The following is a 140516-nucleotide window of genomic DNA, read 5'->3' as shown; positions in this document are numbered from 1 at the left end:
CGACGCTGGAGAGAAAGGCTGTCTGCGTGGGGTGAGTCTGAAACGCGAGGCAAAAGAGAGGACGTTACAGTAGGGTCAGAGGATTACTCCAAAGGGACGGCGTCTGCCAAGAGAAGGCTGAACAGAGAAGAGACACGGCTGCTTGGAGAGCACAGAGGACGCCTGCACACTGAAAAGAGTTTTGGACAGCCCCAAAACATCTGCTCCTCTTTTGCGTTTGGAATAAGGACAGGAGGAGCTCTACATTTTTGGCCATATCCCACGGAAAGTCACACTTGAAGGCACAACGCTGTCCTTGCTTTCGTGCATGCCACCCCGCAGGGCGCATCACACGTTTCTGAAGCGCAGCTACCCCTGGGGCACAGCATCACCGGGCACGTAACGCACTGCGCCAAGGCACTTCAAGATATCACTTTCCACCAAGATGGGCGAGGGTTGTACGATCACAGACAACCACCACCTTACCCAGCTCCTGCTGACAGCCCGATTTCACAGCCTAACCCTTGCTCAAAGGTCTTTCCCCTTTTGAGTGTTAGGTTTTTGTTGCCAAAAACCAGCAGAAAGGTCAGAGGGATTCTTGAGGGTCCCCGGATGCTGCTTGGCCGTCACTGAAGAGTTAACACCAAAAGCAGACACCCTGCACATATCAGGCACACGCAGCAGGCATTTATTTGTCAAAGCCTGTGAGGCAGCTGCTGCTTTCGAGAGATTACTCAGCAGCACCAAACATTTTGCTTGGCACCGATCCGACTGCCAAAGGCTCCGCGGGGACAGGCAGCAGGGCAGCGCTGAAGCCAGCGGAGGAATCTGGAACTGGCACATCCCGTGGCAGCGCAGCACACAGCTGTCCGGGAAAAGCAGCGCTACTACGGGGACGCATCACGGGAGAGGCCCTGCGCTGACAGCAGGAGCTCGGGATGCTCCGACAGTGCCTCTGGAGCGTGCTTTTAGCTGGATGAAACGCGAGCTTCGTGCCCGATATCCCACTCTCAAAGGGCCTGATGCTTTAGGACGGGACCCAAACTTAAAACAGGCCTGGGTTTCTCCAGCAGTGTGAGCAGTGGCTGAGACTGCACCAGAGGGAAAAACCCAACCGGAGGATGCCGTCTGCTCCACGCCAGCTCCTCCAGTAAATTCTCCTCTGCCAGCCCTGCTCTGTGCACCCCTTTCCCTCCCAGCTGAATGCAAGACCAGTCGGGAAGTGAAACAGGAATGAGAGACTCACGTGGATCCAGCCTAACGTAACAAGGCCATGCTGATCCTGGATCATGAAGAGCTCCTCCTCATTCTCCGTGTTGCAATAATCGGGGCCTCCGTACTGCTTGGGAACGATGACGTGGGTTATCGTGAACTCATTCCTCATCTGCAAGGCAGCACAGGGAGGCTGTCACCCACCGGACACCCCCCAGGCAGGAAACACTGCTGCCGCCCACTGGTGCAAAGGTAATTTCCTAAGCTTTGGGAACATGGTAGTTCTGCATTCATCACTGGGGGCCCAGCCAGGGGGAACATCAGGTCTGGAAACAAGCCCACAGATACATCTACCATTCATTTCCAGGTCACAGAAATGGTAACTGCAGGATTTTCTGAGCCTGAGAAAGACCCACAGCTTCCTGTTTCATTTTCTCTGCCGTGCAGAGCACCCACAAGAGCTCAGAGAAGTCCTGGACACCCACTGAAGCAGATCTCTCCACTCACTAGGAGATGATGCCTCATAATTAAATAACCACCACGTGTCTGGAAGCAGCTGGATTGCAGAAAGTTGCTACACCAAACAACTCCATTTCAAAGCACACTTCTGCAAGCAAAGCAGCCCCAGGCGACTCACGGGAGACAGGCTGGAGCTGCCAATGGAAAGCCGTGCACACAAACCCTCCTGGGGGAGGACTAACTGTCTCCAGACGGTGTTTGCACAGCCTTGTCTCTGGGTGAGGGTCCTAGTTCACAGCTGGGACACCTCAGTCCTGCTGGTACCAAAAGGACAAGCCACCGGGGCTGCCTGTCACCGGCAACATGCGAGTGCTTGAAGCAGGTACCCAGCAGAGGGTCATCAACAGGAGAGAGGAAGCTGAATACCCACAGGGACTCGGTGGCCGGCACCTGATTCAGTGTGGGCAAATCCAAATGTAAAAGGGAGGAAAAGGAGAGGAGACCATCCCTAACACTCACGCTAAACCTTACTCATCAATGAAACTGCACTACAGCCTCCCACGGAAAAAAGTCAGGCTCCTCTAGGTGTTTTCAAAGCTATTGCACACCTTGACAAAAGGCCCCTGCGCCACTTCCAAGGTCTTAATTTGGATTATCACCTTACCAGCTTACCGCAGAGGATCCCACACGTCTCCACACCCCGGACTGTGTTGGCATCGGCTAGCTGGAGGAATTTCTGGCAGAGCTCCCGAGGGACGATGACCTGGCGAAGGACATCCATACTTGCATCTGTGGGAAGAACGGGAACACAATGAGCAATGACAGTCGTGGACACTGTTCCCTCAGGTCAGTATCTGAAGGGACCAGACTGAGAAAATTCAGCCTGGAAACATTAATTGCTCTAATGACTACCCTTAGAAGCAGTCACAGGTAAATGAAGTCACTGTGACACTTTATACGCTCACTACCAGGGACATGTAGAGAGAAAGAGACCTTTAGCAGTGTGTCAAAAACCAAGTGTTTTGTTGAAGAAAATGAAACCACAAACACCTACAAAACGTCACTTAACGATGTGTCGCTGGTCAAGAACCAGTCCTTTGGAAATGTCCAAACGGGTATTTCGGAGACTTATTTGGCAGAAGAGGAGAATTCGGTCAGGGGAACAATTTGGTTAGTCAGGAACTAAACCCCAATCCCCAACGAGTATTTGGGTCTAGGAAAGCCAAATAGGCTGTAGACTCTGGATCATTAGAGAGACTGGGCTGGAGAAGCATGGGGGGGGTGATTCCCAAGAGGAGACAGTTCTCCCCAGCCCTGCAAATCTTCACTGGATAACGGGGAGAATATCCAGTGACTTGGAAGGCCAAATCCCCAGAAGGGACGGAGCCATGGTCAAGACGCTTCCAAGCGCCTGCCAGACAAGTCAACTCCTCAGCCGTGTTTGGCTCAGCCCCAGCAAGGGAAAAGGGCGCACCGAGAGGTACTAACTGTTTTCCATGCTCCCCGAAGTACTAGGTTTCAAAGATCTGTCCACAACAGGAGGTTTGGATGAGACAGTCCCCGCTGATGGACTTGCAGGGTGAACTGGAGAGACGGGAACCTTTGGGATTAAATCAGTCGGCGGCTTTTCCACGCCAGGGATGAGGGGCCCATCCAGAGACTCAGGACTCAGCTCTGGCTTTCCAAATTCTTGCACTATCCTTAGACGTTCCTTCTCCAGCTCCTGTCGTCGAATCATCTCCTCGAAGGCATGAAACTGCTCTTGCTCTGCCTGCTGCTGCTTCATCAGGGCTACCCGATTTCTCTCCTCTTCCAGCTGCTGCTGCAAAGCCAAGTTCCTTGCAAATTCCTCTTCCTCTGCCTTCTGCAAGGAGAAATACGCTAAGGGACAGCAGACAGGGGAACACAAGCCCAAGGCAGAACATGAAGCCTACGCACTGCAGACCCTCAGGGATCCCAGACTACTTCTAAAGTGTCTGCAAAAGGTGACCAGCAAACAACACTCCCTGCAAGGAAACGTCAGCTTGCAAAACAGAGATCCGCTCTTCCACCAGGACAGTGAGCTAGACCAGGGCAGTAAAACCGCTGACTTACCCTCCCTCTTCCACAGAAATACAATTCCAGGTTGTCTTCCCTCTGTTCTACCTCTAAAAATCGCACTTGCCCACAGCAAAACTGCCTGCAGAGTTTTCTGCTTTGCCCACAGAACCCCAGATCCTCGCCCATGCTGTTAGCAGCTGCCTGCTGAGTTTCTGGATCACAAGACCTAGATCTCACGTCGGGACAAAGGAAAAAACGCCAAACAAATAACAGTCCCAGCTCAGACTGCCTCCAGGACGCACAATGAAAAGAGACGCAGGGATGCCTATGACAGATTCACCTGCATAACGGCAGCACAGACATGATGGGGACAGCCCTGCGCTGCAGGTGACGAGGCTGCACCCTGCGAGATGGGGCTACCCAGACTTCACATTTCAGAGCACCCAGGGAGCCCTGGAGACCTGCCCTCTTCCAAACCCTTTGTGGCTGAGGGTCTTCTGGGGAGCACAGGCCTCCAGTCTCCTCTCACTCACCTTCTGCTCCTTGTACTTAGCATAGTCCTTGGCGTACCTCTTTAACAGCTCCTCCTTGAGCTCTTCAGCTCTGGGGAAGGCTACTTCTTTCAGTTTCTGAAGGGAGGAAACACAGTCATAAGAGTGCGATAGCCCCAGAGCAAGAAAAACAAGGCCTGAACAGACGCAAGAATCAATGGACATCCAGCACCCAGAGATTATAAAGCGACCGGCTGTTCATGAGCCAGGAAGGGCTGAGCAGCTCCACCACCACGTGCGGACAGGCTGGCAGGCTGCAGAGATGCACGTTGTAGCCGGAGGGCCCAGACAGCATAGAATCATAGAATGGTTAGAGTTGGAAGGGACCTTGAAGACCATCTAATTCCAACGCCTCTGCCCTGGGCAGGGACACCTCCCACCAGCCCAGGTTGCTCCAAGCCCCGGCCAACTTGGCCTTGAACCCCTCCAGGGATGGGGCAGCCACAGCTTCTCTGGGCAACCTGGGCCAGGGGCTCACCGCCCTCACAGCAAACAATTTCTTCCTAATATCTAATTAAATCTCCCCTCTTTCAGTGTAAAACCCTTCCCCCTCGTCCCATGGCTCCCCTCCCTGCTCCAGAGTCCCTCCCCAGCTTTCCTGGAGCCCCTTTAGGGGCTGGAAGGGGCTCCAAGGTCTCCCCCGAGCCTTCTCTTCTCCAGGCTGAACCCCCCCAGCTCTCTCAGCCTGTCCTCACAGCAGAGGGGCTCCAGCACCGCCAACAACACTGAGCAAGAGCTTCATCAGTACTGTCCTTTGCTTTTCTGGTCAATATTGAGCAGAGGAACGGCAGCTTCTTATGGCTGTGAGAAATCTCCAAGGATTCCCTCGCAAATCCCCTGAGGGCCACTACACCGGGCATCCGGCCACCACGCATGGAAAAGCCATGTGGTGTTTAAAAAGCAGGGAGTTTAAGGGGAAAGAAAGGACAGTCCAGTGCTCAACAGAAAGTAAACTGGACAACCACACCCAGCGCAGGACAAGTACAACAGGGTAAGAAGAACCCAGCCATAACTCCCAAGTGGGTCAGGCCTGCCGCGTCAAGCCTTCTCAGTGTTTGCATGGATCACTCATCCCAGAGCCATGAAACCCCACGGTTGATGACCCCAAAACATTTCCGACAGCAGCCAATAAAGCAATGTTACTACTTACTTTCACTGTCTCCCTCTTTTCAGGTATGACAGCAGTTTTGTAATCGCGGTGCTGTGGCAGCTTCTCAATGAAGAGCCTGTAAACACAGGTGAGAAAATGCATTTCTGAATCACAGCAGAAAGGGAGAAGCACAAGACAATAAGTGGCACTTTGGGGGTACCGATCGTTCCCCTCCAGCACTGTCCCCTTGCTCTGCCGCCTCCCTGGGTCCTGTGCTCCCCACAATCAGGACAGTCACCTGCCTTTCTGCAGGAAACCCTCCCTCACATCATGGCCTTCTGAGCTCTTCATGGCACGCAGGAGATCTGATTCAGCCCCAGGAGAGCACCTCCCAGGGGAGATTATTCTTCCACCTGGACTTTGGAGATGATCCTCAGGGATAAATACATTTGTTTTGAACAGAAACATTAATAAGCCAGTCTAAAACACCAAGGACACTGGCAGCGACTCAGGAGGGTCCTTGGGCACCTGCCTACACCTCTGGGAGCATCCAAGGGGATTACACACAAGCTCAAGGACTCGGCTGACTCAGTGCTCATACTGTCCTTCCGTATGAGTGAACAAAGGGTTTGTGCAAGAGATGGGGAAATTAACTCAGACCTTGAAAAGAGAAAACTTGCAGGTAAGCTAAAAGCAAGTTCACAGCTTCCCCAGCTGCTGCATCAGAAGCCTTTTGGCTCTGTGGCCCGACCACCCCAGAAGATCAGGGCAGTATTTCAGGCAGCAGGGCTGTTTCTGTGCAGACTTCTGGGAGGGAAATGAAGACCGAGCTCAACATCACCCCGCTCCCAGCACGACTACGAACAGGTTAATCTTTGCCTTCTCTACAGACAGAACAACCATCCACCCCTCTCAGGGAGCTCTGCAGGACACAGCGGTGAAAATGCAGAGAAAGAGTACTGCAAGCACTAGAACAAGGAGAAAAGCCTGCAAACGTGGGGAATTCACTCTGGCCCAGCTCTATGAGGCTCCCTGGGCTTGAGGCATCCCTGAATTACCTCTGCGAACAAGTCCCCAGCAGCGCCGTAGCTGACCATGAGCTCGGGGCGAGCTCACAGCGAGCTTAGCCGGGTCTTTGTCTCCTGCAAGTGGAGCTGTGCTTGCCGTGAGCATCCACAGAGCCTGTGGGCATAACGCAAAAAAAAAACCCCTGCCCTCCTTCGTGGCTCTTTGCTACACCACTTCAGCATCCAGAGGAGGATGCTCTTCAGCTCCTTTAGAGAGCAGCCTCGTGCCCAGGCACAAGGAATAAGGGTAGCAAGGACTAGAGTGCATCCCAGGGAGCAGCACAAATAAACCAAGCAGAGCCACGCAGGAAAAACTCAGGGGGGACAGAGCAAGAACACTCTTCACGTTGAGAAGCCTCTGTGAGCGCAGTAAATAAAACCAGCTGCTTCAAAACCTCAGTCCTCTGGGAAAAGGAAGGACTTTTTGCACCCTGAACGCTCCTTGTTGCCACGGAGAGCGTGAGGATGCTCTCGGCAGATGAGCACAACCACATCACAGCCCAGTGCCACGGAGAAGTCGTCATTCCATCCGAAACACCCAGCAAGGTCCCCACTCCTGGCTGGTGATTGCGAAGTAGGTCACTGTGTCGAGGAGACAAAACAAGGCTGTGATCATTGCCAACAGCTAGCAGATTAAAATGGAAGGGATTAATTAAGAAGGATTAAGAGCAGATGCTGGCCTAGAGAGGACGGAAAAACCAGCAGAGACAGCTGGGTTTCCACAAGTCAGGAAGGGGGGAAAAAAAGTGGGCGGCGGGATGAGAGGAAGACTCAGGCAGCCAGAGGAAAACTCTGAGGCAAGACCGGGCAGCGGCAGGCTGGGGACAGAGGCAGGGGAAGGACAGGAAAGGTTCATGTTTCCTATCGACAGCCCAACTGAGGCTTGGCAAGACTGAAACGCCAGGAGTTTTGGGCTTGTTCAAACCTCCGCCTGCTCCCGAGTCCACTATGAGCAGCAGCTGTTTGGCACCGAGCAGCCACATCACAGGCTATTTTTAAGCACTGCTACAGCACGCACGCCAAGCCGGCGTCTCTCGAGTCCCTTGCAACACCCCACGCAAACCCCCGGAGCCAATCCTAGGAGCCCACCGCCACACAGGCAAACCAGGAGCCCAAACACCACAGAAAATTCACAACTTATTTTTTTTCTTTCTTATTTGGCTCTCGCAAAATCAGCCTATGTGTGCCTGATGGTGATTCAAGGAAAATACCCACTCGAATCAACGCAGAAGCAGCTGTTTAAGAAGACCAGCAAGCAAACGTCTTACAAGGTGACCAGACGCATGTGTTAAAAGTCCAGCCTGGTTATCTCAGAGACAGCTGCGCTGCCCTCCTGCCCGCCATGAGGGCTGGGCAGTGAGCTTGGTTTCTGTGTGGAAAAGAGAGGTGCTGTGCAGCCCCATGGCCCGCACGAGATCGAGCAGGCGGCCAGGGACTGGATGCCTCAACGGGAATCTCAGTCTTGAGATTATCCCGTGTCTAGACAAGATTGTCCCAAAACCGATGGCTCTCCAAATCAGACGCCACAACACAGATCTCATTGTGTAATTCAGGCCTTGAGATCAGCCTTGGGAAGCGCTGCATAAAGAAATAAAGAGAAATCCAGCTTCCTAAAGCCACACAGACCACACCTCGCTCCAAATGCACTCACTCCCGCCAAACACGCCAAGCTAAGAGCCTCTAACGTACTTCTCGGCGGTGGAGTCCTCCCCTTCCCGAAAGCACAGCCTGATGCGGAAAGTGTCTGCGCTAGGCCATACCCTCCAGCTGGGAGCTGAGCGCTGAGAAAGAACAGCCACAGCACTGACCGGCAGATGTGGGCCGAAGCACCGGGGGAAGAATTCCAGTCCCGTTTCTAGAAAGGGGAGAGCAGAGCAAGTCCCATGAGAGGCTCCAGTTACTAGTGCCCCGCTCTTCCCTTCTGGATCACACACTCTTGGGGAAGGACATCTAGAAGACACTTCATCAAGCCTACAGCTTCACATCTTCATTTAAATAAACGCAACCGTGACATTAAGCTCCTGTCTTCGGACAATCCAGGGCAGGAGCGCATATTTATCAGCACCGGAGAAATCACACCACTGAGGGAAAGTTTTTTTTCACCTTCCTGGCAGCCCAGCAGCCAGGCTAACGTAAATGCCATGAGCATTTGAAAGCTGCTGGGGAGAAGATGCCAGCACCTATCGTTGCTATAATGAAACAGCGAAGGTGCTTTTAGTTCATTTGTTTAGTTAAAGAGTTTCTCCTTCGGCCTTGGCTACGTAACCAGCCTGGAAACCTTCCCGAGGTTTTTACACTTCCCAGCTCCCTGTGCAGCCTCCCAGGGCACTCGCTAAAATGCCCATAAAAGCTCAGGAAGTGCAAGGCGGGAAGAAAAGCTAATCAAAGAAAAATGCGTTGATTTAAGGGGCAGGAACCCTGCACATGGGGGCAGGGAGAGAAAATGCCCAATGAGATGCCAATCACATTCTGGATAAGCGGGTAGTGTGAGCACAGCAGAGACCATATCAGAGTGGCACTGGGCAAAAGCGAGAGGGAAAGGCTTTTGTCCAAAAAACGTACAGGAATAGGATACTCCGTGCCATTGGGATACTTTCTGAGGATCACAGTTTTCAGCCCTTTAAACACCAGCAGGGACGGCTACAGAGGCACACACATTTGCTCTGCTTGTACTCCGGGCTGCTCAGACACGATCCAGACCTGACACCACGTCACCGCGTTAGCACGGTGTACGCTCCAGCTTGGCAGGCACGGCAGTGGCGTTTCGGACCCAAGATGGCTCGTTTCTGGGCAGTTGCGGAGATGACGGCAGAAATATGCGGCTCTGCACTCGTCTACACAGAACGTAGGCCCTACAGGTGGAGACCCATCAGCTGAAACACCAAATAGGGTGTTGGCTGGGTTTATATACGATCTGGGGCATTCTACAAGGGTGCTCAGTATCCAAGAAACTCACGAGTTGGTTGGGATCAGGTTTTTTGGACCCAGAACTCTTCCCCATGCCCTCCCGAGAAGAGCTGGGGTAAACCCGTGCGTTTTTGGGGGTGGGGTGTTTATATTCTTTCTGAGTTGTAAAACTAAATCTACAACTGGTCCCTGCACCTGAGGGAGGAACTCGCTGCCTGCTGTAAAAGGCTGTAGTAACTGAAGTGTAAAGCAGGCTTCTCCTCCAGAGGGGGTTTGCTAGAGAAACCACCAACCAGCCTAGATCCTTTCCAGGTAGATACTCGATACCAAGATCCTTGACCATGGATCCTTGCCAATCCGTACGATGTCATGGCCAACCTAGCAACAATCAAGGTCAATCTAGCCACTCTGCGGTGATAAAACACCAGGAAGCTTTGACATACAGGGATCCAAAACCTCCCTCCTGCTGACAGCAGTCTCCACTAGCAGAGGGATGGAGGAATACAAGATCAGCCTGGTTTCAAAGGGAACTTTTACACCTACAAAGAGTTGAGTGGTGTTTGTGGGTTTGTGCCTCACACATTTACGACATCTCCTGGTCAGTCAAACCAGCTGTATCCTCACCTCTGTGGGAACTGAAATTCAAAAGGAGCAGAGCTCTGGACAGAACCCAGTTCTACCAGCTCAGCAAGGCCTCAGAGTGTTTAGACACGCTCAAAATACTCAACACCCAAACCCACAACGCCTTGTATCGAACACGGGTTACTCGCAAACAAAGCAGCACTGCTCTTACGTGATATATTTGTTGTACAAAATAAAGGCACGCTCGATATTGCCTTCTTCGGAGTAAATGGTTGCCATGCGGAGGATTTCCACTCCGGAGCGGTAGTAACGTCGTGGTGGGACATCCTCGTTCACTTCCACAGCGCTTCCCACCTGGATCAGTCTTCGGACTCGCTCCTCCGGTGGGAGGCTGATGTCCGCGTGGTCGGGCATAACGACACACATCAAAGCTGCCGTTAGGCTGACGAATTCTGTGGTGGGAGGAAAGTCAAGTGCATCAAAACCAGCGTAAACCTGGGAACTCATCCAGTTTCCTCAGGAGTGCATTTCCTCGATAGAAATCACCCCCTCTCAGCAGAAAAGCGTTTAATACATAGGTCAAGCTAGGTCCTGAGGGAGGAATCGGGGAGAAGGCCAGGTCTTTGGGGCATAGTGCTTGGATATTTACCTTTATGACCTGAAAGGCAGCCACAAATTCAAGATCAGTCCTTGTCAGGCTAGGGTTTGACCCATCCAAATCCTCCCCAAAGTAGCGCTTCCTTCCCAATTGTCTCTCCACACAACAAAACTAGTGCCAGTCACTAGTCTGGGGGAAGACGGCCAAAACGTTTCATTCAGACTTGAGCAGAAGCAGCTTTGTGTGAGATTTCAACACTGCAGCCTTCGCTGTTTCGCTTAGACAGCAGTGAGAGGAGGACAGAGCTGAAGGCCAGCCTTCCAGCCGCTGCTGCTCAGCAGATCTGCCCTTACCCAACAAGCTCAATCCCAAATTGCTCTTGCCCGGGCACAGACACAATCCCTCTCTCCCCCACGCTGCGGGAGGCACACCCGTCACCCCAGGAATGCACCTAGACCTGATCCATGTCTCTACCTCCCACTTGGCTCCAACAAGCCCCTTCTCACCCACAGCCGCATGGCACAAGCCGATAAATTTGAAGCTGAGGAAGTGCTGAGACTATTTGAGGGGCAGCGAGCCCAGAAACCCTCAACAATGCTCCTCCCCCTGCACCAAAAGCAGTTTTCCCCTGGAAAAGCCACCCTGGACCAGCGAAAAGGTTAAACTCCTTATGAAATCACAGCACTGAATCCACAGCGCCTCGCAAGCCTTCCAGCAATGCGACTGCCACACACACGACGTCATGATTTACTGCGGCTCCTTCCTAAACTGGGGAATGGTCCCAAGCTGCGCTAAGCACTGCCTGAGGATCCCAAGCAGTGGAGGAGTTGCCTTTCCGGGGTTACGTCGGAGCAGAAGCCCCTTTTTAAGGCAGGCAGGCCTGAGTTTCTCAGCCCACATCCTGAAGAGGCCTGCACGGGCTTCTTGCCCTAAATAAGGGCCGTGCGATTCGGTCCTGCCTGAGGCTGCTGTACCAGAGCACGCACTCACAGGGTGCAACAAAGCCCCAGCTCAGAGCGGGCATCACCTTCTCCTCACTGGTGCTTCTACCGGTGGGGAGGGCCCTCAGCTTTTCCCCCACAAGCCAGAGCTCTCAGTCACCTCCCCAAACTAAGGCCCCCCTGACAAGTTCCACAGCCCTTCTCCCCCAAGAGAGAACTGACACCACTCACACACTGTAACTCCCGGAGCCCCCAACCCAGAGCTCCCTCTCTAACACCACTCAGGATAAAGAAACTGCCCAAACCACCGCGCTCCTCAAGCTGCTAGCCCCCAAACTACGGACCCCCCCCCCGCCCCCAGCCACTGCCCACCAAGTGAGAGAAAGACTCCACCCGCCCCCTCAAATCAGGACCCTCCAAGAACTCCCACAGCCCTTCCCCCACAAGGGAAAGTAACGGAGCCCCCCGAGAACTGCCTGTCCCTCCCAGAACAGCCCGCCCCTGCCCTTCCCCTCTAAACAAAGAGTAGAAGATCCCCCAACCAAAGCCCCCACGGGCTCCCAGCTCTCCCCCAAAACCTCTGTCGCGGGACCCCCAGACCGGACCCCCTTCTTCCAAAGGGAAGAGATACCCCCAGCCAGAGCCCCCCCCGACCGGAGCCCCACGAAGGGACACCGCCCCTCCCCGGCCGGATCCCACCTGTCCCGGCTCCCCAGGAGAGGAAAGGATGGTCCCGACCAGCCTCCCTGGCCCCCCACGCCGCCTCCCCCCGCCAGGGCCCGGCCCCTCAAGCGAGGAAGGGCCCCCCCGCAGCCCCAGCGCCCGGGTCCGGGTCTGACCTGCCGCCACCCGCCGCCTCCCCTCAGCGCTTCCGGGTTGTCGCGGAAAAGCCGACAGCACCTGCCCGTCTCGCTTTCAGCAGCCAATCGGGAGCCGACGCAACATCCGGGCACGCTGCAACCTCGCCTCCGCTTCCGCCCGGCCGAGCCGCCGCTTCCTTTCCCTCAGCGGAAAGCCGTGCGTGATGACGCCACAGACCGGCGCAGACCTTAAAGGGACAGCTCCCTTCCGGCTGCACGGCACCGCACCACCCCGAAAACACCCCTTCTCACCCCAAAACGGGTGCGGAGGCCGGCGTCCTGGGCCCCTCAGGCCCAGCCCGGGGGAAATAACGGGCTCCAGAGCATCTTACTGGAGCAAAAGGGGGTGAAAAGGAAAAAAAAAAACCCAGAGAGTTTCAGACCAAATCCTATTTCTTGTTTTGTATTAAGGAAATGAAGGAAAAGCCCTTTTTTTTTTTGTTGTTGTTGAAGGTTAAAGGGATGTTCCTGGGGATGGTTTCACTGGGGTAATTCCAGCTCCGGTGGGGTTCGCGTTTATTCTCCACGGCCCTCAAGGAGCGGAGCTACCACTGCGGTACGACGTGGGGTTAAAATATTTCCGAGAGATTTATAAAAATACCAAGAGGGGAGGGAAAAGAAAGGAAATTTTTAAAAAAGAGCTGTGTTAAGATCAAGAACACCTGCATTTGCCCTTCCCGACTGCTGGTGGTTACAGTAAAGCCGCTCGTTCAAGCGGCCGCAGACCCGTCTCGGAGCTCCTCGGGGGCGAGGACGCAGCCCTGCACGGGCTTTCCCCGCGCACAGCGTTCCCTACTCCATCACAGCCGGTTTCTTACGCCGGCGCCTGCGTTTCTTGACCTCTTGCGCTTCCTGGGGCGGGCAGAGGTGGGGGCTCAGGGGGGAAAAACAGAGTCCCTTCTGCCGCTCGTTAGCGGGCAACGAAACCCGGCAGTTCCTGGCTGCCAAACCGCATGGCCGCCTTTGCTCCGTCGCCCTGGGCTCGTGAGCCAGCTCCTGGTGTTGTTCCTGCACCTTGGCGCCTCGCTGGCGTTTCTTCTTGGCTTTGCCGGAGTTTCTGGAAGAAAATTCTGTAGTCAGTACCCAGGAGAAGTCACGGCCCCGTTCAGTCTCTGCACACGGAGCCTGAAAGGGCTGATCGTGAATCCCCTCGGCCCCTCCGGCTTTATCCGGACACCCAGGGAGAACGCCCAGCTAACAGCTTATTTCCTACGTGCTGATTTCTTACAGTAAAGGAAGTTTTCAGCAGGAAACATTGTGTATGCCCTGGAAAAGCGGGGCCGAATGAGCCACTGCTCTGCCAGCAGCAGCCAGCGGCTACCACACATCCATTCCCGAGATGGTTTTGGAGCTCAGAGCTGCCAGAACGTCATGTCCCATCTTGGATGTGCGTCCGAGGTCAAGAGGAAGCTCTTTACCGGCCTCCACTGTCCCCTGCCATCCCTGCTGAGACAGGAGAGGCCTATTTACCAAGTGCACACAGGAGCGTGTATCCCTTTTCCGGGTTTTACGAGGGTGGCCTGTCCACCTAGTCATAGCCCGTAAGCGAGCGTCATGATTCGTAATCACTACGAGATCCCACACTTCCCATCATCCCGACTTCCAACGTTTTCTTAACCATCGTAAATCCACTCCAATTCTACAATATCTCTACAAATTCCAATTACCCTACCTTACTGCTACAAATAAATTCTAAACAATGTAGTAAAATCTAAATCTAGTCTAGGAACGGTTACTGCTCCGCTCTCAGGGAAGAGCCACCTCACTCGGCGCCCGAGTCAAAATCCTCTTGGCCCTGAAACCTCTTAGAGAGCTTGAGAACGTTTCAGCCCCACTGGGAGCTAGCACCGACACCGGCAGTTGGTATTCAGCGTCTACAGGCACAGGTCTACTGTGTCCACTTTGGGGCCCCTCGCTACAAGGAAGACCTTGAGGGGCTGGAGCGTGTCCAGAGAAGGGCAACGGAGCTGGTGAGGGCTCTGGAGCACAAATGTGGTGAGGAGCGGCTGAGGGAGCTGGGGGTGTTCAGCCTGGAGAAGAGGAGGCTGAGGGGAGACCTTCTCACTCTCCACAACTCCCTGAAAGGAAGGTGTAGCCAGGGGGGGTCGGGCTCTTCTCCCAAGGAACAGGCGATGGGACAAGAGGAAACGGCCTCAAATTGTGCCAGGGGAGGTTCAGGATGGATATTGGGAAAAATTTCTTCCCGGAAAGGGTTATCAAGCATTGGAAGAGGCTGCCCAGGGCAGTGGTGGAGTCGCCATCCCTGGAGGGATTTAAAAGCCGGGCAGACGCGGTGCTGAGGGACGTGGGGCAGTGTCGGTTTGGGCAGTGTCGGGTTAACGGTCAGACTCGATGATCTGAAGGGTCTTTTCCAACCTAAACGATTCTCTGACTCTAAGCGCAGCATTCAGAGGCAAAGAGCTTTGCTGCTGTAGACACAAGGAACACTTCAACATCGATATGGAGGTTCTAGACAAGTTTCGGGGATGTTCCCCCCGCCCCGCTCCCGCAGAGCGGGCAAGGCAAAAGGCCCTCTTTTGTCTGAGTTGCGGCTTGTAAAAATCCAAGTTTAAGTTTTACTTAAAAATGACAAAGCAGCTCTTTTTGTCCCATCCGCTCAGCGGTACGGCACGCGCAGAGGCAAGAAGCAAAAACCTACCTGGGCACTGCTAAAGGGGCTTGGTCTGAACAATGTGGATGATGTTTGATCTTCTGCTTTTTAGCATTTGGTGTAGCGCTGACTTTTTCTCTGAAGGGGCCCGATCCCAAATTCTTTAGTCCGCAGTTCCTTAAAAAGAATTCTATATGTCTCGACTGTGTCCACAAACCATTCACCAAGCGATGGCAACTCTTTTACACCTAAAAAAACCCTCCCCTTTGCATCACTGCTCCCCGAAAAGGGGGAGGGCAGCAGGTCTGCGGGGATCTTTAAACCCAGGTCTCCCAATGGCCCTCCTCACCCACTGGATCGTTCCACCTCCCTTCCTCGAAGCTAGTCAGGTTTAACATCTGTCCTTGACAGCAGCTCTCCCCGGGCACGTGCCCTTGCTCATGCACACAAAGAGACTTACTTTTTTACAGATCTCTTCCGAAGGTCTTGGATATAGTTGGTTCTCTCTATAGGATGCCCTCGAGCCCTGTTGAACACTGGCGAGAGACAGGTCTGAGTTACAACAACGCTCTGCACAAGTCACCTTTGGGGCTGCGGAGCACTTAAAGCCTTTAGAAGGGTTTTAACCCCTTCAATGAGCACTTCCAAACTCGGGTCACGCAGGGTGACTCCACTCGGCGTACCACCTTTGGCGTGACAGCCCGTGACAAGGCAGACCCGCGCTCAGTCAGCTCCACAGTCACACCATAAACTCAATTCCTTCTTTCCAATTACCTCAACGAACCCCCAGCACCTCCCCTTCTACACAACAGGGAAACACACACACGGAGCTAAAACACAGTCACCTCCCCGGAGCTAGCCCAAACCTCGTGACCATTTAAAACCACAAGCCCACGATAAACATTTCCCATCTGAACACGAAGAACATACACATACGTACACTCTATTGCAGTATTTGGCTCCATGCCTTCAACATCAATCAGGTACCTGAAAGGATCAGCAAGAAAGCTCTCATTACACGATTAACCACGGAAACATTGACAGGTTAGTGATGACTCAAAAAGAAAGAACAACTGGGAAGTTTTCAGAGCTTCTGTTTACATGCCTGAATGGAGTAACAGCATTTGGTCTGCTGGAATCAGGGATAAAGAGTGCCCCCTACCAACAACCTTCTCGGAGTTGAAAAGTTTTATATCCTTGCAAGTCTGGGAGTACACAGGTCACTTGACTCCAGTTTTACTGGTGCAACATTATTTCCTCCTGGAGCAACAAGAAGCTGGCACTTAACTCAGTTTGACTACGGACAACTCACCTACAAACCAGGTAGCCAGTTCTGTTTAAGCCATGCGTGCAATGAACTCCGATGAGTTTATCTGTAACACACAATAAACACGTTATCTTTAAATGTTCTTTCTCCGGAACAAGCCTGTTCGCATCCCTCCTCCAACAGTGACACCAGCACAGACAGACAGAAACGACCACACACCACCACCACCGTATTTATGTCTAATTAGCACCACCGATTCGGCTCATTAACCCATTTAATTCTGTGAGCTCATCTGCATGGTCACACAGCTCACTGCAGGGAAGATGTATTTAAAAGCTCCACAAAAATGTTATCCCGTGTTTCCCGAGCACTAACAGCTTACACCGCTACCAAAAAGCGATCGGTACTTACCAGCCAGTCTAGAGATGGAGTCTCAAACTCAATTAAAGCTCAAGTCACTGCCCAATTATCAGAGAGACAGCACGAATTCCTTTACCATAACAAACCCATCTTATTGCCTTGACATTCACGTGCCAAGAGAAGGAAAAGACGTTCCCACTGTTCACTAAAACATCACTAGCCTCCAAGTCCAAGTCTGCAGTGCTCTTCCGAACAGCAGCAACGTAAGGGAAATCAAATCCACACTTACCGTTGTCTTTGTTGTCTCTCAGAAACTTTTTTACAACACATTTGAATTGAAAAATGGTTTGCTTGTTTGGTATTTCATGTCCCATTGTCAAGATCTTCGAGTAGCAGAGTGTGTCTGGGAGCTCCTAAAAGAAAGTCAGTCAATAATTTCCAGGAAAAAGCACGAAGATTCTTATCAATTAGAGAACCATAGACTATAAACCAGAAGCACCCGAACTTTTCAACTAAGCCCAAAAGAGCAGCAACACGGTTTTAGGTAAGAAAACTTCTGTTTCACTCCCTCGATATGGTACCAATATTCCAGAACAGCCTCTTTGCATTTTTATTTCTCTTGGCTTTGCTCTTTCCTCCCTGGGGAAGATGAAGCATAGACAGAGCACGGAACACCTTTCCAAGCAAGTATCCACACATTTGATACCACAAGCCAAAGCTGGTTCTAATCAGCTTTTTTCTCAGGAGAACCCATAGAAACCAGCTTTAGAGTATCCCAAAACTTGTGCTGGTTGGTACAAACAGAATCTGCATGATGGGCCTTGAAGACCCCAGGCCTGTATTTGATTGAGGACAAAGACTCCAGCCCAACGGGCCCGCGACACTCCACCTCATCCCCCTGTCAGAGGATTCAAATGCTTCATGCTCTTTAAAGTTATCTTCTTGCAAGAAACATCCTCCACTTTATCAGCAATGTCACGCTTACACAGAGCTTCATTTTCCTCCACAGTAAGACCAAGACTGACCTCTGGCCCGTAATAGCGTGTTGTGTACGTCAAGTCAATGATCAGGCCCAGTTCTTCCTTCTGCTCTTTGATTTTCTTAATGAGGTCATGAGGTGAAAATCTCTCCTCTGGATGAAGGTTCCGATTAAAGCTCTGAAGGGACAGAATGTTTAAGAGCAGACATTAAACTTGGGTGCATCACAACTGGTGGGTCACTGAAGGAGGTTCATGCTGCAGAACTGCACAAATATCATCCCTTAAAAGAGAAAAATGCAGGCAACGAGCAAAGGCAGATGCAGACTGACACACGTTACACTGAGCCAAATAAGAACACGCTCAGGTCCTCACTGCTTTGGGACTGTTCAGCTGATGGTTTCCAGGAGTAACCAAAGACTTGAGACTGGGGCAAAACACTACAGCACGACAAACACACTCAGAAATTGAAGTTTTCATTTGGTGGAAGCTATAAAACAGGCACTCAGCTCAAATGGGGCTGAACAAACAGCACCACTCCCCGTCACAAGCTCTACAACCCCCATGGAGTTGACCCACAGTGTTTGTTTTAGGCATAACTGCTGTGCTCAAACCACTCCGGAGCAGAGCTCACCCCCAGCACGCAGCAGCAGGGACCTCCAGGCACAGCTGGGTGGGCAGTGGCGCTGCCACACCGACCCTTCACAGCCTCCGCTCCTGAAACACAGCTCTGGCACTGCCTCCATCAGGCTGCACGGCCTCCGGGCACGTGGCAGGGATGCGCACAGCATCCCTCCTGCCCTAACGGAGCCGTCCCAGACAGACCTCCCTGTATCCTGGGTGGTGCTGCTGGCACCCAAAAAAATGCTAACACCCCCCAGAAGCTGCCACCACGATCCCATCACACACTCCAACTGCTCAAACAGCAGCTCCTCTCCGCCAGGTCATAACCCACTGACCAAAAAGAAACAACAAAATGAACTATTGGCACACTTTCTCATTTTTTGGAAGAAACTCACTCATTGACTCTCTGCAAAGCGACGCTTTCCCGCAGCCCATTTCTGCCCCAGAGTGTCAGCAGGCACTTACCGTCTTCAGGGGGACCTTGAAGGCGATGAAGCGGGTGCCCGGCATCCTCCTGCCCAGCGGCACGTAGTTGGTCCACCTAAACCCGCAGCAAGGAGGCGTTAAACGGCTGCCCCGGGGATCCGGCCCCCCGCTCCCCCTGGCTCAGGGACCCTCAATACCCCCCGGCGCAGGGATCCTCACCCTCCCACCCCGAGACACCCCGCCATCCCGAGACGCCCCCCAAGCTTTAAGCTACGGCTGCCGGCTGCCCGGGCCCGGCGATACGTTACGGGTCAGCGCCGCCGCTGTCAGGGCCGGGCCGGGCCGGGCCGCGAGGCTCCCGGCAGTACCAGGCCCCACAACGCCGCACCGCCTCGGGGGCAGCCCCCGGGAGGCCCACAGGCCGCGGAGCCGTGTGGGGAGAAGGCGGAGACACACTCACCGATCCGGTACGCGGGAGGCCCCTTTGCCCACCATGATGGCGACAGCGGCAGCACCCGGCCCGTCAAAAGCCACTTCCGCTTCCGCCGCCGTGACCCCGCGCGGCGCCAGCCACGGCCCCGCCCACAGACAGGAGGCCACGCCCCCCCAAGAGGCCGCGCCCCCTCCCGGCGGCGGCTGGGGCTGTGGCGCCGCCTGGCGGGTACCAGCGGGTACAACAGTCCCGGAACCACCTCCAGCGTCACCGAGCAGGACCAGTACCAGCATCTCCGCCCCAGAGCAAGCACCAGCATCACCGCCCCAGAGCAAGCACCAGCACCAGCATCACCGCCCCAGCACCAGTATCACAACCCAGTACCAGCACCAGCATCACTGCCCCAGTGCCAGCACAAATACCACCTCACCAGCGCTAGCATCACTGCCCCAGTACCAGCATCACCACCCCAGTACCAGTATCATGACCCAGTACCAGCACCAGCGTCACTGCCCCAATGCCAACATCACCACCCCAGTACCAGCATCACTGCCCCAGTACCATCATCTCCTCCCCAGTGCCAATACCAGCATCATTGCCCTAGCATCAGCATCTCCGCACCAGTGCCAGTACCACCATCACCGCCCCAGTACCAGCATCACCGCCCCAGTACCAGTGTCATGACCCAGCACCAGCATCACCACCCCAGTGCCAGTATCATGACCCAGTACCAGCACCAGTGTCACCACCCCAGTACCAGCATCACCACCCCAGTACCAGTGTCATGACCCAGTACCAGCACCAGTGTCACCACCCCAGCACTAGCATCACCACCCCAGTACCAGTACCAGCATCGCCACCCCAGACAGCATCACTGCCCCAATAACAGCATCAGCATCACTGCCCCAGTGCCAGCATCACTGCCCCAGTACTAGTACCAGCATCTCCTCCCCAGTGCCAGTACCACCATCACCGCCCCAGTGCCAGCATCACCACACCAGCGCCAGCACCACAACCATCGCCCCACAGAAAGCGTCACCAGAATCAGTACCAGAACCAGTATCGCTGCCCCAGTACCAGCAGCACTGCCCCAGTACCAGCACCCCGGTTCACCCCAGCACCAGCATCACAGACTGGCAACCTCACCCCGCACCAGCACTGGTACCAACATCCCTGCCTTGGTACCAGCATCCCCAGTACCTGCATCCCCACCCCATGCTGGTGCCGGCGCTCCCAGTACCAGCATCCCTACCCCATGCTGGTGCCAGCATCCCTGGTACTGGCAGCTCTTCCCCACCCTGGTACTGACATCCCCAGTACCATCCCCCCAGTACCAGCAGCCCCCATCCCACTAGAAGCGACCCACCGCCAAGTGTCACCTGGGGCCACCTCCCCAAAGGGCCACCCGACGGGCTCCCCATCATGGCCACTCTACTGGGACAGTTCATCCAGAGTCGGGAGCAGTTGTTGCCCCTCGGGGCAAAAGGGGGGAGGACAAAAACAACCCAAAAGGATCCCAATCCCCATCCCCCATCCCCGCCACGGGGGCAGGACGGGGCAGCACACACATGTTGGCATCGCGGGGTCACTGGTGTCACCCCATCCCTTCCCCTCGGACAGGAAAATCACCTCCCCCCAAAAATATCATCGTTGGGATGGGAGATTGTTGGCGTGGGAAACCATTGTGGGGATGGGAAACCATCAGGGGGACGGGAAAATATCACTGGGATGGGAAACCACCACCAGCATCACCATCACCGTCCCAGTACCGGTGTGGGCGGCCGGGGTGCCTTTGCTGTACGCAGACACATAGACATACATATATGTACTGTGCAGGTAATGGCTCCTTGACTCCACGCTTTCCTGGCCCTGGGAGTTTTTTTCCCGGGAAAAGGGCTCCGTCAAGCAGGGCAGGATTTTCCAGTCCACAGCATCTCATTCCCAAGAAGGTGGTGGGGAGCAGCATCCTGTGCCCGGCCTGGAAAGATGCTGTCAGCAGCTCCAGTTGGGAGAAAAGCCCTTTTTCCAGAGGGAGGGAAACCACATGGATTAGCATCAACGCCGGGAAGACGGAGGCGTCGGCAGGCGGTGGCAGGGAAGGGCCGGCTCGACTTGCCCGGCCGAGCAGGGGGCCCAGCTCCTGGGGTGCCCCGCGGCCGTCTGGGCTCACGGGGGCTGCTCCCCCCCGCGCCGGGGAAATCAGGTTGAACCTCCTTCGTTTCCAGCCAACCCTGTAATTAGCGCTCGGCCCATGCTGGCGAGCAGGATCCGACCCTGGGAAGGAGCCGCGGACGCCTCAGGGTGTGAGGCAAGGACTGGCTGAGCCCGGAAAACTCATCTCACACCTGGCCGGCCTCGCTGGCCGGGACTCACCGTCCCTCTGTGTGTTCCCCGTTTCCCCTTCTCTTTCCCAGCCCATGGCACGTGGTGCTGCCCTGGGGCTCAGGATGCTTTTGCAAAGGGCGATTTTGCCCCGCGGGGACCCCATCGGCAGGCACAAATCCGCCCACGAAGGGCTTTTCCACCCCCTGCCCCTCCGAGTGATGCCCAAATCCCAGATCTCTCTTTCCAAAGCGGGGACAAGCATCCTCCAGCCCGAGGGGGTTCACCGTCACCTGGCCCTCTACTCAAAACCCCCCGGGGGGCTTTGCCACCCATTTTGGGGAATGGCCTTGACCGTGGGGACCCCGGGGCGGGTGACTCAGGGATGCCTGGGGTTGCGAAACAGGCCTGGGATGATTTGGGAGACGCCTCCACGCAGCCCTGCCAAGCCCAGCCGCCCCGGGGAGCCCATCGGAGGAACAAGCCACGGCAGCGTCTGGGCTTTGCTCAGCGGCCGACCCGTCAGGCAGGTTTCCCGGAGCAGCGAGCCGAGCTGGAGAGAGCCATCCGGAGCCGGGCATGCCCCTCCGCCCGCTCGCAGGCTGACGGAGCCCCCCCGCCGGCTCTCTCCTCGCCGCCAAAGCCATGCGAGCGGCCGGCTTGCTGCTGGCTTGGGCGCTGCTGCGTCCTGCTGCCACCCACCAATGCCACCTGGCCGGCCCCGGCGGCGTCCTCCGTTTCACCGACACGCACGCCGAGATCCGGGTGCCGGCGCTGCACCGGGTACCCAGCTCGCTCGATCCCCTCTACGGCCTCGTCCGGCGCTGCCTGGACCTCATCCAGCAAAACCCCCTGCCCACAGGTGAGCCCCGAGCCGGGGAGCCAGGACCCCACCGTCATGGGTGCCGGGACCCCCAGGGTTTTGCCGGCTGCAGTTCCCATGTCCAGAGCTGCTCTGGGGGATCCGAGCCACTTCACGGAGGGGGACGCTGCCTCCGTCCCAGCCCCGCTGCCCCGGGAGGTTCGGGGGTACGTTGGGTGGGATCTCTTTTACTGGTGCCGTGGTTTCTTTCGCAGAGCTGCTCAGGGCGGCCCTGAACGACCCGGGCTCGGTGCGGACGTCGCAGGTGAGCCGGGACGTGGGGTGGGGGATCCCATGGGATGCACCCACCCGGGATGGGGCAGCTGGGCACACGGAGCACCCCAAAAGCCGGGTGCAGCGGTGCCGACCGCGCTCTCCCATCACGTAGGTGGTGCAGTATGAGCTGGGCTACGTCGTCTGCGCCGCGGTGGCTCTGCTCTTCACCGTGGCTGTGCCGGTGGCCGGGATGTGCTTCTGCTACTGCCGGAGCCGCCGGCGGTGCGGGGGCCGCCTGCGTGCCCACCGGCGCTCGCTGGGCTGTCGTCGCCACTGCCTGCTGGCCTGCCTGTCCTTCACCTCCCTCGTCATCCTGTGAGTCCCCCAAACCACCCCACGAACCGGCCCCCTCGCCCCAGGGTGGGGGGAGTGGTGTGCCATGGGGCCGGGGCGGCTCTGCCGGGCAGCCCCGTCACCGCCCGCTTGTCCCCGGCAGGACCAGCGTTGTCTGCGCCTTTGTCACCAGCCAGCGGGTGAAGGGGCAGATGGAACCGGGGCTGGGGGCTGTGCCGGCCACCCTGCGCACCCTGCGCCAGCACATCGCCAACATCCCCCAGGTGGGTCCCCACACAGGGTGCAGCCCAGGGATGGCTGCGTTTCCCTTCTGGGAAGCAAGAGGAGGTGGCGGCTGCATTAAAAATGTATTTTGAACGGCAACATGGGGTTTCCTCCCCTCTGGGTGGCTGCTACCCGCAGCCGACCGGCTCCTCTCTCCCGGCAGGGGGTGCAGATGGTGGTAGACCAGTTCGAGGTGCCCCGACAGCAGATAATCTCTGACCTGGGTGGTAAGCACCGCGCCGGGGACCGGTGGGCACTGTCCCGAGCTTCTCACCAGGATGAGATGCCGACGGGGTGCCTGACGCCTTGCAGGGCTCAGCCGGAGCGTGGGGCTCTCCATCCACGCGCAGCTGAAGGCGATGACCTACGCGGCGCTGGCGGACCTGCAGGACAGGGCTGGAGGTACGGCCAAGCACAGCTCTCCCCGGGGCCGGTGCCGAAGCCTCGCCGGAGAGCCGGGGCGGCCGAGCAGAGCAGCATGAACTAGCCCTGGGCTTTCTCTTTAAGACCTACAGACCTCGCTGCACCATTTACAGATTCTCGACAAGACGGTGCGGGCGCTGGCATCGGCGCGGGCCGAGCTGGAGCCGGCGCTGCGGGAACGGCGTCGGCGCGTGGTCGCGCTGCTGGACGACCCGCGCTGCACCTCCTGCGCCAGCGTCCTGGGCAGGGCACAGAGCCTGGAGCTGGGCGCTGACTACACCAAGGTGGGACAGGGGGCTGGTCCCCCACCATCGCCGCCACCCCGGCCTCGTGGCAGCCCTGAGGCTCATGGGTTGCTTCTTCCACCCCAAGGTGCCGTCGGTGGAGAAGGTTTTGAAGGCGCTGGCCGGTCTGCCCCGAAGTGACTTTGCAGAGATGATTCGCCAGGTTGGGGGGGTCAGGGTGCAGCGGGGGGGGTTTGGCACTCACAGGCAGCCCCAGCTGAGCTGCTCAGCACCCCCTCTTTCTTCACAGGGCAATGGCACCTTCAACTCCATCCCAGAGCTGGCCGTGGAGAGGATGGCACAGGTCATCCAGGGTGAGTGGGATGGCCGGACCAAGTGGGGACACCCTCCTTGGGGCAAATCCCTATTTGGGGCCATAGGGCGGGACACAGGGACCATCTGCCCCTCCAAGTATGGCCTTGGTCCTGCAGATCTGCGGGACGAGATGGCCCGCATGACAGAGAAGGTGCAGTCCATCGCCAACAGCTTCCCCCTCCCCGACTACACCCGGCCCGTCAGTGAAGCCCTGGTGAAGGCAGAGGACAGGAGCCAGCCGTACCTCCGGGAGGTGGAGCGCTTCGAGCAGTACAGGTGACATGGGGGAGCATGAGGGGTGCGGGGGTGTGGCAGAGATGGGTGCTGAGCCCCACTCTGAGCCCCAGCTGGTGCATCAGCCCCATGTCTCGAGGCCGTGCCTTGCTTCTCTTTCCTCCAGGTGGATTGCGGGCACGGTGTTGTGCTCCATCATCCTCCTCATCCTCGTCTGCAACGTGATAGGGATGGTCCTGGGGGCGTATGGGCTCTCCAAGCGGGAGGACCCGAGCGACTACGAGTGCCGAGGAGAAGCTGGTGCCAAGTTTCTCCTGGTGTAAGCATCTCTCTGGGTGCTGTGGGGGCTGTTGCCATCTCACACCCCCAAAAACCAGAGGGGCAAAGCCAAGGGAGGGACTGGGAGCGGGACGAGCGGAAAGGCTTTTGAAGCCACCGCCTGTGCCTGCAGGTTTGGGAGAAGCTGCTCCTCCCTGGGAGCTGGCAGCTCCGGCACCCCAACCCCGCTGCCCGGCACACCCCGCTCCCGCGGGCCCTTCCCAGGCAGGCCGGCGTGCCCGGGCGCAGGAGGGAGCCGCGGGGCTGCAGCTGGCCAGGCAGGTCCGCACAAGCCTTTCTGCTCGCTCGGGTCTGCAAAGCTGCCGTCGGCACCTCCTCTCCCTCTTTCAGCGGCGTGGGCCTGGCTTTCCTGTTCTCCTGGCTCCTCATCCTCCTGGTTTTCGCCACCTTCCTGGTTGGGGGCAACATCCAGACGCTGGTTTGCAGGAATTGGGTCAACCAGGAGATTTACAAGGTAGGTGGCCACGCATCCACATGTCACCCCATAAATCTCTGCTTGCGTGCACCAAAATGCCTTCAAACGCTCTGTATCCTCCCCGTAAACCCACCCAGAAAAGCCCCATCCTAAACCAGAAGTTTAGGATTAGGTCCTTGAATTTGCGTCATCAGCAGGGAATTGCCCTTGTGCCGTTAATTTGCTCAAGCTGAGAATGCTCCTACCTGCAGGACTCCTGTCCTCTGGTTGTTTGGGCATCCCTGGGGTGCTCAGGGCTCGCAGCGTGCGGCGACCGGGCTGGGAGCAAGGTTGGGAATGTCCCGTGGCCATCCACATGCAGGCAGGTTCCTGCACGGGGCTGTCCGCTGCTTTCCCTCTGAACAAAACCAGCGAGGCTCTGCAATGGGGATCATACAAATAAAGGCAAGATTAGCTCTGGCTGGGATCAAGGACCCCAGGACACACCCGCGAGGGCAGAGCACCCCCAAAATCGTTGCTGCGAATGCCTGCACCTGACCCTATCCCTCTTTCTCCTCTCATTTGGCCCAGTTCATCGACACTCCCGGGAACCTCCCTCCATCCATGAACCTCACCCGCCAGCTCAACCTCAGGAGGGACTCCAACCTCAGCGCTGCGTACCGGTGCGTGCTGCAGGAGCCCACCTCTGCCCCTATACATCTGAGGGCTAATCTGGGGTCACGCCACCCATGTCCCTTTGACTTCCAGGGAGTGCAAGAGCGGCGCGGGGCTGTGGGAGGTGCTGCAGCTTGACAGGTCCTACGACCTAGATGAGCATCTAAAATCCCCCAAGGTGAGAGCTGGCTGCAGCCAGAGCTTCTGGTAACGGTGCAAGGATGCACGAGCTTTACTGGGTTTACTGAGATGGAGATGCCTGGCCCCAACCCCACAGCATCCCCTGCATCTCACCCCTGCAGTACACGGCTGATTTCCAAAAACGCCTGGGTGACTTCACAGCGCGCTTGGGTGACGTGCGGCTCCTCCGCAGCGAGGGCAGGCAGGACCTGGAGACTTTTGCCCGCAGCGGCGTGGATGAGGTGGACTACAGGCGCTTCCAGGAGGAGGTGAGGGGATGTGGAGGACACAATGTGGCCCAGCCACGCTGAGGCTGGCTTCCAAGGTTGGATTTTGGGCAGCTGCCAACTCCATCTTCCCCCAGATGAAAAACCCTGTGGTGCAGACCAGCGTCCCTGGCTTGGCGCGGAGCCTCGAGGGGCTGCAGAAAATGCAGGTGAGTGGCAGGGCAGGCGGCGGGGGCTGCCTGTGTGCCCGTGGGGATGTCCTCACCTCGCTGTCCCCCCACAGAGGAACGGCACGGTGGCGGGGCGGCTGGCCGCCGAGGCCCAAGCCCTGTGGCAGATGCAAAACTCCACGGTGCAATCGCAGGAGGCTTTGGTGGTGAGTCCCTGCCTGGCTGGTGGCTTGTGGTGCTGTCAGCGTTTGCCCAGCGACGTCCCCGCAAAAGGGGCGACGGGGCTTTTGTACCCATCTCACCTCCCTGTCCCACAGGCAAAGCTGGGGGAAAGCGTCCAGTTCCTCTCCCACCTGGCACCGCACCTCCAGGTACTTGCGCCATTTCTTTCTGCTCTGAAAAATACGTAGTGACCTATGGGTTCCACCTGCCCCAAAAAGCCAGTTCCAGGGTGATGGGAGAGCCAGGAAAAATGTCATCTGGGGAGGATCGGTCTTCTTTAGTGCTTAGATTTGCAGCTGCAAATCAAAAATCCCCCTGCAGCACTCAGGACATTTCAGCATCCCCAGCAGAGCCGTCCCACGGCATTTCATTTTACCCCCTCCCTGCCAGGGGGTTTCTCTGCTCAGGGCCGGTCCTTCTTTCCCTGCCCTCTGGCAACCAGACCCAATTTGAAGGTCAGGATGTGCACGGCGCTGCACGGCCTGCTCTCAGCACCCCTGGGGCACCTATTCTGCTGCTCAGTGCTCTAAGGATGCTCTGCCCTTCCCATGCTTCCCCAGGAGCGTGTGAAGACAACACTGGCCACCATAGCCTCAGTGGAAGCCCGGCTGCCCATGCAAGCCCAGCAGATCCTCCGGCAGGTGAGCCAGGGCTGGATCAGCCCGCCAGGGGTACAAAATTCCCCACAGCAAGAATGAAACAGTGACAATAGGGCAAGAGGGGAAGGGGCACCTGAAGCCTCCAGCCCTCCTTTCCAAGCCCGACATTAGCCCGAAGATGGCTGGAGTGGAGCTGGAGCTGGGCTGGGCTGGAAAGTGCGGTGCTTGCCTTCCATGCTGCCTTCCCTCTGTCCAGGAGATCGGCTGCTTCACGAGGAAGGAGCTGCGGTACTTCATGCAGTACCTGAACTGGGTCGGGCAGACGGTAGGTCCTCACCTTCGCCGCAGAGAGATTCTTTGGGGCCGGGAGCCCCTCATAGATGCTGCATGCCAGCCCTGAGCCGAGCCGAGGCAGCAAAATGCCTCCCCCCAAGTTAGGAGTGGGTTTACACCTTGTCTCCGCTTCTTGTTGCAGCTGAGGGAGGACGTGGCTTCGTGCCAGCCGCTCGCCACGGCCTTGGACAATGGGCGGGTGATCCTGTGTGACCGCATCGCCGACCCCTGGGTAAGGATCACATCCCTGTCCCTCTGCAGGGGCATCCCACCAACAACCAGCAAGAATTCGGGGCAGCCGGGGCTGACAGCAGCCCTGGCACCCCCACACCAGCCACCGCAAGGTTCCCCAAATTCCTCCAGAGCCTGGGGCTGCCTCTCCCCGTGCAGCTCAGCAGGGACCCCCATGCTCTCTCCTTGCAGAATGCTTTCTGGTTCAGCCTGGGATGCTGCACCTTCTTCCTCATCCCCAACATCATCTTTGCTGTCAGGCTCACCAAACACTTCCGCCCCATCCGCAACCGGCTCATGTAAGTGGTGGGCACAGGAGGGCAGGAGGGCTGCCTGGGGTGGGAGGACACAGGGAGGGGAGATGTGGGCTTGTCCACGACCTCTCCGATGTTTTATCCTCTTCCTCCTGCAGCTCTACAGGTTCAGAGGAGACCTGTCCCTTCCACATCCCCCGTGTCACGGCGCTCAAGCTCTAGGACGGGGCTCTGCTCCCATCAAACTTGTGCCCAAGCCTTGCAGGACTGCGCGTCCCTCTGACGTCTCGCAGGGCTCCAGGTCTCTCCGACGTCTCTTCCTCGGTGTCCTTCAGGATCTGAGCATCCTTCCTGGGCGCGGGGCACTCATCTCCATGCGTCACGGGGCTCCGGGTCTCTCCGATGTCTCCTCCTCGGCCACCTTTGGGGTCTGACCACCTATCAGGGATGCTCCCGGAGCCCGGCTGATCAGGGCGCAGGCGAAGGTTCCCCGCAGCTCTCTCTAACCACTGTCGTTCCCCTCGCAGACCCCACGGGGGAGGACACCCGCCCGCTGCCCCATGACTCTTCCCCACCCCCGGGCACTGGGCACATTAAAGTCCTCCCCAGCCAAACCCACCACTGCCTGCTTTCTTTCGCCGCCACCATCTCCCTCATTTTCCGTGGGGTTGTTCATCCTAGAGAAGGGAAGGGTCCAGGGAGATCTTATTGTGGTCTTTCAGTACTTACGGGGGGGCTTATAAGAAAGATGGGGACAAACTTTTTAGCAGTTGTGATAGGACGAGCAGTAATGGTTTTAAACTAAAAGAGGGTAGATTTAGACGAAGTATAATGAAAACGTTTTTACGATGAGGGTGGTGAGGCACTGGCCCAGGTTGCCCAGAGAGGTGGGAGATGCCCCATCCCTGGAAACATTCCAGGTCGGGTTGGACGGGGCTTTGAGCAACCTGGGCTAGTTGAAGATGTCCCTGCTCACGGCAGAGGGGTTGGACTAGATGGCCTTTAAAAGGTCCCTTCCAGCCCAGACTATTCTATGGTTCTGTGGGCTGGGCTGTGGGTGGCAGCCCCGAAGTCGGGGGAGAAGGCCCGGGCCCAGCCCACCCGCTCCTGCAGGACGCCTCGAAGGCACTCAGGGCCGGGGACCGGGGCCTGCCCTGTGGGCCTGGCCGGGCCGCACCGGGCCTTCCCGGGGCCGGGGCGGGGCCGGGGCAGGGCCGGGCCGCGGCAGAGGAGGCCTCGGGGCGGCTGGTGAAGGGCTGCCGGGGCCAGGCAGGCTCCAGGCCTGCCGGGACCGGGGGGAGCCCCGGGGCCTGGGGGAGCGCCGAGGCAGGGTCTGGGGCAATGGGGACCCCCATCTCCAACCCCCCTTCATAAACCCATCAGACATAACCCACTCCCACCGAAGGAGCCCTCCTGGCCCTCAGGGTGCTGTTAATTAGAGCTTAATTAGAGGCGGGGGCTCAGGGGCGGAACTGCAGGCAGTTTTTGGCTCTTTCTACCCTAGCCGCCCCCCCCCCCCCCCCAAAAAAAAAAAAAAAAAAAAAAGGAAGCCCAGGCAGGGCCTTTGATGCCCAGTTTATAGCATCGATGGGTTTATGGTGTGAAATGCCAGCTTTTCATTCATATAGTCGCCTCCTGATTTCTTTGTCTAACCAGCAAATTGTTTAAAAAAACCCTATACAGGAGTTCACAGATCAGCCCCTTCCAAGCAAACGAAGATTTCCCTGTATTTCCCTTACTGAAATACTCTGTTTGCTAACCAAGAGAGAAATGCCCCATTTTCATGCATTATTAAAAGAGTATTGCTACCCACAGCCAGCAATAATGCGTAAAATACCTGGTTTATGCATTATTCAGGTTACTGCTGCCCAGAGCCAGCTGGTTTTATGCAGTATTTGCCTGCAGAGGTCAGCATTGCAAAGGCTTTTTGCAAAAGGGATTTGGGGAGCTGAAGGCCAAAGGAGGATTTCTCCAGGAACCTCTGTGCCCAGGGACGTCCTCAGCCCGTATGGAACCTCTCCGTTGGTGTCATCTGCAAAAATCAGCTTTAAAAATGGAGTGTTTTGTGGTCAGAGGAAGGCTGGTGGTGGGGAGAAGTGATGTTGGTGCCAGGGACTCAAGCGGAAAATAAATCTGCGACTCTTCTGCTTCCCAGCTGGGTATATTTCGAAGGCTTACAACCCTGAAATTCTGAGATAATTAAAAGGGAAAGGTCCACCTCATTTTTATAAATGCGTCTCAACACTAGTACTACATTTTAAATAAAATAATACCCACTATGTGGTGCAGAAGAGCAAAGGGATTATCTACTTTAAATGGTAACATAAATGCAGTAGTACTTGTTTAGCTCATCCATTGACTAAAAAATTATACAGGTTTGCAAACAAACGAGCTGAATTCAGCTGGCTCTTCTTCCTAAAGTTCTCTCTTGTAGCTGGGTCACAATGAATAACGGATAAGCAATGAATAACAGAGGAATTCACCCCAAAATAGATGCGTCACCACTCCCTGCCTGGGAGGTAGATAGATTAAAAACATGAGCAGTTGCATCTCTGAGTTAATAGTAAATCACCAACGAACAATCCAGAAAATTGTCCTAAACCAACTGGAGACCACTTTATTTTTCAGAAAAAAATAAAAATGAGGACAAACTGGATGATGATTCCTCACCCAAAGCAAGGTCACGGTTTATGATTAATCTCCAATCCCTCCCCAAAGGGACCCCCTCGCATAGGCTGGCACTTTGCCTCTGCTTGATTACTTGTATTGATAAATTAAAGACTGAAATTAGCTCATTTCCAGCTATTTTTTTTGTGGGTTTTTTTTGGTTGGTTGTTTTTTTTTTACGAGAAGTGGGTCTCTCCTCCATCAGAGTTTTTTTTGTCTGTCTCAGTTTGTCTGCGACCCGTGTTCTGTGCATTTATAGGGACTTAACTAAACTGGTGTTGATTAAACCACGTCCCTTCTCAAATCCTCCTCTCTTGAAATTCAACTCCTGCCACACCTCAGCCAACATAACTTCCTCGTGCCCTACGTACTGACCCCGAGAAGCTTCTATAATTAATATATAGAAAATCAATAATTCAAAGGCTGGAGGGCAGCGGCATTGTCGGCTCTCCCTGGCTGGGCTGGGTCTGTTGCAGAGAGCCGGGAGCTCCGCTCAGCCCGGGTGCAGTTCCCCACCAACACCTATTTCAAGACATAAATCGCTCTTCTCTATTCCCGGAACTAAGGAGAAATACAGGAAAAGGGCTTGCACCCAATTCTGCCAGAATCAGCCTATTTCTGGAATTACAATAGTATCCAGGCTTACTATTGTCATTTCACTTCCCTTCTTTTAACATTTTTTTCTCCCCTTTTTTCAACAACACAAATCTCCTTTTTTCTCCAGAGAAAGGATCCGGGACCTCCTCCATCTGCTTTTCTCATCATCCTCTGAAAACAGCTCAGAAAGCTGAGATATGAAACAGCCGCCGTGAAGAGTTGTTCAAAACTTCATTCCCATTCCAGTCCCCAAAATGTTCATTTTAAAGCTATTCGTGCAGGAGAGCTCCAGTGATTAGTGGGGGAGCAATAGGACCCCAATTCTCAGCTTTATTTCATTTAATCTCAGCTGAGGAGTTGATGTAATTATATCAAACTTCCCTTTGTTTTTGAGCAACAGATGACCTAATGAATCCTTAGCAGAATAACCCAAGCTCCCAAACAGGCTGAGCTTTGTGAGAAATGAAGTCCCAGAGGCTTTGCTCCAGCATCATTTATTTTTAACACGACAAGCTCCTTGGATCGTTGATACCACGAAAATATTTTGGACTGCACAGATGGTTTAGGCCAGAATACGGACAAGAAAACACCCTGGGAATAAAAAACTGTGTTGTATTATCAGTGCTGATTATTGTTCGCTATTTAATGGTTGCGGATGGGGCTTTGCTTGCAGGAAGCCTCCTTGCGCCCAGCCCGGTGTGAATGATTTGCCTTGGCTCCCCACCCCCCAGCTCAGGGTAGACAGCTGCTCCTGACCTGCCGCTGTAAATGCAAAACTAATTTCCTCTGGTTTCTGTACTTTGATCATTATTCTCTCCCCGGAGTCCCTCCGGGCTCACTGAGAAATGCACTGAAAAACAAGCCGGGGGCCAAGGTCACTGGAGCCGCTGGGAAAAGGCCACATTAAAAGTTGTGTGGTTCAACCAGACGCAGCTTTAGGGATAATTGTAGAGAGAAAAAAAAACCTCTTTGCCCATCACCGGAGGAAAACACCGTTGCCCAAGCTGGGGTTCGTTCTCTGGTGCCGCTCCCACACATGGGCTCATAGCAGGGTTTATATTCATCACCTTATAAACCATTTTCCTCCGTCCTTTCTAAGCATTGCTAGATAAAATGCTTTGCAGGCTGTGCTTAACTCTGTTTTTTTTGCTCTTGGTGGCATGGAGATCACGGCAGCCCCAAGGCCTGAAAAGCCTGTGGGCTTCTTCCCTTGTAATTCAAGCCCTCTGCACAGATTTAACACGACTTTTATTGTCCCAGCTTCGTCCACGCAGGCTGCAAGCTGCGGCGTTCGCACTGCTTTGGGAGTTGCTTTGGAAAAGTTAAGGAGAAAAAATTAAGGAGAAATCCTTTAGGGGAGTTGTTGGCTCTGGCATCTCCCCTCAGCCCCTAAAGCTGGCGCATCTCAGCTCCAGACCGTATTAACTAGATGGTCCTATTGTACGTAATCTTTGCTGTCATTTTAAAAAAAAAAATAAAAAATTGCTAGTTGTGGGAAAAAACATCATTTCAAAGTGCTTCCTTCTCCACACACCGGTCAAAGCTGAATTTCCTTATCTAGATACAGCTTTATTTCTTAGGGTAGCCGTTCCCGTAGCATAATCCTGGGTCAGAAGCAGGAATATTATCTGGGTTTTTCAATGGCATTGGGTAAGGGCGAGTAAAAAACCCCGAGCCTTATCTTAGTGCATCATACCTTGTACCCCAGTGCATCCACCCTAGAAATACCTTAGGGGAGATGCTACAAATCTCAGTTGTTGTTTGGGTTTTTTTAAAACATTTGCAATCTCAGCTGGCTTCAAGCTTGGGCTAAAACCCAGCCACCATCCCTGGAGATCCCAAGCATTACTTATTTACACCAGCTGAGAGAGGGCGGGCAGCATTTAAGCTAACCACGCTGTTCCTACACCGCTTGCATCCCCTTCCCTGGGCGCTGAGGTAGCCATGGAGATGGCTACGGAGAGCATCGTGCCCATGACAACTCTGCATGAGCATCTTGAGCATCTTCACAGCAGCCTAGTCTCTCCCTGGGCTTTTCCTTGCACCAGACGGCGCATACTGACTTATTCTTGCTCCCACACAGGCGATAATAAAGCTTTACCCTACCAGCAGCTCCGTTTCCAAGATAAAAGGGCAGAGAATTAAACATACGGAGCAGATTTGGCATATAATGCCTGAATGTTTGGTATGTAACGTCTCTTTGGTATATAATGTCAGCCTGATTCTCAGCATAAGCTTCATAAAGAGCCTTTAATTTGTTGCTTTAGGGGAAGAAAAGCTTTGGACTAAGTCACGCACAGTCTTGGCTCAACATCCCGGCTGGAAGATGCTCCAAAATGGACGGAAAGGTGCAAGTCACGCGGGAAACTGTTTCAATAGATTAAAAACCCTAATGGCTAAAATTCCAGCCCCATTTCCCCCATGGGCACACGTTTCCCAAGCCCGGTTTGTCTTTGCTTATTCTCATTTACACCCAGAGGAAAAGCAGATGAAACCCCGTAAAACCAGCCCTGGCCCTGGGAACCCTTTATATGGAGGGAGAGGGGAAAATTGGGGTGGAAACGTACTTGCTGGCTCAGCTGAGAGGATTTGCATGACTACTGGGTTTAATCACCTCATCCTTGCCGAGCACGTGAGTTAGAAACCAGATCATAGGGTGCAAAAGCTTGATTCATTCTCACGTGAATAAACAAGGCGAAGACCTGGACCAAAAAGTATGTATATACTAAAGAAAAACATACAGCTAAGAGAAAAATGTAACAGTTCTTTTAAGTATTTCTCCATCTCCAACGTGGTTCTTGTTTCCGTCTATTGCCTTTTTTTTTTTTAATTTTGAATTAAAAATCAAACAATTGTCTGTATTTCCTGGGGTTCAGCTTTCCCCATCTCGCCCCACAGCCCCTTTTCCCACCGGGAAAACTGATTTCTCCTGCCCCTTTCCCAGCGCAACCCAGCCAGGAACCCACAGGGAGCCCCAAGGACGGCGGCGTTATCCCTCCACCCATCACCCCTCCGAAAAAAAATGTTCCTGCCCGCCGCTCTGCTTGGGAAATACAACATTTAAATACGTCAGCCGGGATTTCAGCACGCTCCTGCAAGTTCTCGGCACACACAGCTGACGTATTTTGGGATAGGAGCAATGCCCCAAAGCGGGATCCGAAGCTGGCGCGGATGATTGATGTAAAAACGATGAAAATGGGAGCGCCTTGGCCCATCCCGGGTTTGCCCCGGTTTATTTTTAAGAAGGTGACCTCAGCGCAGCCACGTTATGTCATGCAACGTGCTTACGCTGCTGCTCTGATCTCGGAAAGCCTTCCGAGGGGATTGCAAGTTAAAAATACATGGGAGAGGCAAAGGAAAGCCTCCCGGTGAGTCATATATTACAAGCCTTGCTGCGAGGAAAAAACAATACAGATATTCAGCTTTTCCTGCGGAGGAGCCAGCTGGTGGTTATGGCACCACGCGGGGAAGTTTCGGGCAAAGTGGATTAGAGCATCGCTGGGGAAGTATTTGTTCCTGCAGCTTTATGGAGGGGCATCGTGTTTTAAAAGAGCCCAAATGCTGGGTTGTCTTAGTCTGTCTGAAAAACAGGAGATTTACTGGTAGGAAAGGGCAGAACGGAGCGTGACGGCTTTCTGCGACGGGCTACGGCTCTTCCCCTCCCTCATTGTCCCGCACACAGCAGCGAATTGTTCAGTCCGGAGGCACAAACCCTTCGTCCCGAAGCCGCTGCTCCCAAGGCACTGGGACAAGTTATTTTTAACCCAAATGCTGGGCTGAAACCAAATTGGACAGTAAACATCTTCCTCGAAGAAGCGTGACTTACTTCTCTCATTTCCCATAAATTCATCCAGCTGGCAGCAGGGAGGCTCAAATACCCAAATTTGATTCCTTTTTCTTTTTTTTTTTCCTCCTTCAAAGCACTTTTATTATCAGTGCTCATTCCAAAAAGAAAAAGTATTTCCAAAAAAAGCCTTTTATTTTATTTTTTTTTAAAGAAAAGCTGTTATTTTACCTTCTAGCACCTTCTGGGTGACGCTGACAACCCTGGGAGGGGTCAGAGGCGCATTTTTGGGAGCTGCGTCCCGTGCAAGTTATCTCCTGAAGATGCAGTGCCTCATTGGGAAGGCATCAGCCTGCGGCCAGGGAGGGTCCCATCTGTAAGGAGCTTACGCGTGTCCCTGCCCGGAATAGCAGCTCGCACATGGGCAGAGGTTATTACACCCCTAATCTGATTGTAGCAGCTGGGTGAACATTTATAGCCTTTTTAAGACAGTTGTCTAATAGTAAAGAGAAGGAGGGCACGTGCAGCCTCCAATATTTAATATTTCCCTGCAGAAGAGAAATTCAGCTGCTTCCTCGAGGATCTAGCTTTGTCTTTTGAAACACAACAAGGAAAAGACTTGCCTTATTTCTGGCTTTCTCCCCCCCCCCCAAAACCCCACTTTTCAACAGCCCCACACCTGAGCCCCCCAGCAGCAGGCAGATGCCCGCAGGATCCTGTTGCCCGAGTCACATCTGCCCGTGGATCGCGTCGCAAAAAAGCCGTCACCGGCGAGGAAAGCAGATCAACGCGGGGGGTGGGGGACACAAACTCCTCCCCAGCATCACGGCTGCAATGAGTCTCGTTTACTAGAGCGCTCGTAAACTGATTTATTTTTTCCGTGGAACTCGGCGCTCCTTGGCTTTGCAACAGAGCTGGTAAAAAAAAAATAATAATAAAAAAAAAATAATAAAAAAACCTCTCCGGAAAGCAGCGCGAGATGCTGCTTGGAAAGTTTGGGTTGTTTGCTTTTCCCCTTCCGTGGTTCCTCTCCTGGCATGTTGTTCGTGCCCTTACGTGCCTCCGGGATTAGGGATTCGCTGGGACTTTTCCTCCCCACCGTCGCCGGTTGTGTAACCGCGTGCTGGTGATCTGCTGGAAATGCGTTTATTTACTCTCCTGCTCCTGCTAGTTTTGCCTCCTGGGCTGCTGCCATCCTCAGCAAAAGGCTAAAAAAATCCATATAGCCCTTTTATTTATTTATTTTCTTTTTACAGGAAAACTTAATGGTTGTCAAGAGCAAAGAAGGAATGCCGCCCATGAGCTGCACTTTCCTCTCCTGCAGCTTAATACAGAATAACGGGGCATGCAAAGAGTTCTATGCAGCGCTTGGAAAAAGCCTTCTTTTCCTAAAAATAGGCGAAAAAATGACATTTCTTTTCCTTCCTGGGGTCTGCGGGGCCACGAGCCCTGGCATAGCTTTACCCGTCACGCAATGGAGCCCTCGCCACCAAAGAAAATGCAAAATAACCTAATAAGGCTTCCATTTTTTAATTACCCACTGACATGGGAAAATAACAGCCTGACCGAGTGACATCTTGCCTTTGTGCTCCCAGCCCTTTCCTTCCCTGCGCTGCCATCACCCCATTTATTCCCCAAATGGCATTTTCTCTGCTCTCGTCTGGGCAGGAGCCAAATATTACCGAGACACCTGGTTCCCAAGAAAAATCCGAAGTAGAGCATTTTACCTTAAAAGAGACTATTGTGTGGTGAGATCAGAAAATAAATCAAGTTTGCAAAATGCGTTTCGGTAACCCTCTGAACACAGCACTTATTTCCACTTATTTTTGCCTTTGGAGGGTTTAAAGAGGTTTCCCAATGAGCGAAGCGTGATTTGAGGTGGGGTGAGCTTGAGCCCAGGTTTTTTGTCGGCTCCAGGGGGTGATGTCGGGATGGGGACAGGCTGTGGGACTTCATCCCTACCTCCAAACCCCACCAAATTACCCCCAAATCCCTGTAAATCTCCCACGAACTATTTTAATGCCTTCCCCTGCCTCTGCAAGCCTCTCCAAGCGAGTCCAGGGTTATGTGAATAAAAGCGTTTTGCATGAATTAAAGCAAAAAAAAAAAAATAAAATCAATGAGAAGGAATGAAGCCGGGTCAGATGAACCCGGCTCCTTTCCCAGCTCATCGTTAAACCAAAGTCGGCGTTTTCCATTCGCTACGAGAAAAAACCCATCCCATTAATGATTTCTGACCTGGCACAAACCCCCGTCGCACTTAACGTCCCATTATTTCCTCCGTTCCCCGTCGCTGCCTGAGCTGCGGATGAAGAAGGGCCAAACCTCCAGTGGAGATCGATGCGGCTCTTGGCTTGCCGCCGGGAGAAATTTTACCCCGAGACGCTAAAGGAGCCATGTGGCAGCTGGCTCCATCAAATAGACGCTGTGGATATACTGGTTCAGGTGGTTTTAGCGCTGTGGACTTCCACAATAAATTAAAAATGAATTGATAGTCAGTAGGCAGCCCCTGCTCAGTTTGCAGCTGGGATCCATCAGAGCTTCTATATTTCCCCAAACAAGACCCAAACTTCCTCTGAAATGCCTTATTGTGGAAAAATCCTGATTTTTACAAGGCACAGATGAATTCATCCCAACCATCCCGTTCCCAGTGCTGTATTTTTTTCTTTTCCCGGCTTTGGATTTTACAGAGCCCAATGAAGAGCACTTAAACCCAAACCAGGGAATCAGGAGCCATCTGTGCATCCACATGAGGAACAAATACGCCTGTGTGTTGCAGACGAGAGCTTCAGCAGGCTCGCTGACCTTAATCCCGCCCCCGTTATTTAATTTTCTCCTTCAGAAATTAACATGGATATCTCCCCGGAGCAGCCAAAGCGCCCATCGCATCCCATTTCCCTGCCAGATAGAAATTATTATTTTATTTTATTGTAACATAATCCAGCCAGACGGATAAACGTGCGTACGGAGCATCGGAGTGGAAATCCCCTTTATGGCCAGATGTGCTCCGCGGTCCAGGGGTGGGAGCGCTGCCGGGACGGCTGTACCTGGCCCAGCTATTTCGGGCAGCCAAACCTCGGTAGGGTTTGGGCTGTATCGCGTGGCCGTACCGAAATCAGGCGCGGTGCAATTAGTTTCAAGCTTCATTTATGTCTCCCAACCACCACGCAAGCATCCCGGGTTGCTCTGGGCTCAACCCGTTTGTTATAGCTCATCCTAACCCTAAAGGATGGGAAAAACTCCCTGCCCTGGTCTTTAGATCTCTGCAGCCACACGTACCCCTACCCTCCGAAACGGGGTGCCGTAAAAGCCCCAGCTTGGCGTGAGCATCCCATATAATTTTTAATTGCCTTCTGTGGCGTTTCCTCCCATTAAATACCAGGGTACCTCAACACAAAGCGCGACCGCTCTGCGCAGGAATGTTTTACTCCTCTGGAGCGAGACAAACTCGGAGACAAACTCATCCTTTCCCCTGTAGCTCTGAGTCTATTTTGTTTATTTAATTTGGTATCCATCAACCCACCGAGCATCTCTCTATTTCCCAGGATAATGGATTTAGAGCAACCGCTAAAAGCATCCTTTCCTCGCCCAGAGCTTTGACCCCCGAGATTTCCGAACCACCCCTGCCCGTCCCATCAATATTTCTTCAATAAACCATCCAAGTGCTGCAATTTCCCAAGATTTCCAAACCACCCCCAAACCCTGCCAATCCCACCCAGGTTTCTTCAATAACCCATCCAAGCGCCGCCGTTTTTCCAGCCACCCCTTTGGTCGCCGGCGTTGCCTCCCGGGGTCCGTATCTGCCAGGAGGGATGATAGGGGGTGAAGCCAAATTTTTGCGGGATGCCGGCCGTGGTTTTCCCTAGGGAAGGCGGATGGATGCTGGGCAGGCTGTGCAGGGCTGGGCTGCGCAGGAGCCAGCTCCTCCCTCTCGCTATTTATTCCTCCCCGTAGCTCTGCGGCCGAGGCTGAATCACCCCGAACCCAGCGAGCAACGGGCTCCCAGCCGGTGAGTGTCGGGGAAAATGGGACACGGGGGGCTTCGGGTGGGAGAAATCCAGAGGTGAGGGGGCTTTTAACACCGAGCAGCATCACAGGGGATGGGGGGGTTCCCTCTTCTCCCCGCCATCGCTGCCTAAAAATAGACATTTCCAGCTCGGAAGGCGAGCGTCCTCCTTAAAGACAGAGCTTGGCTTCTCCCTGGTGCTTGTTTATTCAGGGATGATTCAAAGCTGTTGCCGGTGCGAATTTTCTTCCTCCCCCCCTGCAACCTCCCTGGGGGGTTTTGTTCTCTCCCACAGTTCCCGGCTGCGCAGGACTTTGCTCCCCCATTATTTTGCGGGGGGGGGTGTGTTTTAAAAAAAAAAAGGCGGCGGGTGGGGGTGGGAAGAGGATTTCTAAAAACTAGGGGTGGCATTTTCGGAAAGCGAACTGCCAGCCTCCATCCCCCTTCCCCATAGCCCCAGCCCTGACTTTTTACCCCCCCACAAACCAGGACCAGCATCGCCAGAAGGGTCCGGCCACCCCCATTCCCGAGCATCTTCCCACCTTCCTCGCTGCATCACTCCTCCACCTTCCCCTTCCCCACCTCCCTTCATTTCTTGTCTCCCCCCAGGCACCTTAACAAGGTTATTTCCGCGGTTATTTTGGCACCGGGGTGTTGGTTTTCTTCTCCAAACCCGAAGCCGCCTTCTTGCCAGCCCTGCGCACATAATTGCTCCTGGCGATCGCTCCTCGCATCCTCCATTTTCCGCTTCCCCCTCGGCCCCGAAGGAGCTCCAGCTCTCCTCCGGTTCTCCTACACAAGCGTGGATATAAATCGCTCCGATATAAATCACCTAAATTAATTTCTCATTGCCTACATTCGCCCGCAGAGAGGGAAAACTGGGGGAAGAATGTTATAAAGAGGCAGGGAAAAATACCGCCGAAGCCATTCGATAATATAATTTAATGATAGCACCGTGATCACACTGTAAAATATTATTTCCAGGCAGAGGGAAGGCAGCTCCGACCCTGAGGAAGCGGCTCCCTGGTCCCCATCGCACGCAGAGGGTTTGTGCCAGCGACCGCGTTCCTTGGGGGAGAAGGTCGGCTGCCCAAGGAGGTCAGTAATTAGCAGCGCGAACGCGAACAAGCCTTTGCCCTGTTTATCAGAGCTCGTCTCCGCAAAGGCAATTAGAGGAACAGGTCGGTGCTGCCGGGCTGGAATATCCTCCGGGGCTTTGCCGTAACCTGTTTTCATCCAGGGGTTGATTTCTCCCCCCTTGCAACCCACCACGGGGAGTCACATCTTCAAAACATTTTTAAAAATTTGCCCATTTGCTGCTTCTTTTCCCCCTGTTTCCTTTATTTTTTTTTTTTTTTTTTTGGAGTGCCCGAGGAACGTTCGCCCCTCCAAGTTTTCGCCATGTCTCTCGGCTATTTTTAACCCCCCTGATCTCATCGTTGCTCCCAGCGGGTGGGTGCCGCTGGGCGAGGGAGGCAGCGAACCCGCTCGAAAGTGGGCGGTTTGCGCCCAATTTTTTTTTGGCTGAGAGGGTGGCGAGCGGGCAGCCTGAGCCCGGCTTTCCTCCCCGCCACGAGGGACAGGCTCGCGCATCTCCCCTTCTCTTTTAATGAAGCCTCTTGCTAACGATCTCAACCAAGACGTTGACATTGATTCAAACATTTCCAGGCATAAGACCAGATTTTTGGGTGGGGAGGAAAGAGCATTGTTATCTGAATGCAAAGAGAGATGAATTCGATTTTATGGACTGTAAACAAGTGGCTAACGTGCAACAGAAAACTATTTGCCTTAAACAGGGGTTTCTTCTGCCTGTTTGCGCTGCTAAGGGTAATATTTCCCAGGAGACCATCATCTCTTATCCTCATTAAACTTATCTCTGGGTTGAGTGGTGACTCTTAAGGAAGCTGGTCCATCAGCTGCTGCAAAAAAACCCACTTTAGGACCCAAACCTTAATTGTTTCTTGCCGTAACACGAGCCAGCAAATGCATCCGAAGCATCCAAGGCTGTTGCGAAATGCCCACCCCCACTTTGCCAGGTGTGCTTCGCTCTCCCTCCCCAACATCCTGGCCTGCACAGGGGAATTTTTGGGGATAGGGGGATTTTCTGTCCCAGGCAGGATGGAAAAAACCTTGGCTGTTGCTGGGCGCGCATATTAAACACGAGGATAACAGTAATTCACCGGGCTCACACATTAAACACGAGGGTAGCAGTAATTCAACACTCCTTGGCCTCGCAGGGAGGCATCCGAAGGGATTTTGCAGCTTGGGAAGTGTTTTCCAAAGGATTTGTAGACCTGGTGTGTATCATACAGGCTGGATTATACCAAGGGAGAGAAATGGCTCGTTAAAATGGGATTTCATCCTTGCCAGCCCACCAGCTAACGTAGGAGACGCCTGGCATGCCAGCAGCCAACTGCTGAGTAAGCAAATATCTGCAAACGCATTAAACGAGAAAAATGGTGTTCTTCAGTTAAGGCCTGTTGCACATAAACAGGGACTCGGGCAAAACACGCTGAATTTTGTTCTTTGGGGAAAAAAAAACAACCCTCCAGGGCAAGACTGGGCGCTGGCCTCCTTGCAGACCTGGGTACCCGAAAGCTTTGAGATTGGGATTAATCTGTTCAGTGCCATCAATCCTTGCACATCGTAAGTCTCATTGATATCATCTGCTTGGATAGAGAAGATTTGGCAAGTGGATTTTTATCTCCCAACCTAGTGAAGCGTTTTTCCCGAAAGCTTTTCTTCCGCTACTTAAAATTGCCATTACTAGCAGAGGAGCTGTTGGAGAGGTGGGATATATCTATATATAAAAGAATATAAATATGTATAAAATATATATGTGAAAATAAGGGGGCCTGGGGGGGATAAATATGCATTTAAGTCTAAAGCCGTTTATTCTGCAGCTGGATTAAAGGGAATGGTATGTGTTTTATATGATACGTAAGTAAGGGACCCTAAAACCCGCGACGCTCGTGGCGGAGTGGATGCAGGGTCTCTGCCTCCTGCCCGTAACGCTGCCTGTCCTTGTGTCCCGCAGCCATGGCCAGGCTCCTCGTCACCTGCTGCCTGGTGGCCCTGCTCCTCAGCGCCTGGACCGACGTCGCCTTCTCCAAGAAGGGCAAAGGCAAACCCAGCGGAGGCGGTTGGGGCACAGGGAGCCACCGCCAGCCCAGCTACCCCCGCCAGCCCGGCTACCCCCAAAATCCCAGCTATCCCCATAATCCGGGGTACCCCCAGAACCCCGGCTACCCCCACAACCCAGGGTACCCCCACAACCCAGGGTACCCCCACAACACAGGGTGGGGACAGGGCTACAACCCATCCAGCGGAGGAAGCTACTACAACCAAAAACCATGGAAACCTCCCAAATCCAAGACCAACTTCAAGCACGTGGCCGGGGCAGCGGCGGCGGGCGCCGTGGTGGGAGGTTTGGGGGGCTACACCATGGGACGCATCATGTCGGGGATGCACTATCGCTTCGACAGCCCCGACGAGTACCGATGGTGGAACGAAAATTCGGCGCGTTACCCCAACCAGGTTTACTACCGGGATTACAGCAGCCCCGTCTCGCAGGACGTCTTCGTCGCCGACTGCTTTAACATCACGGTGACCGAACACAACATCGGACCCGCCGCCAAGAAGAACGTGTCGGAGGCTGGTTCGGCGGTGAACCAAACGGAGACGGAGATGGAGACCAAGGTGGTGACAAAGGTGATCCGGGAGATGTGCATCCAGCAGTACCGCGAGTACCGCCTGGCCTCCGGCATCCGGCTGCACCTCGCCGACGCCTCCCTCGCTGCCCTCCTCCTCCTCACCCTCTTCATCATGCACTGATGCACCCTGCATCCCGTGGCTTCAAGATTTCACCCCATGGGGACCTCCCCAACCTCCCCGTTCTTGCTTGCGGTCGTCTTTGGTGAAGAGCCCTTGGGGCGCATGAGCACCGACGCTCCCCGTCACCTCCCCGGAGGCTCCGGTTTAGGCAACTGGATGAAAATTTCCTTCTCCGCCCCAAAGGCGTCCCCAGCGCGGCCGGACAGCGATGGAGCTGGATGCCCAAAAAAACAGCCTTCACCACCTGCTCCTGCTCCTCCTCGGGGCCAGCCCGAGAGGGACCGGGTGAAGAGGAGCTCGCCTGGTCCTTGGCGTCCCTGCAAGACCGTTTCTGAAAATCATCTTGGCTAACAGGCAGGGTTTTACCTAATTCCCTTAATCCCTCGGCCACCAAAACCCTTTTCCCCGGGGCACACCGCGGTCTTGCACCCGAGCACCCATATATATGTACACATCGCATAGGGGTATTTACGTACCCCACCCATATACCCCGTAGGGGTGTTAAGAGGGTCAAATATGGGTTTTTCAAGCAACAAGCTACTGGGTTTTAACCCTTTAACCCTAAAAACCGCCCTTCCTCCTGTACATACGGACCTGCCCCCTCCGCACCTTGCATGCTGCGAATATCTCCTGCAGCGATACACAAAAATAAAGTGATTTAGGTTTTTTTTGCCCCCCGCCCCCCGCCTCAGCGAGGCTGAAGCCCCGGCCGGGTTTCGGTTGACCCCTGCGCCGCTTTGCTTCTAGTTGAGCCTCACTGTCTTTCTTAGCCTGTCTAAAGGCAAAAAACGCTGCTGAGTGCCACAAAAAAACCCCCAAAAGCGGTAACGCTTGGTGTGTCGCAGCCCGAGAAAAAGCTATTTGGGATGTGCTATAGGTGACAAGTGACGCTCACGTTCAGCACCTTGACCTAAAGGACATTAAAATACAGCAAAAACGGATGCTCGGGGTTTTTGGGGGGGTCAAGGACAAAGCAAGAGACTTAAAGGAGCTAAATCGGAGAGTTACAGCAAACAGCATCGGGAAAAACAACCCTGAGGGATGGGAGATGCTTAAAAAAAACCAAAACAAAACAAAAACCAACCACCTTTTGCAATTAACGTGTGGAAGCGGCGGGTGAAATTTGTGCTTCTTGTGTTTGGGTCGATGCTGGGTTGTGTATAACCTGGAGCATCTGTAAAGTTGCACTTGTCGAACCGGTCGCCCTGAGTTCTATTTAATATGTCTCATGTATTTTATTATTTTTTTTTGCAAGGCACTGAATGACACCGTCCTAAATGATTTTTTGCATCGGTGTAAGCTAAGTGAAGATATATATATAGATATATATATATATAAAAAAATATATAGAGATAAATCTTTCAGGATAGTCACCGGAAAAGCAGGGCTTTGAGGTAACCCGTACTTTGTGATATGCAAATGTTTTGTAAATCCGTAACGGTGCATGCACGAAATTTGCCGTTCTGATACTTTTCCAAGTGTTCAACGTCTGCTCCAAATTAAAACGGATAAAGCCAAGACGCACATCAGCCTCCTTCGTGCCCATCCCCGCCGCGCCGCAGACAGAAGCAGCATTTTTCGCCCTGGCCGTCCATTGCCTCCCCAGCCTGTGGGCGCCTTTGTTCCCTTGCAGCGCTAAATTTGGCTTAAAAAACACAATTTCACTTAACCTTTTCTCCTCCTCCCCTGCTCCCGCTCACGGCGTCGCCACCATCCCACAAATATATTTCCTGATAAAGCCAACGCGCTGGTTGGGGCCAGGGATTTCTTCTCCCCGTAGAAAGTTAACACCTATTTATACCTTGTATTTACTCCGTCTATTTTCTGTCTAATAAAAGAGTTTTTACATCCGCTGTTTCCGTGGCGTTAAGCCCGACCAACTTCCCGTGAAGCCCCAAACCCTACTTAACCTTGCCAGAATTCCGAACCTCTCCGGTACCTGAACCGGCATCACCCTTAGACGACTTAAACTACAGCCAGGGTTAAAAATTACAATTAAAAAGATGGAAGAGTTTGGACCCTACAGCTGGACGGTGCTTGAACTTTAAGCTCAAGACCGAGCCTTGGACCAGTTTGGTTTGAGCCTACGCAGGATGCGATCTGTCGCGCCGCAAAGCCCCTCGCCCACAAGGATGCTAAGAATTTGGTCTTTAAGCGGTGCTCCAGATAAACCCCAAATGTGACCCTTTTTCATACTTTTGGCAGGAAAACAGAGGGGGAAAAAACCTATTCAGCATTAAATAGGTGATTATTCCCGCGTGCGAGCAGCTTGCTCCCAAAGAGAAAACCCTACGAGGTCCACGACAGGGATCCGGAGATCCCGTAGGCGCTCGGAAAGCGCGAAATAAAAGCTTTTATTTTGCTTGCAATTGGCTGCGGGGCGTCACCACGCTAACTCTGAATATCGGCGAGCGGAGCGGACACTGGGGAGTGGGGCAAAAAACCAGGTGGCAGGCAGGGTTTGGTACCCGGAGCTCGTTTGCAAAACGAGGAAAATGAAACGAAACCACCAGGATTTCACGCTTCGCGTCTGCCCTACGCAAAAGCAATTTAAAAAAAATGATGATGGAAAGGAGGATTTGGGGGAATGAAAAGCCCCCGGGAGGTTGTTAGGTCTGTCCTAAGCATCCCTAGGGCCGCCGCTCGTCCTACACCAACTCAGCATCCGACTGCATCCCAAAAGCTCTCCAAACTTTACTGGGCCATTTCAGTCAGGACGTTATTTTGCCCTAACTGCTCACAAATGAATATCCCAGACTTTTCCCCACGTCATTTAAAGGGCAAATAAATGAAGGAACACACACCACACCCCCCCGCAAAGCAGGGAAAACTGCTTCACCAGTCCCCAAGGTGAGGTACAGGGGGGAGCCGGCTGATGAAGGCCCCGGGGGGAGGTTTATACAACCCTTCTTATTAATTAAGATTTTTTTTTTTTCAAAATGAGAGCGATTTGGAACTTAAAAGAAGAGAAAAAGTGGTAGCAATGAAGGTCCTGCGGTGACGGGCTCGGAGGACCCGTCTCCCAACAGGCGTTGCCTTGGGGAGCTGCAGCCGGCTGGTAGGGGGGGGAAAAAAAAAACAGAAGAAGGACCCCCCCCCCCCCAACAAAGAAGGAAAAAAAAAAAGAAAAAAACCAACAAAGAAGGGGAAAAAAAAACCTAACAAAGAAGGGGAAAAAAAAAACCAACAAAGGAGGGAAAAAACCACAACAAATTCAGGCAACAAACCCCAAACGACAAAACAAAGAAGGGAAAAACACAAAAAAAAAACCCCAGCAAAGAAGGGAAATTCCTCCCCCCAGAAAAGAAGGAAGGAAAACAACCCCCAAAGAAGGAAGAACCCCCCCCCCCCCTATTTTCCAAGGCGAGCACATGGCTACTGCCAGGAAGGGGCTGGCAGCGCCCGCACCGTGAACTCCCCTGAGCGGGGGCTGACCTCAGCAGGCAGCGATACAAAAGGCTAATTTTTAGCCCTAAAAAAACCCCCCCATCTTCCATGTCCGTCACCCAGCGCGGGGGAAGCTGCTCCCGCGCCCCCAGCCAGGGGAAACGCCGACGGCAGCAACGCTCGGACGAGCTCAAAAAAACCTGAATTTTACCCCCTCTGCGCAGGACACCCCATTTTTTAATTTTTTTTTTCCCCCAGTCTGGGGTCCTGCGTGGCTAATCGGGATTTATTGGGATTTTTGGAGCTCACCGCCGCGGGGAATATCGGAGCTTTCCTGGCCCCGGGAGCACAGGACGTGGGGACACGGTCCGAGCCCTCGTGTCCATTAAGGGCACGGATCCCACAACCCTGGAGCCCGCTCGGCCCCTAGGAGTGGTCTGTTGAACTAAATAAATTAATCGCTCTGAATTAATTCCCTAAATACTCCAAATCCTGCTGGGTGGGCAGGACCCTTGCTGCCAAGCGAGGACGGGAAGCGCTTCTGATTTACCAGGCTGATAAAAAATACACCCCGAAGTATAAAAGTAATCCTTTTGGGGGCTGGATTTTATGCTTTTCTTCAAATCGCCTGCCCCGTGGCGCTTTGCATCACCCATCCCCATAAATAAGCATCTTCCATCCCCATAAATAAGCATCCCCCACCTCCATGAGTAAGCATCCCCTGTACAGGCAGAAGGTATTTTTCTCGCCTGGAGAGAAAAAGAGAGAAAAATTCGCCAAAAGAGAATTTTTGGTGCCCGGCTGGACGGTTTGCAGAAAGCTGGTGGAGAAATTGTCTCATTTGGAGGCATAAAATACAAAGCGAGTGCCCAAACCTGAGCCGAGAGTGATTTTTATCCGTGCACGCGATGAGGTGGGGGGGGATTAGAGGAGCCGCATCGCCGAGCGAACAGCACCATCTCCCGTCGGAGCCCAGCCCCGGCTCCAGGATCAGCCCCGGGGACAGTTTCACGCCCCGCAAAACCCTCCGAAATTAGGCTGAGCTTTGCAGCCGGCTGCGTCGGAGGCAAGAAAAACACCTTGACTTGGCCTTCAGTTTAGGAAAAAAACCCGTTTCCAAAGGATCTTGGCATCAAGAGCAGCCCCATTCCCACGCAACCCCCAGTGCCCCCAGCACAAGGTGATTAGCTAAGACGTTAATCACTTCTAAGGCCTTTCCCTGCAGCGCAGCCCTTTGCGAGGGCTGGAAATTAAATTGGGAGGGGGAGATCAGAGCGTGGCCCCGCGTATTGCATGTTGGCGGGAGGGGAAAAAGCAAGGAAAAAAAAAAAAATCGGGAATGTGATGTGGGAAGCGGGAGGGGGATCATCCCTGCGGCGTTTCCGAGCTCAGGATGCAAATTAAGGCTGGGAGCGGAGGGTGCTCGCGACGGCGTCCGGACGTCAGAACAGGCCTGGATGCAAAATATATGCTGGAAAAAAATGCAAATTTGAGCTGCGGCTGGAGTTTCTGCCGGGTTGACTGTTTGTTTTAAACAAGCAAATTAAAAAAAAAAAAAAGAAAAAAAAAAAAAGAAAAATAACCCCTCGCTCTGCGTTATAGGAATGGTTGTATTTGTTCAACCTCGAAGCTGTCCCTAAGCCAGGGAGCATCCCATGCCTGCCTGCTCCAAAACACTATTGAATGCCTCAGGAGCCAAATGACTTCCGTAAAATTTAAGTGACTTTTGTAAAAGAGCCCAGAAATTCGACGTACGTACATCAGCCAGGGCTCGTTCCAGCCTGCAATAGAGGCGAGACCCGACTCAGCAGCTCTCCCTGGGGAGATGATGAGGATATTCATACCCCCCCCCCCCGAAAAAAAAACCCGCTAATTTCAAAGGGAGACGGGCCGCTGACAGACATCCAGGCTCAAAAATGCTTCGGTGAGGGATTCGCCTCCTGGAGGACGGTGACTGCAGCTGCCCACAGGGTTTTTTTGGGGATCCCCGACATTTTGCTGGGCGCCTCTTGATTTCCTTTGCTCCCAGCTGCTGCAGCTGACCCAGGTTTTAGGGAAGGTTTAACCACCCAAGACAGGGACTGGAGAAGAAAATGCCGATGCCGGAGGGGAAAGCATCCTTCCCCGCTCCTCTTCAGCTCTTCCCAGGGAGGACTTGCATCCTCTCTGCCAAACACGAAGCACCGGAGGGAGGGTCAGTCCCACAGCTGGGTGCGTTTTGGGCTGGGGATGCTAAAGCTCGGGACTTGGTTGATCATATCAAAGCCGGAGAGACGGGACATGGGGGAGTTTGTCCCCGAGCGCCGTGCTCATCCCCCTGCAGCATCCCTTGGGGATGCGGCTCTTCCTCAGGTTGCGACCGGTGCTAAACACGCTGGATTTCGTTAAGAAAAAAGAGAGAATGCCTCAAGGCCAAACTTTATTGCAAGGCGGAGGGGTCCGTTTTCAAGCCCCGCGTTCCCCCCAGTGGAGTCCCAGCGCTCTTTTGGGGGGAAAGGAGCGTTTTTTTGGTAAAGCCGTGCAATGGGAAACTAGAACCGAGCGCTGGTGGGGTTGATCCAGCATCTCTCCGGGTGCAGGTATCCACACGTCCTCGCGGGGCTGGATTTGCTCACCTACGTGCTCTCTGCAGATGGGGTCGGCAGGACGCGGCCGGCTCCCGGGTGGCCCCACGAGCACGGGGACGGCTGCCCAGCTCCGGCTGCTGGCCCAGGGTCCCGTCACGCCGGGGCGAGGGGAAACCGAGGCAGCGGCGAAGCATCTCTTCCACCTCCCCAAGCCACATCTAATCTCCCAGGAAAGTCATCCACTAAGAAATCCCGGCGGGCTCGGCCGGACGGGGGTCACCGGGGTCCCCTCCCCGTGCTCAGCGCTGCAGCCCGTGGCTGACGAAGCAGACGGCGGGTGCCAGCAGCAAAGCGGGGCCGATGCCACCACGCTGGTCCCCAGGGGCTCGGCTGGGGGGTCCCCGCTTGACACCCATGTCCGGCCAGCTTGGGGCATGGAAGCCACCCGCCGGCGGGGGCTGCCGGGCTGCCGGGACGCCGTGACCCAGGCGGGATGGCCGCGGGCGCCCCAAAAGCCCCATGCCATACCCCGCGGCAGCGCCGGCCGCGATGGCCCCCGCCACCTTCGAGCCACGGCCGGGGGTGCCACCGCTGCGGGAGACAGCCCGAAAGCCCCCACGCAGCCCCCCGCCTCCGCCACCGCCGCCGCCGCCTCCTCGCCCGCCGGTTCTCCCGCCGGCACCGCGGCGGCCGCCGGCGACGTCGCTGAAGAGGGCGAGCAGCAGCATGGCCACCCAGCACCAGGCGTCGCGGGGCCTCATCCTGCCCGACCTGCGAAAGGGGCACAAGGGGGGATGGTGAGCGCAGGGATCCCGGCTCCGTGCACCGCGTGGGTTGGCTTGGGCCAACCTACATTTGGAATATCGATATTTTAACATATTTAATATATTTAATGTGTTATTGAACATATTTACTGTATTCAGTATATATAATTTAATATATTTGCCGGCACGGTGCCGTGCAAACGCTCCCGATTTCCCCAGCGAAGTCGCACCTTAATTTTTCCACCCCGCTGCAAGGCACCGGAGCATCACGGGGCAATTCCCCCCCCACACACACACCCCGTCCCCCACCCTGCGGCTGAGCAAACAGCCTCATTGTACCGAAGCTGCTGAGCCATCGCGGCCCCAAAATCGTCCCAAAAATAGCAGGAGCCGTGTTGACAAAAGCCTTTTGAAAAAGCAGAGCCCCCCTGGCCGCCCGCCCCGGCCGCAGCATCCCTGTGTCAGCATTTCCCTCCCGCGGCCCCTGCGAGAAGGTGCCAGGCCTGACCCCCCCACACACACACTCCCCCGCGCTTTAAAACCCAGCGCTTTGAAAAAAAAAGTATTAGGCTTCGATTAATTTAATTTGCCTCGTTTCGCTGCCCCGCTCCTCCGACTAACGTTGGTTTCTTTTAAGAAAAGCCTGGAGAAACGCGCGTCCCCCTTCCAGCTGTTTGCAGCTGGAAACGCCGAAAATCCAGGTGGCAAGCCCCATAAAAATTAAGACACGGGGGTTTTTTTCGTCCTTATTTTTTTTTCCCCTCTTTATTTCCCCGACAGCATCCAAGCTTATGGATCACAACCTGGGGAAAACCCCGGTGCCGAAGTAGCCGGGGAGGGTGCGGTGCCTCCCTGGGCTCCTCTCCCATTCCCAACCCCCAGCTCAGGTACGTTCCAAAAAACCAACACTTTTCCCCTTCCTATCTACCCAGTTCCTTCTCTTTTTATCCCTCAACTCCGCACCGAGAATGCCGCCCTTACCCGTGCAGCCGGGGCCGCGCCGGCGATGGCTCTTCCCGTCTGTGCCCGCCGGGCTCGACTCACATCGGACTTTTCCCGGCGGATAAAGCTTCGATACGCGGAGCCAACGTCACTCGTATCCCCCTCCTGCGCGGGGAGGGATAAATGGGCTTCAATGGGCTGGATAACGCGGGGCTGGCGTGGCTGGGATAACCTCGGGGATGCAGAGTTCAGCCTCGAGGAGGCCGAAAAACCTGAACATATCGGGTTTAAAAAACTCAATGTGTTTAGAACAAGGCTAAGCAAGGCAGAGGTTTTCCTCCAGAGGTGAGTTTTACCTTCTGGAAGGGGAATATCGAGAGGACGGAGCCTGCTGACCACGGTGCGTGGGGATAAATAGTCTTTCAGGGCTGGCTAAACCCTACAACAGCCCCAAAAAAGCCACCAGCAATTTAATCGTGAGTCTCCAAAACCGCAGGGCAGGAGCATTTTTTTTACGGAATTTTTTTAGGGGATTTTTTTGGTCAGAGTTGGAAGGGACCTCTAGAGATCACCTGGTCCCACTCCCCTGCTAAAGCAGGATTGCCCAGAGCACATCACTCAGGACTGCGTCCAGGCGGCTCTTGGAAGTCTCTAGAGAAGGGGACTCCACACCCTCCCTGGGCAGCCTGTTCCAGCGCTCCGTCACCCTCACCGTAAAGAAGTTTTTCCTCATATTTGATGGGAACTTCCTATGTTCCAGCTTGTGCCCGTCACCCCTCCTCCTGTCACTGGGAACCACTGAAAAGAGTCTGGCTCCATCCTCCTTAAACCCACCCTTTAGATACTTGTCAACGTTAATACGGTCTCCCCTCGGCCTTCTCTTCTCCAGGCTAAAGAGTCCCAGTTCTCTCAGCCTTTCCTCATAAGGGAGATGCTCCAATCCCTCCATCATCTTTGTTGCCCTCCGCTGGACTCTCTCCAGTAGTTCCGTGTCTCTCTTGAACTGGGGAGCCCAGAACTGGACACAGTACTCCAGTTGTGGCTTCACCAGGGCAGAGTAGAGGGGGAGAATGACCTCCCCGGACCTGCTGGCCACACTCTTCCCTATGCAGCCCAGAATTCCCTTGGCCTTCTTGGCGACAAGGGCACATTGCTGGCTCATGGATAATTGACTGTCTACCAAGACCCCCAGGTCCTTTTCTTCAGAGCTGCTTTCCAGCAGGTCCCCCCCTAACCTACACCAGTGCCTGACATTCTTCCTCCCCAGGTACAGGGCCCTATGCTTGTCCTTGTTGAACCTCATGAGGTTCTTCTCTGCCCAGCTCTCCGGCCTGTCCAGGTCATGCTGGGTGGCACCACGGCCCTCTGGGGTCTCAGCCACCCCTCCCAGTTTGGTACCACCAGTGAACTCGCTGAGCGTACACTCTGTCCCCTCGCCCAGGTCGTCGATGACTACGTTAAACAATACGGGTCCAAGGATTGACCCCTGGGGGACACCACTGGGCTACAGGCCTCCAACTCGACCCTGCTCCGTTAATCACAAATTTCTCCTCGGGGAAACTTCTCCGCCGGGATTCAGGCAGGTTTCGCTCTTCTCCCTCCTCTCAGCCTCCGCGGAGCCCACCTCGGTAGCGTTTCCATCCGCCAAATGCTTTATTTTGAACAAACCAGGCTCTAACTCGGGGGTTTTCGTTCTGTGTTAAACTGCTACATGTTTTGTTTTCTTGTTAATCAACGAAGCAACGCCACAGTCATCCTTCAAATACATAAAAAGCTTCTCTCGCCGCACAACACTTTCCCTAACACGTGTTAAAGGTGGAAAAGGTACCATTAAAATAAAACAAAAAAAATTACAAAGATACATTGCAAAAAAACTCAAGGGAGGGAGAAAGTCAAGAGTTTTAGTTCACGTCGAGGTATAAAATCGATATTGCTGGTTCAGCCTGGGAGGAAAGAGGTTTTTCCAGGTGTGATGGTGATAATGGAGACGCTCCCGGTCCCAGTTTCACCGGGACGATGTGCCGGCACCGCTGCAAAACCAATTTGCAAATTAAAACCCTCTTTATTTTTGCCTCCCCACTCCTCCTGTCACCCCCCCCTGCCCCCGACTTTCCCTACAGCATCCCTCGAGAGATGCTCAGTGCCGCCAACTATTCCCGCGAGCGCTATTTGGCATGTTACAGCTACCAGAGAGGTTTGACTTCATGGTTTTTGTTGGTTTTTTTTAAAACAAATCCCTAAAATTAGTGCAAATTAGAAAGGCGGGGGCAGGGGGGGGGGGAGGGGGTTACGCGACCAGAGGCAGGTTAAGGGAAGGCGCTGGGAAAAAGCGGATTTACTCTTTCGCTGCAAATCCAACCGTCAGTCCCCAGGTTTGCTTTCGGGCAGCGAGAGTGTTACAAACCTCCCTGTTCTCAGCAGGCCCTCATCGATTCACAAAAGCTTCCCGTCACCTGCCAATTATTGCAATAGAAATGTGCTTTTTTTTTTTTTTTTTTTTTTTTTTTTTGGAAAAAAAAAGGAGGAATGATTTGTGCTCTCTTGCCACCGAGCAGTGGACCCTCCGCCGGGAGCCACGTGCCGGGGGCCGGGGCTGGGGGGGAGCGTTGAAGCATCTTCAAACCGAGCCCCCAAATTCTTGCTCCCGAACGCTCGCAGCCCTCGCTTGTCCCTGTCCTCAACGGCTTCGCCCTGCTCACGGATTTCTTGTTTTTTGTTATTGTTGTTTTTTTTCCCTGTTATTTCCAAGGATTTGAGGTTTTGGCCGAAGCTGCCACCGGCCAGAGCCTTGCTGGGAAAACCCCCATTTGCAGAGGAGGAACCCCCTGAGGATGCTGCGCAGATGATGGGTTGGCTCAGAGCCGGAGTGATCCAGGCGGATTCCAGGAACACTCTGGGAATGTTGGGGGTTTGGGATTCGGTAGGGTATGTCCCGCGGGCAAACGTCTCTTTGTGCGACGCAACCCGGAGCCGGGGCGCTGGCGAAGCGTTTCACATCGCCGTCGGACCTTCGGAAATCTCCTCCAGCCTTTGCTCGATCATCAGCCGGAGGATGGAGTATCTGAAGAGGCGAAGGACAAGGAAAAGAGGATTTTTGCGGCGTCAAGCTGGGCTTTAACCCAAACTGCCAAGAAAACCCTGGAACAACGCAAAACCCAAGGGCTCAGGCATGCTTTAAGGGACACGAGGCTGCGCAAATGAATTTGCAGCACCGAAATATAGATGCATCAACGACCTGGGTGAGAGGACAGAGTGTCCCCTTGGTGAGTTTAGAGGTGACACAAAGCTGGGGGGGGTGGCTGACACCCCGGAAGGCTGTGCTGCCATCCAGAGAGACCTGGACAGGCTGGAGAGTTGGGCGGAGAGAAACCTTATGGAATTCAACAAGGGCAAGTGCAGGGTGCTGCCCCTGGGGAGGAATAACCCCCCGCACCAGGACAGGTTGGGGGTGACCTGCTGGAGAGCAGCTCTGTGGAGAGAGACATGGGAGCCCTGGGGGACAACGGGATGGCCACGAGCCAGCGATGGGCCCTGGTGGCCAAGAAGGCCAATGGCATCCTGGGGGGCATCCAGAAGAGCGTGGCCAGCGGGTGGAGGGAGGTCATCCTCCCCCTCTGCTCTGCCCTGCCCTGGGGAGGCCCCATCTGGAGCACTGGGTCCAGTTCTGGGCTCCCCGGTTCCAGAAGGACAGGGAACGGCTGGAGAGGGGACAGCAAATGGCCACCAAGATGATGAGGGGACTGGAACATCTCTCCGATGGGGAAAGGCTGAGGGATTTGGGGCTCTTCAGTCTGGAAAAAAGACGACTGAGGGGGGATCTTATCAACACTGATCAATACTTCAAGGGGGGGTGTCAGGAGGACGGGGCCAGGCTCTTCTCAGTGGTGCCCGGGGACAGGACAAGGGGTAACGGGCACAAACTTGACCGTGGGAAGTTCCATCTCAAGACGAGGAGGAACTTCTTTGCTGTGAGGGTGGCAGAGCCCTGGCACAGGCTGCCCAGAGAGGTGGGGGAGTCTCCGTCTCTGGAGACATCCCAAACCCGCCTGGAGGCGTCCCTGTGCCACCTGCTCTGGGTGACCCTGCTCTGGCCGGGGGTTGGACGGGGTGATCTCCAGAGGTCCCTTCCCACCCCGGCCTCTCTGGAATTCTGTGAAATAAGCCCCCGACAATGTTGTTAACTCCCAGCATCTCCCTTCAATGGCACCAAGCCCGGCGTACTTGCGCATGAGCTTCTTCACTTCACGATCCTCCTCTTCCTCCAGCTTCTGGATGAAGCTCCTGAGGACGGGCATCTCGAATTTGATGTATTGAGCAACCTGGGTGGGAGAGAAATGCCAGTCCGGGTGACGAAGAGGGCGACGCACCAACTCCGCGTGGCTGAAGGCGACCTCGCCACATCCTCTCCCCAGATTTAACCGGGGAAATCGAGGACCCCCACAACTTTTGCAACAAACCCTAACAGAAACCATGTTTCCTCTGCACGGCATGAACATCAGCTCGTGCAAACGAGTGCTGGCTAATCGGGAAAAAAACAAAACCCTCCGCCTAAGGTTTATTTTATTTTATCCACTGGCTGCAAGACTTGGCTCCTTCATATGGAGAGCCCTGCGCACCCCCAAGGCGTCACTGAGCGCTGTTGAAGCTCAAATATGCCCCGAAAGTGCCTCATTTGTGCTCTGATCGAAGCGCAGAGCAGCGCCGGGGCAGGAGGGAGCCGGCAGATGGCACGAACGAGCCATTCCCCATCCGCAGCCCTTTCCCCGGCTGGAAAAAAAAAATATCAATTACACCAAAGGCCGTGCTTGCAATTGCTCTTCTGCGCTCAGATCCGGGATGGCAAAATAGGGCTGGGGGGGCATTTGCTCTCGGTTGGAGTTTAAAGCTGCTCTTTAAGCACAAACCAAGGTTTTCCCCATGGGATGGGGAGTTTTCATGGGAAGACGCGGGAGCAAAGCAAAGCAATTCCTGCACGGAGACATCCCCCCGGTTTTCCAGCCCCAGCTGCATCTTGAGCCCATCCGAAAGCGCCGAGCATCCCGCCCCGGCAAACTCACGTCGTAGGTGACTTCTTCCACCTGGTCCTTCTCCATGAGGAAGACCTTGGAGACCTGCTCGCAGGGGCCCTGCAGGATGCGGGCGATCAGGGGGTAATCGCTGGCTCGCAGCTTCTGCTTCTCTGCAACGCCAAAAGCACCGGCGGTCGGCCCAGCGGACGGCGGGGCTTTGCCACGACCGACGTGCCGGCTGTGCCGGGGAGGGGGTTTTGGGCAGACTCACCTCCGCTGGTGTGGACGATGTAGAGCGCAAACTCCTCCGCCGAATTTTCAATCTGAACAGAGACATAAATCACTATTTATTAAAGTCCACGCTTCTACCCTTGGCCTTCCCGGCAATTATAAAAAAAAAAATTCCCATTATTTCGCTCCACCCGTTGCATTTTGTATCCATGGGATATAAATACTATGTGCAGAGCAATCCAGGAGTTGGCGGGGGGGATACCGAACGTACCTTGAATTTATTGAGCAGCAGTTTAAGGACCTGGGGGGTCGTCATCGTGCTGTTTATCCGGACGTTGGTGACGGAGCCGTACGCCGGTGTGAACACGGAGGTCTACGGGGCGCAAAGTCCAGTTAAACCGGGATTTCCCCGCCTGTCTGTGGGGGGAGGTCTCGGGGGCGCCGGGGGCTCACCTTGTGGTTGTAGAAGTGCCCGTTGATGGAGAAGCGGTGGCGGCGGATGCGGCGCTGCTCGCTGGGGGTGCGGGAGCTGCCCCGGCGCCGGACGCCCACGTCGCTCCGCGTCCGCATCAGCTGCGGCGTCTCCTCCGGCTGCGACTTGGCAGCTGGAAAACGACCCGGTGGGAGGACGGGGCTGAGGAGCAGGGGGGGCAAGCGAGAACCCCCCCAGGGTCCTATCCCAGCTGCAAAATAGCTCCTGGGAATCCCCTCACGGATGCAGAATTCCCCATCCCAGAAATCCCCATCCCTACAAACTTCCCAGGACAGGTTTAACCCACCAGTTTACACCACACCAGCTACTGGTTTATCCTCCCCAAGCTCCTGAAGGAGGCTATTAATTCAGAATTAACTGCGTAAATCCAGGCTGCTACCTGGAGGAAGCCTCTTCTCCTGGGACTCGAGCATCCTTAATCGCTTTTCCATAGTTTTTTTGTTGGGTTTTTTTTTTTTTTTCTCCTTTCCTTTAATGAGAACCGGAAAACGAGGCCAGTGCTTCAGATCTCTGCGTGAAAACTGGCCCGCGTCCAGATTATTATCAACCAGCTCTTCATCCATTTTTAACGAACCTCTCGGGCTCCAGCTCGGATGTTTTAATTCAAAGCGTGTCGGCAGCACGGAAAAATCTCTGGTGCGCGCCGCTCCAGCTGCACCGCGGGCCACAGTGACTAAGCCCTCACGAGGGGCCGCGCACGCATGCTACGCGCTGATTTTTTACAGGCTTTTGGAGCAAAATATAATCAAAGACTTCTTTCTTATGCGCTGGCAGAGGATTAACATCCTAGGGCCGGCTGAAAGAGCCGCCGGGTTATTTCTACGGCGCGATGAGTTGCGGATATCGCCCGGGCAAGCTTTAATTAAGGGGATAAATAAAAGTGTCATCCACGGGGAGATCAAAAAGAGAAAGGGGAAAAGCTGGAGGAGCAAGGATGGGGCCAAGGGTTTCACGGATCAATGAGTTTTGCAAGTGCTCAGCTCCTCCCCGAGCCAGGAAGGGGAGGAGCATCCCAAAGCCGAAAGGACCAGCTGGTTCTTCTCTGCCTTCAGGGTGTATTTCCACAAAAGCATCCAAAAAACCCCCCAAAAAAGCTAAGAACGCCTGCAAAACGCCCCAATCGAATGAGACAAATGCATAAAAGCAGGCTTTTCCCGTGGGAATTGCCAGTGGGACAGCTCGCGTCCCGTTCATCGCTGCCTCCTGCTCAAAAGAAGGGGTTAACGAAGCGCCGGGGGCTGACGAGCTCTTCCCCCTCTCTACCGAGGAAAAACCAGGGAGGGGAAAAAAACTTTGCAGAATTGTTGACTTCCCCATGGCAACGGCACTTCCCAACCCATTCTTCTTCCCTAAAAGCGGAGCCGCCGGGAAAGGGAAGCGCCGACATCCTTTTCCCTACGATCCCACGAGGCTCTTTGCTCCATCCCCCTGTTTCTTTCCGAGCTCCTCTTCACCACGTCCCACCGCGGCCCCTTCCCCGAGCAAAAACCCTTCGGAAGGGTCTCGGGCCATCGGGGCTAAGACTTTCTTGCTGCAATTAAATAAATTAAATGTAGGCGCTCTGGAAATGGCTTTAAGTAACCTGGAGCGAGATGGAGACGCTGATTTCTAGAGAAAAAAAATGCCTGTTTTATATTTTTCTCAAGGCAGCTGCTCCCAACTCTCCAGCCAAATCCAACCGGATCCAAGCCCGGATCTCACCTGCGCCGCTCCCGGGAGTCTCCGCGTTCGGTGTGGGCTCTGCATCCGTAACTTGGATGTCCGGCAAAGTGCTGGGCTTCAGCACGGACCTGGCAATAACAGATAAAATAAGAGATGGGTGCGCTGTTAGCGCGCAGCTGCAGAGGGAACGATAACCAGGATCATTTCCCCTCCGAGCGCCAACATTGCTCTTTCCAGGATGGGATGCGGCCTGGAGGAGAGAAGGCTCCGGGGAGACCTTGGAGCCCCTTCCAGTCCCTAAAGGGTCTCCAGGAAAGCTGGGGAGGGACTCTGGAGCAGGGAGGGGAGCCATGGGACGAGGGGGAAGGGTTTTACACTGACAGAGGGGAGATTTAAATGAGATATTGGGAAGAAATTGTTTGCTGTGAGGGGGGTGAGCCCCTGGCCCAGGTTGCCCAGAGAAGCTGTGGCTGCCCCATCCCTGGAGGGGTTCAAGGCCAGGTTGGACGGGGCTTGGAGCAACCTGGGCTGGTGGGAGGTGTCCCTGCCCAGGGCAGGGGGTGCCACTGGATGATCCCTAAGGTCCATTCCAACCCAAACCATCCTGTGATTCCCATTCCCTGTGGATTGGGCAGATAACCATCCCCGCAGGGTTGCAGCGCCGGTTATTTGCAATACGAATCGTAGAATTTATGCAAAAGGGGGTTTGTAGAAGGGGCGGGGGGGGTTGCGAAAAGGGAGGGTCTTTGCAGAAAGGGGGGGGGGGGGTGGTTTGCAAAAGGGGGAGTCTTCAGAAAAGGGAGGGATCTTTGCAAAAAAGGGGGGGCTTTGCCGAAGCGGGGGACTCGGCGAAGTGAAACCGAGCGACTTCATTTCAGACTTGGCTTCTCCAGGGTGTTGCACGTCGGAAAAAACCCAGGGAGGCAGACGAGGCAGCTGGGGTTGCAAACGCTGCCTTATTACGGGGGAAGGGGGCGAAGCCGGGGGGGTGTGTGTCTTCTTTTCCCTTCACTCACCCGTGGGCTCCCAGGTTGCAGCCCGAGTGCCAGGAGGAGGAGGAGGGCGGCGGGCGGATGCGCTGGTTGTCGTCCTGCATCTGCAGGCGGATGGGGCGGCGCAAGCCCCAGGAGATGTTCAGCAGCCCCTCCACGATCAGCTCGCCTTCCTCCTGCGCCAGAGGAGACCGGCAGCTCAATATCCCAAACACGAACAGCCATGAATATTACTATTACTATTTTTTTTTTTTTTTTTTTGGACCTCATAAATCCGAATTAAACCCGATTCCTTCGTTTTCTCTCCTGCCAGGGACAAGCTGGGTACCTCCCCCGGGGGTTTCTTACCTCCCGGTGCCGCAGCTGTAAATTTTGCCCTTCGTAGTAGATGTTGTACGTCTTCAAGTGTAAGAGGAGCTCATTTCTGGGGGGGGGTGGAAAAAAAATGGGAAAGGCGCTGAGAAGAGGTTTGCAGGAGCGAGGGGGGACACTGCAGGCACCGCTCGGTACCCGGCGTGGCTGCCCCTGAGCCTGGTTCCCCCCGGCAGGGGGAAATTTTGGGGATCTGGGAGAAAGCAGGAATTGCTTCCCAGGGTCAGGCTGGGCAGTTAACCTGCTACACCGCTGGGGGACCCAAAACACCCTAATTTGCCCCAAATTAAGCTATTTGCTGCATCTGTCCCTCCCTCGTTGAGGATATCTGCTACGAGTTCAACCAGGCGTTGCCCTTTCCAACCATGAGTAGGGGGACGAGCTCCCCCGCAACCGTGCCCTCCGTAAACCTTGCAAAAAGACGTAAGAAAACCCGTCAGACCTTGGCGGAGTCGGTCACAAGGCTGAAAAAACATGGGAATTTTTGGAGCGCCTGAGCCCTCGGGTCACGCCGGAGTCACAAGTTATCGCAGGCGAGTTTATCACGGCAGCTTCGTCGCGCCGGACCCTGACCTCGAGCTCAAATTAAAAGTCTGAGCCCTGCTCCAGTTGAAAAATAAAAATGAAAATAATGAAAATGAAAACTTAAAAAATTTAAAAAAAAAATAAAATAAAAAATAAAAATAAAAAATAAAAATAAACTGACCCAGGACGTCTAAGCACAGCTATGAATCACGGGGAAGCGATGCCTCGGGCGTTAATTCATAAAGCTGTCATTAATTCCGCTGGCTGAACGAGTTTAAGGATGCTCGGCACCATCAGACTAGTATAAAGAAGCATTAAATCACGGGGGATTTGGGTCACGTGAAAGAAAAAAGGGGGGAAAAATATCTCACGTATATGCTTTATCTCTTCCAAAATCTTCCTCGACACTTAGGAATCATTCCACTTCTTTACCAATTCATAAAAGACCAATTACTAATCAGGCCCCTTTGCAGCAAAACCTGTATTTCGTGAAAGTTTATAGAGCATTTGGCCACGCTCCTAAAGAAAAAAAAAACCTCAAAATCCCACCAACACCACTTTTTCTTTTAAAGGAAATTGCTGTTTCTTGGCCCGGAATGGCTTTTCCTTTCCGAAACCAATGAAATCGAGTTAAAACCCAGGGTCACTCCCCTCCTCCCTGCGAAAAACCCCGGGAATATCGCAAATAACTGCCCAGCCTTCAGCACCCATCGCGTTTCCGTGTTACAGCCCCACCGAGCATCTTACTTGGAGATGTATTTGTCTTTTCCGCAGGGGACCAGGTACTCGCAGCCGCCGTAATCCATCCTCTCGCTCTTCTTTCATGGGAGCTGAATTGCAAAGAGGGAGGAGAGAAAAGCACCGGTGTGAACCGCCCCGTTATCGCATCCCCGTTATCGCATCCCTGGATAACGGGGGCGGGGGGGGGGGGGATAAGGAAACTGGCTTGGATTTTGGAAGAGCTCTTGGGAGAAGGCCCCGGGGGATGCAGCCACCGGTGAAGTTTGAGGCGGCTCCTCCCGGAAAACCGATGGAGGGAAAATCAGATAAGGAGAGACGCGTTGTAAACTCGCTGAAAATTTAATACCGGCAGAGATACGCTTACGCCGACATTTGCATTTCGAGCATCCACGGACCGCCCCGACGCAGCGCCTGGAGGCGGAAGGGTTATAAGCCGGATTTGCTCCTTTTCCCCATTTATTTTACTAAGGTTTGGCTCCGAAGCTCCAGACACGCAGGGCTGGATCCGGACGACGTTTCCTCGTGCCGCCCCGACCCCGGGCAGCGGGCAGGAGGGCTGCGCTTCCCCAGCAGCGAGAGACGCTGGGCTGGTTCCTTTACGTTTTCATTTACGATACCGGTTCGATTTTGGCGTGTTCCCTCTGGTGCCAAAACATCTCCGTCTCTCTCACGCAAAATCTTGGGAAGTCCCCCCGGCAAAATCCCACCTTTGGAGTGGCCCCGGCTTAAAGCGGGGGAGCTATGTTTGGATGCTACGAAACGGAATTGAAAGGCGATTCAGGCTGAAGCCCTCAGGGTCGTCCCCGGGCTCGCAGCGCGTTGGAAATCAGACCTTGAAGTGCGACGGGGAGGTCCTGAGCAATGAGGAAGGGTTTCTCGGGTCGTCCTTTTCCTCGGGGGTTTGTGCAAACCCTCCTACAGACCGGCTTTCATTTTTCCAGGGTCTCTCCCCTCCCTTCCCTTGTCCAGAAGGAGGGACCGAGGCAAGAAAAGATCCGCAAACCGCTCTTTTCTTCCACCTCCCATGTCCCCACGCGCTTCCTCCCAAACCCCTGGGAAACAAACCCATTTTCCTGCCTAAAACCAAAAAACCTACGCCACCACCCAGGCGGATAAATGATTCAACCAAGGCCGTGCGGTAAAAAAACCTGTGTCGGAGAATGGGCCTGCCCCTAAAACCTCAGCCCAGCGGCAACTCCCGCTCCTTACCCCAGGCGCCGGGATATATTCGAAGCAAATAAATGACATACGACAAGAAAAATATTCTGCGTCCTGCTTCAGACCGCAGAAGAGGTTGCAAAAGCAGCAACGCGGATGCTCTGGCAGGCAGGAGGAGGCAGGGATGGGCAGGAAGCCGGCCCGGCCCCGGGGCTCCAGGCGAAAGCAGAAGAGAAACCCGCCGCCAAAAAATGGCACGTCGCAACGGAAAAGCTGACAAAGCTTCGGGTTTCCTGAGGAGCCGAGGAGCCGCGCGAGCATCCCGGCAAAGCCCGGCGTCAAACCCTCCTCCCGCAGCCGGCGGCCGCCTCTCCCGCACCCGTCCCTCCTCCCCCAGGGGATAAACCTAATCATAATCCTCTTTATCCCCCAAAAATGATCTCGGGAGGGGATTTTGCAGCCGGGTTTGTGGCTTTGGGATAAATGTCGGCGGGGTGGCCGCGCGGCACCTGCTGCAGCGGGGACGCGAATTTGCGGGTCATCAGCTGCGAGATCCAGGAACAGTCAGAAATAAGCACCTCGCTTGTGGGCGGGGGCTGGAAGCGGATGAAAATTGGGGAAGTCACTGCCAAGACGTTGCTGGGCGGAGGGAGGATGAACCCCACACGGCTGCTTTGCTTGGCCCACGCCAAAAACGTTGCCAAAAAATAGCAAAGTGGCTGAAAAAAAAACCCAGAAAAACCCAAAAAAACCCCAACCCTCCGGCAGCGCAGCCCGGAGTGGAGCCTTTGGCGTCGCAGGGAGTTTCGCTCCGTGGCATCGCGGCCGTACGAAGGGCCAAAGCCCCGGTTCCCTTGGAGGGGACATGGGGGTGAGCTCCAGCCAAAAAAAATCCCTCATTCTGGGATGGAAGGGGAACCCCGAAATGCAGGTTCGTCTCCCTGCGCTGAGGAGCCCGGTTTCCTGTTTACCGCCCCGGCGCTGCCACCTTCGCCTCCGTCATCACATCCCCTTCCGAGCAAGCAAGGAAAGGGGCAAATTCTTCCTTTTTTGGGTCTCGAGAGCACCAGGCTGTGGGTGGAGGGAGCGGTGGCCGCCCGGAGATCCCCAAACAGAGACCAGCTGCCGCTGCCCCTCCCGGTTTTTCTGCCACGGCTTTGGCGAAAGGCTGGAAATCGCCAAAATAAAAGGACTGGCAACGTGCAAATTGCCCAATCAGTTGCTCAACCTCGGCAGCTCAGCACCGTCTTCAATTTCCCGGCACCCCCCTGCCTCAGTTTCCCCACTCCGAGACGGCGTATTTCCTTTGCGCCCGGCGCAGGCTGAGGTTTCGCTGCTGTCTCGCAAAGCGCTTTTTTTAAAAAAAAAAAAAAAAAAAAAAAAAAAATCAGATCAAATCAATCCCCCCTGCACACGTGGCAGGAGGATTTCAGCCCCCTCTGCCTTCCAGCATGAGCCAGCAGCCGCTCCCACAGTCGCTCTCAGGCCTGATGGATCCCAGACTTATCCCACCCCCAAAAAATAACCTTCCCGAGACCCTTCCCCGCATCCCTACAGCCCCACCTGCCCTGCGCTGCAGAGGGAGCCTGGCCCCGCTCGCAGCCCCTCGCGTGGAGCGGGGACGAGCGCTCACTTTTGCCGAGCGCCCGGGGAGATGCACAGCTCCAATAAAATAGAAAAAAAGAGAAAAAAAAAAAAAATTGAAAAAAAAACCAACCCAGAGATCATGTGCTCGGCAGGAGTGGGGTGGTCTTCCCTGCTCTTGAAAGGAAAGGAGTGTTTTTCGGGGGGGTTTTTGCTTTCCCAGTCCCCTCCCGTGGCACGCGGATGCTTTGGCAGCATCCCTGCTGCCTCTTTGGCATCGCCCCGCTCGGGCGGGAGACGCGGTTTTGGCGCAGCCGAGGCTTCCCCCCGGCCGTGCGAGGGATTGTGGGAATATCCCGCTCCCCGGGGAGGCCGCGATGCTCCCTCCTGCCCAAACCCTGCTGCTTCCCTGCGGCCCAGGGAGGCTTTTAACCAGCCCAACGCCGCATCGATCCCTGTGCAATCAATCGGTAGCAAAGCATCATCCGGAAGCGACAATTCCTCCCTCGCAGGCACCGAGAGCCTCTCGGAGCTGCTCTGCTCAGCAGTGGGATACGGCCAAGCGCTCTCACCCTATTCCGGCAGATCCTTCGCTCGACCGACGGTGCTCGGTGGATGGCTCCCGCGAGCCGCTGCAGCGGTGGCTCTGGCTCAGGCGCTATTTTGGAGCCGGGATTTCTTCGGAGCATCCATCCAGCGTCCCTAAGCGCGAAGGTGCAGCAGCTCCATTGTTTTCCAGCGCTGCTATTGTTCGCCAGCCCAAATGCTCAGCCCCGTCCTGCAAAGGGGAAAGGAGGGGAGCGGTGAGCGGTGGCAGAATCCCCGGCGGGTGTTGCCATCGGGGTGCCGGCTTGCTTGGGGACAAAGTGAAGGGACCCACTGGCCACACTCAGCGGACCAGACCCTCCTGAGAAGAGCTGGGGGCCAGCAACGGCTCGTTGTGGGCTACGAGAAGGGAGCTGGTGGGTCTCCACCCCGGGTGCGATGGGGAGCGCAGAGAAGGGTGTCGCGACCCGACTGGGGACCCTCGGGTGCTTGTGGCTCCCTTCCAGCCTGCGGGAACAGCCAGCCCGAAAAGAGAGCGTGATGCCGAGGACGCTCGTTGGGTGCAGGTGACACCCCGGGGCGTGGGGGGGGGGGGGGGGGCCGGATCCTTCCCCCCGCTCCCGAGGGTGGGCGCAGCCCCCGCCGCCCGCTAACTGCCGACGGGCTCCGGGGTGGCTGCGGCTCAGCCCCGGGGACGGGGACGGGGATGCCCGGTCCCACCGCACTCACCCGGCCCCCGCTCCGCGCCGCTCCGCGCCGCAGCCGGCGCCCCCCGTAGGGCCGCCCCTCGGTGGGGCGGGGCCGGACGGGGCGGGGCGGGGCGGGGCCGCGGGGCCGCGATCCCGGGGGACAGCCCTCTCCGGCAGCCGGGGGCACCCCGGCACCGGGACCCAAAGGGACACCCCTTAGCGGGTGCCAGGACCGGGGTTCCCCCAAAGGATGCCCTGCCTCGGGTACCCAGTTTATCCCGGTTTGGCTGGGATCCCAAAGGATGCTCCGTCTCAAACCCCTGGTTCAGGCTCTGGGACTGCGCTCCCAAAGGACACCCTGTTTCTGGCACCCAGGTTGCACCCCACGATCAGGTTCCCAAAGGTTGACACATCCCTGGATGCCAGGACCAGGATCCCAAAGGCTGCCCCATCCCTGGATGCCAGGACCAGGATTCCAAAGGCTGCCCCATCCCTGGTACCAGGACCAGGATGCCAAAGGCTGCCCCATCCCTGGTGCCAGGACCAGGATCCCAAAGGCTGCCCCATCCCTGGTGCCAGGACCAGGATCCCAAAGGCTGCCCCATCCCTGGATGCCAGGACCAGGATGCCAAAGGCTGCCCCATCCCTGGTGCGAGGACCAGGATCCCAAAGGCTGCCCCATCCCTGGTGCCAGGACCAGGATCCCAAAGGCTGCCCCATCCCTGGATGCCAGGACCAGGATGCCAAAGGCTGCCCCATCCCTGGTGCGAGGACCAGGATCCCAAAGGCTGCCCCATCCCTGGTGCCAGGACCAGGATTCCAAAGGCTGCCCCATCCCTGGTGCCAGGACCAGGATTCCAAAGGCTGCCCCATCCCCGGTGCGAGGACCAGGATTCCAAAGGCTGCCCCATCCCTGGTGCCAGGACCAGGATGCCAAAGGCTGCCCCATCCCCGGTGCGAGGACCAGGATTCCAAAGGCTGCCCCATCCCTGGTGTCAGGACCAGGATCCCAAAGGCTGCCCCATCCCTGGATGCCAGGACCAGGATCCCAAAGGCTGTCCCATCCCTGGATGCCAGGACCAGGATTCCAAAGGCTGCCCCATCCCTGGTGCCAGGACCAGGATCCCAAAGGCTGCCCCATCCCTGGTGCGAGGACCAGGATTCCAAAGGCTGCCCCATCCCTGGTGCCAGGACCAGGATTCCAAAGGCTGCCCCATCCCTGGTGCCAGGACCAGGATACCAAAGGCTGCCTAGCCCCAGATACCAGGACCAGGATCCCAAAGGCTGCCCCATCCCTGGTGCCAGGACCAGGATCCCAAAGGCTGCCCCATCCCTGGTGCGAGGACCAGGATTCCAAAGGCTGCCCCATCCCTGGTGCGAGGACCAGGATTCCAAAGGCTGCCCCATCCCTGGTGCCAGGACCAGGATACCAAAGGCTGCCTAGCCCCAGATACCAGGACCAGGATCCCAAAGGCTGCCCCATCCCTGGATGCCAGGACCAGGATCCCAAAGGCTGCCCCATCCCATGCACCAGGGTTAAATGCTTCTATGATCGGCTCCAGCTCCGTGCAGATCTCCTGGAGGGAACCTTGTGGGCTGCAGCACACAGGCTGAAGTGCTTATTTCTGCCTTAAAACACCCCAAAGCCTGCGACACCGAGCGCCAGAGCGGCGCAGGCATCGCACGTCGCTGTTCTGCCTTCAGGACGGCGCAACAGGGCCGTGCGCTGGCAGCAACCAGTTCCCAATCACGGACGTGGGATCCCATCCGGATCCAAAACAGCCCCCGAGAAGGGGATTGAAGAGGAAATAAATAAATAAAAAAAAAAAAAAAAAAAAAAAATCTGCCTGGAAGCAGATGTTGCAGCTTGGGGTCACGGTTACCTCCGAAACGGCGCTGAGCCTCCAGCCTCTGCTCCCGGGCTGCGGGTCCCATCCTGCCCGTGTCCCCCGCGCCGCCCCGGGGAGGGTTTGTGGGGCGCGGGGGTATTAAGTATTCCAGAAGAGCAGCAGCGTGCGGCCGCGTCCCTCCGCCTTTGTCTGCTCCTGACCTTTCCCAGCGCTTTGTGGCTTCTCCGGACCCTTTTTTTTTTTTTCTTTTTAAGGAATTTGCCTAGAAACAGCCCACACGAAGGGGGGGGAGAAAAAAAATCAACAACCAACCAAAAAACCCAAAGAAATAATCTAAACAGCTGCTTTAGCAAAACAAGCAAGTCTTCACAACCAGGGATTGTAATCAGCTCTTTTTTTTTTTTTTTTTTTCCCTTTTTTTTTTTGTACTTGTATGTAAAATATGAGAAGTTGAGGAGGAGCCATCTGGCTTGGGGAACGACTGACTGGGCGAAAGCGAGCCGGAACGGGGGTTAGTATTTATATTCCAGCAGCATCTTCGAGGGCTGGCGGCGATGAGAGGCCCTTTTGTCGCCGCGAGAGCCCGGCCGTCCCGCACAATGGAGCGGAGCTGGCCCCGGCTGCCCGCGCTGCGCAAACCCCAGCCCCGAAACCCAGGGATTTAGCCCTAAAGAGAGAGGAAGCTTCTACCGCACATCGCAGCCCACAGGGAGGATGGAGTTGGAGGAAAAAGGGAAAAATAAATACATTTAAAAAAAAAAAATAGAGAGAGGCGGTTTTGGCGTGGGGACCCGCGTGAGCACGAGGAGGAACTTGGTTGCAGAACTGGGGTTAAATCCTGATTTGGCGACACCCAGCTCGTGGCCTTCAATGCGCAGCGGTGGGTCAGCAGCCTGGATGCAGGTTGTTTATTTACCGAACAGAAGGAATTTGACCCAATCCTGCCCTATGAGGACACCCCGCAACCTGCGAGGCCGGGACAGGCTGCCGGCTCCTCCTTCCCCCGCCGCGGCTGGCAGCAGGAACCCGAGAGGAACCAAACCCACGTGGAAGGAGACCTAAACTTCTACACCCCCCTCCGTGGTCCCAGCCGGCGGCCGCGAGCCCGAGCATCCTCCCGGCTGCCAAAAATCTCCCAGGAAAAAAAGGCTGCTCCGCAGTCCGGGCCCGTGTTTAGCCCCGCGGGGAGGTTGTGGCACCTGTTTCGCAGGTTAAATCGGCGCGTCTGTGCTTAAACGCCGCGCAGGGAACGCGGCTGACGGCTTTTAAACCATCGACTTTGATGGATTTACTGCTGTTTCCGCTCCCCACAGCTGAGCCTGGGGGTCAAGGACCTCAACTCAGGCCCAAGCGTAAAGCACCAGCTCCAAAAATTCTCCAAAATTCAAGTCTTTCCCCCCAGACTTAGCAAGCGTCCAAACTCCCTTCTTTCACACCCGGGCAGCTTCCCATTATTTAAATTTTAAGACCCCCAAGGTAATTGTCAATAAATACCGAATGATATTACGCACTTGGATACACGTTAGCTTAGGAGCATCTGGTAGCCGTTACGCAGCCTCCGGGAACCAGATGGGAAGAGTCTTTTAAAGGCTTTTAAGAAGGCCTTTTGCTCACACCTAATATGCGTTTCTTCGAAACGCGGTCGCTGCCCCCATTTGAGGACGTTTCAGTCATTCTGAAAATCCTCAGGTTTCGCGATTCTTATTGCGTCGCTGCAGCTCCCGCTAAATTTTGATTCGGGCACGACCCAAAGAGAAAACCCCATTATTTCCAGAGCTCTGACCCAGTAGCACAAAGGATTAACGGGGATTAAGACCAGAGACGTTTCCATCGCGCACCCAAACCCAGCCCAGCTCAGGAACGACTGGAAATCCCTCGCCCTGGTCCAACAGCTGCTCCGCAGGCTTTGATTCCAGATCTACTTTCTCACTGCCGATTTAGGTGGCTTTTTGCCATTTTTCTTCCCATCCACCTACACCGGTTTTGGATTAGCCGCGGTGGGCTACGCCTACGTTAAGAAAGGTACTTGGGTGCCTTAATTCCCCTTAAAATCAACAGTAGCTCAGAGCCCTTGAAGGCTGACGGAGCTGGAAAGGTGCTGTGCATCCTCAGCCAGACGTTCCCAGCCCTAATTCATCGCAGGCAGCTGCGGCACTCGCTGCCGCTCCGGGCTAAAACAGGGAATTTCCTAGTTCAGCTCCAGAGTTCATTAAACGGTTGGGGATGAGGCAAGGTGCTGGGCAGCGTATTTCTTACTTCTGGGCATGCAGCAGCCCCCAGAAGGGCCCAGGAGACTTCGACTTTGGCTACTGATTGCCAAAGGTAGGGCAGGAATTTAGACAAATTCCCAATCCTAAGGCTTTAGGAGGGGAATTTGTCCAGAGGAGGCCCCAGAGATGCTGGCAGGGCTGGAGCCCCTCTGCTGTGGGGACAGGCTGAGAGAGCTGGGGGGGTTCAGCCTGGAGAAGAGAAGGCTCCAGGGAGACCTTGGAGCCCCTTCCAGTCCCTAAAGGGTCTCCAGGAAAGCTGGGGAGGGACTCTGGAGCAGGGAGGGGAGCCATGGGACGAGGGGGAAGGGTTTTACACTGACAGAGGGGAGACTGAGATGAGATCTGGGGAAGAAATTGTTTGCTGTGAGGGTGGTGAGCCCCTGGCCCAGGTTGCCCAGAGAAGCTGTGGCTGCCCCATCCCTGGAGGGGTTCAAGGCCAGGTTGGCCGGGGCTTGGAGCAACCTGGGCTGGTGGGAGGTGTCCCTGCCCAGGGCAGGGGGTGGCACTGGGTGGGCTTTAAGGTCCCTTCCAACCCAACACATTCTATGATTTTACCCTAAACCAGAGGTTATTTCTCTGCTGGTAGCTCTTGCTGCTCCTGTTCTTAATTGGACTCAAAGCCTCTGCTCAGTGGATTCTGAGAACGCGATGGCTGCATTTTTTCCACATTTTAATTAGGAAATCAGTCACTTCAGTTTTGCTGCGCGGATATTGCCCAGAAACACATTGGTGCTGCCCCTGCAATTGCTTTTTCAGGGAGTTTTGCTGTCCCTTGGCTGCCCGAGAGGTTGGGAGCTGCCTCAACCGAAAGCAGGGCCAGCCAGCAAAGGAGAGGCAGGGACCGCAAGCACTGCCTCTTCCAAATAAATCACGGGAATTTAACGCGTCTTCGTGGTACGAGCCGTGGGCTGAGAGCTGGAAGGGTCGGGAAGGCGGCTGGGGGTTATATTTCTGGGTGGCACTGGCTGCAAAGAGATGCCTGGTCTTTGCATCACCTGGATTCCCAAAACCATCAAACCTGGATTCCCAAAACCGTCAACGTTCCTTTGAAGGAGACACTCAAAAGGAAGTGTAACACCACGCTGCCAGGTTGCATCTATGCCCGCGTTTATTTATACTGAACAGCTTTAAAAATACAGAATAAAATAGCTTTATCTACTATTATTCACAACATCTGGTCCAAATATTACATTTTTAAATATTTAATTGTTTAATGAAGCAATGTTAGAAAAAAAAAACCAACCATGAAATTAAAAAAAAAAAAAACAAAAACAAACCTCCATAAAAGAATTACACATCTCAGAACAAAACCAAAAAAAGAAAAAAAAACAAAAAACACAAAACAAAACAAACCCCCTCTTGCGGTTTAACAAAATAGTTTTACAGCCAAAGTCAGTCACAGAAAGTCATGGGGGGCGGGGGGGGAAGGAAAAAAATAAAAAAATTATCCCCACTGCCTAAGAACAGTCAATAGTTTGTTAACGCCAAAGGTTGTTATAAACAGACAAAGTACAATAATTTGGACTGGCAGCAAGATGATTTACCTGGAAGGATGTAGTAAATGCCAGATAGTACACAAGGCAATTCTAAATATATCATATCAATATGTACGGATGACAACGCACAGGCACAGTCAAATTAGAACTAGACAGGAATATTCGGGATGGCTCTGAAGACGGATCCCCAGTACGGAAAAGCAGCCCAGCACTAAGCTGTCTATGTCGAGACTCATGGGCAGAAGCGAAAACGCTGGAAACTCGTGGCCTCCTCCGACACCGCAATGACCGATCGCAGCTCTACAAAGGCGAGAGCATAGAGGACCTGTCACCCCCACCCCGGCCACCCAGGCCATCAGCCTCAGGAAATACTAAAAAACATGCACCAAGTGGGACATTTTCAGAAAAAAAAAAAAAAAAAAAAAAAAAAAAAGTGACCCACCACTTCCCGCCCTTCCCCCCCCGCCTTAAAAAAAGAGAAGAAAAAAAAAATTAAAAAAAAAAAAAAGTCGCTTTTGGTTTAAGAAGGCCACGTAAAAGAAACACCGTAGGTCGTGCTGGTCTGTCACACATGCATTTTCTACATCGATATACAAGTTATGTTAAGCACAGGTTGGTTTAGATTGCGCGTAAGCATCCAACGGCTCACGCAAACCACTAGAAGCCGGCGATTTCAAACCAGGTGTGCCTGGAGTGCTGTTTATACCACAAATGATGCCGTTTTCAACCATTTTGGTTAAGGGTGCCACGCTATAAACGACGGGTCGCACTCACTGATGCTCCTTGTGGTATAAATAGTACTGAGGGTTTTCAGTTTGCAAGCGCCAATTCTGCATCGGGAGTACCAAGATCTCAGTAGGGAGATGAATAATAAAGAAACCCTTTAGTTTTTGGTAGGAACATAAACATGGGTAAATAAAGTATACACAACTACTATAGATTCGTCAATGAAGAAATTCTACCATCACATGACATTGTCATGACAATCATACCACTCCCTCCCAGGAAAACGGCGATCGTTATCCTGAGTGGAAATGTTATTTTTAATATATGGAAATAAAATACTGCAATATTCATGTACAAACCAAGTTGCCATATTTAAAGTCAGTATTAAAAGGCGATAAAGCAAATTCTGGGTTTAAAGTTTGAAACTTTCTGAGCGAGGCACCTGATTTAAGTTCCTCCGCCAACGCACTCTAACATGACAACGTTAATCACTCATAGCTGTTAGCTATGAAACCTAAATTTCTATAGGTATAATTTGCAAGTATTTGCTTTAGAAAACGTGTTTCGACATGTTTGCAGGAATTCTTAATTTAACCTAAAAAAATCCCCAAACAATAGAATATCAATTACAAAAGTCCCAAGTTATTTTGTTTTGCATACCATCTTTGATATGACAAAATGATATTTCTACCATGAATATTTGCCCTTCTGTCCTAAAGTTTGGTTGAAACATGTCGTCGCCTCTTAAACTCATCTCTCAGGCATCGTCTTCCCTGCGTGGTTTCGTTTAGTTTAGCTCTTTGAAAGGCAGGCTATAACCAATAGAGGAAAAAATACAGTATTGCATTGACAGTTGGATTTCTATATCCAGCCACTCTTAACGCACCAAAGCCTGGACCTAACCAGCAAACACGAAGCATTTCGATGCTTTTGCAAAACCGCAAGTTAATCCTCTGCAACACATCTGCCGGTGGCTCTGGCTGCGCGCCGTGCTCCCCCCGCGGCCAGGGCACCTCGCCACTGCCACTACACCACACCAACGGCCACTACACCACCAGGGCAGAAAAGCAGAGGCGGGAGAAGGATTTCAAGGTCCACGATCGCCTGCCACGACTGCCCCAAACCAGGGGCAATTCGGAGTTATCTCCCTCACAAAGAAAAGCAAGGCATCTTCTTCGACTGGCAGCTCAGGGATGGTTTCAGGTGCATCGAAAAGAGAAAGGGGAGCACCAGCTCCGTCCTTTGCTCACCTCTCAGCGCCGGGGAGACGTGCACTTTACCAGCAACAGCGTGGGCGCAGCGGCTGCGTGCCCTCCTCTGCCTTCAAGGTACTGCCACGACTCCATCGTAACCCTTGGCTAGACATCACAGGTGCTTCGGCAGGTCTCCTCTGCAAAACTGAGGCTCATCGCTAACCATTCGTGCTCGCAGTAAGATTGAGAGAGCCGTTACACAGATAAACTTGGTTACAAAAATGACTGCTAACTACGACGACTTCTTTTAGTGTTACCAAGGTAAGTGGCTAGAAAAGCAAACGTGCCGGCTAAACACCACCGTACTTCTCTCAGCCAGTCAACAGGATCGGCACGGTAGGACCCGATGTCACAAAAAGAATTAAATCCAACTGTTAAACAGAGTAACTGGACATCACCTATTCGCATAGTCTTTCCTACACTGCAAGAAAGGGGTGGTGTTCTGCTCCGGGGAGAAGAAAAAAAATACCCTTGGATCCGTTGCCCTGTAATTTGGCTGAAGCGCCTTGGGAATTCTCGAGCGAAGGCAACACAGACCACGCACAGCTTTACCTCAGCCAAAGGTGAGAGAAGACAAATGCTATTTCTCATCGCCTCGTCTCTTGACTGCGTAAGCACTGAAGTCATCAAGAGAACATTTGGGGGGAGAGGTTGGAAAAGCCTTAGGACACAAGTGTCCCTGCCGTGCCCAGCGGCATCGCTGGACTCGACACTTCCAGATTTCCGAGGTGGCACTGCTCTAAATAAAAAACCTTTGCCTCCCTTTCGCAACATTTACAAGATAACCACCTTTGGCATTTTACATAATTATAACCACCATACATAGGTGGCTTTTTCTTTTTTATTTTCCTTTTACATAGATATATATATATTTAACTCCCCCATGTCTCCCACACGTCTTTGGTTGCACACAAAATCGGGAAATTTGGAAGCTTCATGCCACTGATTAGAGGTCTCCGCACTCAAACTACCTGCAAGTGGACGTGGAAATCTAACACCTCACTACCTGAAGAGGAAAAATTTTAAAATGATAAAAATTACTTTGTTTCACAGGCAAACTAACCTTGTCTACTACACAATAACTCTTCTGACCAGCTTTCAAGATAGTCCAAATGACACTGAGACTGCAAACTACTGAAAGTTCCCTGAAGCGGGAACAAACACATGCTTTGTTATGGAAAAAGCGGTATAAAATAGTTTCTGGGAACAGCCATGGCATGCTGAGAACGATATCAATGGAATCATCGCGACTCTACACTATTCAGTACTGATCTGTTAAGCTCCTTCCTTGCCCTCCCCACCCCAACCCTTCCATGCTTCGACAACCAAGAACAAATTCACCTGGAAGCAGACTCAGAGAAAACAGAGTTCCTGCGCTCCTGTCCAGTAGTCAAACTTTCATAAATATATTAGTGAATTTACAGGATCTACTGTTATGTTTTTTCCAGGAATACAAAATGCAAGCACCGTAGAGCATACTGGCCTTGAAATTACATTACACTACATTTCCCTGATGATCTCCACAGCTTAAAAATGCTTTTGGGGCCACACTGAAGTCTAAAACTAACTTGCAATAGTAAGAACATTAAACATGAATAAAACTTTTAATTATGAATGCATGATGAGCATGAACACCCACGTAACGTCAGAGCTGAGACTATTCCAGGAAAAAAAAAAAAAAAAATCTGAATGGTGCCCTGATTGGACCCAATACCCGTTAAACCACCCAGTGGATGAGGACCGTCAAATGTAGTGTCTCTGCCGTTCCAGATCACCTCCGCGGCAGTAACGAGCTTTTGCAGAAGCCCCACCAAGAGAGAAGAAAAAGAGGCAACGACAACGTAAGCTGCTCGCGGGCAGCATCGGCTCTTGATAGCCGATCAAGAAAATTCCGCACAGATCCAAACCAGCGAACGCCGGCAGCGTTTTGACCGCGTGGCTTTCCCTGCAGGGAAAGCTGCACGTATACCTACGTTAATCGCTTAGAACTGCTCAACAAATTAGCATTTTTCTTCAGGAAACGTCTTGCTGGATGCAGGCATTGCACTGTAAAAACTGTTATTGGGTCCCATCTGGAAGTTAAAAGCTTCCCATCTCTGTAAAACTCAAGCTACACGTGTCCCTTTAAGGAAAACCTGCACCTGGACACTATAAATTAGGTGGTTAAATGCCAGGCAGAAAAAGCGAACGTTTAGAAACGTGAACTGACATGACACGAGTGGTTCCTTCTACAGCACTAAGCTACCAGAAGTCGGTTATCATTTTCATCGGCAAAGTTATCACAGAAACTTTCTGTCTTAACACTGGACATCTGACTGAACTATCGGTAATTCAAAAACATACTCTCATGATTTGCCAGTATCAACTGAGTCGGGTTTCCAGGGGGCTGAAAATACGGAATGTGCAAATCGGTGAGTAGAAAACAATATATATGGGATTTGACGTGACTAGAAGTAAATTTTTTTTCCTTCCCCCCGCCCTGCCCCGCGCCCCACCTCCTTTTTACAGGACTCAAATTTTCTGGCGTAATAACATTGCCAGCAATGAACGCGCCAAAAATGCCAGCATCAACGACTTAAATAAAATCAACCCTAAAAAGTAACATTTTTCAATAGCACCTACATACTTCCAGAACCTGAGCCCCATTTAAAATAAACGGACTTAGGCGCACAGGCATCTATAGCTTTTGAAAATCAAACAGAGGAGCATTTGCAAATTTGACCCAGAGACACTAGATCTGGCTACCACCACCCACAACAGGAAAGCTTTTTTTTTGTTTTTTTTGTTTGTTTTTTTTAAATTCGTCTCAGCTCTGGTTCCAGAATTTAAATGCAGATATACAAAACATATATTTTAATGCTTCTTAATCAGCAAGAAACTGCAAATACATCTCTTACTACAACTAGATAATATAATTTCAGCTAAGGCTATACTGTAGCTTCCGAGTCTTCATCTGAACTCCTGCAGTTACTGCTTTTCCTGAAGCCTTTCCACGTGTAACCCATGAAGGTAGGGCTGATGGGCAGGAAGCTGAAACACCTGTATTTTTTAATAAAGTTCATGCCAAAAGGCAAATCGTACGTTTCCATGCCGTCCAGTGACTTGCTTCCTTTACCAACCCCTTTCTTCCACTTCCGTATTCCCCTTTCTTCAGGGCTGCCTAGAAGTCAAAATAAAAGAAAAAGGGGGAAAAAAAAAGAAAGACATACGTGAATATCTTTATGTAAACACACATGCAGGTAGTGGAGGTTAAGAGAAGAAAGAAAATCCCAAGCCTCAGACACCACGTTCAGCAAAGCGCTGGGAAGTTCTTCCAGACCCCTTAAAGAGGCTGGAAGGGGGGGGGGGAATAAAATGTTTATTGGAAATGGCTATTATCTGTTTTGTAACTCAAAGTCGAGGCAAGTTTTTGCTCTCCAATGAATGGAAGCAGGTTTGGATCTTAAAATATTTTTACTCTGTCTTCTGAAGACAGCTATTCTGGTTTGATTTTTATCAGCTATTTTGTAGGTTTGATAGGACGGAGACCGTAACCTGAAAAAGATTCAAAGCTTTCTCAAGGCACGCCCGCTCTTGGCGTGAAAGAAGTCAACGACAAAAGCAGCGATTTCTTCCTCATCTCCCGCCTCCAGGAAACACCGTGCTACCTTCGTTCAGAAAGGCGCTTATTATTTCAGATAAAATGACAAGTTCACATGCCGACCTGGAATGGTGTTATCCAAAATGAACGCAACGCAGCCACCGACAAACATGGCTGTGGTGAGAAGAACGTTTAATACTTGATCAATGCCCGCTATTCCTGGAAGAACAGAAAAAAAAATATTTAGAATTTCAATTTTTATCATACATATACACAGCCTACTGATTCACACGCAGGTCAACCGGGAAAACTTTCTACTGAGTTCACTGAGGAATTTGCTTAAACAGGACTCTTAAAACCACGTGTAAATAGATGCAGAACAACTTCCAACTAATGGAGTTCACCATGGGGACCCCTTCTCTCCCAAAACATAACTCCATGAACTTTCAGTTGCTTATAAAAACATAATGAAACGCCATTTTAGTTTCAACTGCAGACACAACTGCTTGGTTTAAACTAAGTAGAAAACTACGAAAGGGAAGAGGAGAAACGTTCATAATGTAAAATCATGTGGACTGAAAAAATTCCTTTTATAAACCTTTACTTTTTAAAGGGGCAAGACTCCAAGCACCAATTCACGGAAGAACACTGTATTAATATATCACCACCTCTGCCTGAATGATCTTCCTTTGCTGACGTACACTGTCACAACCACTATGGAGAAGATAGCATTACAACAGAAAACCTTCTCCGTGAATTCACCAAACCTGTAATTTGGCTAACAGTCTGAAACTGAGTTCACTAAAATTGAGATCCAGAGCACATCTCCGCAGCGACAAAAAATTTCAGAACTCCAAACAAATTCCTAGCTTCCAAGCTCTTGATATACTTTGGTATTTCCCCTTGTTCCTTGACCCTTGTAGTCTTTATTGGCAACTGCCTCCTTTCACTGCTTTACAATAATACCCAGAGAAAACACAGCAGTTTCGGACGTATCCCACTGAAACATGCAATTCAGGTCTCAACATCTCAATCAATTCTCGGAACACACCTGCTTTCTTATCTGGAGCATTTATTGTCTCTATAATACTTTGTTTTTGCACTTATTTACTTTTTACACTACTTTGTACTTAGATGTACTTTGCCTGTGAGTACAAGTTAAAAGTATGCTTCATGCAAATGAGCAGAAAGACGTACCTGTGACCAGTGGATTTTGTTTGAGATAGCTTGGAAGGACAAGTCCAAAGAAAATGGAAAATCCAAGCACAAACAGGTTACGAGAAGAATTCAAATCTATGAACTGGAGGTTAGACAGACCCACAGCTGTAATCATCCCTAAATAAAAATAAAACAAGTCTCAGCTTTTATGTAAGTCTTTTTCTTTAGAAAACCCAGCGCCATACACATAAACACAGCGCTAGAGTAAAAAGATATAACCACACAGTACGCAAAGAAGAGCTAAAAAACATACGTTACCAAAGAGAGTGCAGAAGAGGGCACCGAGCACGGGGTCAGGCAGCGACGCAAAGAGAGCACTGAACTTGCCAACCATCCCAAGCAGGAGCATGAAGGCTGCCCCATACTGAATAACCCTGCGACTCCCAACCTGCAGGAGAACAAAAAGGAAAGGACACCCTTAGTCCAACTTCACTGCCTTGCATTTGATTTTATTATTCTCTTTTGCATTTAAAACTTCTTTTCAAGCTTCCGTGCGTCTGTTTTTTTGGTGTTAAAACACAGGCTGCAGAGCCTTTACAAATGTCTCGGAAGGCTCAGCTGTAACATGGCTGCACTCCAATTTTAAGAAAACTTCATTTGATTTTGGTTTTGTTAACATTAAGACGTCTTTAAAACCATCTGTAACTGCTATAGCCACAATTAACCATGAAATGTGGCGCAGTCGCATCTACAATAAAGAAAACAAACCGACCATACCTAGGAGAGAGGGCAAACGGATCAATTGTAACGCAAACGGGGGGGAAAAAAAAAAAAAATAATCCATGTGTTGCTGCCCTTTTAACAAGAATATATGTATTAGTTACCTACCACATAGTTCACCTGAAGGAGATGCAGGCTTTCTAGACAGAGATTATCAAGTGATTTTATAACATGCCTCTGAGATCAGAGCTGAATTCACTTCATGTGCAAATGACGGCTGCGCTAACGCTCTGAAACCGAGTGCCTGCACTTCCTTCCCATTTTTATTTTAAGCGTTTCAACCTCGGGCAGTATTTCTCTGATTCTACGTTGTGGTGGCAGTTGAGTCGATATGGTCGATATTTTAATATCCAGCCGAATGGTCAATATTTTAATAACGTTACACTTGCGTAAGAGGTGCACCAGGGACAACCTCCCCCCCCACCCCCCCCGTTACACTGCTACAGTGATTTTTAGCAAAGCCCTTTGTAGGTCTCCTGTTACACAGTACCAAGCTTCAAAGAGAAGTAGGTATTAATTTGTTAATCACGTGTGACTGAGCTAAATGAGTGGCATGAGAAAAAATGATACAGTAGGTAGTAAGGGTCCAAGTACTTCTTTCCCCCATATTCTTCACTGCTGAACTGTTGGCTGAGGCGTGCTGACCTACAAACAGAAGCTAGACCACTAAATTAGGGTGTTCCCTAGAATAACAACGGAAGTTAGCTCGCACCTTACTCTATTTTTTATGAAAATATTCATTTCCTTAGGACTACCAACATCTTGCTCAAAAATTATCTTCCTGCACGAAACAGGCAGATTCTTTAAAAAAATCTGTACGATAGCGACATTTGTTTATGTAAATGCTCAATCACTACAAGGCAAACAAATTAAGCTCCTTTTGAAAGCTACTGAAAGCATCCTGGTCGGCGATTAGATCAAACTACATATTTATTCCCAGGCACTCGTACATCCACTCTATGTGATTGTTTTGGAGTGCGTGATCTGGTACCCAGTACCTTACTGGAGTATCCATTTCTTCATCAACAGTATGGCATAAGCTGCCTGTACTTTTGTCCCAACTAATCAGAGTTAATTGGTTCTCCTCTCATCAAATAAAACTTACTCACAGACCAGCTCAAAGACTTTGTGGTATTTACATCCAGCTGAAGCCTCAAATCGAAACTTTAAGCATCATCATATACTGACGTCAAGGGAGGGAAATGCCTTTTCAAATGTTGTACTGGTGTAACAGGATCACCAGGACTAAAGATTTCCTCTCCCAAATCAACAGCAGAGTACCTACACGCCAAAAATCTATTTTGATATAGTTTGAAGTCGAAAAAACTATTAGGTTTTTAGGAGTGAGTACGCAGACAGGAAAACAAGACAAAACACTGGCGCACAGCCATCCAGCTGTGCCATTCTGGATAAAGCATATTCTCTCTTCCATCACGTGCTCTGAACAGACCTAACTGTAGTTAACTCTGTTCTCTGTAACAGCTGCCAGTTTAACATTCATTTGTCACTGTACCAAAGCAAAACGTACACGCACTTCTGTGGACTGTTAATAAAAAAAAAAGTGCTGTTAATTCATATCAACTCCTACAAAGTAACAACAGAAATGAAGCAGAACAGAATAAGGATTTCTTTAAGGATTTTTCTAACCGCAATTTCTTCTAGGAAATTTCCATCAGCAACTGAATGGAAGACTTATACAGACAGCAGATGGTGCTATTAGTATTTATATTCCACCCTAAACCCAAACAGAATCATCCTTTGTGCAGAAAAAAAAAAATGGCTGAAGATAAATTCATCATCTATATGGGATTAAGTCAGAGGGATGAGTTGTTGTAAGTGGAGAGCATACATTTTCTAGCTTGTACGCATTAAAGAGATTTATAGCTTCCAAGCGAAATACGCAACAAGACCTATGTATTTACAACCTCAATTACTCCTACCCATTTTGTTGATATTTCTTAACAAGGTTAAATTAACAATATCAAGCAAATCTATCTGCAGTCCAAGGTCTCCCAGTTCAGCAAGGCATTCAAGCGCATGTCCAGCTCCGCATGTGAACAAAGGAATTCCTCAAGTGCTTATATATTTTGCTGAGCAACACCCCAAAAACTACGTAATCCCCCAAGCGTGCTCTGTGCTTTAAAAACCTATCATGACAGAAACAAATATTTAAGGTACCTTTAACTTTGAAGTTACCTTGACTGCAGCTCCTGTTCTAGCTGTGTCAGCGTAACGTCCTAGTACAGACGTAGATAAAAACCAAGGACCTCAAGTTGCATTTCATTGTGCGTTCAAGCAAGACATTAAAAATAGTCAGATCTCTAGTGATGCTTGCAGAACCAAGACATCCAAAAGACTATCGATTTTTATACAGTTTATAGTGTTTATGTCTCAACTCAAAACACCCCAGAGCCCTGGAATGCCTTGTTGGTTTTCAAAGGGATACCTTATGTAGCATCATCTGATTTAAGTAGGTTTTCTAACTGCCCTTTACTCTGAATAAAAATAAGATTTTTGAGGTCTTATCTAGAATGCATTTCCATTAGACAATGGCTGGTACAGACAAGTTGTGTAAATTCGGAATGCTGTGTAAAGTTTGGCAGCACAAAGTAGTACTACGTAGTATGGTTTCTTGGAAGAGGATCACGCTGTGAAACATGAAAATGGCACAAGCCATCCACCAGAGGAGACAAAATACACCAATCACTGAGTGATCAAGGTAAACTACCTACCTTCGTGATGCCCAAGACACCAATGTTAGGGCTGGAAGAAGTGGATCCATTCCCTGTCCCAAATACTCCATCCAGAACACAGGAGAGACCCTCGATAAAAATCCCTCTGTAAATCACGAACAAAAAAAAAAGAGTCAAACTCGTATTCATGTAGGCTCACTTCAGACGGGGTTTTAAGACTGCATCTCATGCTCGTGCCTGTTAACGCATCTGTCCCACATGAATTATTATAACTCATGTTTCAAACTCCAACACACCTGAAAACCAACTTGAGCTCTGTTTTCTATATCTTACCTACCTACGTTCTTAAACCGAGGAAATTACAAAATAATTCATGTCAAACGTAGAGCTCTTCTTTACTGCTAAAATTGCATTTCAGATGAATTTGACTAGCCACCCCGATTCCAGAACCGATGTAGAGTTCTGGCTCTACTGACACGGTACTACATTGGACTAGGTTTCCAATGCTACAACTGCAACAAAATAATTCAACACGACGGTTGCGGCTTATATTTCAGATCCTTGGCCCTTGTTTTTCACCAAATTGTAACATTTAATCTCAGAACACATTCCTGTCTTATCCTGAGAAAAAAAGAAAAAGAAAAAGAACGCAGTAGCTTAAGACACTGAAAAATACTTTTTTTTGGACGTACCTGTTTATTGCATGAATAGGTGGAGGAGGAGCGCAAGACAACCTGGCACAGGCATAGTAATCTCCTATTGATTCAATAATGCTAGCAACAACAGCGCTGAGCATTCCTATTACTCCAGCGGCTGAAATTGTTGGCAGTCCCCACTGAACTGTGAAGAAAAGAAAACTGAAATCTCTCGTGCCACAGAAAACAATTCAGATCTCAAAACATACAGCAATTTATTCATCTTTAATGGAATCGGCAAACTCCCTTCACAGTAACACAGTCTGGCAAGTTCAAGTAGATGAAAGGAGCAAAGGAAAAACCGCCTAAGCGACTGCTTTGATCATGCTTGGAAAAAACCCAAAAAACCCTAAACCCCACCAAAAAAATTCCTCCTGTTCAGAAGGAAGGAATTTGAACTACTGCTTGTGAAAAAACAACTCTGATCAGCGAGGTGAAAGCCACTTAATTATTACTGTGCTGAAAACTCAGTCTTTGGTTGCAAGTTGAGTCTACTGAAGAGAACGGCCAACAACCAGCTACGATCATTGCACAAACACCTCTCGATTCCAAATTTTCGTAGAAGAGAAAATAAGATTAATTTAAGCCTAAAGAAAAGCTTGGCAGGTTTTCCACAGCAATTGCCTCGACGCTTTTATCTCTTTGAAATAGATGAGCCTCTCGCAACAAAAGGGACTTTTAGTCACACAAACGTGAATGAACAAGGCTTCACAAACGAGAAAGGTCTAATCAGGGTGGAGAAGTTTTCCCGTCTTTCCCAAAAGCTTCTATCACACATCTTACAAGCCCTGCTTTAGAAGTGGCTTATTTTAAGACCTAATCAGAACCAAAGCATATGGAAAAACCACAATGAAGCTGCCTCGTGACAACGTAGTGCTATTCCTAACAATTTGTGTTATTTTATTCCAGTAGAATATTATTCTATTATTACCCCGTTGATTTCTGAGCAGCACAAGCACGAACCAGTTGTGCCTTTAGAAGCCTTTAAACTTAAAGGTGTTCAGAAAAGAATACAGATATTTAAGATGTCATGTAAAGTGTTTCGTGTTCTCGTGTAAATACTTTTTTGTCCTTTGATAAGTATGGACTGGCATCCTCTGACTTGCCCATCGGCCTGGTTCCAATGCTGTTTCTGCAAGTCAGGACATTTTTCTACAGTTGGTAACAGCTGTACTAGCTCAAAGAACGGGTGTGTTTGGGGCAGGGAAGAGCATGAAGCTGTAAAAAACTCCGCACGCTGCTGACTCTTTAGAAAACAACTATCAATGACTTCAGTAGCTCTACAGGAGTTGTAATAACACATCCTTGTTATTGTATAACATTAACAGCAGTTGACTACAGTATGGACAAGTACAGATAAATCAACCATTCTCTGAAAATCCACGTTATATATACAGTCACGCTATGTTTGTTATTAGAAGTCAAGAGTTACTTAGATAAACCCTGCCAGCGTCTTTTACAAATTCGAGTTTCTGAGACGGGCTTTCCTGGGTGAGACCGTAAGGTATCAAATTAAAGAGGAAAACAAGAAAAAACCCACTATCCCCACCTGCAACGTCTTTAGGTCAGTGCACATTAAAGCGCATCGGAATACAGTACTGAGAGAAAAAAAGCAACACTTCTGAAAACAACAGAAATGACACTCACAGGCATATTATTAGAAAAAGAGCCTTTAAAACCAGACATACTTACAAGGATATGGAACCTTGAACCACGGAGCTACCAGTAGCACTCCCCGTCGGGCGTCTGTGCGAGCATAGAAGCCGTACTTCGAACTGTCAGGGGGAAAGACGTCCGTCACAGTGAAGATGAAGCAAAGCAACCATGACACCAAAATAGCTAAAATAATCTGCGAAAGAAGAGAGAGAGAGCTGTTTAAAATAAACTATCATTGGCAATATACATCAAGAGCAAACAGTTCCTGCACAGAATATCTATTACACTTATATCTGAGTGTGATCTTAAGTGATATTTTAAGTCTGAACAAGCAGCAAATCCTGTAATAGATCAGTAAGGTGTTCCCCCCCCAGCCCCCAAGAAAGGTGCTGTTACAAAAGCTTTTCAATTAGAACGAGCCTCTTCTCTCCCCTAACAAATGGGAATGTCTCCAAATAGGCACTTAAACAAACTAGTGAATTAGTTAGTCTCAACTTTACCAGAGAAATAAAAAGAAGTCTTTCATGGGGAACTGAGTATTGCTTTCAGGAAACTAGAAGATAACGATCTCACCATCCCTTTTTGGAAGGCTCAGTTTAAGCTTTTCACTGCATGCATAAACGTACCTTCTTCTCTACCCCCTTCCCTCCCCTCCATGATCTTCAGCACCCCAGCTCTCTTCATCAGAGACCACCGGGATCTTCATCAGGATACCAGAATGGGGTCTGGCAAGACTACAATATGAGGCTATTTCCTGTGGCAAATGACCCATTTAGTTAAGTTTCCCATAAGCCCATTTAACTTTTATCTCACCTTTCTGATCTACTGTATTATTAAGAAAAATAAAACCAAGAAGGAAAAAAAAAACCAACAAAGCACAAATTAGGGGTTCATTTGCCAACTGAAGAACAAGTTCAACTACTCACAGGGAACATCTTGAAAAGTTGCAGCCTGTATGCTGTCCATCCTTTCTTAGATTTGTAAATGGGTAAGGGAAATTTGACGTTCCTGGCATACTGAGAAAACAACAATACGAGGAAAATAGTCCTGAGAAGAAAAGGAGGAGGAGGGAGGGACAAGAGAGACGTATCATTAGCACCAGTATATTAAAAATCCTTCCCAGCACAAACCTGTTCAGGCTCTCCAGACACAAAATATAAATGTACATTTTAAATTTAGCACAAGGCAAGGCATCATAAGAGAATACATTAAGTCAAAACAACATAGTTTGTATTCTAAAGTGTCGCAAAAATAGCCAGCAGCAAACGGGTAAATGAAACCAGGACAATGAATCAGACTGAAGAAAGCCGTTCAGAGGCGAGCAGCCCTCAGCAAAGAGCTACGCTGCGCTGTTCGCTTCTTTTCGACTCCAACTCTAACCCCCTGCACCCCCAGGTCTGCGCCACATACGAAGCGCGCAGGTTGCTGCTAGCAAATGGGAAGAAACAGGAAAAACTGGAGGCCAGCATACAGTATTTTTTACATTTCAAAACTTGCATAAAACTCGGAAGTGCTTGGAAAATTTCTGTTAAGGGAAATGCTTTCTTCAATTCTTAAGAATCCAATTTTTTTTTTTGTGTACGTGCATCTTTGACTGAACAGCTGTAAATCAAGCAGAACAGAGCCCCAAAAACCAAGACTCCGTTCAACTGCAGTTCACCAGTAACCCGGCTTATTAGTTTTTAGGTGCCTCAAATATTACTCATTCTTCTCCCTCGTTAAAACTGCTAAGCTCCTCTATATGTTAAAAGTTAATTCAACTCTCCAGCTAAAATAAGTATCCACTGCGATGAAAAATAAAAAGCCAGGGCAGGTTGCTCAATTCTGAAATAGCCTTTTATAGCGAAACGGGTTTTGGCTACACAAAGAGCGAAGCTGTCTGAAGGAGGAAAGCTTTTCTGAAATTTGAGATTATGTTTTTATCAGCTGACTTAAAAAGGCAGATTTTATGCTTCCCTCCCTTCTCTGTCCAAGATCAGTTTCGGTCCGTAAGAAACAAAACAGAGCTTTATTCTCCCTCAGCCTCCAGGAACAAAGAGCTCTGCAGGAGAAGGGTGTCACTTATAGCCTTTACCCTCCCCTAGAGTCGCACGATAAAGGCACCTTTTCCTTGCCTTCAGGAAACATTTTGGCATCTCTCCCAAAGTCCATTATGGCAAGGTGGGCTCCGCTGCCCGCCAGCAGCCACCCTGCCACACTAGCCCTGAGGCCAGGCGGCTTTGTATTTTGATTTATTTAGCACGGAGTTGTAAATAATGTAATAATATTATATTATTGTAAATAATATTATATTGAGTATGTGGCAGGGGGGCTTACCGCCACTCTGTAAAATACTACCAAATCTTTAAGTGCCCAAAGAAACAGTTTAGCTCACCAGATCCACAGGCAAAGCCCAATTCAGGAATAATTTCCCTTTTTACAGATCACGATGTGATGTGTTTTATGGAATAAATTCTTTCATCCTGGCACCCACAGAACTAGCGAGGTCAGAAAACTGTTTGGGAAACTGACAATTTTGTCAAATAGCATCTGGAGCTAACAGAGGATAATAGCTCCTACACAGGTATTATTTTGCTGTGCTAGATAGCAATACAGTATTTTTATACACACAGACAATTTCAAGGGCCACATCTTGTAGAGATCAAGTCACTTTTGAGTGGCTCAAGATGGCTATGGAGTGATTTTCAACAATCTAGTGCACATTTTTGCACGGCAGAAGCCAGAAATACTTATTGACTGGGTAATATTTAAATCCTGCTCCTAAATAGATTTTTTTTTTTTCCATCTGCAAAACGTCAACTTTAATTACGCGTTTCCATGTCCAATTCACCAAAGGTCTGCTTGATTGATTTAACGTTAGTCCCAACTTGCATAGAATTTGTTTTACAGGAAAATAAAATGTTCCTTTGGGTCAGCTGTTTAACATAATAGAATTACAAAAATATTCATGATGCTAACATCCAAGATAAAAGAGAATTAAGCAGCCCTTTTAACGATAAGCTGCACTTACAGAATACTTTACATGTTCAAAGTACTGTGCAAACAGATTAGTCAGATCAGAATCTGATCTCATCAAGTCATTCCTTCCGCTTCCAGAGCCAGCACAAAGTTGGTCGCTACACGTTGAATATAGCAACTGCTTCAGCCAATTTTCTTCTCCCCAAAACGTGGTTTCCATCCTTATTTGGCTGGTTATCCACAGCATTTCACAACAGGAAGCTTCTGTCTTCTCTTCGTCTCCTTTTTCTCACTTACTCCCTTTCATACCACTAACCTCAATTCTTTAATTTCCCTGGCATCTATACGTACTGAAGCACACGCACCATGCCCTGAAATTCACTCTAAAAGCCTTTTTGTTTTCTCTATGGAAACCTGTCTACTTATGCCTCATGGACTGGTGGCATTCAGGAAAACACACATGATCTCTGTCGTCGTACAAATGGCTCTTGGCTATAGGTAGGCAAGCCAGTAACAGCGATAAACAGACCACTACTACCAATGGTATTTGCAACATTATTCCGCAATATGCTCTTGCAGAGTAAGAAACATACACAAAAGCATCATAAAAACAGAAATACAAATTGTTCGCTAATCGCTCTGGTGTTTTGCTAAATCATCTTTTCTATAGCACTGAATTAGACCCAGCCAACGGCCAACTATCGGCCAACCCAGCCAATAGACCAACTATTGTTTTATAGAACTCCCCATTCTCCACACCTCACTTTCAGCTCTTGTCCTTTCCTTCCTCCTCTTCTTCCAGTTGCTGCTGTCCTTTTTCCCACATTCCCAGCTGACCCTATCCAGACCCACTGACATTCCCACACGCAGGATTTCTCCACGCTAGGAGCACTGCAACGCTACCTTGGGTAGCCCAGCAGACTGGTTTTTCCCTGGTACTCCAAAATTCCTGCGTGATCATTTACCAACTGGGACCCCCTGGCCTAAGCCAAGAACATCCAGGAGTACTTACAACATAGCGATACCCCAGTGTTTGCCTGCTCTTTCTCCAGCAGCTTGGAAACCGGAGAGGCCGATGAGAGCAACAGTTGGCGTGATGGTCAGAGGTCCAATGTATCGCAACAGGGCACCAGGAAGGCCAAGCAAACCAATCACCACTTCGATCAAGGAGGACATGATAATAGCACCTTGGATCTGAACAGACAAGAACGGGAAAGAGACAGTTCAGTCCAATCTTACAAGCAAACCCAAAACATTTCTTTTTCTGCTCTGGATTACAAACTGCAGTTAAAAGAATTCAGTGACACAGAAGAACTCAGCAAATTTTTCGTCATAAAACAGCGCATTATGTTTAAGTGACTTATTGCTTAAGCATAACACTTATGGTTTTCTCCACAAAACTATTACACAACAGACCAGTGGGCCAGTCTGGTAGTTGTGTGGATAGCACATCACACTGTCAGACAGGAGACCTGGGTTCCAGGCTAACCTTTAAGCTCTCAGATCGAACCGGCAAGGGTTGGTGGCGCCACGGAGGTGATGCTCCTAGCTCCTAGGGGCAGAGTGTATGCTGCATTGTTCACAAGTGCTCCTTAGAAGCTGGTATAGAGCAGCGTTGTGGTCTCAGGAGACTGTCAGCCCTCTTGGCTGCAGGGCTCTTGGCAGGATGTAGCTATGGTTTGAACATGGGGAAGAGAGAGGGGTTGTTTTTAATTAAGAAAAAGTTTGCAGCCCAAAGCAACGGGATGGGAGATAAATTCCATGACACACGCCTTAATTTGGACTACGCTATCTACCACTCTAGTGTGATGCCTGGGCACAACCCTCATCCTGGGCGCTGCAGAGCATGACGAAGTTCAGACTGCAGTGCTGCGAGTGGAGAAGGAGTTTGATCTATTTCAGCAAGTCTCTTGAGAGAATTAACGTCTTATTAGAATAGTCACCAACTTAAGAGACCTAGGGATGAACCAGATTTGCTAACTGCGTATTACCTTCCACGGGACAGCCTACTGAACAGAGGGACAGCAGGCAAGTGGTCTGGTAGCAGCTGAACTGCTACCAGCGAGTACAAATCGCAATGCGTTACAAGAAGAGTATTCCTCTCGCTTGTGCGTTTTACTGCGCGCCTTTTGGCATGTGGTAACTAACTCCTTGTGTTTGCTGTCCAGCAATGAACAAGCTGAAAAGATGAAGACTTCCATGACATGAGTAAAGGGATACATTCAAATGAAAATCGCAGTGGAAGAAGTAGTTACCAACTTAAAGACAAGAAGACACAGATGGTTAGGTGAGAAACTTAACTGGAATCGGACAGATCAACAGCTAAAGACTACTCCTACATTACCTCTCGTATTCTGGGATACCAGATGTGCTCAGTGTGAAGCAGTTCTGTTGTTCCGTTTGTAACTGTTATATCTTACAAAAAGAAGAAGAGAAAAAACACAGTTATTTATTTCTCAGACACTTTCCCATCATGTAATACAAAATAAATCTCTCCTTAAGCTGTGTCTGACAGATGAGCTTTGATTTACACAGAGCAAAAGTTCTGCAATCCTACAAATCAAGTAATAACATGCTCACATTCCCCAAGAGCTAACCACTAATCTTACCCACCGTACCAAAGTGGAAAAAAATCATAACTTTCAGAAAGAAAGGTCAATTAGGGATTCTTTATCCCACTCCAATAAACGGATGAATGGAGAATTACTCAACTGCACACTAGGAACCAAATACTCCAACATTTGTTGTCACGAATTTAGGTCACTCACTGAATGATGAACTGACCCGTGGTAACAACCCCATTTGACACCTTTTGAAGGTTAAAAGGTTCAAGAGAAAGATGCAGCAAAGGCTCTTTTTGAAAAGCTGAAGTAGTGGAAAAAATTGCTTGGTCATCGAAGCTTATCAGACAGTGTTTTCTTTCACCAAGGTGAGTATTAGGATACAGGCACATTCTGGTGCACAGAAATATCCGGCACAGCTAGCGCTGCTAGAGCACACCGTAGTTTGCCTTTATCTCTTGGGCACTGAAACCCACGTGCTATTTCCCAGTAGCTAAATCTGACTTCCCCGGGGAGAAAATGTGAATGCTCGAAGCTAAGTTTTCTATAGAAAAAACCATCAGGAAAACTAATTAGATGGTTGCAAGCTAATCAAGAGAGATGTATAAACACATAAATAATATAAATGATTAGAGAATCAAAAGGACCCCCGGGAAGAACTTGAGTTAGAAGCAAGCAGCCTGCTTCTCTATACTGCTGTCCTGCACTGCCCACAGCCTTATTACTGAATAACCACACCCCGTTAAAAAGAAAACTGCCAGAGCTGTTTCCACTTCAGTTTTATAACCTAAGTTAATGCAAAAGCCCCCAACCCAACCAGTTTTACTGCATGTTTTCACTCTAAATAAATTCAAAACGTTTCAGGATGACGATGTTAGCAAAGAAAAAGTGAAAATGAAGATCCAAATATCGTCAAAGCTTGCTCTGCAAAACCTGCCAGGTATGAGTTAAACAGGGAAAAATACTGGTCTTGAGGTGACGCTGAACATTGCTTAAACCTCCTACCACTCAACTTAAAAGGACTCGATTGGACTCGCGATTTCCAAACACCGGAAAGGAACATTTGCGGAATCCTTCTGCCTTTTTCTACATTGTTAACAAAAGAATTTTGTAATTTTACTGCTAGATTTCTTTTGTCAACTTCTTTTATATTTAAAAAAAAAAAAAAAAAAACCCAAACCAAACCAGAAACAGAATTCCACAAAGGCATTTTCAGGAATCTTTTTCCAAGGCACAAAGTTTTAACATTGTAAAAGGAGAGAATTTTTCATATTCTCCGCTCGTTACTTCCAGTTTCCATATTAAACAGTTTGGCAGTTGCACTGTATGGGATCCGGGTCATTCGTCACTTAAACCTGAACAAGCATAAATGACAATTACCTGTATTATTACATTTCCACTTCTCCAGGGAGAGTATTGCTCTAGCAGGTGCCAGGAATGCAAAAGCACTCGCTTGAAACAAGGGTAACCTGGTGGAAAGGGAGAGAAGAGATGCTGACATTTCTCGGTGTTACGGTCCTGTGCCAGGATATCAATTGCAGTTAGGCGGTTACTCATCCTCAAAACCATCCTTTATTGGAGGGTATTAAAAATGTGAAATACGAGAATTTATTAAAAAGAACAGCCACAGAAATACTAAGACTTCACAAACCAAAGATCTAACAGAAGACACTACCTGCGTGAAGTTATTAATACAACACCTCTAACAGATAATTACCGGATACAGGCACGCAGGTACCAGACACCGATTTAAGGTTTTGACACAGCAGCACAAGGATACAGATGCACGTTCTGACACAAGCACCAGCCAGACTGCTGAACACGCAGCTTTTACCGTCCTGCCACATTAAAAAAAGCTCTTTGACAGAGCAGTATGCAGTCTGCATACTCAATACCTTCCCTCTGCATGACTCGAAGTACACTCATTTATACATTCATCTTTAAGTGTATGTGTAAATAACTATTAGGTTGATAGGAGCTGATTAGATGTTCCAGGTAGCTACCGACAATAAATACCAACACTGCAAGAATTTCAAGATGACATTCTTAGCATTGGTGTTTACACTTCCCAAAAGGTTTACGATCTAAAGAGCACCTACCAGCACAAACTACGTATTTATTGAATCAACCGTGGCTTGCATAACATCGCAAATATCCAGATGTTACTTAACTACGGAGAAGATGCATTTTGAACTATTCTATAAATACCATCATTAATGGATTGTAATAAGATTCTCTTTAATAGCAAACCTCAACCTGTAACATGTGGAACACTTAATTGCTCATGCGGCTCTAGGTACCGCACCGTGTTTATGGTTGTTTTACAGCTGCAATGAAGTGCCTCGACGCCAGTGCAAGCACCAGCAAAGGAAAAAGAACGAGCTGCAGCAAACTCAGATAAAGATCAGAAAAGGCACGAAGAAGGGGGGGAAAAAAAAAATATATATCCTATACATGCTTAACACAAAAAAGATCAAACCAGAAGCATGTTACTAACAGCAGCTGTAAAGTTGCCAGGCAGGAAGTCAGCAGAGTTGAACTACCTTTGGAAAGGAGTTTGGGCCATGAGCAATCACAAAACCTGACCCACCTACTGCAAACACTGAAAACTGCATTAGAAAGTCAAACTTTATAAAATACGTGAGCCGCCTGAGCACAGCCGACTGGCATGCAATTCCCTTCTAAGTTTCTTCAAGCAAAAATCAAAGCTTTATCTTTGGTCAAGAAATGGGCTGGTAGCTACCAGTGAATGATTCACCTTATTTTTCAAGGTTCGTTAAGCAACTGAGCAAGCTGGTGCCCATGGCAAAATATGCAATACCTGTAACAAGCTGTTACTCCTCTATCCCACCTACACACTACTCTGTCCCCCTCCGCCAGTGTTTTTGTAAATATACATTGCAAAAACATCCTCCGGTGACGAAGTCAGTTGTACTGAGACTTAGGCCCGGATTGTGGGGTTTGTACCACGTAAAAAACCCTGCATAAATACCGCATAATGAGATCTTAGCACGGCTCGCTTAGCTATCCGCTCAACCTTTACATGAGACAGTTAACCTGGAATATTTACCAAAAGGGCCAGTAAATATTGCTTTTCTTTTTTTTTTTTTTTCCTAAGCAGAAAGAAAAAGTTGGGGTTTGTGTTTTTTGTTTTTTTTTTTTTTTTTGTTTGGTTGGTTGTTTTTTTTAAACTTATTACTCAAAACCAGCCAACTATGATCAGTCTCCTTCTGAAGAGACGGCAGCGGTTTGGGACGTGACTTACGAAACACCTTTCCGATTGCTAAGCCAGGCATTCGTTACCAGCTGGGTAAAATACCACCAGCTTATGATTGGGATATCATTTGAATTTCACGTCTAAATTGAGAAGTTGCTCAATTTTGGCCCAAGCCCCTGTGAAGACAGAGCTTTTTATGCAGCTAAATTCATCTGGAAATGTCTTCATTATCTTAACGTTTCACACAGATGTAAGAATGCTTAGACAATGCAGCGATGGGCACGGCAACTAGTCTAAAATGTCTAAGTATATTAAAGCCGTATTTGATTGTCTCAGTCATACTAATTACTCTGAATCCTTGCCAAATCTTTTGGCTTATTACATAATCTAATAAATAGCTTGAATTCCTAAAATTAGTATGGGTACCAAACTGACCACAACTCCGCCTCATAATTGAGCTAAATCCATCTCTAAGGATCTTTAAACCATGGAATTTGACCTTTTGAAACCGTAGTGGCTTTATTTTCTGAAATACTTTGCAGTTGATAGACTCGCCACTAAATACTTTAAAATCTCATTTAGAGAACATCGCTGCTATATCCCGTTCCCACCCTTATATAAAACCAGAATCCCATGTTAAAGAGTTATAAAACATTCAACCGCAGAAATTTTCTCCTTAAATACAGGTTTGCTTATTTTAAGACTCCAACACAACTGCCTCTTCAGTATATAAACACGTGCAAGTGGAAGCCACTGTAAAGGGGAAAAAGCCACCAGGGAGGGCAGAGGTGGGACTATACAGAAGGAACAGAGCGTTTCAAACTGATGGGGGGACCACGCTGGTTTCTGCCGGAGCCCCAAATCACACTATAGTAAGCAATAAAGTCAAAGAGCCCCAGATTAGTTTGGGAAGAAAACAAAATATGATGACAAACTTTAGTTCTGTTAAGAGATACAAGACTCAGGAAGCATAAACGTTAAGCTTTTTCTGATAAATCTGAGGCAGAAGAAGAAAGCTGGTAGAAGCACAGGAAAACCAAGCTCCCCTTTGAGTTCACCTCCATCTACAGCTCTGCACTTTTGCAAAATCCAGAGGGACCTCGACAGGCTGGAGAGGTGGGCCCATGCCAACCTCATGAAGTTCAACAAGACCAAGTGCAAGGTCCTCCATCTGGGTCGGGGCAATCCCAAGCACCGATATAGGCTGGGCAGTGACTGGCTTGAGAGCAGCCCTGAAGTAAAGGACTTGGGCATGTTGGTGGACGAGAGGCTCAACAAGAGCCGTCAGCTTGCACCAGCAGCCCAGAAAGCAAATCATATTCTGGGCTGCATCAGGAGAAGCGTGGCCAGCAGGTCGAGGGAGATGATTCTCCTCCTCTACTCCACTCTCGTGAGACCCCACCTGGAGTACTGCATCCAATTCTGGAGCCCCTACTACAAGAGAGATATGGACGTGCTGGAACGTGTCCAGAGAAGGGCCATGAGGATGATCAGAGGGCTGGAGCACCTCTCCTATGAGGACAGACTGAGAGAGTTGGGGTTGTTCAGTCTGGAGAAAAGAAAGCTCCGAGGAGACCTTACAGTGGCCTACCAGGATCTTAAGGGGGCCTACAAGAAAGCTGCTGAGGGACTTTTTAGGATGTTGGGTAATGGTAGGACTAGAGGGAATGGATTAAAACTAGAGATGGGTCGATTCAGACTGGACGTTAGGAAGAAGTTGTTCACCATGAGGGTGGTGAGACACTGGAACAGGTTGCCCAGAGAGGTGGTGGAAGCCCCATCCCTGGAAGTTTTTAAGGCCAGGCTGGATGGGGCTCTGAGCAACCTGATCTAGTGGGAGGTGTCCCTGCCCGTGGCAGGGGGGTTGGAACTAGATGATCTCTGAGGTCCCTTCCAACCCTAACAATTCTATGATTCTGTGATTCTACGAAAATTGGAAGAGTTTAAACTTCAGTAAATGCAGGGAGGAGACACTCAAAGTTGAACAATAAAAGACATTATCTTCCAGTTCCCGCCTAGGTCAACAATCCCTGGACTCCCTACATAAAGCACAAATAGAAGATGGGGAAAAAAATACAACAATCCCATTAAAAGAGAGCGCACAGCTCTGCTCCTCTGCCTCCCTTCACCGAGGTACGTGAAAATTTATGATTACAGCTAAGGCAAGCTACCCTACGAGCTCAAAGAGCCACCGAGGCAGAAAAATATGATTATTAACTGCAGGTAGTCTTGACTAAAAGCAAATACATTGGGGAAAGAACATTTTCTCTTTCAACAATTTTCATTATGCTGTTTTGTCATCGGAATGAACTTTTCATACAAAACAGCAGAGTGATTTTGTAAGTTTAATAAGACGTAATAAAAAAAAAAATTAAGGGAAGGCTTTTTTCAAAGGACAAAAGACAAGAAAGCTATTTTAATAGCAACTAAAGATTACATTGGAAAACCTGAAATATTTGGGAAAAGCTGATCTACAACTGCAAGTGATCTACTATAGGCTTGCCTTCTGCACCCTATTGGGATAATCTTTCCACCCAAAGATTCTGTTTCTTAGATAAATCTTTAAAAATGTGGGGGTGGTTTGTCCATTTTCTGTTGGAATGCAAGATTTCAGCTCATATTATTAGCTCTTATTATTCTTAAATTGAACTAAATGACCCATGAATTATTCAAGTAACCATATGAGGGCATACTCTTACAACATGTGCTTTTCTTCTGGTTTTACTTATCACTCTTGGTTTATTCAAGGAGATGCAGAAATAACTCTGCAGGTTTTAGCTATTCCTGGTTCTCACAGACAGAGCCAACAAAAGTTTAAGTAAATATGTCAAACATCTCTCTGCAGTGTTTGCTGTAGAACACACGTTTTTATAAAATATTTATCTTCATGTTAATAAAACTTACAGCATCCTGTCCTTACCAAAACCAGATTTTCACACGTATTTGCTAACACCTGAATTGCTCTCTTGCATCCTCCTAAGGACAGCAGCCCAAAGACTACACTAACATACGTGCTTCTTCCCGACTCAAGGAAGGATCACTCCCTGCAACCGAGAGCAACTAACAAATAAAAACAAATTATTCGTTTGTACTGGAAGATAAGAGAGACATTTCAGAGAATAAAAAATTACCCCTCAGGGTTTTCCCCTACCTTTTTCATTTGACAAACACTGTGTGCTGGCTCCTGTAAAATTTGCTGCAGGACTAATCACAACCGCCTAAATCTTGGCAAGAATGCAGTATCATTCAATAAACTAATAAGAATACCAAAAGTAGTTCCTCTTTATCAAGGTGCATGAATTTCTCCTTTCGCCTAGAAACACTTCTGCCTTCTCTGTCCTCATGGATTTCCTTCCTCCTTCTTCCCTCTCCCCACTCCTGCTGTATTTTCTTACCCTTGGAATGCCTTCTCTGATTTCAGACCCACCTTTTTTGGGAGCAGCGTTCCAGAAGCTTTCCCTAACTGCCCCATATATGACCTACTGTCTTGTGTTTCATGTTTATCCTTTGAAAATAGATTAACTACCTCTTGGATCTCGGCCTGCATCCTGGACATCCCAACAGATGTCTAGTCTTATCACCGTCTCAACAACTAGAAACAAGTCCCAGATCTCACCTGCACCCAAAAGTTGTTTGTAACAGTGTAGTGATGCCCACGCAGAAGAAAATGGTCCCAATCAACTGGCTGGTGGCCCACTGGTCAAATCCAACACACATGGCATCCGCTAGCAAAAAGGGCACTGCTATAGTTCCACTGAAACATGTTAAGTAATGCTGTGAAGAGAAAAATGGTCTGTTAATACTGCAGCCAATATTAATAAGCAAGTAAATTTATGACCATCTTGTCTTTTGCCCTGGGTATTTTTTGCTTTTGAAATATCCACCAAAGCTCTCACTTCCTGGTCCTAAGTATTTCTTCAAGTATTTTCCTGCCGTGTTGAGCCACCGCTAGCTTGTTGCTAATGATCGCTATTTCTGTAGGATAAACTAGGTTATTTACACAGCTACACGGCTGCTGTTCTTGGTGAGGAGGTAGCTAGGTAACTGCGCTGCAAACAGCTTCTAACTCAGAAAAGCAGACAAATAACGCCATTCACTTCCAACCATGTGAAAAACCATCAGCTTACAAATGAACTTAAGCGCGCACACAAACTAGGCTGCAAATAGGCTCACAAGTATCAGAAACTAGGTACTCATTAATTCTTTTTCAATTCAAATACATTAAGCAAACAAACAAGAGTCACCATATTCAACAACGCAAGTAAAAATACAGAATCGCCTGTCCTTGAGGAAAGGCAGAAATAAAAAGGATGCTTTGGAATGTATTTGTTTGGAGATCTCAACATACTTTACAGATATTAACAAATTCTCAGCATTCCTGTGGGACAGATATTATTACCGTTTGAAAAAGAAAGGAGACGAAATGAGCTGTTCTGCTTCACGTAAGTGAGCGGCTGTGCTGGCAGCAGGGTCCAGCTCACCACAACAGTCCTACTCATCGCAGGACGCACACGCTCTCACTCCAGAAAGTGCAGAATTTGCCCGCCCCACTTACTAGCGAGCCCACAGGTCTGGGATGATGCTATCAAGCTTGCAGAATTGAAATGGCTACAGCAGCAGCTTTAATATTCAAGATTTCAGAACTAAAACATTATCTTTAATTCCAGAGGTGCCAAATGTCACTTTCTGAAGCTTACCACTTAATGTTTGCTCACGTATTAACAGCTGCTTAGAAGACTAAATATTGAAGTGAATCTCACAAAGGCCTAAGCCAGCAAACAATAATATAGGTCATTATCAACACAATAATCTTTCTGATCAACTTCAGAAGAAACTGTCTGAACCCTTTCTTCAAACATGTGAGAGCGTGGGAAGAATAAAATTATCACGTACACAAATGCAACGAACTACACAGAAAATGCTAAAAACCCCTTAAAAGTTACAGAGAAAAATATTATAGCTGTTTTGAAACATACCTGTAACCCCAAAAATATGCAGAGATACCAAGGTGGAACATCTTCAATAGTGTAAATCATGTCAGTTCTCTGCGCGTCTAAACTGCCACTGCTGTCCAGCGTCTCTGCCAAAGAGCTCTGTTTTGACAGGGAGGGTTGAGAAAGGTGGGGAGGGTAAAAATTCGGAGAGGACACAAAGGACAACAGTAGGTTACTGTTACATATGAATAAACTGAATTCCAACTATCAGGCAATTCCCAGATACTCCAAGGCTGGTGTTAACGCTCCAAGCGATGCTGATATGTTAACATTTTTAAAGCCTTCTACCTCTGATAATGAGTTCATCCCCAGCTGTAGCTACTGAACTTCTACCAAACGCATTTCTGTAAGCCGTTCCCTGCTTATCCCTTATACTAACGCAACAATTGTTCGTTTATGATCTAACTGACCTGGCTGCCAAAGTTGCCCAAAAATGGGATTATCATGACCGAACTGTTTATTAAAAAAGAAAAAAGAAAAAAAAAAAAAAAAAAAGGAAGAATCGTAACTATGTAGAAGAGTCAACAATGGCTATTTTGAAAGGAGAATGGCTATCCTTGCATAAGAGACCAAAATCACAGGCAGGAAAGTTCCTTATTACAGTAATTGCTTCCCTGCTTAATTCTTACTCAATTTCAATCCTGGTTAACCTTTTTTAAGCCACAAGATTTATTATTTTTGCTTCCACCCCACATGCAAGCAGTCAAGAACAATACCAAACGTTAGAACTGAATACATCTACGGCCAATTTATATTAGTCAACCGGACTTCCTCCAAGCCTGCAGGAATTTAAGCGAGACCACATTCTGGCCTACCATGTGCCCTAATTTGCAGAGAGCTAAGAGACAACTGACCACACGTACAAACGCATCAAAATCCCTGCAGATCTTCCAGTAAAACAAGATTCATCTCGATGGTTTCTTCTTTGCAACTAAGTGGAATCATTCCATTCAAACGCTCTGGTTTTGAAATTCCTGAGAACAAAAACACAATGCTCCAAAGCCCAAATACCAACAACAAAAGCAGGAGGAAGTATCAGATTTTATCATTTCAGCTCAATTATCCAAAAAATACCTTATATAACTACTGTTCTGACCTAATCCACACTAGAACATAACAAACTCATGTGAAGTAGCCTTACACAAAGACTGGGAACTTCGCCAGACTCGTCACTTTGCCTCAAACGGTCTTTACTTCTTCAAAAAAATCACAACACATCCACGGATTATGCTTAGATAATCTCTATTTGGTTTATCATCTGCAAGGTCAGGGAAGCCAAACTGACCCATGGTACTTCCCTCTTACCTCCGATTTCTGTCGGGAAAACAACTGCCACTGGGCTAATTCAAATTCAGGGAAAGTAAATAACCACACCGCTACGGAAAGGTCTAGGGTATTACAATGGAAAAGCAAAATATAGAAATGCTAATTTCAGAAGGCTCTTTTACACGATGCTAAGCCCTGAGCAATTTGCTCAGCAGGATTAGTTTAAATACAGTATAGGTCCTAAACAGAGGAATAAGGGAAATTCTTCACTGCACAACTCATCTCGCCAATTTGCAGCATTAATGTCTATTTTCATTGCCTGAAAAATGAAAGACCACCCTCCTGACCTGATTCTCTAGAAAATAACAAATAAAAACATGAGGAACTTGAGTTTTAGAGCTTCACCTCATACTGGAGGAAGAGCACTGAGCAGCAGTAAACGTGCACATGTCTCTAACTGGAACTTGGGAAAAACTGCGTACATCCTCATGTTGATGCACTTACGTGTAGATCCAAGGCAGGACACAAAGCTGCTGACCCCCAAAGGCAGGAGGAGGGTGACTCAAGAGCCAACGTAGTTATGGACACACATCAGGACATTTATCATTGCTAGAGGTTTCTAAGTTCCTAAGAACTTGCTCAGAACAAAGATTCACCCAGAGAAGCTGCTGTGATACTTTCTGTTCTTCTAAAACAGTTTTGTTAGCCTTTCCCCAGAGACTATACACACACATATATATGTATATATTAAAAAAAAAAAAAAAGTGTGTGTATGATTGCCTCACCTCCCCTCGATGTCACTGCAATGTACGCTCCACCTGAGAACTTTGCTCACCATTGATACTGCCTGTTTGTTCAACATTTCGACGAAGAGGTCATCATACACTTACAGAGAGGCAGAGGTCATGAAGGAAGAGTAAGAATGGTTACAACATCTGCTCGTGAGGTAGTTAAGAAATTAACTGTTTGCTTCACGAATCACATCAACGTTAGCTTCCCGAGTCACCCAAACAGCAGCGCAGATTTAGAAGAACAAACTGGGGACAGCTTCCCACCTGACTGCAGGGTAAAAAGACAAACCACCTATCACCGGGCACTGAGCAACCCGCATTACTCCTCCCAACGATGGGCAGAAGTGGGATTTTCAAAGTTCATAATGTCCCCATGCAGGATACCAGGTTCTCTAAAAATCCAGGAAGGGATCTGTGCAGATTGGTGGCTCTGTTTTGGCCCCTGCCTTTTGAAAAATCCAACTTTTGGCCTCTTTCTAGCTTTTCTGACTTTGGCAGATCAATATCCAGTAGCTATCTAAGTGTTCCATGTAGTGCCAACCACTAATTTTTCTTCATAGTACTGATGAGGCTGCATAAGCATATTCCCTAACTATTCCACATCTATTATATCACGCTACATCATGCTATATACATTCCCCATCTTCTTTGGGCAGCAAAAATCAGAAACAATGATCTGTTTCTACCAGGAAGACCATGTCACATGCAGCAAGTTTATTAGTTCTTTCAGAACTTTTCATTTGCCATTACATTTATGACTACATTTGCCTGCAACGAACAAAAAGCTCGGCAGGCACCAGGCCTAGGAACAAGTCAACTCGTCCGTCGCACATAGAAAGCTCTCTTTGGGCACAGATCAACAACCGCTAACCAACTGAAGCTCTCCTATTGCAAGTCAAGTTTATAGGTCTTCTAAAAAAGAATTTCAAACTTTAAAGCATAATTGTCATAGCAATGTCTGCCCTCCGCGGCAAAGTGGTTGGATAAAAAAAAAAAAAATAAAAAAAAATCCAAGATACTCCTCATTCCTTCCAAAGGCCAGACTTACTCTGCTTTGGAAGATGAAGCTTTCACCTTCAAACTTTTAGCAGATAATGGATAAAGGGAACCGACTGAACAAAGAGGAGTTTGAGAAGCAGGGTGAGGTCTGGCTACCCTGCTGATAAGTCACTGGGTAGTCACTGGCCCTTTTGCATCTTGAGCGTGTGCCTGCTGGTTTAATATACTGACTATGTGCTGGTGCTTGCCAAGTATGCCATAGTACGCTGTAGGGAACTGCTGGGAATGAACTCCACCTTTTGGAATGAGATACTGATCAGAGACTAATTCTTTTTTATTTTTTTATTTTTATTTTTAATTGGCCAAAGGTGGGACAACACAAAAATTTTAAAAAAGCACAGAAAAAGTATAAGCAGCGGGGGGAAAAAAATGAGACAGAGATAAAGGTGTTGGAAAAACACTGGTGCGTGTGTAGGTGTGTGTGAAACACAACAACAAACCCACCGCAAAATCCAAAGAAGCAAACACCACCAACAGTGCAAGACGAAGGCTGTTATCAAGTACTAGTGGGAAGGACCAAAAGAAAACCGACTGGGAAACTGCAGGGAATAAGGCCTTTAGAGAAATACCTCAAATAAAGAGCCGACGACATGTTCAGATTAATTCTATTAAGCAATAAGCAACACAGTATTGTTTATTTTACATGGATGCAGCAATACAGCTATTTTTCATCTGGGCTAATCGTTTATTGTTTCAGCTAACAAACGTTGCGAGACAACGTAAGCATTTGGCGTCCTCCAGGAATTAAGTACATTTCAGTCCTCTTTGTTAAAGGCTTTTTATTCAAGGTTTTTCGTTTGCTTTTTTTGGGTGAATGATCTCCCAAGACGAATGGAAAGCCAAGAACAAACATGCCTTATGCACACACTTATTCTAAGTGAAAAGCAGGCGGTTTGCCTAGATTACCAGAAATGCCATCTTAATACGCGAGGCTGTTAATTGCTACAGCCCCTCCTTTCACTGTTCATTCATTGTAAGCCACAGAAAAGCTTTAACTCAGACAGATTTGGTTGATTAAAAGCTCATGGTCTCTTTAAGATGAATTATCACCCATCACGTACAGTTTTGATGACATGGATGAAGTGGAAGGGAGAAAAATATTCATTTGGTAAAAACAGGCCATGAAGACATGCTTTAATGTCTAGAGATCGCTAATCTTAGTTGCACAATTTCATCCGAACACCTTTTGCTCAAGGCTTTTATCAGATTGTCTCTCTCCACACTAGTCTGAGCACGCTCCAAAAATCAGCCATCACAGACATATGCATGTCAACAGTTGCCAAAATTTGTCCATTAAAACATCAGCGTGATCAAGATGCTAGTAGAAATATATCTGAGACATAGAGGCAGGCTATCTGTAGGACACAGAGTATACAAAAGCATTCATAACATTCTTCTAAAATGTAACACTATGAGAACTCTGCCAGAATCACCTACTCGAGGTATATTTTAAATCTCAAATTCAGAAGTGAATTTTCATGTCCAAGTCAGAAAACCTTAACTACACCCTTTGATACCATTCTTGCCCCAACAGAAGCTACAGTCTCAAAGAAATGAGCATCATGATGCTCTTGCTTGGAACCAAGAGAGTTTTGTTCTTTTTTTCAATTAGGACATTTGAAAAATTTGGTAAAATTGAGGCTTTTTGGAGACAAGGCTTAGGCCCAAAGCCAATTAGATATAAATGCTTCAGAAAAAGATGCTGTTCAAATTTACTGTAATCCTCTTCCTTATTTTAAACAAAAGCTGAGATTCACACTGTCCCTGCTTGCAAGTTTATTATTATTGAACAGGATTGGGGAATGACAGAATTGAGAAAAAAGCTGGAAAAATCACAACCACATTGGTCTCCTTTGTGGCCTCAACTGGGTCTTCCTGAATAGCTAAGATACGATCATCATTTTCCTAAGGAAAAATGTTCAAGCGTTTTTATGAATGACCTGAAATTCATTCATAAAGCTGTCACTCAACAACAGTAAGCAGCCCCCTACTGGGAAAAAGGGCTAGAAAAATTAACCTTATGAGGTTGGAGCTTGGAAGAAATTGGGAAAGAGAGTGGGAAAGATCCCACTTTTGAAGGTGCTCAACACCACCAGTTCACTTGACTAAATGCAGAAAAAGCGAAGCACTGAAGAACAGAACAGGATGGCCTTAGCAGGGAAACCATGCGAAAGGCCAATGGAAATGAAGAAATCAAAAAATTGCGTATTATGAATTTTGGTGGCAGGTCAAAGTGCATTAACTGCTTCTAACATTTGCTGAGTCATTCCCCGAGTTCTGCAACTGAAATATGTGACCAGACGAGTCATGAGGACAGAACTCCCCCAAGCCTAATCTGAATCTGCAAGTCAGCATGTTTGATTAGAGAAAGAAAACCCCTCAGCCAAGTAAAACTAGTGTGGACAAATAATCGAACTGAAAAAGCAAGAATGAGTTCTCGCCTAGAAGGACACCGCTACGTACCTTTTCTGCTATGCCATTTTCTGTAGTATAGATGGCCATCAACTCTGTGTCTTCTGTATCCTGATCCCCGCTGGATGTTGCTCCACCATTTATCACGACCTTAAAAATAAAACAAAAAAAAAAGAAACACGAGGTCTTAAAATAAACATTTTCTCTGCAATCATACCTCACGCCACTCAGTATTCTCCCTCGACATCTGCCTTTGACATTTTGTCAGAAAACGTTACAAGCATGGCAAGCAATCATTTCTGTAACAGCATGGCTAGGAGTGTATAGAAAGTTGAAAGCCATCACTCAAAGCCTGGACAGTATCAACTGAGGGGGGAGTAAACCATCAGCAGGTTGACTGGAAGAGTTCTTAAGAGGCAGACGTGTACAACAGAATGATACAACTGAAAATCTAAGTGAGTTGAAGACGACAAACAAATGTTTCCTCGTTGTCGCGTGCTACTCTCACTCAAGTAACTCGGGACATACGGGGGGTTGGTGCGTTCTGCACTAGGACGGTTAATTGTTTGAATCATGAACAGCCTGGGAAATCACATGTCCTGCAAACAGCACTGCTCTGGAGTGCAGAAGTGAAAACAGCTACAGATAACATAATTGACCATGTTTATATATAAACAATAAGTGGCAAAAGAGGTTTTACTACTTATGGAAATAAAGGTTTTATAGAGCATGATTAGAATAAGGCATTATTCACTGATTCACACTGAGCTTGACTAAGCAGTACCTGAATGTGTTACTTACAGGCAGGGTGAAAAAGGTGGGATGTTTAGATTCATCCTCATATTTGCCTTCTGTCGAGCCTCCCGCCTCCACCGACTTCGAAGTGGTGTTCTTGCCAATCCCCATCGTTTCCAGAATGTCAGGGACTTGCATGCAGTACCCAAGCAGATGCTTCCGGGATGACAGGTCAAGTACTAAGGATAATTTCTTGTTTAAACAGCAGTACCTCCAGGAATCGTAAAAGTGCTCAGGAATCCAGCTGGGACATTAGAGTTGCTTTTTTAAGTATCGTTAGCATCAATGGCACCTAGAATTGAAGAGATAAATTAACTTTTCCTTTATCACCTAAGATATATGTAGAAACACACACGCCCTGCAGCCTTGGTTCCCTTTTACACTCATGACTCACCCACTCTTATCATTACTCTCTGATTTGATAATTAGCAGATTACCATTTAAAGATAAAGCTGAGAGTGTTTTAAATTCTTTTCATGATGATACTGTGCCAATCCCCTCATTCTTCTCTTGTGGTCTTCAATTATTAGTAGTATACTGAAACCTTGGTTTTGTTTCTATTTCACAGTCATTTCCATAGAACTTTCTGGGAATAAAGTACGCCTGTACTCCAGCACTCCAGCCAGTGTGGATGTAGAACAGATTGCTACTGAACATCCATTGCAAACTATACTCGTGCTTCTTCAAAGACCATAAATGTGGAGACGTACTCACAAGTTCACCTGTGCATAACTAAATCCTTCCTTTTAAAACAACTTGTTTTTAAATAAAAAGCATCCAGGAAGCTTAGACGAGATGGACAGTGGAGCACACCTGACTTTCAGCGAGTCTATTTCAGACAGACAGAAACAGCCCTTTCTGCTGAACACCCTCACTCAAAATTATCCCAGTTGCTTGCGGGTCATTCAAAGCAATCTGCCCCATGAGGCCGAACCAACCGCTTCAGGATAAAAATGTGCATTTTAATTAGTATCACCACTACTTTGGCACAGGAACAGGAAAGATCGTACAGGTTACTGGTTCTCTTTTGTTTTCCCAGATGGGTCACTACAGTACAGTTTTCCCACATTTGTTCCTTAAATTAGACCTGCCAGTCCAGGGTCATCCACACTTTTGCCATTTCCAAGGCTAAGGAACATGAACTAACAGATTTGAACCTAAACTTCCCACTGGACAGCCTGGAAAATTCTTCAACAAACCAAGTTTTGCAACCTGTGGTTTCTGAGCTTCAAAAAAGAAAGCGCAGCTGCAGACAAAACAAGCTCAGCTGCAGATGAAAGTACATGATAGAACCTGAAAACTGGCCTTTTCAAAACCGTATCAAGCGAAATTTTCTACAAAACCAGGAACACAATCCAGCAGCAAAACGTACTACACGCTGGCGTTACTTCAAAAGCAAGTTAACGACACTTTCCACTTAATTGCTAGAGGTGGAAATGCAGCTAATGGACATCCAAAAAAACACAGTTATGTATATATTAGAAAGCAAAAAAAAAAAAAAAAAAAAAAATAGAGTTTGGGTTTTTTCTTAAGCCTCCCTTCAAAAACGCTGTGCAGGAAAATGCCAGCAGCTTCAATGTCTACTGTAATTGCAATAATAATGAAACTTGACAAAGACCCTTCTGCTAGGGACAATTTAGGACTGTTTGAAAAATTACAGAGTACTAATATTTTAGAAGCTCTTAATAGCTGTTAATTGAGCATTTTCTAGAAAAATCTGGTTACTTGAGGTCAAAGAGATATTAATCTTTCAAAGCGATACAACTTTTCAAGAGAGAAAATATAGATTTATATACATAGCGTAAGAAACGCTACTTAGGCGCCGAGACAGCCTTGAAGCACTCCTAATTAAATCAAAATGTAATAGAAAGTAGCACCTTCCAATAAGAGGTTAATTAAGATTTGTTTCTTAAAGTAAATATTAAAATAGCATAATTAATTATTTCTCACTTGAACTTAAGACTGAAGGAGAAGAGTGGTTTGAGCACTCAAGCCTTTCTGGAAAAGGCATTCCCATTTTTACAATGACCACAGACCTTCCCTTCAAAAAGCGCAAATCTCCAGACATGAGCAGCGACGTTAAATTAGTTTGTCTGCTTCTGAGTTTGTGCTCAGAAAACTGGCAACGCCTCCTCCAGTCTCTACAGGAACACTCATCTCTCTCAGCTGCCCCTGCAGGTCTGAGAGGGGACCCGAAAAGGTCAGAGAGGACCAAGAGACAGATAAGAGTTAAAGGTCGGGGGGGGTGGGCAGTGGGGGTGGCTGGGTTTGGTTGGGGTTTTTTTTTTTTTTTTTTTTTTTTTTTTTTTTTTTTTTTTAGGGATTTTGTGTGCTTTTACTATAGAGGCACGAGGGACTTTTTTTAAAGCACATAAGAAAAAAAAGAAAAGAATTTGCTTTTTTTTCTGTCAACGTAGACTTATTTTATTCTCCAAGAAAATCAGCGATGGAGACAGGCGTAGTTTAGTCTGGCAGCTTTATCATCTCAGATTGGAAAGGAAAAGGGAAAGGGCAGAATTGCACCTCCCTAGCAAAGGCAGCCATGCCAATAAAACACCAGCGTAAGAGTTACACCAGCAGGAAACCTGCCATTCAGGAGATCTGGTTTACGGTATTCTGGCACCATAAGCCTCTTAGTTAGCATTAACCAGCACCTCCACCGATGCAAAAGAAAAGACCACATAATCCTATTTTACTTCGCGCTGCAAGGCGGTAAGACTGCTATCTTCTCAAAGATGTGATCATTCCTTGGGAATTGTTCTTGAGATTTACATCAGGAGAACACGCAAATAAGCTGCGCCTTCTATTAATTCTTGAGAGCCAAAACACAACAGCTAGAACGGTAGCGGTTGGATGAGGGTTCCCAGATGACGACGAACAAGTGACTCCGCATTAACAGGCAAAAACACTCTCAGCTACTGCTTCTCCTAGAAGGAGGGAGGTATGTGTGTACGTATACACATTTACATGCACATAGACACTACACGTACATACGTGTGTTCGGGGAGAGGGGCAGTCCAAGGAAAACAAGGAGAACACATCTCCAAACTCTTTTTGCTTCTACTCAGCAATTACACTCGCACTTTATGGCACAGATGATAATCAGAGATTTTCAAGAACGCTTTTATTCTGCAATCACAAGGGTCAAATTGAAACAGAAATCTTCAGGCAGCAGGAGATCAGGTTATCTGAAAGATATCAGTCTTTTTTGTCAGACCTCTTATCCTACCAACTGAGCATAGCTACACAGGATGACTCAGACTGTTATAGCCCTCTGTAACACATTTAACTGATCAGAAGCTGAAAAGCCATGTAAAAAGAGATAAAACTCATTCAACACCAGCTCGGTACACACAGTACACTGAATTATCTGCTGCCTTGGATCAAATGGAAAGGCTAGAAGTGAAACTTCCACCAGCATACTGATTAACTTTCATCTCTTTCCATACCAAATTATCTTCAGTGCTCATACATGATTAACCCAGGAAGACCAAAAGCTGACACAGGTTTACAATGCTTTAGATAAGATTAGTATCTAGACAAACAGCTTCTGCAGGGGATAGTCTAGGTGCAAGTTCACAGGAGGAAAACCCTCCTAGCTGGGGAAAGGCTACTCTGGATCTTCGACACGTTTGCCCTTTTCTCCAACACACAAATCATCTTCCAGATTTGACACCAGGACACACAGCTACGGGAGCGTCTGGTTTGACACAACGTGGTAGTTCTTACACTTGGTGTTTTCATGACCACTAACATCACATTTTCTATTTTACCAAGGGAGCTGCCATTTTGTTTAAAGAAGTTATAATGCATTTCAAAGTTCACTGAAAGAAAAAACCATCAGAGATGGAGATGTACAATGCAAGACTGTAATTAAACCTACTTTTCATTTCCTCCTTTCAGATTCTGCCTGCAAGTCATTACTCTGGAACCTCTGCCACAAATAAAAATGGTCAGTGAAGTACACAACAAAGGTTTTCCTCCAGAGAAATCTGCCCATATACCAAGACAGGCTGCACAAAAAGCTTCTATTTCACAAGGTACCACATTGCATGCAAGAATAATTTGAAAACCCACCTCTTACCAGATTCAAAAGTTAACTTGGGCAGGACAGAAGATACAGATAAATGTAAAGAGCTTATTAATGTGGAATGGAAAAATGGATCATGAACCCCATTAAAGGTGGAGGCAACCGTAATATAAGTCTTCTCCCTTGCACGCATTATTTTCTTTTAAAGCAGCATCATTTGATCTAGTTCTTGGCTGAACCACACTACAAACGTTCCCTACTTTTCCGTATTATTCTGAGAATACCCAGTTAACAATTACAAAAGACAAATAAAAAAAATATTCAGATTTGCTGTGATGGCATTCATCTGTGCTATGTTTGAGGGCCTTTAACATTTGAATCCAGAGTTCGGCAAAGCAATGAGTCGGGAAAACAAAACCAATCCGACCTCCAGACTGCAATGTGCTTGGGGCAATAGGTTGTTGGTGTCTTTCTGTTTGTTTGGGTTTTGGTTTTGTTTTTTTTTTTTTTTTCAACATCCATTAGAGGAGTCAACAATTTGTCAGGTGCTGACAGACCGGCAGCACCACAACTAGGAAGCAATGCTGTGCTCAGGATATGTTGTCAATATTAGGAAGCTCATTGCACCACACCTGCAAGGAGCAGACCTAGAGGTTAACCCTTTGGAAGAAGCTTAGTCTGGACCTCAGGTTCCCCCATGACTGTCACAATGACTTTCAACTATGAAAACCACTGTTTTTCCAAAGTGTAAGAATGATGCACGGCTTGTTTTCCCCAGAAGCTTTAAGAGGGAAGCAGCTCTATGTATTTCCTTATTTTCCAAATTCAAAACAAAAACTTCCTAAAACCATGCGGGTCTTTCCAAATTTCAACTAGATCACAAGTTTTTATCAACTGAGCCAGGCCCACCATACAGAGATGTTAGCCAAAATACTTTAGACTTTCCATATTGATTTGTGCAGCTGCTTTGAGGACAGGAGACAGCTGACCCAGCATAAAGCTGGGCAGATAAACATGAGCAACGGGCACAAAGTTTGAACACAACTTAAGTGGCCCGATTTAGTGCTTTGCATGATGGGGCCACAGCATTTTATTACTGGTACCAGGTCTCCTAAGACCACAGCCATCGCTGGACAATCTCAAGTGTTTTACCCCTCAATAAAGCGGCAGAGCTGCCTGCAAAGACAAATGGAAACTGGCTACCTTATAGTTGTGGTCTGCTGTATTGTTTTCCCTCCAACACTAAGTTCTGCTGGAAGAGGTCTGGGACACAAGTAAACCAGCTGGTGAAAAGAGTTAAAAGAAGAATCCTAGCTCGTCTGAAAGGTAAGTGTATTCCCTCCTATCTCTTAGCATAGCGGAAGTGTCTAACAGAACTAACTAGTTAATCAGTACCTGTGGTCCTCTCCTCTCCACCTTGACCGTGGAAGAATCAGGAACTGACCTACGTTTGGTGGCCCTTCACTGCTGTGCAAGGGAAGTATTTGTAAGGGAAGCACAACAGGCGTGGTTGTAAAACAATCTGGCGATGAAACAGCACATTCTTTAGAGTGTACTGATGGAAAAACTCCCAGGAGCACTAACGTAGGTATGCCACCTGGAAAGCACATGTCACACCGCCCCGAGGAAGGAGTGGTGTCAGATCCAGCCCAGGACCTTTCTGGCTTTTACAGATGGCTGAAGAGCCAAGAGAGCTCAGTCTGTTGCATACACTACGGAGATTAGAATCAAATTAAGGTGACAGCTTAATTACCATCTTCCATTTATTATTTGTAATTAGCTGTCAGACTCGTGAATAACAGCAACTTTCTCCTGCAAGCAGAGATGATGCTCAGCCAGAAGTTGTCCAACCTTCCATCAACCGAGGTTAGCTTCACCTAAATTTTAAATAAATTCAAAACACTTGAGGCAAATAACCTGAACTGCAGCAGTACATCTGGAGTTCCACCACCCCCAGCAGTAGTTTCAAGTGTTTGGCATCTCCGAAACTCAAGCACACGATGTGTTTGAACACAAATCAAGACATCCTGTATGTCTGAGATTATGTTTTTTGGCAATAGACACACAACAGAGATGTGGAAAGGGACTTGGACTGCCTGCACATCAGGATGATTTATCCTTAAAATGTACCAAGCCTGAGCAGAAAACAAAATCAGTTTTAAAATCCACTTCACCCCCTCATACCCAATACTGTGAGCACAGCAGAGCCATTTCTGGAAAGGGCATGCTGTAGACTGCAACTAAAGATAAATTCTCAGTTCCCGTAGCATCAGACAGCTATGAAGAATTTAAGCCAGCAACAAATGCACCACATTTAGTTTGTTTAGTTTAAGAAAGTGCATTTAGGCCAAGCTGCTAATACTAGCGTACAGCACTAGGGACACATTAAAGAAAACCGCACGTCGCAGGACAGAGCTGCTTACAGTTTGGTTGCCAGCTGACGTTCCCCAAGAGACAGGGAGAAGGGGGACAGGCAGACACACGGCTCAGATCGGCACGAGAGTATCCAGGGAGATGCAGATGGCTGCAGGAGGTGGCAGGATGGATGCCAACAGATCAGGCAACTTTTGAAAGAAACTCCTTCACGGAAACACTGTACCAAACTGATTAGGGAAACAGGAGTGCTTCTGCGCTTTCACAACCAACAATGCAGACAATTAAGGAATTTTGTGGAGGCTCCAATTAGACAAGTTTACTTACAGGGTACACAGCCATCCCTGGCCAGATGCACAATTTAACATAAAAGCAAGGCAATTCCCAGTTAATTACGGAACAGCAGCTTTCTGCAGATTGCTACTGGCTCTAGTTAAGCCCGTTGCACAAAATTTCTGTACTGATTTTGTGCCATTAAGGTATTAAAAATCAAAGATTCCCCTTCCTGTTACTAGACACACCTTGTCTTCTGTGCATCGGATGGGAGCCACGGGCACTGTGGTTCGTATTTCTACGTGTCCTCACTTTTACGAGTCCTGAGTTACACTATTTTTAATACTAGAAGAACCTTAGAACAAGATTCCCCCCCTCTCGCTCTCCAGCCTGCCTGCCACAACCTTTCACATGTGCTATTTAACAGCATAAATACAGTAAGCCTGAAAGTTTTCTGAGAAGTCATTAAAAATGAAACAATACATTACCAAGGGGGCTTAAAAATATTCACGACCAAATTACAAGCAATCAGGAGAGTGGCAACTTTGCTACCCAACGTTGTCAAAAACGTTGCTTGATGTTTTCCTACAAAGCAAAAATGTCTTCCCCATTTCAAAGGATTCATCAACAAGTATCTCATCAGCGAGGCTAATAAAGCCCAACAAGTACTTCACATGATGCAATCAAAGTACTGTCTGCAGACCCGCAACCACAAGTTCAATTGCTTCAGAGTGCTGGCCAGGAGTATTACACCTCCAGACTGGTACTTGGATATGGCGCCCGTGAGGTCCTCTACCCCACAAACCGTTCCAGATACGTAGGTGTGCCCAAAGGGCGTTTTTTCAACCTTCCAGGGGATTTTGACCATCTTAAAGATGTGAAAAAAGCTGCAGAGCACCCGCGCTTAATCTTCTGTTGCTACATGTAAAAACCATCTTCCCGCTTTCGTCTTAAGTAGAGCTTTTCCTCGGGCTATTTTTGAAACTGAGCCTCTTTGGTCTGAAAAATACTCGTGATTTGTCTTTACCAGGCAGCTCTTGCACCCAGAGTTCCTTCCCATGAAATGAAATTGCACTGAAATGCTACCATGTCCTTAAATGCCACAAAGACGATCCCCCCCCTCCCCCCGCAATCAACAGCGAACTACATCCACACTTAAAATAACAAAAGTATATACTTCAAATTCCTAATGCAACACTTCACAAAAAGACATAATTTCCCTTTACCTGCAGTAGAAGCAAAGTACTGCTGTTTTAAATATGCCCAACTTCCTAACATTTAGGTTTTAAAAAACAAGAGCTGACGGGCACTTTAAGAAGTTTTGGTCCCAAGTCAGTTTCTTGCTTCACTTCAAAGTAAGTCTTCAAAGTGCAAACAGATTCTTTCTTTGTAGGCACTAATGAATTTTTAAGTAGTTGGTATTTTGACTGCCATCCAGAATAGTGCCTCTCAACAACTGACCAACGTTATTGGGGCATGTCTACACAAAGATGCCCAGGAAAGTTATGCCGAGCTCAAACCCTCCGTTGATTTAAAGCACATTAGCTAAATCTCATTAACTTCCTGTGTGAATGAGCTTGTTGAGAAGAGGACTTAACTCCAACTGAATGAGACATTAACAAAGGATCTCGCAGCTTTCAAAAACTACACGTTTGGTTACTCAAGTTATTGAAAAAGAGCTTATTTAGGCTATGATTCTAAACAAAAATATCCGAAATAGGAGTATTTCCAGTAAGCATAGGTCAACCTGCAAGTGCATTTGGTCAAAAACATTATTGGTCAAGCAGTTCCTTGCTCATCTTTCACCCCATTACTCCCTCATTTTATTGTTCCAATAGCCAACTGTTTTGCCAAGTTTCTGTGCAGCCTGTGCACCACCCTCCGTAAGGGATCCCATCAACGTGTACACAATGGTCTGCGTTAACAGAGTCCCAACAAAGATCAAGAAAGAAGTATACAGAAGCAGCCATAAGATTACATTTCAAAGAAGTGTAAGCAAAATCGAGGAGATAACAATTTTACAGCTTGACATCAAGTGATGGTATCAAATGGCACCTGCAGCATTCTCTAGATAGCAATGATGCTCAGGGTAAATAAAACTGAAGTAGCAGATCACTGTTCCTTATATAAAACACATTACTACTTTATAGTCTCACTTCCAGCACAGTACACCTCCCTCACTGTTTGTAGTACACATTCACTTGATTTATAATAGTACACAGTCCCTACAAGACTCCCTGTGGAGCATTAATAATCAAAGAATTCAGATACTTCCACATTATTCTGGATGTTAATACACAGTTCATTAAGCTCCCTCATTCAGAAAGCAACCTGAGCACACACTGATTCCTTTCTCAACTTTCTTTGTACTTCTACTTGGCACTTTGATGAAAGCTACGTTTTTTCCAAGACCTTAATCACATTAAAACAACGGTGAAGTTAGAGACTCAACTAGGAAAAATTCCATTTATTAAGGAAATCAGGGTGGTGTGCCAACTTCTTCAACTCTGAATACGAAGCTCCTTTCCAAAGGCTTAGGCATTCCTACGTCTATTTTTGAAACAGATACTCAACTCCTTGCTGAAATAGAACGATTTTAGTCCAGTAAGCAATATAAAACCAGCAACTGATTACACACTTGAAAAAGTTTATACTGAGTTATCTGTTAGGCTTGTCTTGAAATAAATATCTCACTTCCATTTAACTTAAAATAAAAGATTTGGAATTCAAGAAACTTTTAAAAACTAACTAAGATGCTGCACTGTTGAGGTCAGACATCCTTAATATCTCTTTTTTTTACTACAGAAACCTCATGTAAATTTCTCACATTTTAAAAATTAAACGGAAGCCAAAATTCACAGGTAAACAGGAAAGAGGGTAAATACTTTTGAGTCTCTCTGTACAGTGGTAACACTTTTTAAATGAAAATTAAGTCCTCAAATCTTTAAGATACTGAAACTTACTAAAAACCTAAGTTTATCAGGTTTAACTTTTCTTACTTAATAACACCCACTCTAAAGCAGTTGAACTTTTGTAATCACCTGAAGATCTGAATTCAAAGAAGCTCTTACCTCCAGAAACCTGAACCAACTTCTAGGGACCGTCTCAGCCAGCTCCTCCACCACCTTTCTCCCAGCCTATGCTCAGTGCCACAGCCCGAGTTGCAAGCTGCAGCCTTGAAAGGATGCAGACATACCGGAGGAGGATTTTTATAATCTGGTTGGGCTCACTACATTGTATAACTGTCCTGTGTCCAATCACAATCTCGGCGCGTTACACAACGGCTGAAATGCAGGAAGACACCACACGGTCATAAACTGTTACTACACGCCTCTGCCATAGTTACGAAAAGTAAGCGAACAGTCTGTCTGAGCAACAGCAGTGAGCACACATCAACCCCGACAAGGAGGTTCAAGGGTTTTGCATAACCTGCAATGCTACAGGGAGAAAACCCATCCAGGGCCCCCAAAATTCAAGTTGCATAAATATTTACATGCCTGACTCCAACAGTTGTAATCAGGATTGGGATTCTCTCCATCAAGTTAGCATTTCCATAAACCTCCGTTGTGCAACTTGCACGGAAATATTTTTATTAGCAATTAGCCAGTTTTCAAGAGGTCCCAGATCTCAAAGTTCTGTTCCACAAGACAAAGTTTAGCAATCCACAACCTCACCAAGGATGGGAAATACACGATATAATTTGTGCTGGGCTCCTTCACTTCCATAATGGAAAACACTGCTTAAGAGTGATGTTCAGGGCCACAGAGTAAAGCGAGATGAAAAAGGAGGCAGGAATAGAAGTGGGACTTGAATTAACGAAAAAACACACATTAATTAATATGCAGTCCCACATGAATCTGTTCTTCTCTCCTTGACCTACCTCTCTTTCTGCAGGAGGACAACGCAGTCTTAAGGCTGCCCTTACACTTCTAAACGTCACTTAAAAATTTGTCACATCACAGCCCCTGCCTCAAGTTATCACTTGCTATCAAGTTTGTACCCCATCCCCTTACCCCACGAGGGAAGCAGTTACGTCTCCCAAATACAGCATGTGCTTGCAGTATGCATGAGACACCATCACTTCTACAATCAATACCATAAGTGATAATTAAAATAGGCCACCAGAAATTAACACCCACCCACCAGGTGCTGCCCGCATTTATATGCGGCATCTCCACTGCTTGTGCCCAACTGAGAGCCGGCCAAGAGCGCAGTGCTCCAGGGCAGAAAATAAGCTCACTTTACCTGAAATGCACCTTTTGAACCCAAATTTGCGGAGGCAAAAGCCAGGCCGATGGCGCCATCTAGCTCCCTCCGCTTAAGGAGCAAAGCCAGCGTTAATGCAAGTTTAAAAGGTTTGTCACACACTGCCGAAGCTTGCTTAATTGTCAAGACCCAAAAGCTGAGCATCATCATCAGATCAGAAATCTGCATGTGCTTGTTCTCGCATCAAAGAACCGACTACTGAATAGGGCACATTTAATTGAAAGCTGAGACTTATTATGTGCAATACTCTTTATTCATCATTTGCTAAGAATGCATGGAAGAAAGCCAATTAACTCCACTGATTATTTTATGCTATGTATGCGTATATAAAACCACATTATGTTCCAGCATTTAATCTCCACTGCAAAGAGATGTTGAAAATTTTCCTCCTCTACTTGCTCCTTTTCCAATTATTAGATTCTTTCCTTTGCTCTTTACTTCTGAATTCCAAATGTTTTCACAAACAGACACATCTTCCAGTTTCAATAAGGAGAAAGCTTACGGCCCTTAATGCAAGCAACACCATATCTTAAGGCCATAAAATACGAACTGCTGTACCACAGGTCCACAGATTGCCTGCAAGGTTACTCATCGACAATACTTGCGAGGAATATGCTGGAAATTATTTTATTCAAAGCATCTGACGTGCTCACAGAGAACAACAGGACTAAGTGATCAATGGCAAAAATATCCCTCAGGTTTTGGAGGAAATAAGCCATTTGCTTTTTTACTCCACCATCCAGAATTTTTTTTTTTTTTTTAAATAGTTGCATTAAACAATGCCAGGGACTCAAATGCTGCTTGCCCTGAATATCAGAGTTCAAACTATTATTGAGTTCAAATGCAAGGAACATTACTTAAGTATCCAATTAAACAAGACTTGTCTATTTACCTCACAATTAAAACTAATTGCTCCAAAGTTCATCATTGGAGAGTGAAGAATTTCATCATTTGGAAGATTTATTTCCGATTACTTACTTAGTATTTACACTCAGTAATTCAGTTCAAATAAACCACCTACTAATCTGGATGCCTTCACTTAAAACCCAGCTTCCATGATTGATGGCCCGGACAGATCTAATCGCAGGTTGTTTGGTTAAAACTCTTTGCAGTGAATAGGTACTTAATCAGTGCCATACTTGAGATGAATGTTCATTCAAGATATAATTCTTGCAACTGTTGTTTCAAGACAGTGGGATATTTTACAGTGCTTCTTCAAACCTCATAACGCTGCGAAAGACAGACGGGAATAAACAGATGAGATGCTCTATGTGTTGCTGCACTTCATTGATGGAAGTGAAATCACAGCAGACAATTTATCTTGCTCTACTTCAGTGTAAGAAGCGTTGTCGTGATGATCCTACATAGCTAGTCATCATTTTTATAACCTGCTTAATATCTGAAATTTAAACCGATGGGAGCATTTCCCTTGAGACTGTTACTCCGAGGAGGAGTTCACTTCTGATTACTGTAAGAAAACCCAATTTTTTTGCCTCCTTCTTCAGAGATATACAGTATTCAGTTTAAGTTAAGAGTGGTTGGGCACCAGAACAGCCTGCCCAGGGAGGGGGTTGAGTCACCATCCCTAGAGGTATTTAAGAAACATCTAGATTTGGCACTTCAGGGCATGCTCTAGTGGCAGAGATTGCAGGGGTTTGGGGTTTTTTTGTGTGCGTATGGTTGGACTCGATGATCTCAAAGGTCCTTTCCAACCATGATGATTCTATGATTCTAAGCATGAAACAAATAATTCAGAGTGCCCTGCTCAAACTACAAATGTTTACTGTCAGACACACGTTGGTAAACCGACAATTTACAGGCAACTTTCTGACTTTGAATTATGTATTCTGAGGCAGTTTTGCAGCACTCAGAGTCAATAAAAAAAATTCTTCTTTGAAGTCACCTATTTCCACTGTACTGAAAACTGTGTCTTGTGTATAGGGATGGCATATAATGGTTATCTCATATGATCAGAACTCGTAATAACATCACCCAGTGACCACAAACACCTGGTGACTAAATCCCTCCTTTGAACCTTCATATATTGCCAGGTAGTAACAAGAAAAACACACAACATGAAAAGGCAAGTCTGATGCAGACACTGAAAAAACAGTTAAGAAGAGGTTCTCTGTTACACAACTTATTTACAACAAAAAAAAAAAAAGCGCCCGTTCCAGCATAGCAGATACCTCACAAATTCAGCTGCTGCAAGGCACCCTTCTCAGAACAACGCTGTCAGAAAAAGGCACATCTTTGCAAGAACATCCTGTTTCATCAGGAGGGTGAGGTGTAGGATGCCTCATTTATGACAGCCAAATGAGTCTCCCGGCTACATTTCTGTAACAATCTCCTAATTTATGTATTCTTCCTACCAAAGTCATAACAAACATGTAATCTTTTACATCAGTGAAAAGATTCAACTTATACTCCCATCAACATCTTCCAGAATACACTTAACGTAATACAGCAAACACCAGAGAACAGCACCACATACTAGTACAATAAATAGATCCACTTCCACCCACAACCTGGAACAGCAGAAAGACTAAGCCATTAAGTTTGATCTTGTAGACACATTTATAAATCCACTGAATTATAAATTCCCTGAAAAAGCACTTACCAGAAGATACGATTTAATATGAAAACATCTACTGCTCTCTTCCCTAATGCTGTATCAAATATACACAAAGAATTACTGAAATTGCTTTGAAAGCTTACCGTTCAATTCAATGAGCAATGCATGGTCCCGGGTACTGCTTACACATACGCCTTGTACACAACTCTAATCCGTTAAATGCACATCTAACAGAAGGGATAACCTAGAGGCAGTTCACGTTAAGTGAATTCCACTTTTCCAGTTAGAGAATACAAGGCATCGTGCCCAACTTCTGTTCTTCTTAAATCCTGAATTCAGTTACAGTTTATATTAGTGTTTCTTGCAACTTTTCCTGTAACTGTGTATTTTTAAATACTTGTAAAAAACTCTAGGGTCTGAGATGTATGCCAAAGCAGACCGATGGTTCTACGTAAAAAAGTAATTACAAGATGGAAGTGCCTTTAAAAATACTTACATCTGATTTCTGTGCAAGAAATAAGAAATCATTTTTAAGGAAAAACAACAACAAAAGACTAGTGAAGCCAAAGCCCTACACTCCACAGGCACAGATCAAAGCGCTTCAGAAATTAACGGAGAAGGAATGTGCTTTTTGTGACCTGCCATTGTATTCACCACATCCATAAACTAAGTCAGACGCCTACGTCTTTCCTGGACCTCCAGGTATGCTTGTAATTAAAGGCAAAAGCTCAAATCATTTTTCTTCTAAGACAAATGTAAAAACCATTTATTGGTCAACATGGCATCATGCAAGGCTGCTGACTGCAACCTTTAAAGCATCATTACCTTCAAGTATTCCCAGATGTCCAGGGAAACACTGTCAACTTCAACATACGCTTGGAAGAAGACAGTATGTGGCCCAAACTCAAGTATGCGATAACTCAGCCAAGGGAACAATAAGGCCGGGTATCTAATAACCCTACTCCTAATAAGCTACAAGCGGGAACTCTGCAGTTAGACTTCACATCTACGACCACAATCCCTTCATTCCTCAAACATCACAGCACAGGAGCACGCCCCAGGTGTGCTCACGGGTTCTAGCCATGAGCCAAACCCCAGGAGCAGCCCAAGAGCTCTGACCTATTCCACGCCGCAGATCACAAAATGGAGTGGGTATGCAAATTTAGGCGCTTAGTCTAGACTTGAAATATCTGTTGGTGTTAGCTGCTGAAGGTGTTACTTCGGCATTATTTTGCTGTTACCATTTAGTTAGCACACTCATATTGTAGCTTTATCTCTCTCTATATATACACATATCTTAATGTTTGTGACTGCAGATAGTTTCAGAAGTGCAGGCTAAACCTCTGCACAGAAAAAAAAACAACAACCCACCAGACCGATCTTGCTACAGGCTGTGCAAAGAACATGGGAAGTTGCATTTTTTAGTTGAAGTTGCCATCATTTTCATTTTCTAAAAGAAAAACATGTTTATACAAAAACCCCCTATGTTTATTTATACTGTCTTTGTTATTTTTATATATACGGATACACCATTTACTCAGACGCCCCAAAATCTACCTTCACTAAACTGTGAGCAGCCAGGTTGAGAACTCTAGCTGGAAGACTCAAAGAGGGGGAAAAAGAGCAGATAGCCGCACTTGCGTTCAGTGATCCTGGTATCTGGTGCACGGTTCAGTAAGCAAACGACAAACGCAGCTTCTCAGCACTGCCCGACTGCTCCAGCAGCCACAACTCCTCCTCCCACCAGTCCCAACCTCCTTCATCTGAAATGAAAAAAGCCCTTTTAATCTTCAAAGCATGGCCACAAGTCAATCTCAAACTTAGCACACTTTTTAATTTTCTTTTTAATTATCCAGTTGGGAGAGTTATGCCCTCCTTGCTCAGTGACCTTTCATTCCTTCAAGATTATTTCAAGAAATCTTTCCTGGGAATAATCAGCAAATTTATACCACTTGCAGAGGAAATGTTTCAAGGCTTCCAGGCGTTGAGGGGGAGAGACAGCATGATTCTTCATGCGCTTTTGTGCGGGCAGCCTTTGCTACGTTAAACACTACCCTCAGTTCTGCAGGCCAAGTACCTTCTGGCTTCAGACTGCTGTGAGCACAATCCCGACACGTCTGCTCAAATACCTTCCCAGAAGTAAGCTGTCACCGTGCTGGGTTTTAGAGCCCCCGAGTCCTTATGTGAAGCCACAACTTCCAAAACAGCAGGAGAATTTTGTTCTGCTGGAACTGGCAAAAGGCAAGGCACAAGCAGATCATCTACTGGTGCATAGAGCAATAACAGATGCTATTATTAACTATATCAGCAACAATAGGTACTATTATAAATTAAATTAGCAATAATAGATGCTATTATTACTACCGGTAACTGTTGACCAACTGTATGTCCCACGAGTTTTGGTCACTAAGCATAGCTTGGTTTCACATCGCCATGGGGAAAAATTAAATCATTATTGCCACTAATGAATTTTAAGTTAAACCAGCACTACTTATTCTCTGCCCACACACTAAACAACTGTATGCAACCTACATTTGATTCCCACACATTAAGCCAACCAACTACTAATTTATTAATTTTACAACAAGCCTGGAAGTGTTTATAGAGACAGGCTTGTGTTTAACCAGACTTGCTGGTTACTTCCCGTACTCATGTTTCAGGCAGGCTTAGGTGAGAGCACTTACACGCACAGCACTCACGATCCACTTCCTTATTAACGTGCATTTGTACATCTTGTTCGCGCCTCGAGAAGTTAATGTGACGCCACCGGTTCAGTCCTCTGACTCCGCAGGGACAATTAGTAGAGCCAGGAGGTAACCAGGACCTGTTGAAACCCATCTGACATCTAACCTGTACATCATATAACACGTTACCCTGGAGAGATGTAAGACATAATTGAGTCCAACAGCTTTGAAGATTTTTCTCCATACGTAAGCGGTTAATTAAGAATGCATTAAATATATATTAATGCATTAAATATCCCTGCAAGCAACAAAACTGTTAAAGGCGGCTAAGTGAATTCTTCTCCAATTGAAGTGACAAAAATGGAATAGTCCACTTTAGACCAAACTGACTGCTCAGGAAAAGCATAAAATTTATAGTATTTTGACAGAGTTCACACTACTTATAATAATATTTATGCCAACTATAGTTTATTGAAGGAAAGCTTTTTCTTTTCAGCAAGACATGCCTTTTACAAAAAAGTCTTTTGGCAACATTTAGTGAATACTTGTGATTTTTGCCAGTAGAACAACCCTTTTCGGACAATATACTGTGGTTTCAATATCGAACCTTACTGGTTTCTTCATCTTCAGGGCTCTTTTGCAAATGTCTGTATAGCGCTACTTAAATAAATAAATAAAATCACAAATATTCTTACTTAATTGGCATCACTTAAAATGTGAGAATTCTTTGCTGCCACTATTTGGTGTAATATCGTTTAGGCATACATTTTGCCCTCAAACAAAATTTTCCATTTGAATAATTAAGAGGAGAAAAGACCAATACAGATAGCGGCTCCTTTGAAGGTACCCACATGCTGTGCTTTCTCCATAATAAATCTATTACCTGCCATTCAACAAAACATTACCTGTCACAACAGCCTCCAGAACAAAAACAGTAATTAGACTCGGATCTTAATACACTCGGCGCACTGTTCCGCGGTCTACAATTCAGCGGGATTACAAAGCAAGAACAGTGCACCTCAGCAAAATTAAAAATTGGGCTAATACTGATCATAAAATCTTTGCCAAAACCAAACAGCCAAGAAGGAGAGCTCAGATAATATTTTGGGGTTAGGCTCATTTATACTAAGGAACTCAACAGAAGGCTTAATTGACAGCTTTGCTTGATTAGATTGTGCCTTATTAGGCATCTTCATGAGAATCATTAAATGCATTTGATCCCTTGCAAAGAAGGGGAAGACTCATTAGCAATGGATGTTTACAAGTACCCAGGGCTCAAGATTACAGGAGTTCTTCCCCTTCTGCAGAAGGGGCTTTTTAGATCTGTTTTTAGGAGAAGGATCACGTTATCGTCTCCGTAAGAGCTCAGGCTTCCATCCTTTGCTTTTTCTGGTATTTACAAACAAGACAGACGGACAATGAAAACGTCAGATCATTTGAAAGCCTGACTCGTAAGAGCCAACCTCAGTACGCGACTAGCAAGCCAGGAAAATTCAAGCCATAGGAGCAGTCAACACTGAAGATTATTACTTATACCGAGCCAGATTTTCTATGTTCTGAAATGAATACAGCACAAATTGAGCTGTTCCCATTCAATTTTCAGTTTCTGGCTAGAGCAAATAAATAGATCTTACTACAACAGAAACATAATACTTGGGTATTAAAAAAAAAAAAAAAAAGCCACTCCCTTGTCCATATGATTTTTTGTATGTTTTAAAAGCATGTAAGTTGAAATAAACTACAGGTAACCAACAAGTGTATAACAGTCTGAATAAACCAGAATAGAGCCCTGTAAAATTATAATGATAATAATTATTATACTCAGCATAATCACCCAAAATTCCACAAAAAATTAAACTACCCACAGAAATACATACTTCAATATCAGACAACGACTGATAACTGTTATTGTTGCCATATATGACAGGACACAGAACAGTGTGAAATACCGCAATTATGTCTTGCGGTCCGATCCTACGGAGTAAGGACCTGGAGCTCCAGTTTCTTTCTTGTCAGTCTGAATCCCGATAATTCCTTAGGTTTGGCCTTTGTGCAATGAAATACGCATTGGAAAGCCACACTCTTTAAGGATTTATCAAAAACTCCAATCTGTTAAAATATGACCAAGCAAATGCTTGCATCAGGAATATGTAGTCAACTTTCAGAAACAATTCATTTTACATAAAAAAAATGGAAAAGGAAAAAAACCAGCTGCTGTAACTTGTGAAGCAGCTGGTGCTTTGGACTACATCGTCTGCAAAAACAAGGCTGTGTTTTCTTTGCTCAGGTATGGTAAGTGTCTGAATCCAGGATTCTCCACACCCAACGCGCAAGTAATAAACAGAGAAAAATTGTAAAAATTATGAAAATTTTTTTTCTGTCATAGGGATTCAAAGACTCCATGGAAATGCAAACCTTATCACAGCACAGTCCATTAAGCGCTATAAGCTCTGGGACATTTTCACTTTTTTCAGCCCACAAAATAAGAAAGAGGTTGCTAACTTTGCAGTGCAGCATTTTATTTCCATTCCAAGCTTCTAAATAAAAAGTGAAAGTCGTGACATGGGAGTCACATGCCTATTTTTACGAGATACTCATATGACCTTGAATACTGATAAGAACATATACACACCCTTTTTTTTTCTTTGAAAGTACAACAAAACAGCAACACTGAGCTACATGCTTAAACACATGACAATACAGGTAAGTGATAAAAGGAACAAGGCCAGAAAAAAAAAGGAAACCCTTCATATCACTACTTCTGTGCTAGAAAAGAAAGCACTTAATGGCAGACTCCAGCGGTCAAAGATTTCCAGCATTTTCTTCCCATTGCTACCACCCGGTCAACGACGACATCCAAAGTACTGGGAGACTGGGATAAATTCATTAAGGGCACATTAACCGCCTCATCATATAAACACAGCTAAGAGCACACTTAGTTGACCAAGTGTTTAAGGTACCTTCCTATTAAAGCTTCCGAACTGCAATTTATTCTCTTAACTTTTACAATCTTACAAGCATACTAATAGCCAGCATACCACTAAAATAGGCCTTATTGCCCTAGGCTGCCATTTCGTGGCCATGCAAAATAAAAGTAAATCCAATTAAAATGCGTTGCTACATTTAGAGCCCAAACTACTCAAAGCATCCACACACGAGGCTAATGCTCAGGAATGTAAGTACACAAAAGTCTGAAGTTGCTTTTTACGTACTTTCCGGCTACGCCAGCCCTGCTGTCTACCATGCATTCTCAAAATGCTTCAGACTACTGTTCTGATGACACAAGCACTGCAATAGTTCGATTTAAAAATAAATTCAGACAACAAATTTGGGGGGCATGGATTTGAAATCTGTTCGGTGAGTCACTACATTTCAAAACAGTCAAAACCAAAATAATGGTGAGTCAATCTCTCTTTCACCATTTATACTAATTTGAGCCCATACTTCAAGCAATTTTAATCTAAAGCAAGCATAAAGGAAACGGGTGCTGAATTAAAACAGTCCCTTTTATCACCCAGGAGATAACAAGCAAATGCTGGTTAAATCCAAACACGCATAAACAAGTTGTTATTGCCTTCATACCACATAGAGCCTAAAAGTTCAAAAATACTTACAGGTACGGTGCTGCTACTTACAGCTCTTCAAACAAAATTACAACAGGACTAATCTGCTCCCATCTGCTCCTAAAAATACAACTATCAGACAGAGCTTGCTTTCTCCGGCGTTTTGCTGACGCAGGTACAGATCAAAACATCATCCATTCAGGGGAGAAAGATTTACTGGACTCCATAATACACAAGCTAAAATCCAGCTACACCACGATTCTAAGGTGCACGTAACACACTCTTACCAATACAAGTCAGTTTTATTACATGCTTAGTAACGTAGGTTTTGGGATAAGAATAAAATATCCTGGCTGCCTCAATGTGGCGAGAAGACATTCTGGAAATTGCCTTTTGCCAGAAAAGGACAAAGTTTATTCTCTCCTGAGGTGGTTGTGGGTTTTTTTGGTTTTGTTTTTTTGTTTTTAATAAAAAAAAAAATAAAAGTAAGACCAGACACTTGGATGGTAACTGCATCCCCCCCCCCCCCCCCCCAGGCCCTCCATAACCAGCACTTTCATCTCCTGGCCTGAGAACTGAGACACAAGGAGATTTAGATCATTGAACTTCTAATTATAAAACCATTAAAGGCTAGTTTTACAACTACCTCAAGCCCAGCTATTCCTCTGCACATAATAAAATGGAGTTGTTGAATCGGAACAAAGAGTTTTTCAATACGTTCCCGCTGCGCAGGATGGAGACAACCAAAACGTGTGGTTTGGGACTGCCTCGCAGGGACCTCAGCACTCAACTCATCCTTCCCGAAACCAACCCAGAATTTTCAAACTCCAATGGGTCCAACTCTACTCTGAGGCCACAGCAGAGCCAAGAAGAGAGTCACAGCTCTCTGCAGACCCAAGGCAAATGATGATTCACAATTTACTAGACCGATGACAACATCGGTACCAAGAAATAAGTTCATCAAACCTCTGAGAGCGCACTGGATTAGAAAACCATGGGAGACACACAGGCACGCTGTAGTGTAGTCCAGACGCGCTGGACTAGATGACCTTTAAAGGTCCCTTCCAAACCAACACATTCTATGATTCTATTTCTGATGCCATACACATTTTTATTGCTATGTTTGGCACCAGAAATGGCCAAGATTAATGTTGAGTGCAAGGAATAAAACCGGAGCAGGAAGCTTCTTAACTAGTAGACTAGTTCTCCCTCCTACTTCCTTTCCCCCCCAAGTGCCAGCGATGTGTCAACACTCCAATTCCCTTTCCCAAGGAGGTAGTTCTACTCCTTTTGTGGCCAAATTACCATGGCAAGAAATCCACATTTTGATTCATCTCAAATAGAAAGGCGTTCAAATAGCAGACATTTCCTTCCCATAACCTGAAAATAGCCAAATATCATCAGATTTCTTTCCTGCCTTCAAATAAACATTGTCATAAGACAGCTCGTAACAACTAAAAATATTTAGCCATAAAGAAAATATGCTCCCCAGTACTGACAGAAGTATTATGTGCTGTACCACGAAGTTAGCACAATGTCTTAATGCACTTCACCCCTGGGAACGGCTAGAGAACATGGCAAATAGCTTTCATTTTAAATGATTTATTTTATTCCTGCCTGACACTACATCATGATGCATCTCTCTTTATTCATCCCGACTGTCAATATTTTTTTCCTGCAGCTTTTAAGTAAAATAAAAACACTGTAACTGCTGTCATACCATTCCATGACCACTAAAGCTTCATAAATAAGAACACTTGATACAAATACATTTTTCCAGCAATACCTGAGCCATCTCCTTCAATGGAAGAAAAAACATTCTGCGCAGCCATCTGCATTTCCTCTTGTAAGGATAAATGCATAAAGGAACGTTCAAAAGTATAGTAAATTTATTGAAGAAATGGCCCCATAGAATATTTTCGGGCTTGAGTTTTCTCACTGTTTTTCTTACGTGGTTAACACAAAGACACTGAGAGCAACAGCTACAGTAGAACAAGATCTTCCAAAAATCACCTTGGGTGAGACACTGGTTTGTAATCTGCTATGAACTGGAATAGCTGGAGGGTGCGCAGTTGACTTCCCCCTGTACACACAAGGATCAGAAGAGGTTAACTGCTGCGGTTCGGACTAGGTCATTAGAGCAGCTTAACAGCCACTTCTGCAGGAATCCGTACTGAAGATGGGTAAAGTTTCACCCATTTAACTTTTCGACCGTCTCCAATCAACCCAAACAGCACAACAATGCCACTTCATAGCACAATAAGAAAGTCCATTATATTGAGGAAGTTGACAGATTTGGCTATGCCAGGAAGAAAAAAAACAACAAACACACACACTGACAGAATCAAAGAAAGCAAACTCAACTTGACTTAATTTTAAAACCTTTGAAATAGTAACTGCATACAAATGCAGCATCTTCTACAGAGTCTTCTAAACAAATGTGGAGAAAATCCACAGACATAAAGTTTTCTGTTAGGAAAAAAAAATAATAAAAATCCTCAAACACTACTATCATCTTAAGCTCTCCCTGAAGAAGAGTCTCCAACCAAATAATACCAAAGACAGGACTTTTATTTCTCCGCTGGAATTCAACTCCCTGTTAGCTTCAACTACAGAGACAGAAATTCCCATATTAGCAGTCTTTAAAAAAAACCCCATACCCACACATCACCCAGTACGGCTTTAGGGATGTACAAAGAGGTCTACCCGTGGCTTGGGGAGGGTAACGAGCACGTAAAAATTCTCCAAACAGATCTCACTTCAATATAAAAGCAAGGCTTTTGTGGACTAACCCAAAAAAACTCCCTGACCTCCCTGACTGAGCAGCCATCCATACTGGGGTGCCAGCACCACCAAGGCGTCACAAGGCTGGGACCGCGCAGCTGGTAATGGATGGGGGCTGCTTAAAATGGTGCTGCCACCAAAGGAAACATTCATCAACCTGCAGCCCAAATTATCCTACTATTTGAAAAGCTGCTTTTCCTTCAATTTGTTTCCGTAATGAAGATGCAGAACGAGCAAGAGGCCCGTACTCAGAGAACGTTATTTCCATCCAGTTCCTTACATCTACTCAACATAAGAGCCAGGTGCCTTGAGAAAGCAGTTCCTCAAATCTAAGCCCAGCTAAGAGCAGGGTTTACAGACAGATGACAGACGGATGGATTTTAAACCACATGAATGTGGCCTGTTAAGGAACAGCAGAAGCACAACCCACCCTGGAGAACTGCAGTCCTTACCTCCTTCCCTTACCCCCACGGCTCTGACAAGACATTTTCAACTCCTATTCTCGTCTTTACTAAAGCCAAAGGCTTGTTTAAATCCATGATAAAAACCTCAGGGCTTGTTTAACCTCATTTCTAGCCCGAGGTTGAATTTCATCCAGTGCATCTCCATGTTAATACTGCTCTAATTTCAAGCTATCTGGATCATGACTCGAAGCTAGGAGGAGGGTTCTAAGAGCTCATCAGCTAATCCAATTGTTCTACCTATCTCAAGGATTATTTTCCAGTTTACTAACCTGAGCTACTTGTTGCAATAATCCTTTATCTATAGTGAAATCACTAGGCAGATCAAGGTGTGCAGCGTTAAGTCCAGCTCTGGCAGCGTGCAGCACATCAGTAGCTAACGGCTCTACTATTTCTGCTTCTCTGCTAGGTTTTACAGCCCGCATCACACTCCAGCTGCCAGTAAAACCACTACCCAAATCAGCTTTTTATTTAAAGCTTATACTGGGTAATTTAAAGATTGCTTAAGTATGGCAACACTGCACTGCAGCGGGGATACAACAGACATATTAAGCTCCCTGTGAAAACAGAGCATTTGGTAGTTTTATTTCAGCTGGTCAAGTTCAACAGCAACCGGGAACGCAGAATTTACCTGGCACTGAACTCATACCAAGAGTGTCAGCTGCACGGGGCAAATGATAAGATGGAAAAAATTATCAGGCGAGGTCTTCACCTTGTCTTAAATACATCTGGGGATTTCCCTTTCCTGCCAGAATCTTCTGCCGGCTCTGCCTGCAGCTCCCTTCGGGGGTCAGCCCCTGCCTGCACCTACCTGGGGAGGTGAGTGGCCGTGCTGCCTGGGACCCCAAACCTTAGTTAAGCATTTGGCTTCTCAGACTACAAAATGACAGTGACGGCTCCAAAATGAAAGCCCAGGAATGAAACCCTACAAGCCTCTGCCTCCATTCCCACCTTTTATAAAAAAAGGCAAAAGCCACTAACAGCAGAGATGCACAATATAGGTAGTTAGTCGTTGCCAGTTAAGTAAGAAAGCCCAATCGAAGGCTTTCAGCAAGCTTTGTTCGGGCATTTTTCTGCACTACCCACATCACTTATTTCTACCCAAAACGTACCTTAAAACAAAAGAAAAACCATGCACGACACCGAACGGGGCTCACAGGTCAAAAGCCGAAAACAAAAATATTTACTGCTTCGATCTGCGCTGGGGGAAAAAAAAAAAAAAAAAAAAAAAAGCCAACGAAATAAAGGAAACAAATCAATAAAAAGGAAAAAAAAAAAAAACCAAACCCTCAAAGCGTATCACGAGAACGGGATCAGACAAGAAAGCGAGGCCACCCCTTCAGGACCAGGGGAGAATTAACCTGCATTTCTCCATCCCATTTGCAAGCTTACGACTCTGCCACCCATTTTGTTTCAGACTAAGGGGGAAAAAAATAATTAAAAAAAAATAGATTATCTCCACGAACAGAGGAAACACGCCCCAGCACCCCAGGGACGCCTCCCGGGGGTGCCTCCGCCTCGCAGGGCAGGTGATCCCGCCGCAGGTGCCCACCTCAGGCATCCCCCTCTCCCGCCCAGGCCGTGCCCCTTCCCCTCCGCCCAGCCCGGGCTGGAGGCGATGCCGAGCCAGAAAACGTCGGCACGGAAAACACGGAAGGCTTTAAAATATAAATATGAAATAAAAAGGAAAGGAGGAGGAAGGTATGGACGGCGCAGAAGCCCCGCGGCCAAGGTGAACCGCGGCCGGGCAACATGGTGGAGGCTGCGGGGGAGCCCCAACCCACCTCCCCGGCAGGAGGAAGGGGCGAGCCCCGGTTGTCTGGGGATGGAGGGCGTCTCTGAGGCGGCAGCGGGGGGCCGGGATGGAGGTGACAGCAGGCGGGAGGCGAGAGCAATGACCGAGGCGGGCTGAGGGAAGAGCGCAGCGGGGGAGGCGCCGGCGAGGCTTCTCCCTCAGGGCGGGCGGGCGGGCGGGCGAGCGAGCGGCGGCGCCTTGCCGGGGAGAAGGAGGACGGGCTCACCTGCCATAGCGGGCTGAGGGCGGCAATGGCGCTGGAGGCTGCGGCTCCGCTCCGCTCGGTCGGCAGCGGGGAGTGCGGCGGGGCCGGGGCCGCCCCGGCAGGCAGAGCACGGGGCGGGCCAGGCCCCGCTCCGCCCCCGACAAGATGGCGCCCGCCACCCGCCCTTCTCCCCTCAGGGCTCAGGCGCCATGGCGGCCCTGGGGCGGCGGGTGCCTCACCCGCCGGGCCCGCCTGGGGGACGAGGAGGGCTCCCGGCCCCGCGGCGGGGCGCGATCTCCCCGCGGCGCTTCGCCTGGGAGGGTCCTTCCACAGCCCCCAGGGAAATGGCGCTCGCCTGGTGTCACCGCAGGCTGCCCTCAGCCCTGGCCCTTTCTAGGGTTTAGTTTGGGGTTTTTTTTGGAAAAAATCCAGCTTTTATAATAGGAGACTGAGTTTAGGGGGGAAAAGAAAAGGAAGGGTAAGGAAGTCGAGCCCCCCTAAAAGGTGACACCTCCACCACACACACTTTCGTCTTGCCAAAATCTCACTTCTCTGAGATGTTCACAGTTTTCTGGCTGGGGGCACGGGGCAAAGCTGATGTGATCCCCCACCAGCGCATGGAAGTGGGTGTTTTCAGACATACTGCAGACACCTGCTGCTTCGGTACCGTGTACCAAAGACAGACAACACTGCTTTCCCGTCCCTCTCGGCAAAACCTGAAATTCCTAATGGGTTTTGATAACGTTAACTCACTTTAATTTGGCTTCTGCCCTTTCCAGTACGCGCAGTTCTTGGCCGTTCAGAGAGCCAGCCAGCTCACGGAACCTTTTGCTGCTCAATGCTTTTCTGGGAAGCCGGGACTGAGCCCCCGCCGCCGCCTGCGGTAATTTCTACCTTTTCTCCCTCAACGAAACCATGCCGCAAACACCAGCCTGCTCATTTACAGTAGGTGTCCTTGAGATAATATTGACTGATGCTGAGCTTTCTCCCCTACCAGCCCCCTTCGTTATTTGATTAAGGTGCCTCGTAGCTGTCAGTCAATAGGAAAGCCTGTGCTCCCTGGACCAGTGACACTAATTGTAATCCATTGCATCATTTTACCCAGACCTGCAATTCTTTGTTGATCTTTCAGGTCTTTGCCTTAATAGTTGCTGTTTGCGCAGAGTTTGGCTACCAGGAATGTTTACCATGTATTTGTTGGCCAGCTGTCCAACCCCTTCCATCCTGCCCCTATAAAGAGGGTTTCATCAGATCCCATTAAAACCCAGGAGCTTATTTTAAGACCATAGACCCTATGAGGCCTCTGGAGCATTTGTGCTTCTTATCCTCGTGCATCATTTTTTCCACATTCACTGCAACACTCCTTGCTAAGCTTCTAAAAGGCTTTCAAATGAACCATATGGAGAACTATATAGGACACGGGTAAGTCACAACGCATCTCTGCTGCTGCTCTAGATTATGAATATCGATCCTTTCGCATTGTTCAATACCTGGCCTGATCCCAAACATATACATAGAGTTAGTGCAGCTTTTAAATGTTAATAGCCTTTGCTTGTTAGGGTAGAGGAACAGGGAGCTGTGATGTAAGGGACATTTTAGTAATGCAAGATTGATTGAGACTGCAGCAGTTTCGCTGTTGATGGGAGTTTGTGCAGGAAGATGGATCGTATGTATTCAGCGATGCAGCTTCCCTGTGCGGACTTCCTGTGTTCAGAAATCATTGGCAGAGACACAGCTCTCTCTATTATTTTTTTTAAGTCTTATAATTTTCTAACCTGCCCTCCCACAGTGGAAGGTGTCAGAGTGAAATACAGGTAATTCTGCAAGTGGGAAGTTCAGACGTGTGCATCAGTCAGATTGAAATTTAACAGATAAAGGGACCTCCGGGTCATGATAATCCCAAGAACAAGCAGGGGAAAGATGGTAGAAGTGGATTGAGTGCTCCAAGAATTGAATTTGACATAACTAGACCCCCTGAAATCCTGGGCTCAAACCCTGCAAAGCATGTTTCAGGCCTTTGTTCCTCTCAGATGAATTGCCTTCCAGGTGGCCTTCCATGCTTTAAAGTTTCAGAAAATACCCCCGTATTTCACTCATTCAGGGAGACGGAGCCTGGTTTATGCTGACACACTGTCTTGCTGTAGAAGTAAAAATAATTTTACTGGGATTATTGGCATATATAATTTCTGTTATTAAAATGTAGTGAAGAACCATGAGATACTTATAAAAACATTCAGTCACTTTCTGCCTGAATGATTCACAGAACCATAACAAAGTTGGAAGAATCAGAGGCACAGGATGTGCATGTGCTGTCCTTCATGACAATGCTATCAAGAGAAATTAGCAGCCATTAATCATTTAGTGTGCAGATCTTTGAGATCCTAAAGGAGACACTTTCCCTTTGTTCTTTTATTTTCTTTGCTAGATCTAATCTAGGAGATTATCTGAGCTCCTCAAAGGTCACCCAGGGATTTACCTGAACAGGTAAAGTGCTTCTGCATCTAGACAATTAGTCACAATAGAAGGTTTATGCCAGTCTTTCCAATTCAACCAGTGTAAAATACCTGTCCATCAAAAATATATAGCCTGAATTCCTCCTGTGATTGCCCTAACTGGCCTAAATTCCTATAACGCTGACTTTATGCAGCTAAAACTACAGTCCTGGAGTCCCGATTCCTCCCTCTGTTCTTTGTACTAATCAGTCATTATGCTTGCTTTCATAATGCAGGATAAATATTAGGGTATTAATGTAATCACAGGAGTAACAATTAAAGAGTGCATGAGCAAATAGTGCGTCGTGATATTTGCCAGCCTGAATCACTGCAACATCTCCATGACAGGGTGCAAGTAGGGACTTGATTTTGTCGTGAGGTTGTGCCCATGTGGAGCTGAAAGTCTCCGTAAGGAGATATTGTTGTGGGACAAGTCAAGCCTTTACCACCCTGGGCTGGGTGTCCTTCTCTGCAGCCAGAGAACGCGCTATTATTGCGATAGTCTGAGGTAACCTTTCATCAGTATGTTCCCTAAGCACGCCAGCTTTATTTTGTTTGTTTCTTCATGGCTCTGTGCAAATAAAATGATAAGGACAGGACTACAGAAGGTCAGGGTTTTCTTGAGATGCAGCATGTACATTACTGGCATAAATTTAAATGCTGAAGTGTTTTTGGCTGGTATCTTTTCTGTTTATTCAAACTTCCATTTTAAACCAAAGCGTTGCCTCAATGGGGATGTGAATCATTGACCTGAGTACAGGATCTCCGAAAGACCAAATCAACACTTCGCATCTACTTGTATCCAGGGATGATTGTTTTGGGTCTGGGATCCAGAGCTCATTTCCAATTCCCCATCCTGTTCTCTTTGTGTGTTTTTGATTTGGGTTTATTGTTTTTTGTTTTGTTTTTTTTTTTTTTAACAACATAAAACAAGGAAATAAAAAAATAGTTTGCCTCGCATCAGATTAACAATATTTTATGTGAATCACACAGGTAGAGTCAGGAGTTAAGAACAACCCAGCACACATGTATACGGGTAACAGGAATATCTTTTACCGGATTACAAACATAAAAATTATGTTTGAAATTGGTATTTCAACAGCTGTCTAGGAGGTGAAAAAAAACTTCCCAAGAAAAGGCAACAAATTTAGCAACTCACCAGCGGTGATACTTTTGCGTCTTTCTCTGGAATACGGAGTAGTGACTGTAAGGGGAAGAGAATACTGAACTGGGCAGACCCTGGGCTTCTAACTATAAGGTAAAGAAAGCAAGAGCAAATAACCCCTCTTAAAAAATGCTGTCTACCACCACCTAGTGGAAAACACCACTTCAGGTTCCCTGACCTACATAAATTTATAGTTTATCTCGGGAACAGCCATGACTTGATTGCTCTTCCCCCTCCCCGAAACGTTATAAGGAAATAGAGTTAGCAGAAAAAAATATTTCTTTCTAAGAACAATTTCCAAAACTGAACAATATACTTCCTGGTCTGTCATCTGAGCTAAATCCTCAGTTTTGTCATCCCCAAAATGGAGGTAGTAAGACCCAGGAAGAATTTTATGAAGTTTAATTAGTGCAAAGTGCTCTTAATAGCAAATAGGGCTTTTAGTCCAAGGATCTCAGGCTGCTTTGGTCCAAGTACTCAAATTACTGAGGCTTCAGTCCGTGATCCAAGAGGCAGATGTACTGCTGTGCTTGCTATATAGAAAGATAAATAGCGGGGGTTGCAAAGTTACAGTTGCCTGAATTCACATAATAAATCAATAGCTGAGCAGGAGAAAAAAAATCTGCATAGTTGCAGAATTGTTGGATCCCTGCTGTTCGTATCAAGATGGTTTTACTTCTGGTAGCTTTTGGAGAGAGGAGGCCTTCCTCCACCTTTGTGTATGCAAAATATTTTGTAAATGGAGACCAGATTCCAGCAGCCAGCACAGTACAAACAACCCAGAACGGGTTCCTGTGCTTCTCGCTATAGGGTTGCTCAGACCACACTGGCCACAGGGTATTCATCCAAATGTTACCAGTGAGTACTGGGAAGAAAGAACCTTTACAGTAACACTAGCTCAACTGGACAGCTCATGCTTTGGATGAGAAGCTAATTTTCTTGATGCTGTTATGTCTGGTACTTTCAGGGGCTGTACCAAATAGATGAGATTAACTCGCTGAGTCAGGAGTGAGGCCTGTATTTGGCAGAGGAAGGAGGAGATGGGCTTAGTCACCTGTCGGAGTTCATTCACAGTTCTCTTTTCAAAAGCACAGCCCCTGAAATTAGTTCTCACATCTTGGGAAGAGCGGGAGCAGGAGGGGGCCAGGAAAACAGCATGCATTTATCCTCCCTGTTTTCTTTTTCTGCCAGGTTCTAGTTGCCAATACTGCTGAATCGCTGGAGCCACTTCTGAGTCTAAGATGTTGTGGCAGCAGAAAAGGCACTGCAAGAGCCTGTGGCTGACAGCTCCTGACATTTTTGCTTTACCGGTGCACATTCACACTGGTGTTTTGCTTGCAGCTACCCATCAGATGAAGCCTATGTCATTTGGAGAGATGGTCTCCGAGCAGGAGACAAGCTGGGTTTTGCCACCTTGCATCAAGCTCATGGGTGGCTGTCGTTCAAAGCTGTGGCAATAAATGGCAGCTTCTGTTGACAGACCTGTATTGGCAGGACCAGAGCAACTTATATCCACTTAAACTGCTTCCAAAAGGGCATGAACATGGTGCACAAAAAATTTGTAAGTCCCTTAGAGGAATTTTGTGGCACTGGATGAAATAGGTTTTCTTAAGCCACCTCCACTGAGAGTTCAAATGAAGGTCCTTTCCTTTGCAAAGAACTGGCAGCAGCACTCTCGTGGTTGCTTACTCATATCTCAGCAGATAAGTGATAGCAGAGAAAATCCCTGTTTTAACCTTTCGTCACTTGAATCCTTTTGCAAACAAGCCTGAAAAAACATCCACGGTGTGCTCAAAGAGGAAGGATGGTCTTGGATGTGGTCATTACTTTCATCCACTGTGTCCCCATGACTCATTTAATTCCTCATGTGAGCATAAAGCAACAAAAACACACAGTGATGTCAGGAATGGTAGAAAAATGATTGCTGCAGAATCAACGTCCTCTAGCAAGACAAAATAAATGAGCGTGGTGCTGAGGCACGAGTTAAAGATTGAAACAGGCAGCACCACAACAAGCCCTCTACAAAGCTGTTTCTGAAATGGAACTATCCGGCTCACGCTGGGCAGACGCTGGGAATCGTCATTCACACACAGCTAGAAAAAGAAGAACTCCCTGAGGCAAGAGGGAGAACCGGGCCTAAACCGAAGCTCAACGGGCAAATGGAGAGCTGGAAACTGTCTGTGGCAATACTTTTCAGTTCCTTCTTTCCCTGACAGCTGAACTAACGCTCGTCACAGGAGTGCAAACCAGGCAATTATAGCAAGCGTGGATGCCACAGGGCTGGACGGGCTCACTATTTATAGCTCCCTGCCGACAGAGCTTTCCCACTGTGCCCCTGCACACAGGTTAAGGTACAGTCCATGCCTTGAAGGACTCACAGTCTAAATAAAAATAGAAAGAAGAAGGACTAGCAGCCCCTTTTGTGATGAGAGCCAAGCCTCAGAGATGAAAGGATAAAAAGGAAATCCACAGCAGAGCCTGGAACAACGAACTCCAACTTCTCCCCCACAAATTGCCCTTTATTTTGTTAACTCCTTCCCTGCCTGAAGTGCCACCTCTCCGCTACTCATAATTAGTGCCAAACAATCTGATACAGCGTCACTGAAGTGTAATCGCAAGCTCTGGCCCATCTTGCCACCGTTAAATTCTTTTCCCTACCTAGAGCAGAGGTGGGAGAAGGGATATGTGCCTGCCCTTAACTCCCTCATGAGACATGGGCCCGTGCCCCATTGGCAGGGTGGGAAGCACTGGACCGGGACAGCATCCTGGTGCGCTGACCCTGCTAAAGGGACTATAAACTCCCAGGAGAGGAGCAGGCTGCCAGCTTCCGGCGTTCAGTGTATCAGCTGACCACGGATGCGAGTCAAAGCTAGTGTCCTTTGTTTTACGTGGAGGATTATAACACGAGCTGTTTGTAAGTTGAACTTTAAAGTGTCTTCTTAGCAATTTGAAATGTGGTCACCCAACAAAGAGAAACCTTTACAAATACGTTTTTTGTATTTGAAGTTGGAGAACATCCACTGGCCTATTTTTAGCCGTACATTTGAACTGGGCATGTTACAATCCCGCCTCTGTTCTAATGCAGCAAACCGCAGAGAGGATTCACTTGACCTGCAGTATCAAATACAGAGAAAATAAGACATTTGTCTTATTTTCCACCCAAAATAGCAGTGAAGTAGTCATGCTGTGACATGAACTGTTAGTGTTGAGACACGAGAAAAATGAATATTACAGGAGCTGGTAGACTTCTAATAACATATTGATAAAAACAACTGCTAGAAAATTATATGGTGATGCTAATTAGTATTTGTAGGTTTAAGGACCTGAGATCATTTTCTGTTACCCTAAATACACTACACATGCAAGAGTAAGAAATAATCCTTGCTGAGGTGAGTTCTCAGCTTTCTTCAAGGATTCTTTCTAAATCCACCTGACTTTTCCTTTGCTAAACATTTCTTTTAGCTCCAAAACTGATGCCCTTGCATGAGCGAACCCTCCCCTGGCAGCTGGGTTTTGGTCGATTGGTTTGACCACTTGGCGTTAAACATGATGCAACACGGTATGACAAATGCAAGGGAACATCAGGATGGAGCGCAATGGAAATGCTGCATCTTATCTGACAGGTCAGCGGGAGGGAGAGGAATTATTTGCCCTGGTAACAGAACATGGAAAAGCACAGAGGCAGGGGGCAGGATGCATTTGCAAGCATCTCATGTTCCCTAAACTTTTTACAGCCCCTCATTAGGCTTTGTAATATCCTAAAGTAGACAATTATTGCTACATTCACTTTCTGTCTTTCCCCTTCTTCAAGAAGCTGGGGAAAGAACCCAAAAGACCTGACTGCGGATGTATTAATTCCCACCATCACGTCAGGAAGACCATATGTATGACGCATTTCCCACTGACAAGGAAAGAAAGGTTAAAACCTTGCATGACAGGTTAACAGCATGATTTGCAGCAACAGCTAAAATAAATGGTTGCAGGCACGAAAGACTAGCAGGCAGCTAATCCTTTAAAGACTTAAGAGCAGCTACTACTTCAGTCCAAGTAAATATTTCAAAATAAAGTTAATTAGTGGTGACTAGTGGGTTTTTTTTTTCCCCTTTGTTTTAACAGCCCAGGCTGAAATGGTGATTCCTCCACAGAACCTATGCTTTCAGCGCCAAAACTGCTTCACAGAAGGAGAAAGAGCCCTCTTGAAGAAGATTCATTGCGCTTTTGTTCCTTACTGTAATTGGCACAGGCCTGGAAAAGCTCTGTATGAATCTCACAGGTCTGTGTTACTGTCAGGGAGACAAGCTCCAAGAGCAGCTTCCGTGCTGCTCCAGAGATGGAGGACAGCATCATCGCTGACTATCCACAGAAGTACAGTGCAGAGGAAGGAAAAGTTTGCTTCCTGATTCTTGTCATGAGTAAGCTCTGTCCATGCAGGCCGTGAAAAAGACCTCCTATTAATTGCCTTACTTCCAATTAAAAGAAGCTTCTTTAACGCCTTCCTAGACACAGATGAAAGCATGGAAGGAAAGGCCTCAAGGTAACAAGTACATAACCAGCGCAAACCAAACTCTGCCTGAGCCTGGAGAAGCAAAACAGTCAATGAAATAATTTGGAAACAATCATTTGTAATCCACGATTAAGCTTTTTTCCCCAGGATTTTTTTTTTCCTTGACCCTTGGCTCCATCTCAGAACAAAGCCAATTCTTTTGGGAGGGAGGAATCTGTCGTGACCCACTGAACTGTCCGAACTATTTTTTAGTTAAAGCTAGCATTCCTAAAAACCTCAAGCTGCTTGTGTATTAAGGAAGGAGAAGGGAAACCCTCTGAACATGCACATCCCTATTTCACATGGGGAGCGCAGAACACAGAATGCCAGGAGCCTTGCGGCATGAAAGTATAGCTGGGCTGAACGCAGAGTTCTAGGAAAAAGGCAAAGAACATTTCACCAGGTAGAGAAGGCAGAAAATGAGGACAGGATTGACAACTTCCCCAAGCTGAAGAGCTGGAAGAGGAGCAAATGTCTCCGCTAGCAGTTGGGAGGACAGAGAGATCCAAGGGCTGGGCAATTTGCACTTACCCTCAGAACTGATGAGCTGCAGCTCCAGACGACAGCAATGAGGAAAGTGCAAGTGGAAAGGCAGGGTTAGCCGAGGAGTCCTGGAGGTGCTTTGCAGGTAGAGATCTTGCTGGGAAGAGCAGGACAAACCCCCCAAGGGAAGGGCCAGGAGAAAGCTGGCTAAGGAAGAGGCAGAAGATGCCAGGGGTGGTTGTATGAATGAGCTGATGCTTGGGACTTTTAAGGACCTGGCATGAGGGGGAGGAGCGTGGGGAGAGCATGGAGAAACTCGTTTAGACCACGGCGTAAGCGGAGCGTAGCACAAATCTGATTAGAAGGGACAGAACTGTTGTGCTGAGTCATTTCTTCCTGCCCTGCAGGGTTTTTACGTTGTCTTTTTAGGCTAAACAAAATCCATATTGCTGTAAAAGTAGCAGTATAGCACCGAGGCTCTCAGTGGCAAATGTGGCTGAATTTGGCTAATTGCAGTTGACAGAAAGAAAGCAAACCCCGACAGCGGGGGCTGGTCTAAGTGTTCCTGCACAATGGGTACCAGAAAAGCACTAGAGATGCTGTTGCAGATTGTGCTGTTTGTTCAAACAAAGCATTTGGTTCATGGCTATATTTATAGCACGGGGGTCGTATCCAGCATGCTCCGAGTGAGTCATCACATTCTCTCTCTCTCATCCTCTGCAGATGTTTCACACAACTTCTACGAAAATATTTTCAGGACTAACATCAGTGACCTGCCCAGCCCAGCCTGCTCACAACCCCACTCTGCGGATGGTCAAACAGTACGCATCCAGCCAGGCCTCCAGGATGAGGTTATCAAAAGAGTAAGAGGAAACACAAATCACCGCCAAGAAAAGACAAACAAGGAATTTGAAACTCAGGTTTCCTCTTGCTACATCACCACAGGACCAGCGATGGGCCTTGCTCTTTTCCCCATCCCGTGAACCTCCATCAGCACGAGCACACGGAGACTCTCAGAGAGAAGGAGCAACAGTGATGCCAAAACCCCATATATAGCACACATCAAGTTGCTGCCTGGAGTACTTACACCCCCTTTTCCAGGATTGGACTGCAGGGCCCGCAGCTGCTTCCCTGTTGAGGGAATAATGTCTCTTTACAAGGCTCTCTGTATGGACAGATGCAAAACCATGAGCCTGTAAGGAACACAATATCGCTGGCTCTGGAAGCCTTAAAAATGAAGAATTGAGAGACTGGGATAGGATGATAAACCCTTCAGGATTCACTTGGACCCGAGGCTCACAGTCTCCAGGCTGGTGAAATTCCTTAGCACTTCATCACATCAAGCAAACTACAGAAGCACAATTTCTGTCTCTTCAAGGGTTTATTAGAACCGTTTGCACAACACTTTGGATAATTCTGGCTTTTCCTATTGCTCCTTTCCACTGCTGAGTTTATTTCCTTCCTTCCGATTTTTGCCATGGGATACAGGGAGCCCCTTTCAGGCAGGCATCCTTCTGTAGGATCTCCCAGCAGGGGCATTAGCCATCACCTTGGAGATGCAGCATTGGATATGATGCTTGCTATAAACCCTCACTGTCCCCAGCCTTATCCAGCGCCTGAGCTGGCAGAGACCGCTGCATTGCTTTTACCAGCATCTCTGGCTGTGAAGCCTCTCCTGGGAGCTCGCTGAGGTCCCTCAGCCAGTGTGTGGGCAGCAGGTTGACTCCTCGAATGTCACCACTTGGTACAAGCCTGCTGTCTGACTTCCCTTATCCAGGGAAACTGGCTGTGGGAAGTGTTAGAAAATTAGTTACACGTGGCATCTTTGAGCCAGGAGCCACTGGTGGCCATCTCTCTCTCAGCTGGTGGCATTTGCACCGCCAAGATTGGTAAGGAGCCTCCTGGGGAGGAGAGGAACAGGCCCCATTCTGCCTTGGGGAGCACAATATGCTATTAACAAGGAGCCACGGCAAACAAGGAGCAGAGAATGAGCCATTTTAGATCCAGCATCAGTTTCCAGGGTGTGTAGTTAATGTCTGCAGCTACCCAAGGCTGTCCCCACTGCTACCGCGTTTGCTCCCCCCAGTTTATTCACCTAGATGTTTCAGACAGCTTGTGTACGTACGGGAAGTTTCATCTGATGTGATGATGCTTGGGAACTTTCGTAGAATCACAGAATCATAGAACTGTCTAGGTTGGAAAGGACCTTTCAGATCATCAAGTCCAACCATCACCCTAACGCTGCCAAAAGCCATCACTAAACCATGTCCCTCAGCACCACGTCTACATGTCTTTTAAACCCCTCCAGGGATGCCTTAGCTTTGTTCACTCCAGACAGTCAGAAAAAAATAAAATCAAGATATTTACTTAAAATAAATCTTTGCTTTTAGGAATAATACACTTGGGGGAACTTCTCTGGGACTGCTGGTAGCTCAGGCCAGAGGACTCTAGAATCACATTTCCAAATGGCTTTCCAGCAACTTTATGGTATTAAGTACATAATCGTATAAATACACCATACAACGGCAACAGAAGAACATCATTCAGGATCCATGAATTCAAGCACTCATAAACTAGAGAAAAGCCTAAAATCTGGGTGCTTGTTCTTTCTCCAGAGATTCTGTGCATAATAATACCCCATCAAGCTATATAAATGCCGACTATTTTTTTCTCGGAGACAGCTGCCTTGCCGAGTGCCCAGAATGGATGATGCTCAATAAAGGAAATGGTTATTCAGTATTATCCTCATTCATCAGTGTTTGGCCAGTGCCTTATTAGTCATTCAAGCCCTGCTCTAGAACCAGAAACTTCTTCACAGGCGTTTTCCTGCTGCCCTCCCCGCCGTAGTGAGTCAGCCAGCTCTGCCCACAGCCACAACCCCCGTGATTTCACAGAAGGGGAACTGAGGGGCAGAGCCATTAACCGTGGGGTTTGGCAGCAGCGTCTGGCACCGGGGTCAAGGGAAGGATACAGCTGCGCAGCCGGGGAGCTCAGGGAAGGCAGCAGAGGAGCCGAGCCAGCCACGAAGATCACCCGTGCAGGTCCACGGCGTGGCAGGAATGGGAGGAAAATTAAAAAAAAAACTACTGTGGCAACATATCAGCACAGAGGCACCGAAAGAGCAGCCCCATTTAGGAGGAAAGCTTCATCCTTATGTAAAGAGCTGACAGCACCGATTACACTCAAACCTACACCAGAGCAGCACCACTGGACCAGGCTCAGAGAAACAAAATGTTTGCAGTAAAATTTTCCAATCTCTTGACATAAATGTAGACTCATGCAAGAGAAAATTGAGCCCTGGCTGTTAGCTACTCTACAGCTAGACAACTGATAGACCCTAGAGCACCTAGAGACTCCCACACTCTGGAGGAAAACCATGCTTAGAATGCAATATGTCAACTCAAAGAATGCAGTTGTCTGGATCTACATTTTTACAGTGGTCAGCATACCTCTTTTCTTTCCCAAAAGCGTCTCCCTTTTTTTCCAAATTAAATATAAAACAATCCCTGTAGAGAAGAAAATTTCCCGGTGGCCACCCCTTGCACGGACAGCCCTGGGAGCATTAGGGCAGGGATTGCTCTTATTATTATACGCTGTGCTGCCTGAGGACTTTGCTTCTGTCAAATAACAAATAAATTAATTGCCTTTCCTCCAGAAAGGCCAGTGGGTTTTTCTCCTGTCCCCTACATTTGCTTATCCCTCTGGTCAACCCCAGGCTTCCGCATCTTCTCCCTCCCCCTTTTCTTTTCGCATCCAAACCTCCCTTCCACTTTCTCTCCCCTTTCCCCAAACCCAAACAAACACACATTCTTATCCCCTAAGAGAGGCTGATTCATGGGTTTGCGTCAGCAGCCGCCCTCCTGGCCAGACCCGGCTTTAATGGACGCGTTTCAGCGGCTGCCAAGCCGTACGTGACAACATCTGGGGAGCAGGGCTGCCACCGGGGCCGGCGGCGGCAGGACTGTGAGAGGGGCGAGGGCCAGCGTGACGCAACGGAGCAGGAGGGAATGTGTGTGGTGGGTGCCTTCAGAGATGGCAAGGGAGATCCGGAATTCAATCCCTCCTTCGCCAGAGCGCAGCGCCGGGGCACAGGCAGCCAATTAAGTCAAACGAGGGAAGAGATGTAGGTTAAAAAAAGATCTTGGCTCAGGCTTTGGGTTTAGTCTAGAACACTGGAAGAGG

The 140516-nt window shown here is 48.5% G+C and overlaps 6 protein-coding genes across 18 annotated transcripts in view; 2 read left to right on the top strand and 4 right to left on the bottom strand.

Moving 5' to 3' along the window:
- STAMBP (STAM binding protein) overlaps positions 1 to 12563 on the bottom strand; it is a 14192-nt gene extending 1629 nt beyond the window's left edge. For 2 of the 3 annotated variants that reach the window (XR_008469910.1, XM_054224925.1), the window contains exons 1-8: positions 12266 to 12563; positions 10099 to 10339; positions 5392 to 5467; positions 4224 to 4319; positions 3139 to 3514; positions 2315 to 2439; positions 1226 to 1363; positions 1 to 37 (exon numbers count right to left, since the gene is read on the bottom strand). The exon at positions 1 to 37 is cut by the window's left edge. Coding sequence is in view for 2 of the 3 variants with exons in the window: in XM_054224925.1 (XP_054080900.1) it covers positions 1 to 37; positions 1226 to 1363; positions 2315 to 2439; positions 3139 to 3514; positions 4224 to 4319; positions 5392 to 5467; positions 10099 to 10313 (1063 nt within the window). In the remaining variant the exon portion in view is untranslated. Of the gene's footprint in view, positions 38 to 1225; positions 1364 to 2314; positions 2440 to 3138; positions 3515 to 4223; positions 4320 to 5391; positions 5468 to 10098; positions 10340 to 10536; positions 10675 to 12265 lie in introns of all 3 variants that reach the window. The other variant, XM_054224926.1, reaches the window with a different exon arrangement.
- A 369-nt stretch (positions 12564 to 12932) lies between these two features.
- On the bottom strand, positions 12933 to 19127 carry DUSP11 (dual specificity phosphatase 11). Of its 3 annotated transcripts, none has more exons than XM_054224929.1 (9): positions 19012 to 19127; positions 18591 to 18666; positions 17550 to 17681; positions 16814 to 16937; positions 16210 to 16270; positions 15838 to 15884; positions 15358 to 15433; positions 14946 to 15074; positions 12933 to 13343 (listed from the first exon to the last, which is right to left on the bottom strand). In XM_054224929.1, the coding sequence occupies exons 1-9, from the start codon at positions 19044 to 19046 to the stop codon at positions 13079 to 13081; spliced, it is 945 nt and encodes a 314-aa protein (XP_054080904.1). In that variant the 5' UTR covers positions 19047 to 19127; the 3' UTR covers positions 12933 to 13078. The 3 variants fall into 3 exon arrangements, with proteins under 3 accessions (XP_054080904.1, XP_054080905.1, XP_054080907.1); XM_054224930.1 differs by lacking the exon at positions 12933 to 13343 and adding an exon at positions 13354 to 13732; XM_054224932.1 differs by lacking the exon at positions 12933 to 13343 and adding an exon at positions 13354 to 13729.
- A 2824-nt stretch (positions 19128 to 21951) lies between these two features.
- Positions 21952 to 28128, top strand: PROM2 (prominin 2). Its single transcript, XM_054180764.1, has 23 exons — positions 21952 to 22168; positions 22384 to 22433; positions 22557 to 22759; positions 22881 to 23001; positions 23166 to 23229; positions 23315 to 23404; positions 23510 to 23709; positions 23798 to 23872; positions 23960 to 24023; positions 24141 to 24300; positions 24425 to 24577; positions 24928 to 25051; positions 25583 to 25674; positions 25760 to 25844; positions 25969 to 26115; positions 26211 to 26282; positions 26357 to 26449; positions 26561 to 26614; positions 27026 to 27106; positions 27321 to 27389; positions 27540 to 27629; positions 27821 to 27927; positions 28041 to 28128. Exons 1-23 carry the CDS (start codon positions 21952 to 21954, stop codon positions 28102 to 28104), a joined length of 2475 nt encoding a protein of 824 aa, XP_054036739.1. The 3' UTR covers positions 28105 to 28128.
- Positions 28129 to 38884: 10756 nt separating this feature from the next.
- Positions 38885 to 44620, top strand: PRNP (prion protein). The gene is made up of 3 exons (XM_054180903.1): positions 38885 to 38939; positions 39921 to 40034; positions 41974 to 44620. Exon 3 carries the CDS (start codon positions 41976 to 41978, stop codon positions 42768 to 42770), a length of 795 nt encoding a protein of 264 aa, XP_054036878.1. The 5' UTR covers positions 38885 to 38939; positions 39921 to 40034; positions 41974 to 41975; the 3' UTR covers positions 42771 to 44620.
- A 7444-nt stretch (positions 44621 to 52064) lies between these two features.
- Positions 52065 to 66478, bottom strand: RASSF2 (Ras association domain family member 2). 4 transcript variants are annotated; one of them, XM_054180845.1, is made up of 12 exons: positions 66316 to 66476; positions 63770 to 63975; positions 60462 to 60544; positions 59166 to 59241; positions 58842 to 58993; positions 57865 to 57953; positions 56124 to 56275; positions 55942 to 56043; positions 55711 to 55762; positions 55488 to 55609; positions 54652 to 54749; positions 52065 to 53491 (listed from the first exon to the last, which is right to left on the bottom strand). In XM_054180845.1, the coding sequence occupies exons 3-12, from the start codon at positions 60518 to 60520 to the stop codon at positions 53422 to 53424; spliced, it is 972 nt and encodes a 323-aa protein (XP_054036820.1). In that variant the 5' UTR covers positions 60521 to 60544; positions 63770 to 63975; positions 66316 to 66476; the 3' UTR covers positions 52065 to 53421. The 4 variants fall into 4 exon arrangements, with proteins under 4 accessions (XP_054036820.1, XP_054036821.1, XP_054036822.1 ...); XM_054180846.1 differs by lacking the exon at positions 66316 to 66476 and adding an exon at positions 64473 to 64550; XM_054180847.1 differs by lacking the exon at positions 66316 to 66476 and adding an exon at positions 64078 to 64434.
- A 4037-nt stretch (positions 66479 to 70515) lies between these two features.
- On the bottom strand, positions 70516 to 127782 carry SLC23A2 (solute carrier family 23 member 2). Of its 6 annotated transcripts, none has more exons than XM_054180943.1 (17): positions 127673 to 127782; positions 126764 to 126847; positions 102649 to 102934; positions 101899 to 101997; positions 96302 to 96418; positions 94942 to 95099; positions 89489 to 89577; positions 87892 to 87962; positions 86560 to 86741; positions 83516 to 83636; positions 82626 to 82782; positions 80931 to 81078; positions 80278 to 80383; positions 77084 to 77213; positions 76805 to 76942; positions 75731 to 75826; positions 70516 to 75187 (listed from the first exon to the last, which is right to left on the bottom strand). In XM_054180943.1, the coding sequence occupies exons 3-17, from the start codon at positions 102778 to 102780 to the stop codon at positions 74955 to 74957; spliced, it is 1977 nt and encodes a 658-aa protein (XP_054036918.1). In that variant the 5' UTR covers positions 102781 to 102934; positions 126764 to 126847; positions 127673 to 127782; the 3' UTR covers positions 70516 to 74954. The 6 variants fall into 6 exon arrangements, with proteins under 6 accessions (XP_054036918.1, XP_054036919.1, XP_054036917.1 ...); XM_054180944.1 differs by having other exon boundaries at positions 126764 to 126852; positions 127673 to 127730; XM_054180942.1 differs by lacking the exon at positions 126764 to 126847 and having other exon boundaries at positions 127673 to 127776.
- Positions 127783 to 140516: the final 12734 nt, after the last annotated feature.

Source organism: Rissa tridactyla, chromosome 20, assembly GCF_028500815.1.
Source record: "Rissa tridactyla isolate bRisTri1 chromosome 20, bRisTri1.patW.cur.20221130, whole genome shotgun sequence".
Taxonomy (NCBI): Eukaryota; Metazoa; Chordata; class Aves; order Charadriiformes; family Laridae; genus Rissa; species Rissa tridactyla.
The sequence above is the reverse complement of the archived record's forward strand: the minus strand, read 5'-3'. Positions and strand labels throughout refer to the sequence as shown.

Coding starts and splice junctions, on each gene's coding strand:
- PRNP (XM_054180903.1), top strand. CDS start 41,976: ATGGCCAGGCTCCTCGTCACCTGCTGCCTGGTGGCCCTGCTCCTCAGC.
- PROM2 (XM_054180764.1), top strand. CDS start 21,952: ATGCGAGCGGCCGGCTTGCTGCTGGCTTGGGCGCTGCTGCGTCCTGCT. Junction 26,116..26,210: donor ACAGGCGCTTCCAGGAGGAG/GTGAGGGGATGT, acceptor ATCTTCCCCCAG/ATGAAAAACCCTGTGGTGCA. Junction 27,928..28,040: donor CCCATCCGCAACCGGCTCAT/GTAAGTGGTGGG, acceptor TTCCTCCTGCAG/CTCTACAGGTTCAGAGGAGA.
- SLC23A2 (XM_054180943.1), bottom strand. CDS start 102,780: ATGCAAGTCCCTGACATTCTGGAAACGATGGGGATTGGCAAGAACACC. Junction 101,998..102,648: donor CCACCTTTTTCACCCTGCCT/GTAAGTAACACA, acceptor TTTATTTTTAAG/GTCGTGATAAATGGTGGAGC. Junction 95,100..96,301: donor GCATATTTTTGGGGTTACAG/GTATGTTTCAAA, acceptor TTCTCTTCACAG/CATTACTTAACATGTTTCAG.
- DUSP11 (XM_054224929.1), bottom strand. CDS start 19,046: ATGGTGGGCAAAGGGGCCTCCCGCGTACCGGATCG. Junction 16,938..17,549: donor CACGCTATTACGGGCCAGAG/GTCAGTCTTGGT, acceptor ACTTTCTTTTAG/GAGCTCCCAGACACACTCTG. Junction 16,271..16,813: donor GAGAGACAACAAAGACAACG/GTAAGTGTGGAT, acceptor TGTGTGTTACAG/ATAAACTCATCGGAGTTCAT.
- RASSF2 (XM_054180845.1), bottom strand. CDS start 60,520: ATGGATTACGGCGGCTGCGAGTACCTGGTCCCCTGCGGAAAAGACAAA. Junction 58,994..59,165: donor TACAGCTGCGGCACCGGGAG/GTAAGAAACCCC, acceptor CCTCTGGCGCAG/GAGGAAGGCGAGCTGATCGT. Junction 55,763..55,941: donor TGCTGCTCAATAAATTCAAG/GTACGTTCGGTA, acceptor GTCTCTGTTCAG/ATTGAAAATTCGGCGGAGGA.